This window comes from Saccostrea echinata, unplaced genomic scaffold (assembly GCF_033153115.1).
Source record: "Saccostrea echinata isolate AGI-Se365-2 ecotype Australia unplaced genomic scaffold, CSIRO_AGI_Sech_v1 ptg000015l, whole genome shotgun sequence".
NCBI classification, from domain to species: Eukaryota; Metazoa; Mollusca; class Bivalvia; order Ostreida; family Ostreidae; genus Saccostrea; species Saccostrea echinata.
Window position 1 is genome coordinate 8,363,699 of NW_026889764.1, and position 144,179 is coordinate 8,507,877.

Below are 144,179 nucleotides of genomic sequence, written 5' to 3' on the forward strand. Positions count from 1 at the left end.
AGCTGTCATATAAAGCTTATTTTTCTTAATTATCTACAACACAAAATCTTAAATAAAAATAATTTCTAGTATCACATATTTTAACAACAATCAATGCCTTCCAGCATCACAATTTAAAAAAATAAATGCTGTGCCAACATATATAATGTATTATATAATTATTCAATACATACATGTACATGTATATCAACCAATTTGAGAAGTACGTGCAAAGGCACCTAAGCATTTAAATTCAATTTCCTTCTGATTTCATACCCTTTAAGGTTCATTTAATAGGATGTACCAGGTAAAGTATTCTTAAATACAGTCAAACCTTGTTATCTCAAATTGATGGGACCGAGAAAAAGATTCAAGATACCTGATGGTTCGAGATATCGAAGGTAAAATACTTAGAGAATAAGTGGATGGGACTTCCAAATCACTCCGACATATCCATGGACATGGTATTCGAGATGTCAGTGTTTGAAATACTGAAGTTCAACTGTAGCTGTTTCTCTTGAAATTAACTAGATCATATAAATGAAATTCAGACAATAACTGCTATAGTCAAAATTTGATCATGGAAAAAATATGAAGATGGAAATACATCATACTTAACGAACTGAATTGCATTAATGAATTTTTGCAACAGAAAAAAAAAAACTGTTGTTCAAGTTTCTCATTCTAATTTCATTATTATGTATTAAGACAAGGAAAATTTGATCATATATTTAGGATAAGCCTGAGAATCCCTAAATATCACAAACGTCTGTGGAGAATCGGTGTCATCCACCACTGAATCATAGCACTGAAGTATGGATCCACCACTCTTGTTCTCTGGAGGGACAATGAGACTGGGCGACCCTTTTGTGAAGGTACCCGTCAAAACCCGACAGAGGTACACTATCCTCTGTCTTCCCTTAGTCTGTAGGTCTGTCTCCTCTAGACTGTGGACCAGAGACACATCAAAATATACACCCTGTCCAAGGCTCTTAGCTGTATCAAGAAGAAATAAATGAACTGTTGATATCAAATTTGTTTATCTGTCCTGGATTTCAGGTTAAAAACCAATGATTTCTTTGAGTTTAAATAGTACATGTAACAGGAATATTGCACTATTTTCCCATATTATTCCAGATCAAATTAAAATTTTATATTTCTAACCGGAGACATGAATCATAAGAAACACTATAATTAATACATTATAACTAAACATCATTTGTTTAATTAAAAGGGATATTTATTTCTAACATTTAAAGAACATTTCTTTATAAATTATAAACTGTTAACTTTGTTACTGCAAATGCTTGCCTAAAAATTAAGTAATTTAGTATACAACAAACACTTGTCTTACATTTTCTGTTACATATGTTCCTGTTGAATCCTTCAGAGTTAATGATAAATGTAGCATCTATGTCTACTGTGTGCCATAGTTCTCTCTCGACTGGGGCCGAACTAGCCTGGGGCTGATTCTCCATGGACTCTTTCCTAGCTACATACTGCCGGAACAGAGTTTGGTTCTGTACCCTCTCAACCTGTTTATAACAAAACTCATATTAAAACATCTGTAATGATTGTATCCCTGCCTAGAATTATCTATACACTCATTTTTTCTCTGACTGATATATCAGTAACCAAGAAATAACAGTATTTCATTATTGAAAATGTAATAAATATATATATATGAGTCTGGTTACTGGATGTGACCTATTTTTATTTTAATGTGAATTCAATATGAATCTTGCAGTTAAACTAATTTACTATAGATATCATTGAGATAGTGCTCATCTCAAAGGAATTCACAAAATTTCCCATCTTGCCAATGTTCATTAAATTAGAAATAAGAAACTAAATTCAAGATAATTACAAACATTTTAAAAAAGGAAACTCTGTATATTCCATATGAATGATAATAGCCAAAGGGGATAAACAGACAAAATACAAGAAATTTAAACAATTATTTGAAATTTTTTACTCTGATATTTGAGTTAGAACTTGTTCCAAGGTCACTACACTATTTACCAAGGACAATATTATGCCCTGTTCACACGGAGAGTTTAATTCGAATTAAACGTAAGTTACTGCGAATTAAATTTGAACCGCGTTCACACGGGGAATTTAATGCGAATTAGTTTAATTCGAATTAATTTACTGCGCATTAAATTACTTCACATTAATAGCTCCGTGTGAACGCTAAGCGAAGCTAATTCGAATTAAATTTCGACACATGCGTAATGGCACAATTAAGTCACATGCCACATGTCGGTGGTCAGATATAGGTAATTATGCTATTTTTTAGTGGAAAACAAAGAAAAATTATGTTAATCACTGAAATGTGTATAGACACTATGACAGAACGTCATATGGGTCTGCTCCGCATAAGGTGACGTGGTTTGAAAATGACGTCATAATAGCCTTACTGAATAGCCTTACTGTAGAAATAAAATTTTAATTCGCATTAGTTTACTTCGCATTAGCTGCCGTGTGAATGCAATTTAGTTCGTATTATTTTAGTTCGCATTATTTTACTTCGCATTAATTTACTGCGAATTAAACTCTCCGTGTGAACAGGGCATTAATTTTGTTGCCTGTTTATTCGTTTACCATGATTACCTGTTTATACTTGCCACTACACTGGGTCAGTTAATGATGATCTATTCTGTGACTCAGTCTTGAGTGTACTCGGAATACCTTGATTACCAATGTTTATACTTACCACTACACTGGGCCAGTTAATGTTGATCTTGTCCTGTGACTCAGACTTGAGTTTACTCAGAATACCTTGATTACCTATGTTTATACTTACCACTACACTGGGCCAGTTAATGTTGATCTTGTCCTGGGACTCAGACTTGAGTTTACTCAGAATACCTTGATTACCTATATGTATACTTACCACTACACTGGGCCAGTTAATGTTGATCTTGTCCTGGGACTCAGACTTGAGTTTACTCAGAACATTAATGTATTCCTGTTTGTTTTTACTCAGAGGAATCGTAATCAGATTATCCTCCTCACTCATTGGGGACCAATTGGAAGGTAAAGCTGTAGTCATTTTTCCTATAAAAATGACACAAAATAATAAATATTTATCTCATACAACATGTACAAGGATACATATTTCATTTAAATATTCATTTAACAGATTATTTTGAGTATTTCTTATTACTAAATCATTTAAGGACCCTCTATACACCAATGAAAATTGTTTTTTAGACTCTGAGAATATTAAATCATATAATGATATAAATTTGGAGTTTATTTATTTAATTTTCAACATAGGGTACCTGCCATTTATCCCCAGGAAAAATATTCAAAGACAATGAATTGTTGGTAAACTGAAGTCACTGTTTCTTACTTGAATGGCAAAAATACACGCAAATAAGGCCTTCAATTAATTTAACTAGACAAAATGAAATGCTTACAATGTTGGAATTCATTACAAATTGGATAATAAATTTAGATTTCAATTTATTTCATTTTACATCTAAGGGCAGATCACTCTAACTGCATAAAAATACCATGAAATTGGAACTCTTTAGTGTGCGGTGTATAGAGGGTTCTTAAATTTATCATTTTCAAAACTTTCTAAGCTTTTACATTTTAAAAACAGCTCACAAGGTCTATGGGCCTTTAACTGTCACCTGATTGTCAATAGTATATTTTATACTCTCTAAAACGTAAACCACCTTAAAATTCTCTATCCATGTTAATATTTTCCAAATGATGCTATATATATGTACATGTACCATAGTTACAATTGTTTGTACACTTCCAGAGAGAAACATTAAATATGCTCAAAACTTTATGGAGACAGAGCTGATCTAAAAATACCTTCTGTTTTGGAAATGCGATCAAGTTTACAAGTTCTATAGCAATCATAAAGTGTCATCTTGGAAAAATCAGCAGTCAATTGTTCATCCCCCATCGAAAAATGGATTCTCCTCTCCTGCTGTCTAAAGTATTCTTCCAGCTTCATGTTGAGTTGCGGTGTGCACTCCACTTCCTGTCCGTCATCGTAAACCATCCTCCACTTAACCACGGCCTGGAAGTAATCCCGTTCACGCTCCTCCTTCTGCTGTGTGCTGTGTTTCCGTAGCAACTTTTGAATGGCCTCTTCCATTTCATAAACATCTTCTTTGAGCCCATGTAATTTGATCCGACCCACACGCAGCTTGCCAAAGTCAAGATGAACCCCAAGTTCCTTTGCTTTATTATACAGTTTTGTTTTCTGTCAAAGAGAATAAGATAAATAAGATATAGTAGTTTCTCTCTCTATATATATGACATTTTTAGCAAACTTGTTAATTTGGAACAGATCAGTGTACACATACAAGTACTTCTAATACACTTGTCTGTTCCATTACCTGCTTTTCTTTCAGATCTTTCAGCATGGGGTCATTGTTATCCTTACGTACATAATCATCCTTATCAGCTTTGTCCAGAAAATTCTGGTAGGCCGACTGCAGTTGGTCAATGTTGTGCCCATAAAAGGTCAGCTCCACCGAGCTTTCTGTTGGTTCCCGTTTGTCCAGGGAATTCCCAAAAGTGTATTCCATCTCAAAAGATGTTTTTTCTAAATCATTAAGACCAACAGATTGTTGAAAAGAAATTTATTGGATGAAAACATTAAAAGTGAGTCAGTTGTTGTAAAAGAAAATTGAAAATTTTGTAAAATAAATCAATCATGAATATCAAAACATATTTTCCACTTTGCACTAAACATAATACCTGCAGGCTGTTTGAGCCTTTTCCATGCACGCCCTGAACTTTCACCCTCCACAACATTCTTAAAGGTATTTTTCAGAGCAGCTGTAAATGCCTCAACAACCAGAGTTTTGATGTCACAGAGGTGAACTTCCTGTATAACGGAGTCCTGATGCTCCAGGAAGTAGTCCCTTATGGTTTCCACAATAACCTGTGTGGCCTTCTCCCTGGGATAGTTAAACACCCCAGTACTGATGGCAGGAATAGCTACTGAACTGTAAATAAAACCCATGAAAGTTTTTTTATGAAATATCTTCAGTTGGAATACATGCACTGTATATCACTCTCTGTGTATACTGCAAGTGAAAATCAATGCAAGTTTTAAACCCAGCTTCATTTGATATTTTCAAATATCAGTAGTGTATAAATATATCAAATACTGGACAAATTTGGTCTTTACTATACCCTGCCCTTTGAAAAAAGTCAAGAGGTGCTTGCTGTTTAGAATATATATGATATAAATGAGTGAATAACTCAGCTTTCAGCATATTCTTTTAACAAAAAATTAGATCTGATTTGGTGAATCAGATTTTGTAAAATAAAATACAGTCAAACCTCGTTATCTCAAACTCAAAGGGACCAAGAAAATACTTTCAAGATAACCCAGTATTTGAGATATCCAGGGTAAAATACTTAATAAGGAATAAGCAGTTGGGACTTCAAAATACTTCGCCATATCCATGGTATACGAGATATCCATGTTCGAGATACCAAAGTTCAACTGTAAGTCATTCACATTTTGAAAGAAAGAAACCTTTTTCATTAAAACCATGCACTAAGTTTGTCTACTAAATATGCAGAGCAGAGAAGAAGATTTTTAACAAATTAATACATTCTCACTATATGATCGAAGACCCCACCCTAACAACAGAATCCCAGATCCTGGGGCCATTTATTTCACAATTTTGGCAGAGGGCTAAATGCTTATTATAATAATGGCAACAGTTTGACTGCTTGATGTCTAAAAATAAAGAAGAGGATTTTTGAGAATTGCATTAATTTTGACGGTTTGCCCCCAAAGTTCAGGCCCCTTGAAATTCACAATTTTTGTTCCCCTTTGCCCAAAGATGCTATATACCAAAATTGGATGAAATTGGTCCAGTAGGAAAATGGACGACAGGTAATGACAGACAAAAACAGATTGCAACACCTAGGTCACCTTAGTGACTCAGGTGAGCTAGAAAGGATACTTACTGAAACTGATTGCCAGGTTTGTCACACTCCTCCAGAGAGCTAAGTATAACCTCTCGGAGAAGCTCTGCCTCCTGGTGGGACCCATCCTGCCAGACTGGACCGACAGCGTGGATAACGGCCCCACATTTCAATGACCCTGAGGCTGTACAGCAGAAAATCTCCCCATAACTCAGGGGTCCCTTCTCTTGGATGAAATCATGACAGACTTTGCGCATCTTATCTCCACCTGTAAAAATGAGAAATAATTTTGTAAAACATACATGTATCATCTTTGTGTTAAAGTCATATATGGTAAATTGCCACTGAAAGTTCTTCTCACTAGTATATTGTACCTGAAAAAAGTTTTCTCAATAACAACAATGTTTCTTTAATAAAATATTTTGATCTGCACTGTTATTTTTCACTCTTCCATTAAAACATCAATTCAAATATTGAGGATGCCACTCCCAAGATTCAATGCTCCAGTAATTAATCTAATTTACATAAAGCACAACATATTCAAATATCTATTTCAATCATATGACAAACCTTTTTGCCCTATAACTAGGGCTAGACCTCCCTCTAACTTCAGTCGATTGTCAGCAGCATTCACTATAACATCCACATCCATGTCAGTCAGATCATGTTTGACAACTACTACTTTTCTCCCATAATTCATCTCACAAGATGCCATCTGAAGTCAGAGTAGAAGTTATTTTCAAAGGCAACAAAAATTCTGTATGATAACGTTGTGTTTAATATCTACACATAAAATTGGAAAAAAGTGAAGCTGTACTTCTTAAGAAAATTCAAATACATGTGAAAACAAGATGCCCATGGGCCACAACACACACCTGAGTCATAATGGCCCCTGCTGTTCTTCAGCAGCAGATTTTTTCCCCTATGTACATGTATCTATCCCTATGTTAAATTTTGATTGCCTATTGTGACCCTGGGAGTCATGATTTGAAAAAAAAACTTCAATCTACACTACCTGAGGATGCTTCATATAATATGACTAATCATGCCTTTGCTGTTCTGGAGATTTTTCCTACATATTCCTATGAAAAACTTTGATCATCCATTGTGGTCCCACCCTACCCCCAGGGGGTCATGATTTGAACATACTTGAGTCTACACTACCAGATGATTCTTCTATATCAATATGACTAATCATGTTATTCTTAAGAAGATTTTTAAAGATTTTTTTTTTCTATATATTGCAATGTAAAACTTTGATCACCTATTGTGACCCAGGCTAACTTTAAAATATTGTTTGTTTGCCCTCTCCCGACTCAGGATTTTGGGTCGGTACGTAGGTATGAAATTTTTTTTCATAGAAAAATTCATATGAATGCTGAATTTTTAAAATCTGTTTTCCAGAATGCATAAAAAAAACAATTGTTTCATGGAGGTTAAAAAAAAAATTGAGTCGGGCCACTTAAAGCCAGTCAGCCGGGAGAGGGCAACTAAACAATTTTTTTAACAAGAGGCCCAAGGTCCTTAACGGTCACCTGAGTATAATACAACAATTTAGAAGTTAAATACACTGACAGATGAAGCTTTGTTGCCCTAAAGCAAGAGAAGTAGGAAGATCAGGATCAACAAAATAATTAGTCTAGTATTCAGTATAAACTCATAACTTAAGTTCTAATCTGTCCCCCACTTAATATTATCCCCATGCAGACTATTAACAAACTATTAGCGCTTCTGTACTATTTTTAAACCCATATTAAGACCTCTAGCATAGACCTCTCTTATGGTCTTTGAAGAATTTTTAATAAGATAAGTTATTTTTGTCTCATTTTTATTTATCTATTACTTACAGGTCTGCCTGATTATTAAAACTAAGAAAGTACTTTTTGAATTATACGATAAACATTCTTGCATAATTATCTTATTCTATTAATCTTTCAAATACATTATTTACAGTGATTAATTATCAAAGGTGAATGGAAAAGGGGAATAACTTCTCTCAGTAGAATACAAATTAATAGAGCCCTGTCCAGGACCAGAATGCTTAGACAAATTGTCCAGATGTTCAAAAATCTGGTAGAAATATGCTTACTTATATCATTTAAACTTTTACTCAGTTTGCTTTCGATATGCCCAGAAGCAGAGAAGAATTTCACAGGTACAATGCATTTTCACTACAGATTCAACAAAGCCTTACCCTAACACCAGAACCCAAGACCAAAGGTCAAGAAATTTACAAATTTGGAAGAGTTACCCTCATCATCATAACTATGGACTTCAAAGAATTAACACTTTTCCACTATATTATCAAAAGCCCCCCCCCCCCCTTCCTCGTTATGCCAGAACCCCTGACCCTAGGACCACAAGATTTAAAAATTCTGTTCGAAGCTCCCATCTTCATCATAGCTAAGCAATTTATTTATCGGCTCAACACTAAGGAGCAGACAGGATTAGTTAATGATTAATTAATAGAATTAATGCATTTTCACTATATAATCAATAGAGCCCCCCTCCCCCCCCCCTCCTCAAGAACCCCCAAAACTGAGGCCATGTATTTAAAAATTTTGGAAGAGGCATCCTTGCCTATCATAATCATGCACTTAGTTTGTTTAAATAATCTCCAGTAGCAAAGAAGAAGATTTTCATAGAATCAATGCATTTTCACTATATAATCAATAGAGCCCCGCCCTAACACCGGAACCCCTGACCCTGGGGCCATGAAATTCACAATTTTTAAAAAGGCATCCTTATGCATCATAACCATGCACTTAGTTTGTTTAAATAATCTCCAGTAGCAGAGAAGAAGATTTTCAAAGAATCAATGCATTTTCACTATATAATCAATAGAGCCCCACCCTAACACCAGAACCCCTGACCCTGGGGCCATGAAATTCACAATTTTTTAAAAGGCATCCTTATGCATCATAACCATGCACTTGGTTTGTTTAAATAATACCCAGGAGCAGAGAAGAAGATTTTCAAAGAATCAATGCATTTTCACTATATAATCAATAGAGCCCCACCCTAACACCAGAACCCCTGACCCTGGGGCCATGAAATTCACAATTCTGGAAGGGGCCCACCTCCTCATCATAACTATGTACTTAGTTTATCACCTTAATGCCCAGGAGCAGAGGAGAAGATTTTCAAAGAATTAATGCATTTTCACTATATAGTCCATAGAGCCCCGCCCTAACACCAGAACCCCTGACCCTGGGGCCATGAAATTCACAATGTGGGAAGAGGCTCTCTTGCTCATCATAACTATGTACTTAGTTACTTAATTTAATACCCAGGAGCAGAGAAGATTTACAAAGAATTAATGCATTTTCACTAGATAGTTGATAGAGCCCAGCCCTAACACCAGAACCCCCGACCCTGGGGCCATGAAATTCACAATTTTGAAAGAGGCACTCTTGCTCATCATAACTATATACTTAGTTACCTTATTTAACACCCAGGAGCAGAGAAGAAGATTTTCAAAGAATTAATGCATTTTCACTATATAATCAATGGAGCCCCGCCCTAACACCAGAACCCCTGACCCTGGGGCCATGAATTTCACAATTTTGGAAGAGGCACTCTTGCTCATCATAACTATGTACTTAGTTACCTTATTTAATACCCAGGAGCAGAGAAGAAGATTTTCAAAGAAATAATGCACTTTCACTATATGATCTATATAGCCCCATCCTGGGGCCAGAACCCCTGACCCTGGGGCCATGAATTTCACAATTTTTGAAAAGGCACTCTTGCTCATCATAACTATGTACTTAGTTAGTTTATTTAATACCCAGGAGCAGAGAAGAAGATTTTCAAAAAATAAATGCATTTTCACTATATAATCTATAGAGCCCCGCCCTAACACCAGAACCCCTGACCCTGGGGCCATGAATTTCACAATTTTGGAAGAGGCACTCTTGCTCTTCATAACTATGTACTTAATTACCTTATTTAATACCCAGGAGCAGAGAAGAAGATTTTCAAAGAAATAATGCACTTTCACTATATGATCTATATAGCCCCACCCTGGGGCCAGAACCCCTGACCCTGGGGCCATGAATTTCACAATTTTGGTAGAGGGCTCAATGCTTATTACAATGATGCCAACAGTTTGAGTGCTTGATGTCCAGGAGTAAAGAAGAAGATTTTTAAAGATTGCATTATTTTTGGTGGTTTTAGCCCCACCCCTCAGGCCCCAGGGGGGCAGGGACCATGAAATTCACAATTTTTGTTCCCCTTCACCTATAGATGCTATATGCCAAATTTGGTTGAAATTGGTTAAGCGGTTTCAGAGAAGAAGCTAAAAATGTTCAAATGTTAACGCACGACGCACGCCGACAGACGAGAACGGATAGCAATAGGTCACCTGAGTGACTCAGGTGACCTAAAAATGGCCCCACCCTTCATCTGGGGGTAATGAGTTGAACAAACTTGGATCTCTACTTCATGCTTTCATATAAGTTTCAACTCTTCTGGTCCAGTGGTTCTTGAGAAAATGAATTTTCACTACTTCTTAATTATCTCCCCTTGAAAGAAGGTGTTGCCCTTTATTTGAACAAACTTGAATCCCCTTCACCTAAGGATACTTTGTGGCAAGTTTGGTTGAAATTGCCCCCATGGTTCTTGGGAAGAAATCAAAAATGTGAAAAATTTACAGACGGACGGACAGTTGGATGCCAGACTAAATGTGATCAGAAAAGCTCACTTGAACTTTCAGCTCAGGTGAGCTGAAAAGACAACCCTCCCAATAATGAATACATTTTTAATATGCATAAAAAATTGTTTACATGTGTAATTATATACCTGATACATGTCATTTTCCCGTGAATTTTGTGTCTGGATTGGCATGTTGAAGACCTCCTCTGTGTCAGCTGTGATGACACACTGGAACTCCTGCTCTATATAATCTGCCTTGGACGTGGAACTCTCTGACTTTAGATACTTCACTACACTAGGACGCTTCATAGTTTCAGTTATTCTCACAATTTTCTGAATCATGTTCATGACCTCTCTCTCCACCTCAGACAGTCCAGCTTCAACAGCTGTAACACACACAGCCGATGGGATACAGTAAATCTGCACATGATAATTTTCTTTGAATCTTGACTCTATATTTTCAAGGTCATCTAGGCAGAACATCTTGATATACCTTGACATGGCTGAAGGAATTCTCAAGGCTTCTCCAACCATGATATTCTCATTGAGAAATTTATCTATCAACTCGAGCACAATTTTCTCCACTTCCGACACAACTAAGGTCCTAATTACCAGGTTTTCAGCATCAGGAATGACCTTGACTAAACCACTATAGTCTGACTGAATTTTTTCCACTTCAGATTTAAATTTACTGGACCGAAGAAGAGGTTTGTCAAAACTTGTCACTTTACGTGGTGTCTCAATGATGAAGCTTTTGATGAATTGGGCTGTGTTCACAGCTTTTTCATCGGTCTCAGCATTAACTTCAATGTATCGATCTTTTCTGATCTCATAAAATCCCTTCAAACCTTTCTCTTTCATTTTCTCTGCTAAATAGCCAAAAATTTTGGGGGATTCCAAAAACTCCAGCCTGTGTTTAGAGAAAGGCCCAACTGGAACTCTACTTCTTCCATGTAAAAGCTCTAACATAGCACATTTGGCCCTGTAAACATCAGTTGGAAAACCTACAAATTCAACTTTTAATTTGTCTTCAGTAATATTTACTTGACAGCGTGGAAAATCCTTGAGGCATTTCTCAATGAATCCTACCTCTTTCAAGACTTTTATGCTCAGAGGTTTTGATATACTGAACACTTCTGTTATTTCATTTTTGATTTTCTCCAATTTTTCATTGGCTTTCTTGATAAAACTCCTTAGTTTTTCCATTACAATGGAAACATCTTCTTTCCATCCTATAACCCTAACCTCCAAAGAATCAAAGTTTGGAACAATAATAACAGATCCCTCAGCCTCTTTTTCAAATTCTTCTTTCTTCTGCTCTACCTCTGCCCAAACTTCCTTTAAAGGATTTAAAGTTTCCACCACTATGCTATGGAAAAATTCTTCCATCTTTTTGGTGACTTTTTTCATCCATTTCCTGGACTTTTGTCTACATTCTGGAACATCATAAGCAAGAGTGCAATGTAGGGAAATATTTTTAAATTTTCCCTCAGTTTGAATATCTGCTGTGGCATACAGTGGCTCTAACTGTGATTTTAATTTATTTTTTGCCTGAGGAGAAGATGCAAGATAGGATAATTTATTCATGTCCCTTGGGTCAAATGCGAAGTCATGGGGAGTATCAAATGTCATTTCCAGTTGTGAGTTGCGAGATACTCCCAAACATTCGTAGTACAAGGACACCTCCAGTTCCTGTCCATCAACACTATGGTAACGACTACAAACATCCCCAGCAACTGTAAACAAAGAAGAAAATGTCTGAAAACCAAAAAGTACAATGGTAAAATGAAGGTTCATCATCCCTAATTTCACACATAAGAAAATTTTGCTTTTTAATACACTATTTACTATCCAAAAAATATCATATTTATAATTAAAATGCATACACTTTCAGCATACCTTGCTGGGCAAAGTTTGACAAGAATGTTCTTTTAACTTGACAATTTTATAAACTAAGGAATAATAGTCATATATGTCTGTGAGAGTTATCTCTCTTATCAGAGGGTGGATGAACCTTAAGAAGGTTGTCCTCAACAAAAACAACAAACGATGATTTTGCATTTCACATCTGTATTACCTGTGGCATTAGAGAACCACACAAGAAAGGAGTCCTCCCCTTGCTTTTGAATTTTCCTGATTTTTCCTCCATTTACGCGATACTGGAAGTGCATGCCTAGACAATCTTCTGTCGTCGTGTCAAGGACGTTCCTTACAAGGACACTGCCATTGACCTTGACATTCTCCACAGTTAGATTATTTCCATCAAGAGTTTTAGTTCTGCACATCTCTTGAAGTTTCTTGATATCTGTGAATATTAAGGTAAGACAAAAAAGAAATTACAAACAGTGCATACTGACAACCAAAATTTCTTCCATTCACAGCTATTGTCTTTTGTAATCATTTAAACATTTAAATGATGAGCTCTTTTGAGAATTATTTTCTTTCAATGTCTTATAGTTTTTGTATATTTTTTAAAGTAATAAACTTTTATTCTGCTCCTTTATCAAGGAACTCACAAAGACTAGTAGCACATGATTATAAAGTCAACTTTAATACATATGTACAACAACCTTTTTCAGCTCACATTACTTTTTATAACTTATAATAATTCATATTACCGGTACTTCATATATTTTCAATGCATAGTATCTAATCTCAATATCTAATTTTTTGTATCCAAATGAAAGTACTGATTTCTAAAATTAATAATACAAGGGTTTTGAAACTGAAATGTGTTATATGTACTTTATTGTCAAAATGTATAATTTTGACTTGACAGCCAGAAACAGCTACAAAGAGGAAAAAAAACCCTATCTTCAGTTGGTTATTAAGTAATTAAAGGTAAATTTTAAATGAAAAGTGTTCCACACAATTTAAAATTAAATTTTACACTGATCACCTCTCTGGTAATATGTATAACCAATTTAATTTATATACACATTTCAGCATAAGAGCTAAGCAGCGAGACTTTGTATACACACATATATCTGATGCAAAGGTAACTACAGCCTTAGATTCATCTTCCCCCCTTACTGTGTCACATACTCTGGCATTAGCACGATTCGACAGATAGTTCTCCAGACCATCTTGTGTTGTCTTGGGATCAATACCTATGATTAAACACAACATTTAATATACATGTACATCACCATTTTTATAAAATCTGGGCAATCATTTTTACAGATAAAATAACAACAGTGTCAGAGTAATACATTGCAAATGGCCCGGTACTGCCTTTTAATATTTTTTAGAATTGGTATAGGAAGAATGTAAAATAGTGCAAATATAATCAACATGTACATTTGCAGATTCAATAGAAAAAAAGGTTGAAATTGTTCTCGGATAAGCATTATGTTTGAAGAGGAATATTTCCTGTAAAGAAATACCTTAGCAACAAGAGATGTTTGTGAAATGCTTATGCCCCCCCCCCCCCCCCCCAAAAAAAAAATTGGAATTTTTCTAAGTCCAAGGGGCATAACTCTGTCAAAAATTGCTTGATTCTACCCAAAACAGACCTTGACCTAAATATTCTTATGGTAAATCTGCATGTATATCAAATTTCATTTCAGTACATGTATGTGCGACCTCTGCAAAGAAAATGAATGGAAACTGCAAATAATTGGAATTTTTCAAAGTCCAAGGGGCATAACTCTGTCAAAAATTGATCGATCATACCCAAAACAAAACTTGACCTAGATATTCTTATGATAAATCTGTAAACCAGTATACCAAATTTCATTTCAGTATGTGCAACCTCTGCGAAGAAAATGAACGGAAACTGCAAATAATTGGAATATTTCTAAGTCCAAGGGGCATAACTCTGTCGAAAATTGCTTGATTGTACCCTATACACAACTTGATCTAGATATTCTTATGATAAATCTGTATACCAAATTTCATTTCAGTAAGTGCAACCTCTGCAAAGAAAATGAACGGAAACTGTTGGTGGAACAACAGACAGACCGACAGATCCACTGACAGACAGCAGCAAAGCAATATGCCCTCCCTTCTTCGAAGGGGGGCATACATATCATAAATACTAGAATTATTTCGTGCTTTAAGATGACACTAGTATGAATCATGAAACTTTTGGGGGTTTACACAAACTTTAATTTGGGGGGGGGGGGGTACGCAAACTTTAATTTTTGGGGGTTTGCACAAACTTCAATTTTTGGGGATTTACACAGATTCATTTTGCAGGAGAAGGAGTCTGATATGCCACTGGAAGATTTTAACTAAGGAAAGACAACTTGATGTTCTTCATTTGTAGGTCACTGACTGGGGACATCACTGTGATAGAACATTGACATTTTTGTCTATGGGAAATCATTTTGTGGACTGTACCCATATTGCCTTATCTAAATACATACATGTATATCTTCTCTTCTCTGTTCATATACAAAGGTTTTAATCAGTTTTGGCATATATAAAAATAAACTTGCATCTTTTACCTGGATTTATCTATTACAAATACATGTATTTAAATAAGTACAATGCACATGCATGTACATTACTTTCTTTTTAGATAACAGTACATGGCCAGGTAATTTAATTCTTAATTGAAGACTTGATGGAAATTTAAATGAAAACATGTCGGTACACATTTATCGTTAATACATAAAATATTTTTAAAATTTCTGACCTGTAACAAAGACTTTATTTTTATAAAATTTGGGCTCAACATCCCTCTGGTCACACATCTTGACCTCCAACTTGACCCCATCCAAAATGTGGTCCTTCTTTTTTAGTACATTCTTTGCCACTGTAAAACCAGAACATTTATTTTACAGTTGATTCCGTACTAGATATATGCACTTCTAGATATCAACACTTTATTATCAGTTACATTTTCACATTCACATGTTTTTGTATTTTCTGTAATTTTGTAATTTTATTAAGTATTTACCAGCTCTTAGCAATGGTGCTTTGAACTAAACAGGGTTCATAAATAAAATCAAAATGGTGGTCATTTTATGTTTAACTGACCATTTCTGTCCCTCAGCTTGACGTATGCCACACTTTTATCAGCCTCCACCCTGACTGGCAGACAAACACTCTCTGCCCTCCCACCACTCTTCTCATTCTCAAAGTAATCTTCCAGGGTTTCCTCCCTTGTTTCTGGTTTGAACCCACTGACCTCTAAGGTCACTGTCAGGCTCTGTTCTGCTTCACTGGTTGGTTGAGGTTCAGCGAGTCCACTTAGACTGAGTCTGCTGTCATCCATTGGGACATAAGGCTCCACTTTGATGTAGTGTGTTTTGAAAAGCAGTGGTTCACTCTGCAGCAGTCTTGTCACAGCTGACAGTAAGCAGAACAGTGACACTGTCATTTTTGTGGTAAATTATTTATTATTTACGATCGTCTATTAAATGTCATTTTTGTGGTAAGTCATTTATTGTTTACGATCGTCTATTAAAATATAAAAGTGAATATTGAAGACCTGCAGGACATGATTTTAAAGTTGTACAGTCTTACAATGAGCTTTTCAGATGTATTAATTTTTGAAAAAGAGACTGGCCTGTTTGAAGTACATGTAACAAGTGTATTAAAATGTATTTTGAGAAGTTGCATGGATTAATTTGAAGCTGAACACGATGATATCTATCTTCTGTATGTTTTACTTACTTCCAGGGTCCTGGAAGCTGACAATTGCCTCCCCTGACTGGCTGGTCAAGGTCACATCCTTAACTGGTCCCCCTCCATGTTCTCTCCTCCTCTCAAAATATTCTCTTAGTTCCTCATCAACAGCATCTGGGGGCAGATTGCTGACCTTTATTGAGTGGGTGTAGCCTTCCTGTTCTGAAGGAGAATCAATATAAATTCTATCACATCCTGCAAAAATCTAACACATCTACATATTGTATTCATTCCAAAAGACACCAAGGGTACTTAGACATTAAAAATGTGAGTGCTTGTATGATCTAACATTGCATATTGAACTTATTGATATCTGGTAAAAATGTACATTGAAAGAAGATAACAGAGTTACCCCTCTAATAAGGGTGTGAAAAAAGAAATTATGTATTAATAAAATTGTGAGAAAATCATCTATTTTAAGAATGCAGAATATAATTGTAAACAAATTGTAGTAAAGTGTGTTGAAACCAGGGCTCCAACCCTGGCACCAAACTGTAATACACTGTATGTTGAGAAAAAAAATCTAACACTGTAATTGCAATGTAGGGGGTGAATTACAATTAAACACAAACAAAAATTTACTCCCAGGGAAGATTTCAAACATAGAAAAAAAAATTTAAGAGGCCACAATTTAATGCTCACCTGAGTCACTATGGCACTGCTGTTCTTCAGCAGAAATTTAACAAAATATTCTTACATGCAGTAAAACTTTCATTTCCTATTGTGGCTCCATCCTTCCTCAGGGGGCCAAACAACTTGAATCTACATTTATGACTTCAGAATGCTTGCATACTAATATGACTAATCATGGCTTTGCTGTTCTTGAGAAGATTTTTAAAAATTTTCTCCTCTATATTATCATGTAAAATTTTGATCGCTTTTTGTGGCCCCACCCTACCCTTGGGGGTCATAATTGGAACAAACATGAATTTACACTGCCTATAAAGATGCTTTCATATTAATATGACTATAATCATGACTTTTCTTGATAAGATTTTAAGGATTTTTTCCTATATATTCACATGTAAAACTTTGATTGCCTATTGTGGCCCCACCCTAACTCCCAGGATCATGAATGAAATGAGAAGTTTTTTAAAGATTTTTTCCCTAAATATGCCTATGTAAAACATTGATCACCTACTGTGTCCCCACCCTACCCCCTGGGACCATGATTTGTTTTTTTTTCTTTAATTTATTTGCAGATCATATTTTGTGGTTTTGGCAAAAAACAATTTTGTTCATATGTAAAATCTTTTCCTATTCTATTATTAGTAAAATTAACTCCATAGTTTATTGATGACCTATCTTCATTGTCTAGCTATCTGGCTCAACTTTAAATACAATGAATACTGGTATACATGTACATGTATTTGTCAATTCAATAGGTCACAGGAATGGACTAATATTTGTCAGATTGAATATGACTTGGGTAGCTGAGTACAAGGGTATGCAATCTTATTTGGAGAATATGAGGTATTTCTGCTTTGCATAACATTTCACCCCATTTGCCAGATCATGTGACAGAGTCTGCATTTACAGCAATGAAAAATTGGTATGAATTTTTTAGTTCTTATTTGTTTGTTTATAATTTTTTTTTTTTTGGGGGGGGGGGGGGGGGGGATCAACATACTTTCTTGCAGTTCTTCATCATGTATGTTGTTCCTTCTGGGTTAGCATACTGTGAAATCATTAATTTTTATTTTTATGTGGAGGGGGGAGGGTTAATTTTTCTTATTTTCTAGGTATGAAAAGACTCACAAATTTATGTCCTCAACAAAGTACATAATGTATTAAAATTCAAATATATAACAACTCAACAATTCTTCAACCATGAAATCCCCACAAACCAATATATTATTGTTAAACCATGAAAATTTGACCCCACGAAAATAAGTAATTTTACAGTATCTTGTAGATTGTAATCTAAAAAGTTTCAAATATCTAATTTTCAATCAAACTATCATGGATAGGATACTCACCCATATCACTTCCTTTCTCAATGCTCATTTGAGACGCATACAACACAGTTGTCTCCTCCTTAGTTTGCTCTTCTGTGTCAGATCCCACCACAAATGCCACCTATAAAAACAAAGTTACTTCTTTCTGTGGGATTGACTTCAGCATGAATATTCTGAAAAAACTGACTGCATAATTACACGTTACATAACCCCTACCCGGGCTGTCTGGGTTCCTGGACTCTTCGTTGGGGTTGATGAGAGGAATGAAAGATCTCGTGTTCCAGGAACAATTGGAGAATTTGGAGGTTTCCTTGCCATGGAGCTCTGGAATAGTTTTCTTCTCTCTGTCAGAAAAATGATTTTCTTTTTATTTTCAGAGACACTAAGAAATGTTTGGTCTCAATCAATATTTTGATCATTTCTAAGACTGCCAATTCAACTTTTAGAAATATGTAGAAATGTTTTTCAATATATGCAGAGAATATGGAGACAAACAGCATAAATACTCCACTATATCCACTGCTGGGCAGAATCAATTACTATATACATGTAGAACATGTATGTAATAGTATATGTTTAAATCAGTTTAAGTCAACACTGAATGCATTAAACTTAACCTTTCCTGTCTCCAGTAATGCTTATTGTGGTGAATCTTTATGTAAATTTACCCTTCTCTGCCTCCAGTAATGCTGGTTGTGCTGAATCTTTATGTAAACTTACCCTTCTCTGCCTCCAGTAATGCTTGTTGTGTTGAATCTAACTGTCTCTCCAGGTCTTTCATTCTCCTAAGTATGTTACGAATTTCACTGGCGTGGTAACCACCTGTATGGATCATAAAAATAGCATCGAAGCTCAATAAATCTATGAAATGTATGGACCATAACTTTGATATAATAAATAAGATGAAAATTTTGGGCACAGGTCCATTCCCAAAAACATGCAAGCCCTTCCTGGACCAAACTTTGCATGGATGATGCATCTGGGAACAGGAACTATCAGATATGCTTTGAATGCTGCATCTGACCTACATTTTCCAGATGAGTGACCAGGTTATAGTTTTTGGAGCAGGTCCATTCCCACTTATAAGCCCTTCCTGCACTAAACTTGCATGGATGATGCATCTAGGGATGGACACTACCAGGCCTGCATCTGATGATTGATGAGACCTATATTTTTGGATGAATGATGCCAGGATAAGGTTTTTGGAGCAAGGCCATTCCCAAGTACCTATAAGCCCTATCTGGTCCAAACTTGCAATGATAATGCATCTTGGGATGCATACTACTTTACATGCTTCAGATGCTAGATCTGACCCAAATTTTCCAGATAGCGATCATGTTAAAGTTTTTGTAGCAGGTACAAAAACTTTGTTCCATACCTGGGAATATGAGATAAAAGAAAAATGAGACAACAAAACAGATAGAATAAATTACCATAGCAAGGGATCTCAATCTCAACAGTCTCTTTGATGATAATTTTATCCACATCTACAGCTCTAAGTAAAACCAGCTCATGTTTGTCAGCACAGGGCAGCAGATCAACATAGGAGGCTAGCACCATTAGTGTCACCACCAAGCTGTTAGAGGGCTCAATTCCTGCCACAAATACATGCTCGGCCAAACACCCCATCAACTGTGCCACGGTCCGACGGACATGCTCCAGCTGCAGTCGCTGAAATGTGTCCAGACCCCCTGCCACATGGAACTTGATGAATTGATATCCATTCTCTATCAAAATTTACAAAAAGTGCATTTTCCTTCATGAAAAGGATGATCTTGTCATGCTTAACTGGTGCTACAACTGTCTAGAATGAATGATAATTAGTGTTGTAAAATTTTCATTTTCAGTCTTTGCATTTTTGGGAAGAAAAGTGTCTGCGTTGAATTTTCTTTTAGAAAATTAGTTTGTCAATATCACCTTAAAATTTGTCTTAACTTTTAACTTTAATACCCAAATTTACCCATTTTTTTTATATCTTAAAAAGACCTACACCCCCTCCCCTCCCCCCCAAAAAAACAAACAAAACAAATCAGAGTACTGAAAGTACTGGGAAGCGCTAAGCAATGTTTTAAATTCATGAGAATTATTTTGAATTTAAATTGCCTGTTGTATTGGAAGAAGTATTATGTTGACAGTGTAACCGCGCTGGGGCGAGCACAGTTCTTCGATACATATTCACTTAATTTAAAATAAAATTTATATCCGCCTTTTCAAACCAGACGGGGAAACATTTGAAGGTTCGAGATTCTCCGTTTCTATAAAAAAAAAAAACAATATATAAAAATTAAATAACAGATATTTAGTCCAAACAGTAATGTATTTCTCAAACCTAATAAAAAAAAAGAAAGAAACGATAAAAAAGAACATGTAAAAATATTTTCGTTCTCCATCGCCTTATAGGAGTCTATAAGAGGTAGGTTTGCGTATAAATCGCAATTCATTGGAGGTGGGGGTGGGTGGTCGACGAGTTTTCCAACCAAATTTAGACTATAAATGTAGCTATACATTTGCTGGAAAATGTATATTTTTAAATAATTTTGAACACTTGAAAATGTTGCTGATATTCCTCTCATTAATGTGCAACACTGATAGCTAAAATGTTCTGGTGATAATTTTTAATAATTCATTCCATGTTCACGAGTGTCTCAAATTGAAGATGGCTGTTTGTGATTGTGAATTAATTTTAGAAAGTGCTCCAAAAAGATAAAAATGTTATTTTTTATTGCGTCGATAAAATATTTCCTTATTGATAACATATTTTATTAAAGTTATAAATTAAAGATGTAAAAACTATCGAATACTAGTATTCTCACTTAATTGTTTTTTAGTATATCTTTTTTTTTTTCATATTCATGAGCGATTTTTAAATTTAAGAATCTATACAAAGGATTTTACAAGAAATACATTAATGGAGTGTGTAAGATATTTACACAATCACTACGAGCGTCCGGTATTTATAAATGATAAATAAAACTTAGACTATATATTTCATTTTGTTTTGAATATGCTACAGCTGTGCATTATACATTTTTTACACTTCACATTCATCGCGCAGTGCAGCATTACATGTACATGATTTATAATGTATTTGCATCAAAAAATTAGTCTTTTCTGTTGATCTACAATATATGTATCTGATTTGTAAATTTTACTTTTTTTAAAATAAAATTTTTTATACTTTTCTTCTTAGGAATAAAAATATGCCATTAAAACCCCAAAAGTAATTTTTGGACTCTTGTTGAAATACTTAAATGCTTCAGTATTTTTTTTTTTTACGGATATTTGATACTTTACACCAATCTTTACTTGTTTATGTATGAAATTAACTACCACGCAAAACATGTTGAGAGGGAAAAAATATCCACAGCACTGGTGTGTTAAAAAGGAATACTAGTACTGAAAATAATTGACCCGTAATTTTTCTGCTAATTCCATGATAAATAATTCAACAGCCCAAGAAAGAAAGACATTATATTAATCTCAAGTATGAATAAATCTTTATCATGTTTATGAAGGTATGCAACATTGTTTTATTCTGTTTTTACTTAGTCCTAATTAAGTCGCTTAGCAGACAAATCAGCAACACATGCACACCTTTACCTAAACTATTTCTTCCTAGGTTCCTAACACAAGTATGCTTAACATTTCATCATCACTATTCCTGTCCATTGCTAAGAACGTTTAATTAAGGTTTTAGCATTTTCCACCAGATCTTGCGCACTGCACACACAATTTTAAAGCACAATATTTGTCATCAATATTTCCGAGAAATTAGTTTTCCTATCTAAGTGGATTCGTTGAAAACACAGCCTGCACGTTCCCTACGTGTACGTACAGCCACAAACTGCCTTTCTTTTAAGGTTTGGACGATATATCGAGATATCGATAATATCGATTCGGTGTGAGGACGATACGCATATCGATACATATGAAAAAATATCGAAATATCGCAAATAAAATTCTGACTTATGTTTTTCTTTGTTTACTTAACATTTTGGGTTTAATATATAAAATAAATATGCTAAATATAAATATGAAATACAGTGGCGCCTCGTTTATCCGGACGCCTCTGTCCCCAACGAAATCGTCCGGATAAATGAATCGTCCGGATAATTGAATCACATCTCAAAAAGCACTCTCTAAGCATGTACACTGTATATATGCACATTCTTGTTTCAAATGTAACAGCAAAGAAAAAAAAATTTAAATTATATTTTGGTTTATTGTTTTAAAAGCAGTAATTGATTAAAGAAAAAAATATATTTAAATGTAATTTACCCAATAAAAAAATGGATGGGTAATTTTATGCTGAGACCTCCTATTTTAATTTGCCTTCTCTTTGGCCTGTGACTTCATTGGCTGAGCAAATTTTGATCTACAGTTGTTTTATTTAGCCATATATTATAATTATTGAAGCTCATATGATATGACAGAAGTGTTCAGCATCGTCATTAAAAATGTTCAAATATATTAACCCCGTATATTTCCCGTATATTCATTACACAGGGTTACTATAAAATCAACTGCAAGCTTACTCAAACAAAGTATTAAGGACATTCGTAAACACAAGCCATCTTCGAGATTATCAATATTTTTTTCTACAGATGCTAAGTTTGAATATCGATTATTAAAAATACCTTGATAAACGTAATCAACTTCTGCACGTAACGCCAGTTTTATATATCTTTTCTAAAGTACTGTAATGGACGTTTGTAAACGGTAGTACATTAAATAGAGATATTTCTTCAATTATGTACATGTACATAAAAGATAACACAACTTGTGTATAATAATTTTGTTTTAAATTAGATATACAACTTCTTTGAAAAAATTATTCTTATTTGTGAGGAAATGTTTTGTTCATTTTAATACCAAAAAAGATTTTATAACCAATTCAACATATCGTGATACATATCGTATCGTGGCTCAAATATCATGATACGTATCGATATAGAAAAAGTTGTATCATCTCAGCCCTACTTTCTTTACGAATTATTTACATCATATTTTTTTACCCATATTACAAGTATAGAATTCAACACAAGTAAAGACAGTTCATGAATGCATTCCAGTCTGTTACTAATTGACACTGAAATGCGAAAATCAACTTCATTGATAGCTCTCTGCATGGTGCAAGGGTGATAATAGGAAGACTTGTTTTTAGTTACATTGTCTGAAATAAGGGTCTAGAAGAAGAAATATAAATTAATATGGATATAAATTATATATAACGTACATATGTAGGTACATTGTAAATCAATTTTATGCGAAATTTTCTAATAAATAACTTAATTCCAGTTTGAGTTTTAAATACTTATTAAAATCCCATCTGAGTTTTAAAAGTATGTACTTATTCAATCACCACATTATATGTACATGACATATAATTAACCGTTTTAAAGGTATCTGCGCCATAGATGTAGCAATTGTTAGCTACCTGGTACACAAGTGGTATGTGCCGACACGATTTTAAATGAACTACAATGTATAGAGATAAGAACCGCCCCTATCTACTAACAGTGGATTTTCGTACAATGTACATGCATACTCTTTACCTTACTAATTGACTCCTATTATCAGAACTGCACATAACGCAGTATTACACCAAAAAAGCCGAAAGAGCGTCGGGGATTTCCAGTTGCATATTTTTAGAAAACCCAGTGGAGTTATCTAACTTGCTTAGTGGCGATGGATCGCGAACGGAAGTAGATTTAAGATGACAAAGCGCTTTGCACTGCGCTTAGCGCTTAAAAATTACAATACAATCAAAGAAGGTAATGTTTTGAAATAATATATCTCAGCTTAAAGATAAAGACAAGTAAAACAAATAATTAGCCCTTACATTATTAATGACTTTCAATTCCTAACTTCCAGATTAACTCTACGATTAAAATATCCAAATAATTTCTCCAGTAAATACTCTGTTCTCTCTTCACAATAAATTCAAAAGTTTACCTGGTGTCTCCTTTGGACAGTAGAAATGAAGAATTTTTTCTGAAGACTTGGCAAATTCTACACATTTCCTATGTAGGTCACGGCGACCTATATTCCACAGACAAGCTTGCAAGAAGATTAAGTTCTCCCTGTTCAGATAAAGTCTCTCCTTCAGTACTGTAAAGTAATCCACAGCTGATTCAATGCTGGCCGAGGTTCGCCTCTGGAGTCCTCCATCACCTACAGGTAGTTTGTTGAAGATAAATAACAAAGAAATTAACTGTAAATATAAGAAATTTTCTATTAACAATTGTGATTTGCTATGAGAGAGGTGACAAGACAATCAGAAAATGTTGGGATGTTCAAAATTTCACTGAAATATGCTTACATTGGTATGACATAATATCAAACTAAATTTGTCATGATTGTAAGTAAACACAATGCATCATATAAAGCCAGGTTTAAAATATTTCAGAACTTTTTTAAATAGGATTTTGGTATCACAAGTTTTTTTTTTTTTAGTCATCTGCTTTTGTATTCAGGATGACAGCTACATGTGCATTCTAAATTTCCAAATTTCAAACAAACCATGGAGTAGAGCTTTTAGCTTGCGAAGATCCTCTTCTGTGACCTCATCGGCCAGTTTCTGTAGGAAGTTGTTGAGCTCATAGTCTTGGGGAATCGGCATACAAATGGACTGCCACCCAAGGGAGGGGGAATGTCCCAGGTCAACGATCTGACCTGCCACTGTCAATAATTTCAAATTTGTAAATAAGCAGATACAGTGTTCATACTTGTACATGTATTATATCAATTAACTGCAGTAACAATTGCAGTGAAAAAAAAAACAATTTTATGAATTTAAACATGATAATTTATATAATTAAAATGTGTTTATTGTTATGGAGACTAGATACTCTGTGCATATCATTTGGATGGAAATATATACATCCATTTGTAATATTGTATGTTGTGAGGGTAACAGAAAACATGGAAAATGAGTGGAAGACTAAAATGTGCATGGTTCTTTTTAGAGCGCAAACAATACATAAATAAACTCAATTTTGTAATATCAATAAATTCTTACTTTTACCACTAGGCCTACTGCAAATTATGTTCATTCCATAAAGATTGTTACTGTTACTTAGTGCCCTACATCTCGAAGATCCCCGAAAATAAAACGAAAGTAGAGATTTTGCGACATTGAAAGGACTTCAAGAAAATTTCTTAAATACTTTAAAGTATCAATAAAATGCTAAATAAACTTTAGATTAATGTTTTTATGTCTTAACGTGCATTTTTTTTATGTTTCGACATTTACCACAGTTTACGACAGTAACCTGCCAAAAATGAATATCGTTTCCGGTGTATGAGAAACACACTGGAGTCTGGAGACGGGAGAGATAGGAGAAAGAAATTAATTGCATGTCAAAACGCAACAAAAACTATTCAAAATGAATATCAGATGCGCAAGGGTAGGAATTCATTTAATCAAAACTTATTTCTTATTGAAAATAGTTATATGTAATACTAATTAGGAAAGGAGAATATGAGACAGACAAGTAAAGGTATTCCAACCCAGGCATAAGCCCTTGAATACGCCAACCTAGGCTTCTCCCCGGCAGGTCACCTGTCACGTCCAGGGCATGGCAGCACCAAATGTTACAGGAATATGCGATGGACAAACCAGGATTTGTACCTGGGTCCCCTGAATCACTAGTCAGGTGCTCTACCAACTGAGCCATCTGGCAACTGGTGATTGAACCTGCCTGACTGCCATAGTTACTTGGTACCCCCTGCATCTAATATATAGAAAACCACTAAATATTTTCACCATTGCCAAATTAACATGAGCAAATCTTATATGCTATTTTGCCTACTGCAGTCAAATATGCTGATGCCTTGGCGTCGACTCAACACAATTGGCCTTCTTTCACAAACTAATTTCCAAAAGCATTTGTGCCCTGTTTATGCACTGATCTAAAGTTGGCAGTTACCAGTGGCTGTTAATGAGGCTGCAACAGTGGTAAACCTAGTATCCCTGTCTTTCAAATGCTTGTGATCAAGCATTCACCTAGTACCCATATCCTTCACACTTCTGGTTTCCACAAATTTATGGTTCAATCTTGCAATAGTCATGTAATATCTATTGAATTATGTATTCACATGAAGGCATTTATATATTTGTTAATCTAGTCACAGTATTTTTTATCCAGAAGAAACAATTTTTAGATTGTATTATTTTTATTTACTATCCTCTCCAAAGGAAAAGACTGATATGATACTGAATGCCATTTAACAAGCTCTTCTATGGTCAAACACTACTTTTTCTGAATTTTTTTAGGTGAATACAAACAAGTTTCACTGAAAATGAACACCAAATTAATCTTAAATAATTTTGGACTTGTGGATGCCTTTTACCCCAAATATAATCCTTCATATGTTTGACATTGTGACCACTGGGGCAAATGCATTTGTATTTATTTTTGAATACCATCAAATACTTTGAATTATTTAGACTTTAAAAAAATCCTTATGAAGAAAGTAGTAACTAAGAGTGTGTATTTTGATGAGATTTGGGAAAACCATAGGGCATAAACCAGTTCTGTCCCAAAACTCTTTATATCATAATTAATTGAAGGAAACAAAGAGTTTGGAGTCAAAGCAGGCTTTTCCCCTGAAGGCAAAAGGAAGCATAATTACTTCTTCCTGAAATACTGTGAAGGATTCATTTTTATGAGATTGTGTATTTTAGCCTGAAGACTTGATGAATATGCAGCATTGTAACCTGTTATGTCTGCCTGAAAACTATCAGATGAAATACTACTTTTACCATGGTCTGTCATGGCCTCAGGTATAGTTTACCAGTACATGTAAATTCATATATGTACATGTATTACCATACATTTTGATTGAATATTGATAAATCAGTTTACTAATACAGTCAAACCTCATTATCTCAAACTTGAAGGAACCGAGAAAATACTTCGAGATAACTGAGGATTCGAGATATCCAGGGCAAAATACTTAAGTAATATGCAGTTGAGACTTCAAAATCACTTTGACATATCCATGGTATTCGAGATACATGTATTCTTGTTCGAGATACCGAAGTTCAACTGTACTTAGATTTATTGCATACATGTCAACCAGAGTTGGTAATCAGGGCTTAATTGACCCTTTTTGGTACAGGGTCCTGTACCCTTTCATTGGGAATTTTAAATCGAGAAAGTGGCAAAATTGGAAATATTGGTGCCTTATAACAAGTTTTACTGTTGAATTAGGAGTTCGATTGAAGGCTTATTCCCTATTCACATATTTATGAATCATTAAAATCTCAAAATTCAAATTTTTAATGATGTAAAAACTGCTGAAAAATTCAATCTGCTTATCATTTAGGAATACTTACTTAATTTTGGGGAAAAAAGAGTAAATTTTTAACTGGGACAGGATCCTTCTACCGGGCCTGGATACAGGCATTATTAAGCCATGTAGTAATACATGTACATTTAAGTCATATGTATATATTATCTCTGCTTATGTGCATACATATTAATTTAAAGTCAAATACATGCAAAGTGAGTCAAAACTCAATATCTCAAACACAGTGGGAATGAGAAAAAACTTTGAGATATCCAAAGGTTTGAGGCATTGAGGTTAAAATACAGTAAGAAAATAGTGTTTGGGACTTTCAAATTACTTTGACATATCCATGGTATTCTAGATATCAGAGTTTAAGATATTTGGGTTCAAAGTTAGAGATACCGAGGTTCAGCTGTGTAGTAGTATTATGACAGTCATAATAAATGATTAAACAGGATTGAACAAAATTTATCAAAAATATAAATTGAAGCAATTCTATCGTTATTTTACATTTCAGCTGTCATATGTTGCAGAGGATGAAGATGGAAAAATAGTAGGATATGTTTTAGCAAAAATGTAAGTGAGCATTGTAACCCATTGGCTTCTCATTTTTGTTACTGTTTAAAAGTTTTATTTCTTGGCTAATGTATGTGTTACTAACTTACTATTGTGGATATGTGTTGTTGTTTAATGTTACTGTTATTGTTATGCGTTACCTTTATTGTTAAGTGTAACATTTATTGTTACTTTGATACTAATGTTGTTATTTTAGTGTAAAGTCTAATTGTTATATGTCATTGTTATCTGTCACTGTTATTGTTTTGTACGTGTCACTGTTTTTGTTATGTGTTATTGTGTCACAATAACACATAAAAACAACAGATATTATTAAATAATTGTGATTTGTTACTCTTAAATTATTAATATTTTCATATCTTACTGTAATTTTTACATTTTAATGTTATTTTCATGTTATTGTTATTTTCATGACGTGTTAATGTTTATTTCATGTGTTAATGTTTTTTTTTCCATGTGTTAATGTTATTTTCATGATTTACTGTTATTTTCATTTATTTCACACTGCTATTGTTATGTGTTACTGTTATTTTTATATCTTACTGTTATTTTAATGTGTTACTGGTATATATTCATATTTTAAGGTTATTTGTTGTTGTAGGGAGGAGGATCCAGAAGATTCTGTTCCACATGGTCACATAACATCATTGGTGAGGATGTTGTCATTTGTATATACACACTGTACAAGTGTACATCAAAACTTTGTTGGAAGAGAATCATGAATTTGTAGCTCAGATGAGCTGAAATCTGTACAATTTTTACAATTTCAACTTTTCCTTCAAAACCACTGGGCCAAATTTAAACTTGCCTTAAAGCATTGTTGGGTAAAGGGGATTCAAGTTTGTTCAGATGAAGGATCAACCTCTTTGTGTAGGTAGATTACCAGGAAAATTAAAAATATGGTTGGGTTATTTAAAGGCTTTCATTTCAAGAACATTGGGCCAGAAAAGATGAGACTAATGTGAAAGCTTCCTGACATAGTGTAGATTCAAGTTTGTTCAAATTATGGCCCCAGGATAGGGATAGGGTTGGGCCACAGTAGGGGATCCAAGTTTTACATGGGAATTTATATGAAACAAGATGTGTTTCTGAAACACTCATGCCCCTGCATGGCAACTTATAGCGAAGGTTAAACTTTCTCAAATGCAAATCAAATATGTTGATACCCAAAGTAAGGTCTTGTCCCAAGGAATATATCTGTGAAATATGAAAGTCCTAGCAGTAACCATTGAAAAGATATGGAAAAGGTTAAAGTTTTTTCAAAAGTAAGTCAAACATCAAGGTCAAGGTCAAATGGTCAAAATTAATGGTGCCCAAGGAAAGGCCTTCTCACAAGAAATATACATGTGAAAAATGAAAGCCCTAGCACCAACCGTTCAAAAGATATGGCCAAGGTTAAAGTTTTCAATTTTAGGTCAAACCCCAAGGTCAAGGTCAAAGGGTAAAAGTTGTTGATATCTAAAGTAAGGTCTTGTCACAAGGATTACATATGTGAAGTATGAAAGCCCTAGTACCAAATGTTCAAAAGTATTGGCCAAGGTTAAAGTTTTCCAAAATAGCTCAAACCCCAAGGCCAAGGTCAATGGGCTGTAATTGTTGGTATCTAAAGGAAGGCCTTGTCACAAAGATTACACATGTGAAGAATGAAAGCCCTAGCACCAACTGTTCAAAAGTTATGGCCAAGGTTAAAGTTTTCCAAAAGTAGGTCAAACTCCAAGGTCAAGGTTAAATGGCCAAATATGATGGTACTCAAAAGAAGGTCTTGTCACAAGGATTACACATGTGAAGTATGAAAGCCCTAGCTCCAACCGTTCAGAAGTTATGGCCAAGGTTAAAGTTGCAAAAGTAGGTCAAACTCCTAGGCAGGGTTGGCAAAATACCGGGAAATACTCATATTTCCCAGGACAGTGGGAAATACTGGTAATTGCCGGGAATTACTGGTATTTCCCGGGAAATACTGGGAAATAAGAAATAGCTACATATTTCATAATTTTAATCATATTTGTCAAGGTATAGACATGTAGTGCACATTACTGGCTAAAATGTCTACCTTGTATCATTGTCCTGTTTTAAAAATTTCTGGTTTTCCAAGTTATTCATTTTATATAATCATAAAACATTATATTCATATAGGACCTTCATATACCAGTCTTGAGTTCCATTTGTTTCATGCTTGAATCAGATGTAGTCTATGAAGGTTTTTGAAATGAACCCAAAGATCCCAATTGGTTTTTTATTTAACTAAAGAGGGATCAAAGAAAATTATTAAATATAGGGCGTGATGTAAATATCAAACCTAAGTAGAGGCCTGACAGTCCTACTCAATGTAATTATCTGTCAAAACAGGAACACAAAACTGTTCAGAGCAATTTGTTAAAACAATATGATTGATTGTAATAACTACAGTGTTTATATAAGAATTAAAACAAGTTTGTTTTGTTCTTGGATTTATAATTAATAAACTAATTTTACAAAACTGAAAAGAAAATTGAATTGGAAAACTTCAGATTTGTTTTTTAATATACAGCCAGGGAAATGTGTACTGCTTTAGAATGCTTATGAGTAGCAGACCTAGAGTAGTGATACATTCTGAATATTAAATTGCATTTTGACACATATTCAGTATAAGTCATCTTTTGTTTTTATGTTTATTTTATTTCTGAATTTTGTATAGGATTGAATGAAATCAATGAATGAAAGACACAAAGTACTCTAACTTTGTATTTCCCAGTATTTCCCAGTTTAGGGAAAATTGTAGTATTTCCTGGGACGGGAAATACCGGTATTTACCACTGGTAATTCCCACCACTGGTATTTCCCGGCCAACCCTGCTCCTAGGTCAAAGTTGTTGGTCTCAAAAGAAAGGTCTTGTCACAAGGATTACACATGTGAAGTATGAAAGCACTAGCACTAACTGTTCAAAAGTTATGGCCAACGTTAATGTTGGGTAAAATTTTGTAAAACTGGGTCAAACTCCAAGGTCAAGGTCAAAAGGTCAAATATGATGGTACTCAAAGATAGGTCTTGTCACAAGGAATACACATATGAAGTATGAAAGCCATAGCTCCAACCAATCAAAAGTTATGAGCAATGTTAAAGTTTTTGTTGACAAACAGACAGACAGACAGACAGGGCAAAAAACTATATACATGTACCCCAGAATCTTTTGATACGGGAGCATAAAAATGTTTTCAATTCTTCATCTGAAGAATAGCAGGGCCATGATAAGTGGTATTTATATACAAATATCCTACATTGTAGATAGTGTTCAAATAATGACCTTGGGGTTAGTCTTCTGAGGAACAGAAGAAAAATCCTGCCGCCCCCCCCCTTACTGGGGGGATTGTGACCCCCTCCCCCCCTTACCAGGGGCTTTGTGAAAATTTTGCATAGGAATTAATGAATACAAAACATTTATTTTTTGCTTTTTTCAATAATTACTATATTATAATTACTCATATTAAAAAGTTAACATCATCAGGTAATCTAGATTCAAGTTTTTTTCAGATCATGCCCCCAGATGGTAGGGTGGGACCTCAATGTGGGTAAAAAAAAATATAGGTATAGAATATCATGAATATAAGAAAAAATCTTCTAAAATCTTACTCGGGTCAGTATTGTGGTCATGGGCCTTTTGTTCATTGTTTGAATATGTTATTAACTGATGCAATGTGTTCTGATAATTTTCTTTAAAATATTCTCAATATACAAGCCATGAAAACTCAAAATTTTGTAAGATTTATAAAGCTTTTTCTGCACAAACTATTCAAGGTAAACTACTGAAGATAAGAAAAAGAATAATAGAGTTTCCAATTGTGTTTTATTTAGGCAGTCAAGCGGTCACATCGGCGGCTCGGTCTAGCACAGAAGTTGATGGATCAAGCCTCTCGGGGGATGATTGAGTGCTTCGATGCTCAATATGTGTCGCTTCATGTCAGAAAGAGCAACCGTGCAGCTCTACATCTCTATAAAAACACACTGAAGTTCTCGTAAGTTTTAGTTGTACTACCCATTAATTTACCATGATCCAAGTTCTTTAACACATTAATTGAAAACCCTTATCAGAAAATAAAATGTAAAGAATGGCTCCTCAGCTGAATTTTAAACACAATCAGAATTTAGATACAGTTTTCTTTTATGGGAAGCTGAATCATTTGAGAAATAATGACTCAATCTTTGTAGCTTTATTATCATACATGTATAGATATCTAAGAATTTCCTCCAAGATGAACAGATAGAATCTAGTCTTATTAAATTACAGTTATAATTCCCATATACACGTTTGATACCACATCTTTAGTGGGTGTGCACTGTGCAGTAAGATACCTATAAGTGAATTAATTTGTTTTTTAATTAATGATAACAACATTTTTTTTTCATGATTTCATGGTAGAAGAAAAAGCTATTGTGTTTTAGAGAATTTTAACATCCCATGGGCATATGAATTCATGGTTCTCTTCATACCACGAAATCAATGAAAAATCCTTACAGAAATTGGTGATTTCACTGTAGATACAGCAGTGTATATAGGACACATTCAATGGCCAAATTCTGTTTTCCAATTATTGTCTTCTTGAAATTTTAGTCTAAAAATGAAGATGAAGTTGAGCATATACATGTACTTTATCATGATATTTCAGAGTTAGTGAAATAGAACCAAAGTATTATGCAGATGGTGAAGACGCATATGCAATGAGGAGGAATCTTTCAGAATTTCGAGAAAAAGTGAGTTCCATTCTCTATTCAGATTTATTTATAGACTGGAAACTAGGACAAGTCTTATGACAAAATTTGAAGTTTACAATTATTTGGATTCAAATTTACATATGAGAGAAGCCTGATATGTACATGTACTTGTAACCATACATAAACAATGTACCATGTAAGATTTATCACTCATTAGGCCAAAAAGAATTAATCAATAGTTTCTCAGGCACCGCCGCATCAGGTCAAACACTGCCGCATTGATACATGTACTTGTAACCATACATAAACAATGTACCATGTAAGATTTATCACTCATTAGGCCAAAAAGAATTAATCAATAGCTTCTCAGGCACCGCCGCATCAGGTCAAACACTGCCGCATTGATCAATTTTATTGACATATTGAAAAGGGAAATAGCTCAATTTTCTATTTTTCCAAGTTGAAAAAGATTATTGAGTTATTCCCCTTTTCATAAATGCTAATACACCCAAACTCAATAAATTGGTGCAATTCAAGATATTTTTTCTTCAAAAATCGACTTTTGATTATCCATCTGCTAATAACATTTTCGGATAGATCAACATATCAAGTTTGTATTCCCAAAGATTTTTCAAGTTAAGTTCATTGGTTAAGAAATTACGTCAATTTGAAATAAAGGTGTATTGTTGATCATTATTTGCTGAGAAACAAGCGTTACGTATCATATTATAGTTTTCCTTTAAGATTTTAGGATGAAATAATATAGATTGTAATAAATCCTCAATGTCAAAAGCAAATCAGTCTATTTACTATCGTGATAAGACAAAAAAGATCAACTGTCATAATGTATTTTATGAATTGATGCAGTCAAATTGTCGTACTATATTTTTTTCTTCAAATGAATTAGACATATCTCTAAAATTTTATATTTCAAATATGCCTCAAGAAAAATCAAAACTGCCCAGCGCAAATGGGGGTTCTAAATGAATAGAGGATCCATTTATAGAAACGTTAAATAAAATGTTGTTCATGAATTGTGATCTTGTTCTTATTTACACTTTCAAATGCAACAACGTTCGTATGTAACGAATGTTTCATGAGAAATAATATTTACTGATTTAAGATTAATTCCAACAAAATGGACCAATTCATGAGATGTAATTTCTGTTCTACTTGTGCCATGGTATTGAAAATGTCAAAAGAAATCATAATTTGAACTGCATCATATATATCGTGTCATATTTTCCTTGAACTGTTCTATATGTACAAACGGATAAGAGATATATGTAAAATTGTCTGTATAGACGTTTTAACAGAACCTAAAATAATGTAAATAACAATTTTTCTGATGTGACTTTTAGCTTGAAATCATTTAACCATCAATGGAAACTTCCTTCGTATTTCTGCTTGGGTCAATGCCATAGTTCAACTAAAATAAAATGCTGAAACGTACATTACTTAACATAAAATGCGAGTTTAACAGTATCAAAATTATAAGAGAGAAACAAAAAACCCTGATGTAGATTCAGAATAGAAACTCAAGCCTTTGTTTAATCAATATCATATGATTCAATCTAAAAATGTCTTTCAAAATAATTTCAATTAATGTTTTTCTTCAGAATTAATGTGTGTGTTCAATAATGCGTCTCTAGAATCAGTTAATATTAAAATTTATGCAAATTAAGCTTAAAATGATACAAATCAATCAATAAAGTTTACATTCGAACAATTAGTCATGAAAGAAATTCTGTAAATATTGTTGCAATTTTGATATATGATTTGTTAAAAATTTCGTAACATTCGTTACCTTGGTAACGAATGTTTCAACACCTTTCAAGACTAATAGTGGACATTCAGGTGTAGATTGATACTGGTTGCGTAGTTGTTGTCGGTCGTTATATAAATATTAACAGTTACATACTAATTCATTCCATTTGATTCATTGTTATTGCATTCTAGAAAACAAACTCACCAACACTGTCTAGACTTTAGAAAAAAAATCATAAAAAGGCAGTACCGTACTCCGGATGTCAAAATTTGAATACTTGCGCAAAATATTTGACTATGTTTATGTGCAGAAGATGTTTGAACTCATAAATCATTCTTTTTTAAGAGGTTTGGTAACGAATGTTTCGGTAACGGTTGTTTCATTTAATCATTTTCTCTTAAATAGTAAGCTAACAATAAGACATTGTTAAATCATGGTTGGAGCATGGAATACAGTTGTTGGATAGAGGAAAAAGTATCACATGTTTAACTATGATATCATTCTATTTCATCTATTAAACTAATACAACGAATGTTTCATGCCTATCCATACGCATGTAAAATAGGAAGATAGAATGTAATTTCAAAGTATTGGTAACATATACAAGGCTTTGTACCATTTATTTTTAATTTTCAAGAAGTTTCCTTCAAAATAAAACGTATTCCAATCTTACAGGCATACAATACCGAATACTCATACTATATTTAATGTCACAGTCCGTTTTTATTTTGTTTCTGGCGACATGGGGATATCAAATCAAAGTTTGGTAATTAATATATTTGTGATTATGCTCAATAATTTATTAAAAGCATTTTACAAATAAATGTTTTGAAGACATATGCTATCTAATTTAAGATTCAACTGTTATTTGTACAAAAAATAGCCATTTAAGTGTAATTATTCAATGTTGGCGACAGTAACGTACGTTTCAAAAAATCACAACATGCCAAATAAAATATCTCAATATGATTTGTTCACTTCATTTTTGTTTTTTTGCCTTAAAGGTTACATATTTATGCATTCATTCAAAAAGTATTTTCTTTGACATTTCATTATTTTTTTACGCTTAACCCCCAGCGACATTATTTGCACCATTTTATTGAGCTTGAGTGAATAGATAGACGTTTTTATTAGATAAACAATACATTTCTTGTTAATACGGTATTTTATGAATTAACTTTGTTTGGAATAACATTATTTAAAGTTGAATACATATTATAATTGATGTAAGAGAACAAAAAAAGTAAAACTCAGTTTATATCATCATTTTGTTGAACAATTAACTTAAAAAAAAAGGGGTATAACACCTGCTTCTAAAAAAAAAAAAAAAAAAAAAGAACCTGCCTGCCACATTAAATTTTGAAATTTTTTGGCCTGAGAAACTATTAATCAATTTTTTGTGGCCTTATGCATTCAATAGACTGATAAAGGGAAGCATCATGATTTGTGAGTCTACTCTTAAGTCAAAGGAAACAATTGTAAATTGAAATGTGATTGAGAGCTGGAAGTTTAGTAAATATGGAAATGTGGTCAAGTACAATGAAGTACAAATCTAATTAATGTAAAAAAATTGATTTTATATACAAGGGATGGCTTCACTTTCCTTTTCTCCTTACTTTTTCAGTATGGTCTAAAAGCTCAAGCTGAGGCAGGGCCGTCATCATGACAGCAATGACATGGGAGGTGTCATTATTTTTAATTTTCCATTAGATACCAGAGAAAATGTGAAGCGTGATACAGTGTGAGAAAGGATCCAGCTCTAGATTTTCATATAATGTTGATAGAATATGAAATGCTGAACCTCACCTGGCATTGACTGTTGATTCTATTTAAGAATGTACTCTTAATATTTTTTTTTTCAATTTAATTTTGTTGTTGTCATCTTTATTTTCTTTAAAGCTTATGAAACATAATTGCATGTTAGCTATTTTAATATGCATTTAAAAATTATACTTGTAAATACATGTACATGTGTACATGAATAAATATGCTATAAAAATTATTTGAATTGTAATTTTGATCCAAATTGAATTGTGTTAAAGCAAAAGATGGATGACTTGATTATGACAAAATGTGCAAAGTGCACAAGAAAGTAGATGAATTTTTTTTCCACACTGTAACAAGAGAAGAGCTATATTCTGAAGCAAATAAAAATATGACTGTGGACACCCCCCCCCCCCCCCTTGTTGCTGACTAATCGTCATCTGTACATGATAGAGTTACCTCCAGTTAAACTGTGCCCATATAATTCTGATCGAAAAAAAAACTTGGAATGGCCTATAAATGTATAAGATGAAGATAATGTACAGCGATCAATCTCGCAAATTTAAACAAAACATATCGTGAACAGGGCAAAAACACAGACCCATGGAAACATCAGAGGTGGAATCAGGTGCCTAGAAGGAGTAAGCATCCCCTGTCTACCATTCACTCGATCCTGCTGTGAACCCTATGTATTGATCAGGTTGATGAAGTACTCTGTAGTCAAATCTAGTATAAAAGCTATGACCTAACAAATTGTATGAAACATTTCAAACAAATAGGTTGTATTTATGAACAAGGTCATTATAACAACCGTAGAATTAGCTAAAAGCTGATATTAAACAAGGTTGTTGAAATCCTTGTGACATCAACTTATTTGCCAGTCACTTGCCTTGGTTTAAAAATTGATTGTACTCAGGGCATGCTGTTGTGTATCCAATCAGTTAGGAGGGATAAACACCATATACAGATGATGCTGGAATATTAATAAATAAATAAGGGAGGTTCACAATGGAAAAGCTGAAGTCATCCCATTTGTAATCACAGGAGTTCGCATACCTATCAATTTTACTGAAATTTTTAGTAAATAAAAAAAATATATAATACCTATAATAATATTATAATAATAATAGAGGCTAATATTAGTTGACCGTTATTGTTTATAGTCAGTAAAACATCCATATATGAAATAGATGTGGCTTAGACGTTGTTATGTCTTTTATTTTAAGTTCACTGGGATATATCAAGTCGACATATAAATGAAAGTAACTATTGTTTATTGAAAAAAATATGTCAACATATCTAAATTTTTGAGTTGAATGCCACATGAAGAGTTATTTTCCTCTCCTGTACAAGTTTTTGAATAAATTCTGCTATGGGAATATAAAAGCAGGTCGGTTAATAAAGGAGTACAATTAGTGCCCTTTTGAATTCCAACATTCCCCCGCGCCTGATCTCCAAAGAATACATAGATAATTTGTACGTATACATGAGTTACTGTGGACAGCATCTTTTTAATAATATCAACTTCAAGTACTTGTATGTAGAATTAAAATGATTTTTAACAAAGTAATCTTCAGTGAAAAAAGTTTGACAAGAAAAAAACAAAACAAAAAAACACAAGATGTGTTTGTGAACAGTATGGCAACTTACAGCAAAGGTTAAACTTTCTCAAATGCAAATATGTTGGTACCCAAAGTAAGGTCTTGTCTCGAGGAATATACCTGTGAAATATGAAAGCCCTAGCAGCAACCATTGAATGGATATGGTAAAGGTCAAAGTTTTTTCAAAAGTATGTCAGAAGTCAAGGTCAAATGTCAAAATTAATGGTGCCCAAGGAAAGGCCTTCTCCCAAGAAATACAAAGGTGAAATATGAAAGCTGAAGCACCATTCGTTCAGAAGTTATTACCAAAGTTAAAGTTTTCCAAAGGTAGGTCAAACGCCAAGGTCAAAGGGTCAAAGTTGTTGGTATCATAAGAAAGGTCTTGTCACTAGGATTACATATGTGAAGTATGAAAGCTCTAGCACCAACCATTCAAAAGTTGTCGACAAGGTTATTGTTTTCCAAAAGTAGGTCAAACTCCAAGGTCAAAGGGTCAAAGTTGTTTATATCCAAAGGAAGGTTTTGTCACAAAGATTACATAGGTGAAGTCTGAAAGCCCTAGCACCAACCGTTCAAAAGTTATTTCCAAGGATAAAGTTTTCCAAAAGTAGGTCAAACTCTATGGTCAAGGTCAAAGGATCAAAGTTGTTTGTATCCAAAGGAAGGTCTTGTCTCAAGGATTACATATGTGAAGTTTGAAAGCCCTAGAACCAACCGTTCAAAAGTTATGGCCAAGGTAAAGTTTTTTAAAAGTAGGTCAAACTCCTAGGTCAAGATCAAAGGGTAAAAGTTGTTGGTATCCAAACGAAGGTCTTGTCACAAGGATTACACATGTGGAGTATGAAAGACCTAGCACCAATTATTCAAAAGTTATGGTCAAGGTTAAACATGTTTAAGTTTGATAAAATTTTGCAAAACTGGGTCAAACTCCAAGGTGGAGGTCAAAAAGTCAAATATGGTGGTACCCAAAGAAAGGTATCGTCACAAGGAATGCATATGTGAAATATGAAAGTCACAGCTCCAACCAATCAAAAGTTATGGGCAAGGTTAAAGTTTTTGCGGACAAACAAACAGACAGACAGACGGACGGACAGGGCAAAAACTATATACCCCCGAATCTTTGATACGAGGGCATAAAAAGAGGAAAACACCTAAACTCCAATGTTTGTGGGGGTGTGTGTGTGTGGGGTGGGGTGTCTAGGACAGATTATTTTTTCAATTTTTTTGAGGACAGATTATTTATTTCAAAAACTGCCTCTAGACTGCCCCCTCCCCCTTTAGAATCAAATGGTTGTTCCTTTGCATTGAAAATTGAAAAAAAAAAAAAAAAAAGAATTTACTGGACCCTGCAATATGTCTTTGTTTTTTATGTTTGTTTAGGCAATTTTTCGAAGATGGATTGGATGGGATGAAAAATATGTCATTAGAATACAATTTATGAGAACAAATTGAAAAAGGTTCGGGGAGGGGGGGAGGGGGGGTCCTGTCCTCAATATGCTCAAGCACCTGAGTTAAAGACGAAAGTTTGTGCGATTACTTATTTTCTAGATTTTGATATGAACCTGCATAAACCTGAATTTTCACATTAATCTTTTTGTTATTGTAAAAAAGTAATATTGGTTAAGACGTTTGCCTTCAGTTTCCCTCTCAAAAATCCGTATTTTGTCATCTTGTACATGTCCGGTTTTAATATTAGAGACTGGTTCGCTGTTTCCTTTTTGAGTTTGATGGCGTACAGTGTGTCCATTTCTAGAAAAGTAGCATGTAAAACTTTTAAAAGACATTTTCACGGCATTTAATAAAGAGAATGACTGACACAGAGGCCAAGGTTCATTTTCGAGTCATCCGATTCATTCACGAAGCTGGTAAGAATGTAATGTTTAACCTATATACACCGAGGAAAACTTCAGAACAAAGCTTTAAGATTTAATCATCTGTCTAGATCTACTTATGCATAAAATCATTTAAATATTTTTTTCATTTCCTATGAAAGTTAAGCCTGTAAAAAGTACTTTATTTAGCCAAAAACCCTACTGTTGCCTCGCATTGATAATTTTAGGTTGAACATTTTTTGCATGGTTTTATTGAGAAGTCTAGACTAGAAGTTGTTGTGCATATGACATCAGAGTACCACATGCCTATCAAACATTAACTCAAAAGTTGTCAATCACTAGCCAAAATTGGACATGATTAAATGTCTATAACTCTTAAATTATGCAGAATCAATGCAATTTGTGGATGCTTCCATTAAGTCAGTATATAGTCATTCATATATCATTTTTTAAAATTATGATAATCTCTAAGACTTAATCATCACAATGTTGAGGGAGGGTTCGAGTCTTATTCAATTTCATTTAAATGGCAGTAGCACCATTGAAAAATAAGTGGAAATGGATTGCTATTCACAATAAATCAGATGAAGTTTGCTTTCTCCTATGAACAACTGCCATCATGCTTTTTCAAAGGAAAACACTGAATTGTTTTTACCATACATGTACATAAAAATTGTGCTGTTTGGAAATTTCAATCATTTTTAGCATGAATAGAAACCTGATCCATTTATCTTTTTAACTCCCTGAAAGAGAAGATGTAGATGAAGCTATATTTTCAACAACGATAATAAGAAGTATTTTGGATGGCTTGCATATATATATATATATATATAGTTTTATGCAACTCAACAACAGATAAGACCTCATATACGATTTGCATTTGTTAATAATACATACTCTTAACATGAATCTCAGAGCCTTATTTTGTGACAAAAATAATACTGTTATTAATGTGTGAAATCTTCTCGTTTGTATTTTAGGATTACGGCTTCAAATGACCTCTGTTCCATTAGCTACAGCCTCTGTCATCTACCACAAGTTCTTCAGGGAGAATTCCCTCCAGCAGTATGACCCATATGTAAGTCACTAAGAATAGGTAGACAATTTTTTTTTACCTATCTCCATCAGTATAACCTTTCTGCATGTAAAGTCAACATTATTCAATTAAGAATCTTTTTCTTAATGTAAATGTGAGATAGAAGACTAAAATTTTACAATTGTAAATTAAGGATGTTCATGATAAGAAAAGATTAGCTAACTAGTTTTAATGATTAAGTTATGCAGAACTTTGAGGAATCATACCCCACTGAAATGCCCCCCTTAACCTTGTTTATTGATACATATACATGTGTTACCTAATGACCAAGGACTTGAAAGAAAATTTTTGTCAATTATAGAATATTTGCTGACTACTTGGTAGGTACAGACAGACTAACACAGATAATTTTTCCGGTGTTAATTTAATGTTAATATTACATTGCAGCTGATTGCGACCACAGCGTTATATTTGGCCGGGAAGGCAGAGGAACAACACATCAAAATAAGGGACATTGTCAATGTCTGTTACAGGTAATCTAAAAATTTAACAAAATTAAATATTAAATAAAATTTTAAATAACAAGGCTTTTTGGAGTTGTGATTGACAACATATACTGACATTTTAAAATTTTGACATGCCTGTGAGCAGCCCAGGTACCCATCAAATTTTAAAGAGACCAGTTGATAAGATTAAGATTTATTTCTTGGAAAGTTACAACATTATTTTGTACATTTGTATTCATACTAAAGTTTTGTGAACTTGCATTCCTTTTTAGCAGACATGAAAATATACCTTTGAAAATTGTAGTTCAGACTATATATAGTTAATAACCCCCTCCTTCCAAAAAAAAAAAAATCACCCTCTATCACCTTGTCAAAATCCAGTTAAACATTATATACATGTACTAGGATTACTAGATCTGTAATATGATTCATTCAAGTTAGCAAGATTGCAATTGGAACTTGTAAAGAAAGCAAATTTCATGTACAATGTTTGTTGAAACTAGACTACAAGTGACATATTGTCAAATTCTTTATCTGATAGTCTAGATCATAAGAGGACACTACTGTTTAATTCTTCGTATTATGTTCTAGGGCATTGCATCGCAGTAAGCCCCCGCTGGAGATGGGGGAAGCCTTCTGGTCTCTGAGAGACACAGTGGCCAACTGTGAGATGTTTGTTCTCAGAATGCTGCAGTTTAAGATCTCTTATCAGCACCCACACAAGGTATTTAAAACCATCCATGCAGGATCTAAAACATTTAAGGTTGTATTCAGACTTAGATACCAAAGCCAAACGTGCAGACCAAAAAAATTTGTGAATGTTGAGCAGAAGATAGACAAAAAGAAAGTGGATGGTCATTGGTGAGTGAAGATCTATGGGGAGTGATAACAGAGAGCAAAGAGAGACAGAGCAGAACTAAAGTGGAAAATGAATGTAAAGCAAATTGACAGAAAATGTGGAGTGAATGTAGAAATGGGTAGTGAAACATTTTTCGGGACTGAATGATACCCGTAATATGCTATACTGTAGATTCCTAAATATATGTGAGGAATTAATTACTGCCTAATTGTGCAAGAAGCACCACTCTCAGAATAAATTTACTTGGGCCATTCTTAAAAAAATTGTTTGTTTGGAATTGCCACCAGGAATGTTTCAGACCCAGGAGGGAGGGAGGGAAATTATTTTTTTTTCAAAATTAAAGTTAAATTAAAAATTGATGATAAAAGTCTCAATAAGGAATGAACACATTATTTTCTGCCTTTTTGTAAAGGGTATCTCCCATCAACCAGGAACCCAGTTTTGCTTAGATCCTACACTTATTAAGTGATTGGGTGACACATGTGGTAGCAGGCCAAGAATTGATTGAATAAAAAAAAATCTTCTTATTTTTGGTCAATAAAATTTTTCAAGGAGGGGTCATTTCAATGAGGCGGGAGGCAATTCCAAACAAACAATAATTTTATTTTGGCCTAGCTCCCTTTTATTTTTTTTTTTTTTTGGTGCAAAATCCATGTTAAGTTTCTTGATCAACCATCTGCTCGCAAGTTATTGTTCTCACAATATATTGTCTGAGAACAGTTTCGCAATATTAAGTAGTCACGTAAAATAAGGAATCTACAGTATTCCTTACTTTTAGTGAGTAATTAATAATGTTATGAAACGACTCCTAGTAGATGTCAAATGGTAAGAACACAACTGGACTTTTGGTTTTAGAGTTTTTATATGCATTTCATGATAATAAATTCCTCGTGTAAATTTAGGAATCTAGAGTTGTGGAATTTGAAAAAAAATACAGTTTATACTATATAATGATCTTACTTCATTGGAGAACTGACAGCCCTCCAACAGTTTAGTAGTTGTCCACCTGTTACTTTCTTTTTTAATAGTACAAATTTTTTTTTTTTTTTTCTTGGATAATGATGAATTGTTAATCAAAGTTTTGTCAGCACCACATTAACATACATATTGACTTGTATTTTAGTACCTTCTTCATTATCTCAAGTTCCTGAAGGATTGGTTTGAACCATATAAGTGGGAGACAACTCCTATAGCTCGAACTGCATGGACATTTCTGAAGGACAGTTACCATGGTAATTTGTGTCTACGTCACAAGCCCCAACACATTGCAGTGGGGTTAATCTACATGGCCCTGCAATGTCACGGTGTTGAGGTGCCACTACAGAGCAATGTGGCTGTGCCATGGTGGAAGGTAAAGTCACTTTATATCTTTGTTTTCAGAAATGCATGGAGAGGATTAAGCAACTATATGTTTGTAGCATTAGCTATTTTAGAAATTAAATACATTTTAAGAATATTTAATTTGTACGAGAATGGTGTTGAAGATATAGTTTAGTCTTGATTTATTCAAGAAGCTAAAGATGCAAGTTTGTTTTATTTTTTCAGTTCAAAATAGAGAACTGCAAAAAATTAAAAGGTTTAAACGTAATAAGCAAAAGAAAGGTGAACCTGAACCAGTGACATATATTTTATACATACATAAAATTACAATAATATTAATTATTAATCTTTGTAGACAAATTCACTTATTTGACACAAGGTTAAGTATTTTTAGCTCACCTCAACAAAGTTGGGGGAGCTTATGTAATACCCTCTGCATCGGTGTCGGCATCCCAGGTTAAAGTTTTTGGAGCAGTTTTCTTTTCAAGTACTTCTTTCTTTGCTCTATATTAATCAGAGATGCATGGAGGATGCTTCTAGTGTGTTTCATTGTACCAGTCAAGGTTTCAGATGCTGCAATTTCAGCTAAAGAATGACCAGGTTAATGCTTTTGGAGCAGGTTAACGTTTTTGGAGCAGGTTAAAGTCTCATTTCCAAGTAACTATAGGCCCTATATTGACCAAACTTGCATGGTTGATACATCTAAGGATGCACACTACTGAATTTGCCTCGCATCTGACCTACATTTTCCAGATGAGTGATCAGGTTAAAGTTTTTGGAGAAGATCTCATTTCCAAGTAACTATAAGCCCTATATTGATCAAACGTGCATGGATGATACATCTAAGGATGCACACTACTGGAATTGCTTCGGATGCTGGATCTGACCTACATTTTCCAGATGAGTGACCAGGTTAATGTTTTTGGAGCAGATCTCATTTCCAAGTAATTACATGTATAAGACCTACCTGAACCAAACTTGCATGGATGATGCATCAAGGGACGAACACTCTCAAACTTGTTTCAGATGCTGGATTTGACTTACATTTTCTGGATGAGTGACTAGTTTCAAGTTTTTAGATAACTCCATTCCTAAGTAACTGCAAGCCCTATCAGACCAAAATTGCATGAATGTTGCATCTACGGATGCACTCTACTAGATTATTAGTTTAGTGTGGGACTTTGCCTTACTTATAGACAACATTTGTTGAGGTGAGCTCTGTAATCTCTGATTACCTATGTTTTATATTTCAAATTGATTTTTTTTGCAATGTGTGATTTTGGTATAGGGTAAGAATATGACTAGGGGATATGTACAAATGTACATGTGCTTTACAACTTTCAATTAAAATTCACATAAATTGTCATTGCTTAGGTTTATTCTTTTTATCCCAGTGATACCACTACAGCAATAACATGAAAATATAAAAATGTTGTCATTACAATAACAACACTTGACATCTAGTTTGCCAACATTTGTTTGAGAAACATAAGAAAGTTTATCAGTGTTTTCATATGTTTTATCGCATAATGGCTTTCACAAGTTTCCAAACAGTGAAGCGCCCATCACTTCCCATGAATTTGTGAACTCCTGAGACCAGATTTTTACTCATAATCCATTTCCTCTCAGACCATCTGTGTTTTTTTGAATGACCCTCATATGTAAGAAATAAACAAAAAAGTTGTTTTGCCTCAGATTATGAAGTGATTGTATTTGTTGTTTGCTTTGTCCATGAACCTGTTGAAAGTCTGTATCTGCATTTATTACTTTGATTGACCCTAAGAGGATGAATGACTTGGCTATCTAATTTTCTGAAGCACTTGGATAAACATTTGTGATAAAGACAAGGTAAAGAAGTCAGGCTCTGGGATTAAGGAGGGTCACTGAAATGTACTAGTTATTGACCATGCAAAGGGATAACAAACCTACAATGTTCTCTCATCTTTTGAGGTTTGGTGTTTTTGAGTCCTAACTGAATTAGGAATTTTTAATGCACTTCCCAAATGCATTTGAGTGATTTAGAATCAGCCAAGAGACAATAAGTTAACAAGTGGAGAAGGAGATCGAAAGTAAAATATTTGTATTCCATTTAGTGTTGTCAATGAGTTAAGGAATCACTGTCTAGTTAGTAGAGTGTGCCAGGGCATCAACGATAGCTGGAAACGTGGGATAATTTGCATAACGGGCGAAGCCCGTTATGCATAAATTATCCCACGTTTCCAACTATCGTTGATGTCCCTGGCATACTCCACTACATGTAACTAGACAGTGATTCTTTATATTTCCATTTCATTGTGAAATAAAATTGTAAATTTAGATTTTAAAAATGTAGACTAATAGATTTAAATTACACGAGGCCTCACCTGTCAATTTCAGTAGTCCCCGCCCACTGACGTCAAACACAAAGACAGCCGCACGAGAATTACATGCATATTATGCCTCCTTAGAGTCGGACACAAAGACAGCCGCACGAGAATTACATGTATATTAGGCCTTCTTAGCTTCTGACCTTTCGCTTGGCGAAATTTGCATTCCGGTAGAATGATCAAGAAATCAACGCAACTAACTTTCAAAGAGTTGTCACAGAGAAAACAAATAGGAATGGAAATATTGTTAAATAAATGTGGAATAGAATTAACAAATATCCAAAACAATTAACCATCATACAGTGTATTTTGTTTGAGATAAAAATTGCCCTTTTTGAGTGAGATGCAAGAAAAAAAATTATTCAGAAGAAATTGCAAATAAAGTGCATATGCAGTGCATTAATATTTGTTTATACCAGTATTTAAAAGATAAGACAAATACCCGTATAGAAATCTTGAAGAATTAACATATTTTACAGTATCTGTTCAGTTTTTACCTTGAGCAAAGATAATGAGGCAAAATGATTTAATAAATCACCAGAGAAACTAAGTACTTGATCAGAAAAGTACACTGTAAAAATTGTGCTTAGGAAATAAACACTTCCATTACGTGTTTAGATCTAAACATGTTTGATTTTGTGTTTAACAACTAAACACTTGAGTCTTAATGTATTTAAAATCTATACGCGTTTAGATATTGAACATGTTTTTTGTTTTAAATTCGATCAAGTGCAGAGTTATCTTCCCGGAAATGATATATATTTGAACGTTTATAAGCGCGGTTGTCGAAACAAAGAAAGTCACAACAAAACAGTTTACGATATTTTCAAGGAAACTGGTGAGAATTTGAGTGACAGTGATCGCAGAAATAGTGAAATACACATGAAAGGATTCTTGTTACTTCTATAGAGGGTATGTATGCTTTTGTTTAAATAAAATTTACATGAAGAGCAAGGTAAACAACATTGCTTTTTATATCCAGGATGTCTTTGGATGCCATATCATGTTTTCACTAATGAGAGTAAATATTGAATCTAAAGATGCATAAATATCGATTAAAACATTTTTATTATATGCTCAATAGTTAATGTAAAACTTTAGCATGTTTAGTAATGAGCACATACTGCTACTTAAATGCAACGTATGTTCTTTCTTACAGGTTCAGTTTATTGGATAGCCGAGAGAAGGAACTTCATAATGGATGTGGAAGATGGATTATACATACTGCCATAGAAAATACTTTCAAGATTATCCAGATACTCTGCTGTTTTGTTTACATCACGGAGGATTTAAAATAGTGAACCGTATTCCATCACATTGTAAGAAGCACACCATACGTTTGTACCTGGAGTCTAAAGACTGTATTGTATATTGTAAATACAATATTAACTTTGTATTGTGCTACTGTCTTAAAATGCAGACAATTCAACAACTGGGTGTTTCTAAGTCTTTAGATGCAAAAAGGATGATATGTCAAAACTTCTGTAAGACTGTACAAAAAATGAAAAACATTCACAGGAGAAAAGAGTTCCGCCGAACGATGATTCCGTGAGAACACTTTACTGTGTGTTAGGTTTTTTTTTAGCATTTTAATATGATGTTTATAACTAAATAAAACTTATAATGGACACGCCTGTTATATTTTCAGTTTTCTTGCAGATCCTTGTTTAAAACATTGAAGTGTTTAGGTTCTAAACGCAAATCTAAACTGTTAAGAATTGTGTTTAAAATCTAAACATGTAAGCATTTAGGTTCAAAACACTTTCCATTACGCGTATTGAAATTAAACATGTTTAGAATTTAAACGCATTAAAAAAAGTGTGACAAGCTTGTGTTTAGAAATGTGTCTATCATCTAAACACATTTTTTACAGTGTAAATGTGTAACTATACTGAAAGGAAAAAGAAACGCAGGATAATATAATATGCGAAATATTTTTGACTGCGTGGCCAAAAATTATGAAAACTGGTCAGAGGTATATCTTGGTTACTGTACTAAAATCGGTGTTCAAAATTACTCAACCGTGAAATGTATGACGTCACGTAGGGAAAGTGGTAAAAAGCCAGAAACATGTGCATATTCATGATGACAAGTTTGTTAACACATTTTATAGCACCACTTGATGCACTGGAGGTATACACATGATTTTTCCATATTTACAGACAATATGATTTTCTTGCAATCATGTTATGGCTGATGAAAGTTCCATTCGGTCAAGTAATTGAATTGCTTAATTGAAAAAAAAGCAACAACATGTTGCTGTGCCGTTTGTTATTAGTTTTTTCCACAAAAGAACATTTTATTCGTTGTCAGAGAGGAACTGGAATGGTTTCCAACCAACCGTGACAATGACGTTGGCGTGTAACAAAGCCACTTCAAGATGGGGCTTTTCATCCTGCCACCCGTGTAATCGCTTCGGTATTACCACTGAAACCGAATAAATACAGTAGGTAATCATAGTCGTTTATATTCACCCTAAAACTGAAAGAAACCAACTGCTCTATTTTGGTCCGTGTGCTTGTCAACTTTACGTCGGTGTAACTCTCACTCACCTAATTTTTCAGCATGTTCACTCCAGGGAAAATGTAGCCAGTTTGTCAAAACTTTCTCGCAAACATTCGCATTTACCAAATCAAGTGGCCTCCATAAATTCTATTTCTTTCTCTAGACCGTCACGGTAGCTCAGTCGGTAGAGCACTTGCTCCGTGATTCGAAGATCGTGCCTTAAAATCACAGCCTCGACTGACCTAAGTCGATAAAAAAAATAGGTAGCAACTGTTCCTTTGCCAAGCGCTCGGCACTTTGAAGTGAAAGTTCTGGGTCCTTCGGATGAGACCTTAAAAACCGAGGCCCCGTGTCACGGTAGGCGTTGACACGATGGTCCTGAGTGCCGAGTAAAGGTCTAAATATGAAGCCCTTCACCGGTATATGATGACGTCTCTATAAAGTCTATATGAGTGAAAAATTCTCGAACGGGAAGTAAAACAACATTCATTCAATCAATATCATTCTCTAATCGAAAATCTGCGGGATATCTAAACGGTAGGTTTTGCATATAGGTCCCCCTCTACTCTCATCCAACTAAGGGTCTGTCTTGTCGGAAGGGTTAATTAATATCTCTATGAGAAAGATAAATGCACAGATGAACTCCAAGTAGAGGAGAATCAAAGCTGTGAGAGATGCCCAAGGAAAATAATGAAAATTTTCATTTTCACTTTCGGGGGTACCGTCATATGAATTTCAATAACTCATGAATTATCACTCAAAATCAATTGAGATTTTAGTAAATTGTTGATTAAAGATCGATTTAAATATTGGGTAACAATATTGAAAAATACTTGTGGGAAAAAAGCTTTAATTCACTTTAAAAGTTTACCCTGCGTTTCTTTTTCCTTTCAGTATAGTTAAAAACATTCATCTGATTTAACAACAATAATTCCATTGGATGGATTTAAAGGACATTATCTTGGACATTCATCTAGTCAAGAATTTCTTGAAACAAATCTGCTAATTTCTTGAGAATCGGTTATTCTAAACTTCTGCTTGACTACTTCTTGTCAAACTTTTTCAATGGTCGAAGTGATGTGGTGTTGAAAATGAATTTTTAAAGCATTATATAATTTATATTCATCCTTGTAAGAATGATCATTCTTAGAATGATATATACTGTCAGATCCTCTGATGAGTGATGAGTATAAAAAATAGCAAAGCCATTTAATAAGTTGTACAAATGAAAAGCTCCTAAACTAATCAGTATCAGATATATAGAGATTATAATTTGTTCAGGACATAATTTTTGTTGGCCAACTTTAGGAGATATACATGACTACTGGTTAGGGGTGTACAATATGTCTTCCCATTCCATTCAATTTCATGGAACCTCTTCTCTTTAATATAAAATTTTGCTGTAATTAAAGAAATCTTATTTATGATTAAAATGCACACAATTTCAGCATACCTTGTGGGGTAATTAAAATTTGACAGAAATGGCCATTGAATTCATTTATAAATCTCAGTGAGAGTTAAGGGTACATACCACACACAAAAATTGTATGCATGAATTGATATATATTTTTTGACTGATTATGAATGGAAATGACATAAATAATCAATCCCTAAAATATAAAGAAATCGTAAGATTCTTTGGTGAATAGATATTAAGCCACTTTGTATCGTTTTCTATGTAATTCTGTACAAAATTTTGCACATATTTTTAACATTGTGACAAAATCTTACAATATTCTCCCACTTTACCCAGAAAATATCATTCAGGTGACCTATTTGGATATCAATCGATGAGAAATATTGCTGATTTCTGAAAAAAGTTTGTTTGACATAATTGTGTTATTTATCCTTATCAAACAAGGAACCTTGCTCACTTTTTATTCGAATCTAATTTTAGGTGCTCACTGACGACATCACTGATGATATCATTAAAGACATCATAGAAGTTGTTATATGGACATATGACATAGAAACTATGGCAACGACATGAGGAACTTGTACAAGAGGGGAGAATGCATTGTGCGTGTGAAAGGGAAATCTGAAGATCATTTGTTATTGACCTGTCCAACTGTTCAACATGTTCATAATGTTTACCATGCAACATCATTGAACTGAACTAAAAGGAGTTCATCTTGGAAAGACATTTTAAAAATCTTTTTAGAATAAGTTTTTTCTGTAATATGGAAGTAAATGTGACAGTTTTGTTTATAGGTCTTATTTGTTTTCAAAAAAAAAAATGTTGACATAGAATGAAAATATTTTTAATATTTCTGAAATATATTTCAGTTGCTGCAGAGGAACTGACGCATTTCATATGTTTTTACTCCATTTAATTTAGATGTATATTTTGCATTGTTTCTAAATATAATACAAGTATTAGCTTTCCTAAAAAGCTTGTCTGACTTGAGTAAATTTATTTTTACGTGAAGAATCAAGAAAAGTTAAATCCAGTGTAATCAACATGACTCTGCATGAGTCATGAAATGAATTCTTTTGCTAAGAAACAAGAAAAGCTCAAATCAGTGGCATCAACTTAAAACTTGGACATGAATTTATTCTATATACACTATGTTACTTGAAATTTCTTTTTTTTTCATGGACGTAGGAATCGGGGACGTAAGGGGGGGGGGGGGGGGACCGTGCCCCACAATAATTTTGCCGATTTATACATAAATGTAGCTACTTTATGCTTGTGTCCCCTAAATCATGTAAATATTAACTTCTGCTAACTGTTTTATGCTCTATAAGGAATTTTTACTTGATAGTGTCTACCCTTAACTGAAAATTTCTTAAATTTCTTCCAACGGGCCTGTTCATGGATACAAAGATAACCAGTGCTTTTGAAAGAAAAGGTTACAACACTTAAAATCTGAACATCAATTGGTGAACAATTTTGATAATTAAGAATTTTTTTTTATAAAAAAGAAAAATAAACGTGTTACAAATGAGCTAACATCTTTACAAAAAAAATTGATGCCTGGATTGGTATGTATTTTGGGCCTATTTTTGTTGTAAATGATGAAAAAAAGTAATTAAAAAAATTCTAAAATCTTAAGAAATTGTAAACCTACTTTGATGTTCAAAATTCTACCTTTCTGCAACCATCCTTATTAATCTATACAAATCCTTATCTCTTCAAATTCCATTATTGTGGAACTTTGAATGAAAAATTAAAAACTATGCGGTTAAACTTGTTCATTTTACGCATCTAAACAGGACTCAACTTGTTATTTTCAAATTTTGGGATAAAGGTTTGTTTGTATCATCTGTCCTTAAGCAAAAGAATATTCAACATATTTCCTTCACTTTGATATTTTTTTAACTATGAATAAATTAAACGTCTGCAAGTTATGAATATGCGTAGATTTATAAAAATTCTAAAGGTAGAGAGACTTGGTATGAATTGAAAATAAACATCCATTAGTTAATCTAATAAAGATAATCAACAAGTGTTGACTTGACCAGCTTCATTCCTTCTGTTTTGCTGGAATGAATGATGCATTCGAGAATGGCCAAATGTTATGCAACCTCTAATGTATAATGTGATAATAATGACATCAGTGGCAATGCTCTGGATTGTTTGGGTGTTTAGCATGTTTGCTCTCCAATTGATAGTTAAGATAGTATGAAGTTTCCAAGATCAAGTTATCACAAGAATTCTATTGAACGACTTGACTAACAAGACTTGGCTAAATCTAGCACTGTCTGACGCCATGACGTCAGACAATTATCTTCTTGTGTTCAGAAACAATAAAAAGTTTTAAGAAAGAAAATTGCTGTTGTCCACTTTTATCATACATAAAAATTCAGATTACACATGGTAAATGTTTGTTATTGGTCCCCAGAGCCATGACTGAAGTAGAAAATATTTAGGTTGTAGATGAAAAACTCTAATCCATTCTCAGTTATTTTTTTTGGTAATTTTGATGAGCCAAGCAGTAACTTAAAACAGTCAGATTCCTAAAGTGGTTTGGTTGTTGGGCAAGATCTCCTCCAGGTATGATTGTTGAGCAACCTAGTACAAGACACACATAGAAAATGATGCAGGTGACTTAACTTTATATATTTGTATCCAGAATGCTCAAACACTTGTGTCTTGTTACAATTTATTTACTCTTTGTAAGCACAATAAAGTTTTAGCTCACCCGAGTCCAAGGCTTGAGTGAGATTTTCCGATTGAAGGGTGTGTGACGGTACATATTGTCGTTTTGTACATAATGTCGTCGGCGACAATATGTACCTACCCTCACTGCACGTATTGTCGTCCATCGGTACATATTGTCGTCGGCGACAATATGTACCAAGCCGAGCCTTATTTTCCTCCTGCATAATGGACGACGAAATGTACAGTCAAGCACCAGCACAAATTGTCGTCGGCGACAATATGTACAGTCAAGGTCGGCATATATTGTCGTCCATATATTGTTCTAACGAATATTTACTTGAACGGAAGGAGGCAGACAGCATTACTTGCATTAGTGTAGGGAAAAAACGTTTTGGTCAGAAAATTGTGTCCAGGATTGATGTACATCACTATGACATGTCAAGTTACCGTAATTCTTGAGATATCTGATAAATCAGCTTATTATATACTTGGAGATTGAATACATGTATTAGTTTTTTTGTTCAGTAGTAATGATTCTTTGAAAATTATTTTTTTGCGTTTTTGTGCGGCTACAATAGGTGATCAAAGTTTTTCATAGAATAATTAGAAAAAATTCTTTCAATTTTTTTTTTCAAGAAGTACTGGGTCAGAAGAGATGATACTTAAGTGAAAGCTTCGTTACATAGCGTACGTTCAATTTTGAGGTTCTGGCACGAAAAAGATCCCTCAATGCTCAATGACCCTGAGTGCTAAGTAAAGGTCTAAATTTGCAGCCCTCCACCGGCAAGTGGTGACGTCTACATGCGAATGAAAAATTCTCCAGATGGACATTATTACAACAAACAAACAAGCCAAAACGAAATCAATTTTGTTCAAATCATGACCCCAGGGGGTAGGGTGGGGCCACAATGGGTGATCAAAGTTTTACATAGGAATATATACAGAAAATCTTTAAAAATCTTCTAAAAAGAAAACCAGACAGATGTAGCACCGGCGTCCCCCCCCCCCCCCCCCGTGGTTTGTTTTTTTCTTCTCTACTTTGGTAATCTCTGTTTGTTTAACTTGTGTATACTCTCATTTTATTGCACAGGTAAACTTTCATATTAAATAATTTACTTAACATATATAGTAACACACCTTTACATACAAATGACTTTTTAAATTTTTTTGCTTGTCAAAAAAATTCCGACCCCCCCCCCCCCCCCATCCGTTCTGAAATTTCTGGATCCACCACTGAGATCAGCAGTAGGCCCGTGATTAGTGATGTCTATATGGAAGCATCCTCAGGTAGCGGAGATTCAAACCAGGCCTAGGGTGGGGTCACAATGGGCGATCAAAGTTGAACATAGGAATATATGGGAAAATCCTTCTCATATCTTCTCAAAAACAGCAAAGCAATGATTAGTCAATGAATATGTTTATGGATTGATTGATTTTTATTGTTTAAGGCCGAGTCGGCATTATTTCAGACATATTTCGGCGATCAAATTAAATGTATATGACCATTTTTGAAGTTTTTGGTTTCTCTGGCCATATTTATATGGAATGTTGCCGTGCATTGTCATGCGACATGTTCTGATGGACGGCAATATGCACAGTGAGGGTAGGTACGCAATGTCGCTGGCGACAATATGAACAGGACGACAAAATGTACCGTCACAACCAAGCTGCATGAAATAGCATACGAAACACGTCAGTGTGATTCACACACCAATTATATATTAGGAATGACTCTAATTCTTGGCCAAATTATTCGAGTATAACCTGGTTTGGGTCAGTTTACGCTTTATAATCCGCGAAGCGGATTATAAAACAGCGTAAACTGACCCAAACCAGGTTATACTCGAATAATTTGGCCAAGAATTAGAGTTATTCCTTATAATTTAATTTTAAAATCATTAAATAACTATGGGTGTAAAATTTCGTTACTTTTTATTAGTTCAAATTTGCCGCTCAATAATACACCCATAGTAACGGAAGTAACGGAAGTGATGGGAATCGAGGGGAGGTTAAAACTGATACATAGGCCTAGCAGCCATGTTGTTTGGTTACATGTGGTAAGATCGAATTATTGTTTGAAATTAAAGGTACATTTATTAAATCTGGAATTTTCCATGAATCCCGAGGACTGGAAACGAGAGGATTGTATGGATACAGATGATTCAGCTGGTTGTCAAGGGGGTGTGTCCCCATACCAAACAGGTTATACAGAAATAATTTGTGTTCCTTTTTGGATATTAACCAATCAGAGGCTAGAATACAAACAAAATTAAATTATATTCACAAAACTACCAAAAAACAACAAAAGAAATCTGTAAGCAACAATATCTGTGGGGTTACAATATGTACAGTGAGGGTGAGGCACATAATGTCGCCAGCGACAATTTGTACATCTGTAACTCTCAGCCGGCGACAATATGTACCGATGGACGACAATATGTGCAGTGATGGTAGGTACATATTGTCGCCGACGACAGTATGTACAAAACGACAAAATGTACCGTCACAGGGTGTTCAGTGTCCGTCTGTCTTTTGATGTGTGTTGTTTGTAAACTTTTCACATTTTAGACTTTTTCTCAAGAACTACTGGACCAATTTCAAGCAAACTTGCCTTACATCCTTGGGTGAAGGGGATTCAAATATGGTCAAATGAAAGGCCACACCCCTTTTTCAGGGAATTTCGTGAAAATTTAATGATGTTTTAAAAATCTTCATAAGAACCACTGGGCCAGAAAAGATGAAACTTATGTGAAAGCTTCATTTCATAAGGTAGATTCAAGTTCGTTCAAATAATACCCCCAGGGCTAGAGTGGGCTACAACAGGCATTCAAAATTTTAAATAGGAATATATAGGAAGAAACTTTCCAAGTCTTTTCAAGAACAGCAAAGCCATGATTATTAGTCATACATGTATTTATATCATGGAAGCATCCACAGGTAGTGTAGATTCAAGTTTGTTCAAATCCTGACCTCCAGGAAATCTGGGGAGGGTGGATTAGGTGATCAAAATCTTACATAGGAATACATGAGAATTTTTATAAACCTCAAGAACAGCAGAACCATGATTAATAAAATTTATATGGAAGCATCTCCACGTCATGTATATTCAATAAATGTGAAGATAACGAACAGTAATACATGTATAAGATAGTGGGTCATCTGTTGTCCTTGTGCTTCTCGACCTGTCAGCTGCATTTGATGTCATTGACCATCGTATCCTATTGGATAGACTCAATGCAGCGTATGGAATAACAGGTGGAGCTTTAAGTGGATTCAATCTTACTTAGAAAATCAACGTCAAACTGTGTCAATTAACTCTCTCAAATCCACCGAGCGAGTTTTTTCTTTTTGGCTTCCCCCAAGGGTCTGTTCTGGACCTTAACTCTACTGTTTGTTTTCCAAACCTATTGGGGCCATCTGTCACAACATGGAATGTACTACCACTGTTATGCAGACGACTCGCTAATTTACCTCGTTATTAGACCATTGGAAGGGTGGAATGATTATTTTTCAAGATTAGAAGCGTGTATAGTAGATAGTAGTTCATTGATGGCTACAAACTTGTTGAAACTTAACAAGGACAAAAACGGATTGAGCTTATTACTCTTCTCTTCCAAACATTATACAGCAAACATTCCACTACACCACTTTAAGGCTGGAGAAAACATTTCTGTTACATCGCTCTTCAAGAACCTTGGTGTTTATTTCGATTCCCATCTACCGTCAGAGAGTCATGTGTCATCTATTGTGAAGATTAGTAATTAGTAATAATATTAGTAATATTGCACGAATTCGCCATCTCATTACAACGGAGGCATGAAAGACTCTTGTCAATGCACTAGTTTCATCAAGTCTTGATTATGTCAACTCTCTTCTGTTTGGAATCAACAGGACCACTTTGGACCGCTTACAGGAGGTACAGAACACCGCGGCAAGACTTCTCTCGAGAACATCAACGCGGAAGCATATTTCCCCTGTCCTGGTGGAGCTGCACTGCATAGCTTCCGGTCCAGTATCGACCACAATTTAAGATATCGGTGCTTACCTACTACACCCTGTTTGGATATGATCCTTTATATCATTGAAGTTTATAAGCCAGCTCGATCACTAATCACTAAGATCAGAAACATCAGTAAGGCTTGTACCAGAAGTTCGCACTATGATTTATTGAGAACGGACTTTAAGTTGGGCTGCCTCCAATTTATGGAATGAACTTCCGACAGACATAAAATTTGCTCAAAATGTGGATGTTTTTTAAAAAACTGCTAAAACACTTTTTGAAGATTGCTTTTTCTGAGTTTTAAACCCCTATTTTTATTTTTTAAAACTATCTCAAGTACTTTTTTCGTAATCAAATCATGAGGCTATCTCCTTTGTATCTTTTTTATTCTTTAATGTTATTAATACTTGAGTAATTTTTTGTAATGTAAATATTTGATTTTACTATTTTTATTTAACTTTGCTTCTTCTTGTATGTCTCTGCATTTTTATGCATCTTTCTTTTTCTTTTTTAAAGCTTTAATTACTATCCTGTACATTTATTCTAGTATAATCTTATTGTTAAGTGCCTTAGAGTAATTTTTATTATATAGGATGCCCTACAAATGTTTTATATATGTATTTACAATCTGGCACAAGTCCAATTAAACAATGCAGATTGTGAACAGAGCAGACATAGACCTCTGAAAACCGAGATGGGATCAGGTGCCATGGATGAGTGAGCATCCGCTGTCAAACATGCCATGTGCTCCTTATCATGTTTGAGTAAATGGAAAAAAAATTGTAGACAATTCATTGTGGACAAAATCAATGGTCTAACAATTTGTATGAAAGAATCAGTCAACATTTGACTTAGCAATACGTTGTATTTGCAAATAAGGTCATTGTATTGACCATAGAATTGAGATATGTTAACTTTTCATGAGATTGTTGATATCTTTGTATCATCAACTTATTTGTTGGTAGTATGCCTCTTTTTAGAAATTGATAATAAGTAGAATATGCGCTTGGGCACCGAATCAACTGGGAGACATTAGAAGGCGATAATGGTATATGGCTACATAAACAAGCAAATTCAAAGAATTGTGGTCCCCCGCTTTCGGAGTCTTAATGGATGGGATGCCATTATTTATGGCATATTGTAACTGTCTTGTTTGTGTGTCCTGTCTTGTCTGTGCACTATACAAAAAGACATAGATTATTGAATTAATAACAGTTATGGCAAATATCATAGCTTCTCAAATCTATATCAAACTTCAAGATCAAGGTCATGAGGTCAAATATCATAAAAATTACGAAAGGTCTTGTCACAAGTAATGTTCATACTGTCGGAAAGGTCTTGAAACAGGTAAAGCACATATCAAATGTAAATGCCATGTCTTATCTTCTCTCAATCAAAAGTTATTAGCAATGTTAAATTTTTTGAAAAGTAGGTCAAACTTCAAGGTCAAGGTCATGGGATTAAAAATCATAGTACATTTGGAAGTGCTTGTCACAGGTAATGCACATGCCAAATATGAATGCCCTATCTTCGCTCCTTCAAAAGTTAGAACCGTTCACGGTAGCTCAGTCGGTAGAGCGCTCGCTCCGTGATCGGGAGGTCGTGAGTTCGAATCTCGGCCGCGACAGACCTAAGTCGATAAAAAATAGGTAGCAACTGTTCCTTCGCCATGCGCTCGGCACTTTGGAGTGAAAGTTGCGGGTCTTTCGGATGAGACCTTAAAAACCGAGGCCCCGTGTCACGGCAGGCGTTGGCACGATAAAGATCCCTCACTGCTCAATGGCCCTGAGTGCCGAGTAAAGGTCAAAATTTGAAGCCCTTCACCGGTATATGGTGACGTCTCTATATGAGTGAAAAATTCTCGAATGGGACGTAAAACAATATACAATCAATCAATCAATCAAAAGTTAGAAACACTGATGAAATGTTTGGAAAAAAGTCAAACTTAAAGGTCAAGGCCACGGGGTCAAATATCGTAGCACACATAGGAACATTTCGACACAGGTAATACACTTGTCAAATATGAACACCCTATCATATCTCATTGAAAAGAAACCGTCAAAGATAAAATTTTTGAAAATTACGTCAAACATGAAGGTCAAGGTGAAGGGGTAAAAAATTATAGCATGCTCAGAAACTGCTCACTGGTAATGCACATGAATGCATATCTGTTCTCAATAAAAAGGACTAAGCAAAGATAAAAATTTCGAAAAATAAGTCAAACGTTAAGGTCAGGGGGGTCAAAAACCATAGTATGTTTGGAAATCTTGTCACAGGTAATGCACACGTCAAATATGAAAGCCCTGTATCTTCTAAATCAAAAGTTATATGCAAAGATAAAATTTTGAAAAATAGATCAAACTTCAAGGTCAAGGTCACAGGGTCAAAAATCATAGTATATTTGGAAAGGTCTTGTCACAGGTAATGTACATGTCAAATATGAAAGCTATACATGTATCTCTTCTAAATCAAAAGTTATAAGCAAAGATAAAATTTTGAAAAGTAGGTCAAACTTCAAGCTCACGGGGTCAAAAATCATTATAGTACATTTGGAACGATCTTGTCACAGGTAATACACATATATAATATGAAGGCCCTATCTTTTCTCATTCAAAAGTTATGGCCAATTTAAAGTAATGTTAAAATTTTTGAAAAATAGTTCAGACTTCAAGGTCAAGGCCACGGGGTCAAAAATCATAGTATATTTGGAAAGGACTTGTCACAGGTAATGTACTTGAGAAATATAAAAGCCTATCTCTTCTCATTCAAAAGTTATGACCAAGGTTAAAGTTTTTGTGACTGACAGACGAATGAGATTTAATGTCCCCTCGCTTTTGCAAAAGTGGGGGACAAAAAGGGAAGTTGATGATAGAAAAATTGTAGTTATCATGTTTATCATAAAGTTAGTTGTTAAGTTTGCCATCAATGTCTTTTTCTAGTAAAATATCCAAATTTGAAACAGATGGTCAGACTCTGTGGTGTCTTTTGTTTCTAGTTCAATGGGATATTCAATCAATGCAGGACTGAAAATTAATATTGTTAATTGATAAACTGTTGTGGATATATCTAAATGTCGAACTGAAGGCCACATCAAGAGCCTTTTTCTTTACATGTAGAAGTATTGGAATAAATTCTGCTTTATAAGAATGCAAAAACGGGTCTGCTGATAAAGGGCCACAAATTGTATCCATGGAAAGCCATTCCAACAAGTTTTTGGAAGACCTAGTCTTTAAAGATTACCTTTAGCTAAATATTGTCCACGAGAAACCGAAGCATTTTTCTAATATCAACTTCATAGTACTGAATTTTTTTTTTTTAAAAAATGCAGATGACTAATTACAAGGTATGTAAATTTACGTGTTTTATTTTTATTGAAGAAACAGCTGTCTTTGATATCAAAAAGCCTTGTCTTTAATACATAATTCTTTTTTTTTTTTGGGGGGGGGGGATTGTTGAATAAAGTGTTGAAAAGTCGTACGTTTTAATGCTATTGATTTTGGCAAAAGAAGATGGGCGAACAAGGAGAGCGAAATGCCTATGGTGCAACAAATATGAAAGTGAAAAATTAAATTTCAATTATAACAAAATTTTCCTTGATGTTTTATTTAACATTAAAGTATACTCTATGTAAAATCTCCACAACTTGCAAAACTCTCACAAAGATTGAAATTATTTGTCTACGAAATCACATATACACACCAAAGAAGACAAAAAGGATAATTTTCTCATATTATAACACAATTTTTCCATAAAAGTGGGTCTTCGCTCCATTTTTTTCTGAAAGTTTATTCTCAGAGTATGCGTAAAATATACATTTTTAGTAAACATCCACTATATCTTAAAAATACACAACATTCATATATTTCCGAGAAATACTTGTCCATTTAGTCACGGGGCATACCACAAACATAATTTAAATGCCATAAATTATCAGAAGTTGTGTAGCGTAGTGTTAGCGTGTTAGTCTCAACGAAAAATGATACTCAGGTTTAATATTATTTTTTTCTTGCTAGGGTTCGAACCCCACAATACCATTTTATTAATAATAGAATAATTATGGCCGAGAAAATTTTTTTCTGCAGAAAAGTTTTGTTGTCATAATTTCATAAATTTCAATAATAATAACTTTACTCTGAATACTAAATTCACAAATTGAATATGATTATGATATATCTGAAGCTATAAGCATTCTGCATGCCTTGGTCTCCAATTTTCTAAAGTTCCTTCGAGTTAGTAAGTATACAAATCTGATTGACACTACTTCTCGAAAAAGTTGTTGAGCAGTACTCCTGAAGTTTCTCTGTTAATATTTTAGTGAGGACACAGGTACTTTTGGACAGGACACCCCCCTCCTCCCCCCCCCCCCCCCGGTATTCAACCCCGGGCCTTGTTGGAAATTTTTTCGCAAATTATATTAATTGCACTATAGGAAATTATACATATTATACATATACAAATTATGTATAGTGGGGTATTTTTGTGTGGAACGATTATTTTGGGGTTTTCACGATTTTTTCCTATGGTACACATGATGAATAAGTGCAATAAATATAATTTGTGAAAAAAAATTCCAACAAGCCCCGGGGTTGAATATCGGGGGCGGGGGGGGGGGGGGGGGGTCCTGTCCACAATTACCTGTGAGTGAGGAGTAAAGAAAGAGGTTTGGTAGAACATTTACTGGAACCCGCTATGTATCTTTCTTTTAAAGGATTTTTATAAAGTTTTGGAAACCAGAATAGGCGTGGTAATTTAAATTCAATTTGGTCACTTGGAACATAAAACTAATTAAAACTGACTTATGGTTTTGAAAAAATTCAACCTTAGAAAGGGAACAAAGAGTATACTTTGGATTACCCCTGGTAGAATTAAATTCAAGTTCATGTAAAAGACAGCTGTAATAATGAGCCTTGCAAACAAAGGCTATGGGTCTAGAATTTGGTCCACATATTTATGACATTAAAGAGGGAAATTTACACAAAAATCTGCTGAGCCAAAGTGGCTCTGTTGAGCATTGTGGCCCATAGGCCCCTTGTTTTGAGATATGGGGTGCAATTAAGTAATAGGGGATAAATACTTTTAAATGTAAATAGGCAAAAACACAATCATATTTAGATACATGCAAGTTAACAAATGGTTAAAGAATTAATTGAATTTAACGAACACAACTCTATGTATTTAAAGCAGTACAACCTTGAGACATGACACTCTAATTGTTAAGATATATGATATATATTTTCCCTCGTGTTTTGATATTTCTTCATACCTTAACTTACACTGTTTTGTTGTTGCTACATGGTAGTACAGTATACATTTTAAAATATAGGACTACATTTTACAAGTACATTGAGCTTTATTAAATTTTCTCTTTGTCAAATCAACAGATTATCTGATTTTGTTACGTATGTTAATTAATGTAAAATTGTGATAAGGAGATAAACCTCGTTTATTTATTTGATTACGGTGGACTGGTGTAATTTTAACAAATGACGGTAATTTGGCGTATTCAATAATTATTACAGGTGTATACCTCGTCATAAATTCACCATAGATTATTTCTGTTGAAGTATTTTATTTTACTGCATATTTAAGTACTTCAAGTTTTCATCGTATAATTGTTATGTTGAAATATGATAAAAACTAAATAAAACTAAATAATAAAGATGATAAAGAGTTAATAGACTGCTGTGTGCGTATTGGAATCTTCGAACGGTGAAACTACTAGCTGTTAATGTCTTTTTTTCTTGCAAAAATATCATCCCTTATCTAATAGGTCATAGGATATATATATATATATATATATATATATATATATATATATATATATATATATATATATATATATATATATATATATTAGGGATGTCAACGAATAGTCGACTATTCGACTATCAGTCAAATGGACCGACGATCGAATAATGAAACGACATTCGAATATTATTTTAACTAAATAAATGCAATAAATGAGTGATAGATGAGATGGAATTCTCATCAAAAAATGAGAAACAGTCTTTTCTCATAGACAGTCGATAATCTTCCTCAACAAAAAACGGTAGATTTTCCATGTACGTATAGAAAGTACAGCAATTATAAATGCTTCACTACTGCGAGAATTAATTGTCAGTAACTGCCTGTGTTGTTTTTGTAATAAATTAACCAATATAATGGGCTTTGTTTGTAAAATCATTCATTGGACAAATATCTTTTGTTATTTTAAGTTTGCTCAAATGCAAGGAATAAACCTGTTTTGATACATCGATAATTATTAAAACAATGCGCTTACATTTTAAACTGTTTGAGGACATTTTGATAGCCTCCCCCCTCCATTTTATTTCATAATAAGCTTTAAAAAAATATCAGCTGGCAATTTTTTAATGCTTACTAAATAAAAAATGACCGCATGTACAGGCCGATTTACGAATTCTATTTATGGGGAAATAATAAATTTTGGAGAATTAGGTTTCTAAATTTATTTCATAGAATCATGCTATCCACGCGTTACGTTGCATTAATCTTGATGTTACTTTTTAAACAGATTTAAGTAAAAAGGTTTCTGAGTATGTACCAATGAAGTATGAAATAAAATTTTATTTTCAGAAAATGTTCCAAATATTCGACTATCGTTCGAATAATGCAATCGAATGATCGACTAAGGAAAATAAATATTTTGACATCCCTAATATATATATATATATATATATATATATATATATATATATATATATATATATATATATATATATATATATATATATATATATATATATGTTTGGGTATCAAAATACAGATTTATTTGACATCGTTTCAAGTTAACTCTATTCATACACACAAAAAGACTTAGAAGTTAGAAATGTTCTGCTTATGCTTGATCAGAAAATGAGATATATTTATTTAATTTCGATAATGATAATAATAATGATGATGATGTTGATGATGAGAATAATAAAAATAAAATACATGTAAAATAAAATTTAAAAAAATAATTAAACAACGAAACATGCTAGTGAAATCAGAGAATTGAAAATTTTCCAGAGCAGATGTCAAACAAGTTCATTGTGCATTGTCACCATTATCAGAATGAAGTCTGAACTATCAGTTAATTTAAAATTGTTTGTTTATTGATATAATTTTATATAAAAACTCAAATCATAGACGGGGAAGAGATACATCATAATCAATTCAACAAGTACTCAACAGTGATTTAATTATCTTGAAATAAATACAGGGCAGTGTGGGTAGCGACATGTTAAAAAATACAACCCCCCCCCCCCCCCAAAAAAAAAAAAAAAGAGAAAAGGTAATTTACACTCCACAAACTGACCAATAACCCACGATCTCAATCTGAAGAGCCATAATTACCTCCAAATGAGCTTAAATAAATATATAAAAACGCATACCTATTTACGTTTATGCAGATTATTAAAATAAATAATAATAAAATCAAATTTGCATCTACTTGTACTTTATTTATTTTTGACTAATCGATTACAAATTGTCTAACTGATTACGATCGTTCCGACTGAGTAAACGGTTACAAATTGCCATCCTTATTAAAATATGTATTGAATCAAACACAGTCATACAGTTATTATTATGTTTTTTATCACGAAACAGTAGTTTATCAAATTGTATCGAATGACTACATTGTTACATACTTGACCCTTTATCATATCGCCCTTGTTGTATAATAATTTCTTCTACCCGATGCTCAAGATAACAATTTTACAATCTATACTGTTGTTGGAAGGATGTTTATTTTAAGATCACATCCACTTTTTACCCTACCCTTTCTTTTAGTGAAGGTAAGTTAAAATTCATTCATTCAATTTCACTACTTTCTATTTTTGGTGCCTCATACACTTACACTAGGCACGAAAATTGTCAATTCAAACTCTATAGAGGCTAAATACAAATGCCTCTGTCTGATGTGGAGATCATTTTCATATTCAAGTACATGAATATATTTTTCTTTAAAGATTATATGAGTGACATGGACAGAATCTGTTGGAGAACAAGTTATAATCTCTTGTTTTTCTAATTTTGAATTGTGAGCTCGTTTAAAGTCTTTTGTAACATGACGTATATATATATACATATTTATGTCAAATGCATTCAGATACACATTATTCTGTTTCTTTCAGCTGTTCCCGCTTCATGCCATGTCTGAAGATAGCCCTTATACTGATGTATGCTCCGCATACTGCAATGCCAGCATGTTTAGTAACTGCAGCTGCATTGGGAACAACAAGATTCTGAAGTGTGAGGGAAAGTCTGTCGGAGTCTTTTTAGTCATGAATATTACCGATTCAAGTCTTAACAGCAGTTGTTCTATGACGTTCAATCAAACGTAAGTCAAGTTTTGAACACCACTTTGTTATCCGGATCTCTAGACTTTCGACTGATAAGTATGTGTATAATGCAACCCCTCTTTTGATGATTTATTTGACCACAGGTCTATGAATTGACGCATACTAGTAGATCTATCCATGTACAATAACAATTACCCCCTCCCCCCCCCCCCCCACACACACACAGTAGGATACAGAAACGCATCATCAGGGTTCTCGTAAGTCCAACACACACTGCAGTATTTTAAAAACTCTGTTTTACAATAAAAATTGCTTTTATATGTGTACATGTATTATGTGTCTTTTTTGCGGCATTGGTGTAGCTTACTAGTTTAAAATATGCATCTAAAAATTTTTAATGACAATTTTTTACAATAGCTTTATTGGTAAAGTATGGGGCCTATGGAATTCCATGTACTACATGCAGCCAACTGCTTACTGCCAACTGCCACTGCTCATAGATGATATTTCCTGATTTGTTATCTTTAATATCTTTAATACGCATGCTTGAATAAACCCTATGAAAGCAATAGTATTACAATAATAGCAAAAAAATTGGCGGATTCAGGAATTTTTAAACGCTGAAGGCGAGGAAGGAATAAACAGGAGGAAGGAGTATCTCCTCTAAAATACAAAACATCTAATTCCCACATTTCCTTGCAGACAATACCTTTTACTGACGGGGAGAGATTATAACATCAGAAAAATAAGAAGGGGCAAACTTTTAGTAGGATCCTTGATAACTATGCATTTACACCAGAAATACTAATGAAAAATCATAATACAAGGCATAACCTTTACTCTGTGTAAAAATAATTGATCGTGGGCAAGGAAGCAATTTCTGTGCGGAGTGTGTGATTGATGGGAAGGGGGGGGGGCAACAGGAATCCCTTGTCAAGAAATAAAAAGGCCATAGTCATTATTATTGAGGGAGCACTACTGTATAGTATATGTTGGCAATTTATTCGGAACATCCCAACCACTGTTTTTACAGATCTAACATTAGCCATTAAAACGATTAAATAAAACACATATAAAAATTCAGAAATACAGATACCTTTCATAGGATAAAAAGAAATACTAAAAGATATATAGCTAGATATTTTACCCTTGGCAAAAGTTATGTTATTATAATTTTCAGGAATATTTCTAGTGTAAATACATATGCTAACAAATGTTACCCAAGACCCAACTAAGAATTTGTTCTTTTATCGTATGTGACCTATTGAATTATACGCCTGCAAGGAATTGTGGGATCGAATTAAATGTTTTGTTTTTAAGAGGAAACATTTCTTTTTCCTATTAACTTCAATATAAATGGCAATTTGGCCATTAAAACTTGTTTGAATGCAAAGAAAAATATCAATTGAAATCAGGCTTTAAAACATCACCAGATTTTCAAATACTCATGGAAATGGATAAATGACTCTTTCAGTACATTTTTTAAAATTTGTTTTCTCATTTGAAATTGGTTATAAAATGACTATTTTCCTGTTTTAGTCTGTATACATATGCCCCCCCCCCCAATAAAACAACAAACCTTGGTATGAATTTGTGAAATAACAATTCATAATACCTGTAAAAAAGCGTCTTGCTTCACAAAGCAAAGAAGGGCTACTATTCGTGCAAAGTTGAGGAAAGGGGCAGAGATCTTAAGCAGCTCATCAAGTTCACTAAAGACCTCATGGGAAAAAAATGCAATCCCCTCTACCAACTACTTTGCCAGATGTTGATCTTGTGGAGGCCTTTTCAGACTTCTTCATAAGCAAGGTGACTAAGATGCGAGAAGGACTCCAACAAATCCAAGCAGATCAGTCAGACCACCATAGATTAGATGTAAAATTCATTGGAGAACACTTAACTGCATTTGATTTGACGACTGTAGATGAAGTTGAGTCAATCATCAAAAAGTCGGCAACCAAGTCTTGTGAGTTGGATCCGCTCCGAACATATCTGACAAAACAATGCTTGGAGTCACTTCTTCCTATTATAACATCAATTATAAACGCATCTCTCTCAGAATATGCAGTTCTTTCTAGTTTCAGGGAGGCAGTTATTACGCCCCTGCTCAAGAAACCAGGATTAGATAAGGAAATCCTTTCAAACTACAGACCTGTCAGCAATCTGTCGTTCATCTCTAAAATACTTGAAAAGGTAGTTGCTAAGAGACTAGACAACCAACTAAACTTAAAAAACTTAAATTGCCTTAGTGACACAATGAAGTCAGCATAAAGAAAACATCATTCTACAGAAACTGCTTTTCTCAAAGTGCATCATGACATTACGCAGGCATTAGATAGTGGGTCGTCTGTTGTCCTTGTGCTCCTCGACCTGTCAGCTGCATTTGATGTCATTGACCATCGTATCCTATTGGATAGGCTCAATGCAGCTTATGAAATAACAGATAGAGCCTTACAGTAGATTTAACCTTACTTAGAAAATCGACGTCAATCTGTGTCAATTAACTCGCTCAAATGCACCGAGCGAGTTTTTTCTTTTTGGAGTCCCTCAAGGGTCTATTCTTGGACCTAAACTCTGCAGTTTGTTTTCCAATCCTATTGGGGCCATCTGCATGTCGACAACATGGAATGTACTACCACAGTTATGCAGACGACTCGCTAATTTATCTCGTTATAAAACCAATAGAAGGCTGGAATAACTATTTTTCAAGATTGGAAGCGTGTATAGCAGATATTAGATCGTGGATGGCTACGAACCTGTTGAAACTTAACCAGGGCAAAACGGAGCTAATTATTTTCTCTTCCGAACACAACGCAACAAACATTCCACTTCACCATCTTAAAGCTAGAGATAACATTTCTGTTGCATCGCTCGTCAAGAACCTTGGCGTTTATTTCGATTCCCATCTGACATTTGAGAGTCATGTGTCTTCTATTGTGAAGACGAGTTACTTTCGTATCAGTAATATTGGACGAATTCGCCATCTCATAACAACGGATGCATGTAAGACTCTTAATTTTCAATGCGCTAGTTACATCAAGGGTCGATTATGCCAACTCTCTTCTGTTTGGAATCAACAGGACCACCTTGGACCGCTTACAGAAGGTGCAGAATTGTCTCGAGGACATCAAAGCGGAATCGTATTTCCTCCGTCCTTGCGGAACTGCACTGGCTTTCGGCCCAGTATCGACCACAATTTACGATACTGGTGCTTACCTACGTACTGCACCCTGTTTGGATATGCTCCTTCATATCTACAAGAACTTGTTGAAGTTTATAAGCCAGTTCGATCACTAAGATCGGAAACATCAATAAGACTTGTAGTAGCAAAAGTTCGAACTAAGACCTTTTGAGAGCGGACTATTAGTTAGGCAGCCACCAGTTTGTGGAACACATAAAATTGGCTCAAAATGTGGATGTTTTTAAAAAAATTGCTAAAACACACTTTTTAAAGACTGCTTTCCCTGAGTTTTAAACCCCTATGATTTTTATTTTTTAAAATATCTCAAACATTTTTAAAAAATAATTTTATGCATCTCTCATTTTCGTTTTAAAGCTTTAATTACTATCTTGTGCATTTATTTTACTATAATCTTATTGTTAAGCGCCTTAGAGTATAAGTTTTATTATATGGGGCGCTCTACACATGTTTTATTATTTATTTATTTATTTATGTAAAAATTAATTGTTGTGTCACGGGGGGGGGAGGGGGGTGAGGTATTATAGATGTTTTCAAAATAAATTTCCATTTTCCGTTGATTTCTATAGTGAAAAACACAAATTGTACCAATTAAAGACTTAAAATATATCTCTTTGTTTTTGCAAATAAGTTACGTCTTATGAATATTCACATAAATGTCTATATAAATATGAAAAATCACTCATGATTTGTATGTAGAACTATAGTTCGCCGTTATTTTCTTGCTATCATAGGATCTATACTCGTAGGATTTATTCAAGCATGCATAAAAGATAACAAAATAGCCTAGGGTAATATCATTTATAAGCAGTGGCAGTAAGCAGTGATCAGTTGGTAGTAAGCAGTTGGTTGTCGTATATGGAATTCCATATGGGCCAAAAACAAAACAAACAAAAACAAAACACACACACAGAATGAACATACACATATAGATTTTATTTATCAAATACTGCCCCATGAGGGAAGACAGCACCTTATGCCGGTTGATCCTAGATTGACTCCAGGAGGGAAATACTGTGAAATCAATAATATTCGTGGGAGCTTATTTTCTTTGATTGCTTAAATTGTACAGGTTCGTAGGAACGTAATTTCATGTATATTCCCTTATACCTACAAGAGGAACTATGGCAGTCACTTTGTAACCCTAGTTTATTAATTCGTGGAGGGTTTAATTCGTTGATGACAGGTACCCACGAATTTCACGAAGATTGAGCCACCACGAAATCTAATGATTCCACAGTGACTCTTGTAAATATGAACGTTATTTATTATAAAAACTTTCTATTCTGAAAACTTCAGAAGGTAACATCACTGTACCCCATTAGGATATTTTGCATAAAAATGACTAAGTTTAACAAAGCATTTTCACCATTAATGATCAAAAATATCTGTTATATGTACAACTGATCAGCAAAATCGTTGAATCCACACTTTTCAAAAGTTATGTCCCTTGGTCGCCATCTTTGGGAAGAAAGTTATAGAATCCTCACAGTAGCTTTCGTAGTTTTCTGGTCTGTAACTTTGTCATTTGACTGGAAAAATCTGCATCGTGTCTATCGATTTTCCGAAGATGGTGATTGAAAGAAAAAATTAAACCCCGTGGATTCATTGGAGCACACCCATTTGCTTGGTAGCATAAAGAGGAGAAATATCGTTTCTTTTTGTAGACCCCACAAAGGGACACAACTTTTGCAAAGTGTGGACTTGACTGTAAAGACTTCTATCTTGAAAACTATAGGAGGAGTTATCCGGACAAATAATAAACCCTATATGCAATATGTTTAGAAATAACAATGTTTAAGAGCTGGTATTTTTCTCATAAATTATCAAAAATAAAATCCAAGCAGCACATGTGTGCACATCTCTCATACATGTTCAATTTATCTGCAAAATAGAAAAAAATTCCCATCTTGAAAACTGAAGGAGTTATCTGGAAAATGATGTACCCTATATTGCAATATTTTGCAGATAATGATTAGCTTCAATAGGTAGTATTTTTCTAAAACAAATATCAAAAATCAAAATTCAAGCAATTTGCATATCTCTAATATATGTACAACTGATCTGCGAAATAAGAAGTCCCTATCTTGAAAACTGAAGGAGGAATTATTTGGACAAATGAGGTACCCTCCATTCAGTATTTGGCACAAAAAAATTACTAAGTTTAACAGCTTGCATTTTTCTCAAAAAGTTTCAAAAATCAATATCAAAGCAGTTTGCACATCTCTGATATATGTACAATTGATCTGCAAAATAAAAAAAAATGTTCCTGTCTCGAAAACTATAAGGGAAGTTATCCGAACAAATGATGTACCCTTTTGGCAGCCGCTCACCAACTAGCCCACCATTTTCACCAATTCAATTATTTCTCGTACGAGAAACCCAGTTAAAAATAAACAAATATCATTTTGCACACTTCTCTAGTGCATAATTTAAGATCTTTTTGTCGTCGACTAGCAGAACTGTTTATTCTGTATATAGTGTATTTCATAAGAATAAACTTACCCTAACAAAAAAAAATACTATAGTTAACTATAGTTTACTATAGTTAACTATAGTCAACTATAATATACTTTAGTATCAAAGTGTTCATTATAGTAAATCAAAGTTTTTACTGTAGCAAATCAAAGTATTTTTATTTTGGATTTCAATATTATATTTTTATTTCCCCGATTCTTACATGTATTTTTTTTATATTCAAAGGAAATATTACTTATATATTCACATTTATTTACAAAACTCACATCATTGGTATGTAATTTAAGAGATATTAGGACTCTAAATCTAAAAAAAACTTCTTGTGTATAATTTCATAGTAAATCAAAGTATCAAGGTATTTACTATAGTAATATATAGTAAATTTTTGTTAGGGTACATTTGAAGCGGCAAATTATGTGCATTGTTAAAAAACCCTTTGAAATAAATTTACCTGAAGCAAAGAAAACAAAACAAATAAGCAATAATTTATCCGTATTTGGATTTCTTACAGTTATGGGGATGAAGAATTTTGTCGAACGGAACTTGATAGTTTGGAAAGTTTGCTAGGAAACCTAAACAAAGGGAATATGATGAGGTTTTATTTTCCAGATAGTGATTTTCATGTAAGTAATTAAATGTCACTGTCTTACCTATGAAAGTGTTAACATTTCGAAGGTATGAGGTCATTTAGATTGATAAAAAAAACATGATTTTTTAAAAAAAACGTCTGATTTTTATCATTTTCCTGATTAAATATTTTTAATCCTTAAAAAAATCTTAAACTGTTTTTAGTATATTAAAAAAAAAAAAATCATATTACATGCATTATTGAATGGTTTACATGACGTTGTTATAACAAAATACAGGCCCGTAGTAAGTAAAAAGAGAGGGCATTTTTTCCAATGAGAATTTTTCCATACATACTTCCCACTCCCACCAATTTATTGTGTTATGTTGGAAACTTCTCATATTATTGTGCTGAAAATACTTTAAGCTCCAGCAATGGGATTGTTACCTATCCCCTTCGCCTCACGATTTATGAATTTAAGTTTTGCGAAAAAGCCTATTTGATTTTTTTTCTTGTCAATAATTTTTCTGGCTGCCCCCTTCCCTTTCTTTGAAATTTGAAAAAAAAACCTTGTTGCTACAAGTATGAATATTTGTACAATTACTCATGAATAAGGTGCGAAAATGTTATAAGATAAATTAGTCTCGATGTACTTATCAAACTTAAGGTTTCTGTGAGTTTTTTATGGATTCAAGACGCCTTTTACATTGAGAAACATACCCTGATAAATATTGATTGAATCTTTGATAGATAAATGAAATTGGGTTCCACTAAAATGTGTATATCCTCTTCCTGACAAACTTCAATCTTATTTTGTACTATAGATAAAACCTCGGATAAACTTTAAAGTGACGTGCAAGGCCAATGAATTTTATACACAGGTTCTTAAACTAGACAATGTGTCAAATAGTCTACCATCTGCATCTAAGAATTCATTTAGGTTTCAAAACACCAAGACGAACCTATGGTATGTACATTTTGTCTAAAATTTTCGTCGGATATTTCCTGATTTTATAGCAACACCAAATTTTCAACGAAGGAATATTTTTATCGGAAATATTTTTTGCAGGGTCGACGCTGAAATTCAAGTTTACTATGACTGTCATTCCGATAAAAACCAAATCTGTAACAAATCCGGTCACGTGGTTTGTGCGCCAGGTTACTTTGGTGACCGTTGTCAGCGATACTGTAATTCCTCTATTTTTAAGAACTGCACTTGCAGCACATACGGTAACCTTACATGTCAGAGACATTCCGTTGGAGCGTTTTTTGAAATACAGTTTGTTAAAACGCATATTCCAGAAAATGCATCAAACATCACTTACGACCTTATTGTCAAACAAAGGTAAATTAATTCGTAATACTTTTTATGATGAAACCTTTACGAGAATGTACTTTCTTTGAGAATATGATTATAAAGTTAAAATTGTTCTAACATATATATATATATATATATATATATATATATATATATATATATATATATATATATATATATATATATATATATATATATATATATATATCTTCTTTTAAGCTACAAGAATGTCACATTCCAGCAAATGACGTATGCACCTGTCATTCTTCACCAGACACCTGACTTGAGCAGGCTGGGATTTACCAATAATACGATGAGCTTCTACTACCCAGACTTTAACAGTTTTGTGAGTATATGTACAAATGGATCAAAGAGGACAAATTATATTTTTATCCCTCAAATCTGAACATAGTGCATCTGATACTTATCGTTGACCTATTCCAATGAACATCATTACGTATATTATGCTTCATCACTCAAGTGCAGATGTTCAGAATCATCTCCATATATTTCATTCAGTAAGTCTAGAGAAGTAATTAAAGAGGCTTTGTAAAGCACGAAAACCTTTGTATATTATTTCATTTTCATTGTTTTGGAAGCACCTTGCATAGTAATTCGGTATTCTTTTATTTTTCAAGCAAAACCCTTCTTGTGCCATTTATTTGAAAACTAACAACACACAACTGGGCCAAGTATTTAAGCTTCAAGATGTTGCTCCTACTAGAAATGCAGAATTCAGACCCCAGACTCTTCCGCTGCATAACGAAGGGGATAAAATCTAGTATAAACTGTATTCTTGAATGATGTTCCAATAGCAAAATTTACTACTTACGATTTCTAATGAATTTTTGTGTCGCCCGCAGAGCAGAGCGGCACTTGGGGATCACTTTGTCTGTCTGTCTGTCTGTCACACCCTATATCTCGAGAACTGTAAGAGATATGGATTTGATATTTTGCATATACTAGTATATTGCTTGGTACAATAACTTTTGTAAATTACCATGGTTTCTGACCTCGTGACCCTTGACCTTTGACCTACTTTTTAAAATAGTTCATAATGCCGATATACAGCATATCTTTGACATTTAAGAGCTAAGTCTATGCTCTTTAGCATGTGCACTGTTAGTCATGAAATATTATGAAAAATACTAGCACTACAATCCACTTGACCTTGACCTATGACCTACTTCGCAAAAAAAATACTCTGGGCAGTTCAACTTCATGAATTTTGAATTTTAAGAGGCAGGATTTTGATAATTAGCATTAATAAATGTTTATGAGATCATGCCACTGTAGTTTGAAACTATATGATATTCAGTTACCACACACACATATTTAAATACTATGAAAATATATTGGGATCAGTATTCCACAAAAGATCGTGTAGACTGACAATTGCAGTAAAGACGGACTGAAATCTCTTTTGGAGGATTGTTGGAAACACGTTGAGCTCATGATACAGTACTTTGATACTGTATCATATTCTGTTACCATAAAAACTTATATTGAAATACTATGAAAATTGCAGTAAAACAGACTGAAATCTTTTTTGACGGATTGTTGGAAACAAGTAATAATAAATGATAAATACTACTAGTTATTTCTAATGATTTCAATTTCATTATTTGTTTGAGGGTTAGGGACCCATACTTTCTTTGATTGTCAGGTTCTGTCGAAGTCTTATACTAACCATGGATGCAATTTTTTTTCTTTGCTGGCAAATGCATTTATAAACTATCATTCTAATAGTAAATAAAAAGCTGACCACTCTTAGATTTATTTACATCTTTAATGAAGCTACAAAGCAAGAGACACATGTGTTACTTGGAATACTCTAGTTCAGTTTAAGCCTTATAGAAAAAATGGATTTGATTTGATTTTACAGCTTTAATATAAAGTACCGCTTAGTCTACGACTGCATTCCACCGACTAGGAACTTTGTTTGTGATCATGGAAAAGTTATGTGTCAAGATTATCATTTTGGTGAAAATTGTGAGACGTTTTGTAACTCGAGCAGGCCGAATGGAACTTGTTACCACAACGGTTCATTCATCTGCAATCACAATCATTTTGGCGATAATTGTGAGATATTTTGTAACTCCAGTAGGCCGAATGGAACTTGTTATCACAATGGTTCATTCATCTGCAATCACAATCATTTTGGCGATAATTGTGAGATATTTTGTAACTCGAGCAGGCCGAATGGAACTTGTTACCACAATGGTTCATTCATCTGCAATCACAATCATTTTGGCGATAATTGTGAGATATTTTGTAACTCGAGCAGGCCGAATGGAACTTGTTACCACAACGGTTCATTCATCTGCAATCTCAATCATTTTGGCGATAATTGTGAGATATTTTGTAACTCCAGTAGGCCGAATGGAACTTGTTATCACAATGGTTCGTTCATCTGCAATCACAATCATTTTGGCGATAATTGTGAGATATATTGTAACTCGAGCAGGCCGAATGGAACTTGTTACCACAACGGTTCATTCATCTGCAATCACAATCATTTTGGCGATAATTGTGAGACGTTTTGCAACACAAGCAGACCGAATGGAACTTGTTACCACAATGGTTCATTCATCTGCAATCACAATCATTTTGGCGATAATTGTGAGATATTTTGTAACTCGAGCAGGCCGAATGGAACTTGTTACCACAACGGTTCATTCATCTGCAATCACAATCATTTTGGCGATAATTGTGAGATATTTTGTAACTCGAGCAGGCCGAATGGAACTTGTTACCACAACGGTTCATTCATCTGCAATCTCAATCATTTTGGCGATAATTGTGAGATATTTTGTAACTCCAGTAGGCCGAATGGAACTTGTTATCACAATGGTTCGTTCATCTGCAATCACAATCATTTTGGCGATAATTGTGAGATATATTGTAACTCGAGCAGGCCGAATGGAACTTGTTACCACAACGGTTCATTCATCTGCAATCTCAATCATTTTGGTGATAATTGTGAGACGTTTTGCAACACAAGCAGACCGAATGGAACTTGTTACCACAATGGTTCATTCATCTGCAATCACAATCATTTTGGCGATAATTGTGAGACGTTTTGTAACTCGAGCAGGCCGAATGGAACTTGTTACAACAACGGTTCATTCATCTGCAATCACAATCATTTTGGCGATAATTGTGAGATATTTTGTAACTCAAGCCGACCGAATGGAACTTGCTACCACAACGGTTCATTCATCTGCAATCACAATCATTTTGGCGATAATTGTGAGACGTTTTGCAACACGAGCAGGCCAAATGGAACTTGTTACCACAACGGTTCATTCTTCTGCAATCAAAATCATTTTGGCGATAATTGTGAGATATTTTGTAACTCGAGCAGGCCGCATGGAACTTGTTATCACAATGGTTCATTCATCTGCAATCTCAATCATTTTGGTGATAATTGTGAGACGTTTTGCAACACAAGCAGACCGAATGGAACTTGTTACCACAATGGTTCATTCATCTGCAATCACAATCATTTTGGCGATAATTGTGAGATATTTTGTAACTCAAGCCGACCGAATGGAACTTGCTACCACAACGGTTCATTCATCTGCAATCACAATCATTTTGGCGATAATTGTGAGACGTTTTGCAACAGGAGCAGGCCGAATGGAACCTGTCATCCCAATGGTTCATTCATCTGCAATCACAATTATTTTGGTGATAATTGTGAGACGTTTTGCAACACGAGCAGGCCAAATGGAACCTGTCATCCCAATGGTTCATTCATCTGCAATCCCAATCATTTTGGTGATAATTGTGAGACGTTTTGCAACACGAGCAGGCCAAATGGAACTTGTTACCACAATGGTTCATTCTTCTGCAATCACAATCATTTTGTCGATAATTGTGAGATATTTTGTAACTCGAGCAGGCCAAATGGAACTTGTTACCACAACGGTTCATTCATCTGCAATCACAATCATTTTGGCGATAATTGTGAGATATTTTATAACTCGAGCAGGCCGCATGGAACTTGTTACCACAACGGTTCATTCATCTGCAATCACAATCATTTTGGTGATAATTGTGAAACGTTTTGCAACACGAGCAGGCCGAATGGAACTTGTCATCCCAATGGTTCATTCATCTGCAATCACAATCATTTTGGCGATAATTGTGAGATATTTTGTAACTCGAGCAGACCGAATGGAACTTGTGACAACAATGGTTCATTCATCTGCAATCACAATCATTTTGGCGATAATTGTGAGACGTTTTGCAACACGAGCAGGCCAAATGGAACTTGTTACCACAACGGTTCATTCTTCTGCAATCAAAATCATTTTGGCGATAATTGTGAGACGTTTTGCAACACGAGCAGGCCAAATGGAACCTGTCATCCCAATGGTTCATTCATCTGCAATCACAATCATTTTGGCGATAATTGTGAGATATTTTGTAACTCGAGCAGGCCGCATGGAACTTGTGATCACAATGGTTCGTTCATCTGCAATCACAATCATTTTGGCGATAATTGTGATATATTTTGTAACTCGAGCAGGCCGAATGGAACTTGTTATCACAATGGTTCATTCATCTGCAATCAAAATCATTTTGGTGATAATTGTGAGACGTTTTGTAACTCGAGCAGGCCGAATGGAACTTGTTACAACAACGGTTCATTCATCTGCAATCACAATCATTTTGGCGATAATTGTGAGATATTTTGTAACTCGAGCAGGCCGCATGGAACTTGTTACCACAACGGTTCATTCATCTGCAATCACAATCATTTTGGTGATAATTGTGAAACGTTTTGCAACACGAGCAGGCCGAATGGAACTTGTCATCTCAATGGTTCATTCATCTGCAATCACAATCATTTTGGTGATAATTGTGAGACGTTTTGTAACTCGAGCAGGCCGAATGGAACTTGTTACCACAATGGTTCATTCATCTGCAATCACAATTATTTTGGTGATAATTGTGAGATATTTTGTAACTCGAGCAGACCGAATGGAACTTGTGACCACAATGGTTCATTCATCTGCAATCACAATTATTTTGGCGATAATTGTGAGACGTTTTGTAACTCGAGCAGGCCGAATGGAACTTGTTACCACAACGGTTCATTCATCTGCAATCACAATTATTTTGGTGATAATTGTGAGATATTTTGTAACTCGAGCAGACCGAATGGAACTTGCTACCACAACGGTTCATTCATCTGCAATCACAATCATTTTGGCGATAATTGTGAGACGTTTTGCAACACGAGCAGGCCAAATGGAACCTGTCATCCCAATGGTTCATTCATCTGCAATCACAATCATTTTGGCGATAATTGTGAGATATTTTGTAACTCGAGCAGGCCGCATGGAACTTGTGATCACAATGGTTCGTTCATCTGCAATCACAATCATTTTGGCGATAATTGTGATATATTTTGTAACTCGAGCAGGCCGAATGGAACTTGTTATCACAATGGTTCATTCATCTGCAATCAAAATCATTTTGGTGATAATTGTGAGACGTTTTGTAACTCGAGCAGGCCGAATGGAACTTGTTACAACAACGGTTCATTCATCTGCAATCACAATCATTTTGGCGATAATTGTGAGATATTTTGTAACTCGAGCAGGCCGCATGGAACTTGTTACCACAACGGTTCATTCATCTGCAATCACAATCATTTTGGTGATAATTGTGAAACGTTTTGCAACACGAGCAGGCCGAATGGAACTTGTCATCTCAATGGTTCATTCATCTGCAATCACAATCATTTTGGTGATAATTGTGAGACGTTTTGTAACTCGAGCAGGCCGAATGGAACTTGTTACCACAATGGTTCATTCATCTGCAATCACAATTATTTTGGTGATAATTGTGAGATATTTTGTAACTCGAGCAGACCGAATGGAACTTGTGACCACAATGGTTCATTCATCTGCAATCACAATTATTTTGGCGATAATTGTGAGACGTTTTGTAACTCGAGCAGGCCGAATGGAACTTGTTACCACAATGGTTCATTCATCTGCAATCACAATTATTTTGGTGATAATTGTGAGATATTTTGTAACTCGAGCAGACCGAATGGAACTTGTGACCACAATGGTTCATTCATCTGCAATCACAATCATTTTGGCGATAATTGTGAGACGTTTTGCAACACGAGCAGGCCGAATGGAACTTGTTACCACAATGGTTCATTCATCTGCAATCACAATTATTTTGGTGATAATTGTGAGACGTTTTGCAACACGAGCAGGCCAAATGGAACTTGTTACCACAACGGTTCATTCTTCTGCAATCAAAATCATTTTGGCGATAATTGTGAGATATTTTGTAACTCGAGCAGGCCGCATGGAACTTGTTATCACAATGGTTCATTCATCTGCAATCACAATCATTTTGGCGATAATTGTGAGATATTTTGTAACTCGAGCAGGCCGAATGGAACTTGTTACCACAACGGTTCATTCATCTGCAATCAGAATCATTTTGGCGATAATTGTGAGATATTTTGTAACTCAAGCCGACCGAATGGAACTTGCTACCACAACGGTTCATTCATCTGCAATCACAATCATTTTGGCGATAATTGTGAGACGTTTTGCAACACGAGCAGGCCAAATGGAACCTGTCATCCCAATGGTTCATTCATCTGCAATCACAATCATTTTGGCGATAATTGTGAGATATTTTGTAACTCGAGCAGGCCGAATGGAACTTGTTATCACAATGGTTCATTCATCTGCAATCAAAATCATTTTGGTGATAATTGTGAGACGTTTTGTAACTCGAGCAGGCCGAATGGAACTTGTTACAACAACGGTTCATTCATCTGCAATCACAATCATTTTGGCGATAATTGTGAGATATTTTGTAACTCGAGCAGGCCGCATGGAACTTGTTACCACAACGGTTCATTCATCTGCAATCACAATCATTTTGGTGATAATTGTGAGATATTTTGTAACTCAAGCCGACCGAATGGAACTTGCTACCACAACGGTTCATTCATCTGCAATCACAATCATTTTGGTGATAATTGTGAGATATTTTGTAACTCGAGCAGGCCAAATGGAACTTGTTACCACAATGGTTCATTCATCTGCAATCACAATTATTTTGGCGATAATTGTGAGACGTTTTGTAACTCGAGCAGGCCGAATGGAACTTGTTACCACAATGGTTCATTCATCTGCAATCACAATTATTTTGGTGATAATTGTGAGATATTTTGTAACTCGAGCAGGCCGAATGGAACTTGTTATCACAATAGTTCATTCATTTGCAATCACAATCATTTTGGCGATAATTGTGATATATTTTGTAACTCTAGCAGGTCTAACGGAACGTATTATCACAATGGCACATTCATCTGCAATCAAAATCATTTTGGTGAAAATTGTGAGACGTTTTTTAACACGAGCAGGCCGAATGGAACTTGCAGCCTAAACGGGACATTCTTCTGCGATTGCAATCATTTCGGTGAAAATTGTGAGATATTGTGTAAATCGAGCAGAATAAATGGAACTTGCAGATTCAATGGCACGTACATATGCGACAACAATCATTTTGGTGAAAATTGTGGGACCTTTTGTTACTTGATTAGGCTGAATGGAACTTGTGTCGACACCATTTCGCATCGATACAATTGTAGTTGTTGTGGTGACCACAAATTGTTTTGTTTCAACATTTTGAATCATAGTATTCGTTCTCAAAATGATACAGGAAAAGGCTTAAAAGTTTTCGTTAATGGGGATGTTAATATTTTTTCTAAGCAATGTATTACAAAGGGAAATGTTAGCAAATATTGTACAAAAATACGGTTCTTTCCAAATATTGTTACGATTTTTGATACGATTGAAATAATGATATATACTTGTACTGATGATGTACATCCTATAAGTAATTCAAGCAAACTTGAAATTTACAAGAAAAATGAGCTATTAAATGAATTTCTCACCGAAAAGGTACCAATCTTTTCTTACATATGTGATGGATTCTTAAAAAGAACTTCGTATGCTGAATTAATGATAGTTATTTGCAGTCAAAACGATGATGTGTGGCAGACAAAAGACAAACGTCTTAACAATTCCAAATGTATGCATCAGTGCAAAATAAAATATTCTGATAAATTTTGCAGTGATTTGTACTTCTTGAAATATAATATATCAAGGAATAAAACAGAAGAAAGTAAGCTGAAATTGGCGCTGAAGAACATGCAAGAATTCGTAACAGATACCATTTGCAGGAACAACAGACATGTTGGACAGGAATCACGTGACGATGTTTTTGATTTGAAATGTAACGATAACCTTGCCCAACCACAATGGAATAGTTTAAGTGTAAACCTGTGTTTTAAATATTTATTTGAGAATCAGTGTACTGAAGAGAATGGAAGTGATTTTATTTCAACTCTAGTGTTTCATGGAATCTTAACTGAATCAGGAGTTCCAGATTTTTTTCATTACTTGTCGGAAGCTTTAAGATGCACCGACGATAAACTGGTGTACAACATTGTTTCCAAAAGTACACAGAAAAAGTAAGATACTGTTCTTTAGATATTTTTCTGTCTTCGTGTAAATGGTATTCAAAGCGTTTCTCCTGTATAATCCAGGAGCCAAGTTAAGTAAGATTTGTACACATTTGATTATGAAAAATATCTTATTTCTATAATTTTATTTTTTCAGGCTAACTGATAATTCTACTATAATGACACTTTCATTTGAGTTTGTGTGTAATTGTACACTGATGACTCGTCAGGAAATAAACAAGTACATTTTGCATCACCTATCAGAACTGAACACACATATTCATCCGCCAATCATTTTACACGTACCAAAAGGGCGCCAGCATGTAAAAAGAACCACGAAGCAGGTAATAGTTTAACAAAGGAACTCTGTTTCTTAACATGTCATTTATTCTTAGCTAGGCCCATCACGTTTTAATAACAGTTTTGTTCTGCCCCTTTGTTTCTTTGTTTTGTTTTGTTTGTTTTGTGACACATCATTGTTATAATGTACTAATCTTCTATTTAATTCAAGGATTGGTTATCGACAAACTGGAAATTGACAGCGGCCATACTGGGATCGATTGCTATTGCGTTGTGCATTGTCCTCGTGGCTGAGATCTCCAAAATGTAAGTAATGTACGACAAATTGCTTTCAGTTAATTCATTGCTAATCAAATAACCATTTTTGGGGGTTACTTCAAGTTAATTATAATACAGGCATAAATATGGTACACACACAAATTCATATTTTCAAGTGGTAAAATAATAGAAAAAAAATTTCCAATGCATTTTTTATGAGTGGCTTTCTTTTTTTTTAAAGTCAAGATTTTGAAAAGCATTACACACAAGTGTTTCATATGGAAAAAATTACATTGTTAGTTGCTTATTGTAGAAAATATCGAAAATTATACCAGCTGCCATCTTCATAGTCGAATTCCAAGGAAATCAAGAAGACCAAGTTCCTTGATTGGTGGTGATGTCTAACTCTACCGCGGCCAGACAGGAAATAATCATCACTCAGGATCTAGCTTCTTCTTAATTATGCAATGCATGATAAATTTTGTTAGTTTTAAGAGTTGTTAATTCATTGTGCAGATAGGAAAGAGGAAACCTATATTACCTCGAAAGTGTACAAGGGTCATTCAATAAGTAATACAATATACAGTTTATCATAATAAATATAGAAGAATTTTATTTTATTTTTTTTAATAGTTGAATAGTTCTATTAAAGAACTTTGAATCACAGAAAATCCCATGCTTTTTCCTATTGTTGACGCAAAGGAATTCACATTTAAAGTAAGCATTGTCACTACTCTGAGCTGAAAACTGTTTAAAAATGATCTCTGCCAAGAAGATGAAAATGAGGGCGTATGTGAAAACTTTGCTTCTTTACATAAATAGCTGAATAACCCATATTAAAGATATGATTTTGATATGTGGAAAGACTAGTCTTTCATGCTGTATAGTTTTCAGATGGAAGCTGAAATTTGAAATAAAAAAAAGTACAATTAAAAGATCGCAGTCAAACTGGTCGATCGAAATCTGTAGGCCCGCACCAAAAATATCGATGCTGTGAGCAGCATGATATCTGAAAATTCCAAATTTGCATTGATAGACTTTGCTTAAACACGAAACATTTCATCGTCATAACAGTTTATAGATCGAGTTCTGACTAATGAAATAAATCTAACAATAATTCTATCAGATGGGTGCCTTATTTCTTTACAAATGCCTAAGAAAAAACACACGTTAAATGTGTGTGGAATCAGAGAGAAAGCTGTTGTCCTATTATTGCAAAGAGAGGCAAGGGCTCCAAATATGTTTTATTAATTTTCTTTTTATTAAAGAGGTTCATTAAAACATGTACATACAGCCAAAGGAAGGACTATCAATGGTAACTTTTATGATATAATTTTACTAAGGAAAGTTAAGCAGATTTTCTGCAAAGCAAGCCTAAATACCGGTCTCCGGAGTATTTAAGCTGCACCTGAAAATGCTGCTGCAAGTAAGCATAGAGAAATAAATAAAATTTTGAAGAAAGGAAAGTTTACAGAGCTTGGTCATCCCAAATATTAGCTAGATCTCAGCCGTTGTGAGATCTTTTTCTTCCAAAAACATGTGAAAGCAATCAAAGGAAGATTTTATAATTTCAGGTATATCATGGAAAGTGCTATTCATCAGTGTCTTTAGAGCATCCCTAAAGATGAGTATGCTGAGGTTTTCTTGGCATGGGTACAAAGACTTTAGACATGTGTAAATGTTAACGGGGAATGCTTTGAGGAATTGAAAGTATTAAGAATCTGCTGTACATGTTTTCCCTATTTTTAGATGATCTTTTGCATTATTTATTGAACGACCCTCGTACTATAGATTAAGTTAGGCAATAGCATCATCATGTGCGGTCAGTGCTTAGCTCTTCCCATAACCACATTTTAAAATAATATTCACTATAAATCGGAATAGTTACTGAATTAATACAGTAAAGTTTTAAAAACAATGGTATTGTGTGAACATTGAATTATACATTTCCTTGTTTTAAGCCACTCAAATGGATTTCTGTTTAAACTTTATAGGGAAAAAAAGCATCACAAAGCACAGTGCACAGTGCAAAAAACCCTTAATCATGATGCTTTAGCCATAAAACTTGATTTTATTTGAAACTCAGATGTTTTGGATATGTGTGCAGTTAGTTTGTTAAAATTGCCTATAAATGGTGTGTTCTGTACAGGAAAAGCTATTGACTTTTATACAATAAAGAAATGAAATCATAATTATTTAATGATTTAATTCATTATTGATATTCAAATTTTACATTTATATACCACACAGACCGTCCAAATCAATGTTGGTATTCATTACGGTCAGAGAGATGGTATTTACGTGTTTATATGTTTAGCTCAACTTCTGTAATGATTTGTGATCTTGAAAGTTTTAATATTTTGGTTTAGTAGGAAGCACCATTTATCGCTAAATCGCTGGTGGAATGTTGTTATACCGGAAAGAAACGGAAGGCAATTCGTATACATCGTGTCAGGTCAAATCAAAATTTTATTTGTTCATTTAGTTTCCACTGAAAGACAATAAACAACAGAGAAAATAATGTCATTTGTCAATATAATAAGACATACAACATCACATAAAATATATAGCTTAATAAAAAATAAAAGTTCTTGTAATACATATTACATTTAAAACTCAATGTTCTGATCAGAATTATCCCTTACAAAGTAATAAATGCGGGTACAAATTCAAGTTCAACCAAGAGTTTCTGATCCACATCAATCCTCTAAAAACCCGCTTGTTAGGTGCAGAGCTGGTCAGAAATTTTTTTTTAAATGAACTTAGTCCATATTTTTTATAACTCTAGTGTATATTTTCATAAAGATGCAAAATTAATGACCATTGCACTTTTTATTTTAATTTTCAAAGTTTGGTTAGCTAATATGCTGCTAAGTTACTAATGTTGTTACAAATTCTTTGAACAATGTTCCTTTTTTATATACTAAGAGTTAAACGAGATTAAATACTATTTAAAATATTATTTAATTATACAGCTGTATACGGACATACATTGATTGTCAACAGTATTACATCGTATTAAAACAAACAACATAAGTAAACTTTTTTTTAAACACAACATAAACAAGAGCAGCACTTCTTCTCCTCCTGGACAGCAGGTGCTTCCTGATGCCTTGTGAAACTGAGGAAAACCTGTTCTAACGTCGTCTGATGCACAGAGTAGTCCTCAATATCAAACTGAGATTTTGCTCGCTCCATCTCTCCAAACACTCTGCCCAATGCTACATTGTTGTCCGGAATTTGAAAATGCACGTAGCCCTGGTGATCATCAAATATCGTGCTGTCCGGAAATGTAGCTTTTACAAAGTTTTTAAGGGGCTCAGATGGAGCTGTTGTGCCATCTTTTTGTTGGGCAAGCCTTGCAATGAGAGTGTATCCATGGCCGAATTTGTTCTTTAAATGTTGTGGACTTCCAAAGCAGACAAACTTTCCATTTACCATTATCACAATCTTTGTACATAATGCGTCACATTCTTCCATGCTGTCGTGCAGATATTAATTCAATAGTATGACTTTTTTATCGTAACATTGAACTGATCTATTTGTTATATTAACCTGTCTTAATTTAAGATTTACATATATTTACTTATGTAAACACCAGGAAAATTATGATTAACTATTCAGTTTGATACAACATTAAATTGATATGATATATGAAGATGACGAACAGTTATCAAGCTCAAAAATCCGTTGGAACAATTATACAAATTGAGAGAAGAGCAAACACGGACAACTTAAAAACTTTAATAACTATACCTATGAGAGGTGAGGATTAGGGTCCGCCCACTGGCGCGGACCTGGGAGAGAACATTCCAGAGCTGTCTTCTGGCAGCTGGATCCATCCCCGTTGTGGGTTCGTCAAGGAGAATAAATGGAGGATCTCCAATCAGAGCGATGGCTGTGCTCAACTTCCGTTTGTTACCTCCACTGCAAAAAGTTCCAACGTTCTGTTTAACAATTTTGCAAACATGATCTTTAAAATTTCAGTAGATTCAACTTGTACTAAAAATGGCTGGTCTCTCTCAAAATGCCCAAAACTGTAAAAATTAAACAAATTGAAAGAATCAATTTTTGTTCAAATCTGTGATGTTCAAAATAAGTGCTTATATAAATGTAGTACGTAATATCCATGCCACTTCCTGTCTGCTTGAGATACACTAATTATCAGTACTTATGTACAACATTTACCTGTACGTGCCACACTGCCTATCAGCATACTTTCTAAGCATCATAGTCTCTAATAATTCGTTGACCACGCCTTTAATTTGGGATTCCTTGATTCCCCTCAATCTGGCATACATGGTCAGTGTCTCCCTACCCGTCATTTGATCTATCAGGGCGTCAAACTGGGGACAGTACCCAAGGTTCTGTTGTACCTATGAAAATAATTTATGATCGAGCCACTTCAATAACATGAATATTAAGTATTAAGTACAACATTTGTTGTTCATAAATTGCAATCTTGAATCTTTATTTTGGTCTTTACCTAGTTACATATAGATGTAATTAAATTTTAAAATTATTTCAATTCTATTTGAGCGACATCGTGAAGATTATCCTCTGCAAAGCAAATTGCAACGTTTGGCCTTTGGGTTAATTGACAATTTCAAGATTCTTTGTTGTGTACATTCATGGAGCTAAATCCTCCGAAATGTGCATATAAAAAGATTTGAGTACGAACCATTTCAAGTTCCGTTTTGACGTCATAGCCATTCAAGTAGGCGTTACCACCTGTCACCAATTCATCCCCCGTCAACATTTTAAATGTTGATGTTTTACCCGCCCCGTTTTGTCCTAAGAGTCCGAAGCACTCTTGTTGCGACACGCCCACACATACACCTTTGACAGCAGTGTACGAACCATAAGACTTGCTGAGGTTTCGTAGAAGCAAGGATTCAGTCTTGAGGAGGCTATCGATAGAAGTTTTATTGATGCGGCGCTTTTCTTCTTCGACATCATCGTCGTCTGGGATGGCATCACTTTTACCGACCTCTGACGAGACAGCAATGGGGTCACGATTACAGATCATATATCGGATGCGACTGATAACGCCGAACTCCACTAAGAACACAAGGATCATGTAGAAAAGTCCCTGTGCTGCCATGAAAACGAAATATTTTCCAACACCCGGAATCTCCCAAGCTAGGTAATTCTTTTCAAAGATTAAACAGTTCTCCGTGCAGATATCTGCGAAAAACGACAAATGTAAAGTATCAGTTTAGGCAAGTCTCCTTATAAAATCCTAGGTAAAAAATTACTTTTAGTATGTGTGTTAAGGTTTGGAAAAAATTGTACTTAATATACTTTTTATTGTGATTGAAATGACTCTAATTCACTGATGGAATTAATATTGTTTCCTTCATTGTTCCTAATGATGCTCACCTCTGCAGCAGGATTTAATTTGAGGATTAGGAAGAGAGCACATAATTTCGTAGTTCAACTTTGTGCACGTGTCTATGTATTCGTAATTCACATACATGTTCATCAGTGTCTGACCCAAACAGTAGTTTGGGAGGAATATAGTAAACAACCAATCAAAAGTATCGGATATGTCTTCTGATATGCCGAGGTCAGGGACTCTGAGAGTGAAAACAGCCATTATTGTAGCAAGACCTACAAATGATTTGAAACATGGAAAAATTCAAGTATAACTTGAAGTTGCAGCTCAAATTGAATATAACTGCCTTTCAAGTGGGATTTTAATGTGGCACTAATTTACATTACTGGATACATTTTCGATGCTTAATAAGAATTAAAAAAATACAAACCTGTAAGAATATTTAATAAACTTCCAGCCACCATTCCAGAAGCTGGTGTTTTAAACAGATAGTAGAATATATACACAAATGGCATGCAAGCCCAGCCATACAGGAAGAACATGGCGTAAATCAGTCCAAGACGGTTATCTCCCGTGTAAGCCTGGGTTTGGAAAGCAGCGAAGCAAATCATGATCAGGATAATAGGAATCTGATAGTTCAGTAGATCCCACACAAGGTTGGACATCCAATAGGCAGAAGAACTCACGCCGCTAACCTTCTGAAGGTGTTTTGCTCCGGTTATTTTTTCCTTGATCAGAAATATAATGAAACTCGTGGAAAGAAAAGCTAATCCAAAGAGCATGCAAAAGGCGATGGTGAAACCAGTTCCTCTTGTGGCATATCCAATGCCACGACTTGTGTCATCCAACGGTCTAGGGAAGGGAAAATTAGTGGTCTGAATGGAATGATTTTTACTGGTGAAATGTTTGAGCAAAGAATCCATTGTATAGGTCAAGCTTATCGCACTTGCATGCAGTGGATCTCCATTGAAATACGACGTTATGTTGCCAGCGGACGCACTTTCTATGTCAAACATACTCCCAATAATGTAGTTTCTTTTGAAAATTGCTTGAAGGACTCGCTTGGATTCTTCAATGATAAAATCATCGAAGTCATTCTGGTCATATTTCAAAACTTTGTATCCATCAGACATTATAGAATCTGCATAATCAGCTGCCATGGACTTACTCATGGGAAAAGCAGATTTCGAGGTATACATTGCCAAATTGTCTGGAAACGGTTTCAAATTCAATAATAAAGATGATTCGTCCTCTTGCTTTGGGAGAGTCTTTTCCACGGTGAGAGCTAGGAGGGTAAAAACAACTGGAACAAGAAGCTGGACCAAAGTGACTGTTCTGTTCCTCCAGGTATGGATTACTTTTTTGACAAACATGCTGTAAAACTGCTGCAGAGCTAGAACTGTTCCGCTATTTTTCTTCAGACCAGTATTGAATCCTTTAATAAGAAATCAAACCTTTAATGAGAAATCAAACCTACTGATGAAAAAAACCCATTGCCCCCTATACCCCTTTTATAAATTAAATTTTTTAAAAAAAAATTTCCTCACTGAAATAGAACGTAGGATTTACCTATGTAAGTTTCCTCATTAGCAACTTTTAAATTTTGAACCACTCCATTCTTTGTTTTGTCCGCCGAGCCGTTAGTGACGCCATTGGGGATATCGTTAGTACTGCCGTACCCGCCGTTCTCATAGGCCACTGAAGACTTAGAAGGAGTGTACATTTCTTCTTCAGATCTTTGGCTGCTTTCCCCAACTCTATCAAATATTCAAAGATTGAACAAGATTAAAAGAATGTCGATACCAATTTTTAACAAATCTTCCATTAATCTTCAATGCTTTGCATTCTACTGAACTTTTTCTTTATCAGAAAATTTTAAATTGATATTAATAATGACATGCAAAACTTTACATCACATAGACTTAGTCTCTATATCACAGTTGTTCAGAAGGTATATACCCCCCCCCCCCTTAAACTTTTTGAGCATGGAAAAACAACTTGTTCAGTCGGTGGGGCAAACAATGTCTTCAATTTAGCCTTGATAATAATAAATTCTTTGTCTGTTTTTTTCTTAGCAAAAACAAAAGAACAAGAGATAAATTCAGAGTTCTTTAACAGAAGACACATGCAGGACCCTGTTTTTGCTTCTTAAAATTGTCTACCCACTTTGCATACATATAAAATGGTGTTAAAATTTGATAAATAGGTTTTGATTACTTCTCTACATCTCGATTTATAAGCTATATACATTCATCTGTATTTTTTCCGTGTTATAAGTAGGTGTATCCTGTTGAAAGGATTTACAGATAAACAACAGTAAAAAGTCTCTTATACACTATATACATAACAATAAGTGGGATTGGCAAATATCACTGAGTCTACTGTGCGTACACAAACTGTATATATACACTGTTGATAATATATCAAAATGCACACACATTATTTAAATGTACATACATTCTTTAAATTCAATTTCACATGTTTATGATGATTATACTTCGATGACTACAGTGTTTTTTTTATTTTGATGAAAGGAAATTGTTGTATTGAAGCACTGTATTAAAAAAAAAAAGTAAGCATAAAACTAATGTTTTAGTTTTTTTTAATACCACCTCATAAACTAAAATAGTGTAAATTTTCATGAATTAGCGGAATCTTTTCCTAAAATTCAGAAGAAGTTGCGTCATTCTAAGGCAATTTGTATTCAATATTAAGATAAGAAATAGTAATCGAACTAAAAAGTCCGATTTAAATCAAATTGAGAGTGGGACAAACACGGACCCCCGGAAACATCAGAGGCGGAACGATGCCATAGAGGAGTAAGCATCCCTCGTCGGCAGGTCACACCCGCCATGAGCCCTTTGTCTTGATCGGGTAGACAGAGTAATCCATAAACAATCTAGTATGAACATAATGGCCAACAAAACTGTATCAAAACATCATTCAACTTTCGACATTACCACAGGCTGTAATTGCTAACAAGGTAATAGTATACATCAAAGAATTTGCAAAATGTTGTATTTAAACGAGATTGTTGATACCCTTATGTAACATCATTATAATTTGTCGGTAGTTTCTCACGGTTTAGAAATTCTTCTTACAAATCAGTTGGGAGACATAAACATATATGCAGGTGACAATGGTGTATTTCCACTTAAATGCTACTTAAATGAAGAAAGTTGAGGTCATCATGTTTATTATTCAGTTGCTAGTTTGCCATTACAGTCTTTCTCTTGTAAAAACATCCACATCAAGAGATTTCTTCTTTTAATGTAAGTTTTTTTTTATTTTGCTTTTAAGAATACAAAATCAACTACGTCTGATAACAAAATACGACCCATAGGTATGTTCTACATATTGTTGGAAAACCTGGTCATGGTTCTTTTTCTTGCTAACTTATATATAATAATATATGTACAATATAATAATATAATAATATATAAACATTTCTGATAAAACTACACATTGTGTCATCAACCTTTATTCTTGCTACAAACTAACAAAGGAAAATTAAGACATTGAGATGGTGTTGAGAGAAAAACTTGCTTCCAAAGGAATCCAGTGTTTCAAGGATTGGGATAATTTGCTAATTGCTAAAGGATATGTTAGAGGTTTAGAAAAATAAGTAATGGAATATCTACGGTAACTTACACTTGTCTCGGACATTACTGCAGGTGATGCAAGACATATAACGTTAGAAATGTGAAATGATCCGCATATGAACTATTGCAAAATTCAATTTTGTTCTCAGAATTAACTGTTGAGTAGATGTTATTATTGTGAAATAATTTAAGACAGAAAACAATTTGAAAGATGGTTCATCTTTGGTCGGTAGCGGCAAAGTGGTCAGTGGCGTAAGGTAGCTTAGTATTTATCCAGTTCTGCATGTTTGAATGATACTTTCATAAAATGTTAAGGTAAGACGACATATTTATTAATACTCAATAATAAATAATTTGGTCCAAGAATTTGTCATTGAAGTATTACTACTTTAACAAGATTCCTTACAAAAAATCAAGATACCTTACCAGACACTTGTGCAACTATTAACAATGTTATTTACTATATAATCCTAATGGAAATCATTAGTATTTCCAATATCACATTCTTTTGTATCTTTATCTACATATACATTTTGAAAAGAGTTTAACAATAACAAGATAATGACAATTATGATTAAATTGTTGTATATTACGAATAGAAACAAAACAAATATTCGAGCAACTTGTTGTCTGACCTTAAAAAGAAAATTAACAATACACTGTACTAATATTAAGAATTATATCGGTAAAAGATTTTCAGTTATAGAGTATGCTATGGTTGCCTTGCCAAATCAACACTGGGATCAACGCTCCAACATTCTTTTGATGATAAAATAATAAAACACATAGTAGCTTGGGATTTACTGAGTTCTGTACGAGCGTGTTTGAATGATGCTTTCAGAAAATATCAAATAAAAATTAAGAATTGTATAGGTATGATATATGGAGATAACGAACAGTATTAAAGCTCAAAGTCCATTAAAACAATTCAAATCGGGAGCAGAGCAAACACGGACCTCCAAAAATAGAGGTGGGATCAGGTGCCATGGAGGAGTGAGCATCCCCTGCCGACCGGTCACACCCGTCGTGGATGCTAAATTTACATTGATATATCCACACTGAGATCAATGCTCCTCCATTATTTAGATAACAAAAGATTCTTTTACCATTATTCAAAGGTTGAAAATTCAATGAACTGATATGGAAGGTAACTCTTACTTAAGAAAGACCTCCTCCATTGTTGTGGCAGACGTTCCAAAACTTGTTAATTTCAGCTCTGATTTCCTTTTCTCTATTTCATTGAACAGTTGTTCAAATTTTGGTGATTCGTCAAATGGAAGAAGATATGACAACTCTGCACTGATCTCGCTCTCAAGTTCAGCCGCTGGGATGTGCTGCTTGATTACGTTCGTCACAGCGGTGACGTCACATCCTTTATCCTTCACCATGACAAGATGGTATCCAGCTCCTGTATAAGCATTATGGAGATAGAAAAATATATAATATCTGTTATATATCATTATGAAAATTTTATTCAAAAACGTGCTTCGATGTTAATCAATTGTAAAACATTTTTTCGGCTATTCCCTGTGATGTTTCACTATATTCTGTAAATGATTGTAGAATGACTTTGGTCTGCTTTCCGCTATCACGCACATCTTAGTCTATTCATCATAATTATATGCTTTTTATTGTAAATATCTACATGCATGAGCAAATGTTACTGGCAATTTTTTTTCGGAAAAAAATTAGGCTGTAAATATATATATATTATTTTACCATATAACTTTTTCAGAAACAAAGACGTTCCACAACATTTGACTACTCCTTCCGCCATAATGGCAATACGATCACCAAGGAGATCGGCCTCGTCCATAAAATGAGTGGAAAGAATCATGGTTTTATCTTCTCTGAATTTCTGTAAAATTTCCCAAGTTTGGCGTCGAGCCGCCGGATCCATACCGGAAGTTGGTTCGTCCAGGATAATGACCTTAAAATCATTTTTTTTTTTTTAATAATCTCACACCCATGATATTTTTTGAAAGTTTTTATGATTTATCATTTAAAAATTTTTTATGATTCATCATTAAAAGATAAGATTTATTCTTAGATTTTTCATAGATATTCTTTGCAAAAGAGAGAACACTTTGTTTTTGCTACACGAAATACCGGTATGAATAATGTTTGTACAAATATTCAGACGAGTTTTACCTCTGAACCTCCGATTAATGCTATTCCAACAGACAACTTTCTTTTCTGTCCGCCAGATAGAGTCATGGAGAAGTTCTTCCTCTTGGCTTCTAATCCCAATACCTTTATCATGTCGTCCACTTCTTTGTTTACATTTTTCTTCGGACAACCTTTCAACTAATATTCAAATATTCACAATAAGGGTAAATTTTTTAGACAGATTCTCTGATTTACGGATTCTATCACTTTAAAGTCAATTTCAAAAATATATATACGTTATACATAGAATCACTGAACATACAGAAACATTGACGGAATAAATGTCAAAATTTCTACTTGTCAAAATTCTTGTTACTTAACAATGTTAAATACAAGTAGACCGTCAACGTTTCCGCTCGACAAAATTTCTGAAATCGACAAATATTGAATTCTTCAATATAATCACGTTTACAGTATTAATCTATCATTAACTTTTCTTCATGGAAAACTATTTCTAAGATCAAATTTATTCGTATGTTAACTAGGTAAGAAAAGGTTTTATTTTAGTACGTATGTACCTGTGCGAAGAATTTCAGATGCTCCTCAACAGTCAGTGTATCAAACAGAATGTTATGCTGAGGACAGAGTCCTAGACTCCTCCTCACGTTCTGAATGTCCTCACAAATATCATAACCGTTCACTGTCGCTGTACCCGATGTAGGAGGGAGGAAACCTGACACAAGATATAGTTGTTAAAATACTTGATATATTGGGGGGTGGGGGGGGGGGTGGAGTGGATTGAAGGTATTGTACAAGTGTTTCAAGAACTCTGAACAATTGAAGAATTAGTCAAAATACACATGAATTCTGATCATTTATTATTTTGTCTTTACCTGTCAGCATGGACATGGTTGTTGTTTTGCCAGCGCCATTATGACCCAAGAGTGCTGTGATCTGACCTTTGAAAATATTCAGTGTTGTGTCGGCTACCGCCACTTTCTTCTTCTTCCCGCCACCAAACTCCTACCAGCGTAAGTGAAATTTTTTATATCAGTTTTGTCCAAAAAAAAAAAAACAACAACTTAGGAAAGAATGAAACATACACTATAAACACAGTAAAACCTGTAAACAAGCCCTATAGTTCGTGTACCTTTCTAAGATGGTTGATACTAATTCCGACAGATAAACCATTAGGGTCTCTTTCGAAGTATTTTGGATCCAACTTTCCTGTATCACTCGATGTTGAGGAACTTTGTGTTGTGCCACACCAGTAATTTTTCTGGAAAATGCAACTCACGGGTAGCATTCTTGCAATTTAAGGATACATATAAATCTTTTTTTTAATTTAACAAATAAATGGCTACTGTTTGGGGTTTAGGAGTATGTAAATTATAGTTACGTACATTGAATCACATACTGTAAACTTGAAAAATTACGCTTAGGGGTAATTTAGCTATGTAATTTTTACAAAAAGTCTTTCGCGAAATTATTTCCCCGCGTGAAAATATCTTTATACATACTGATAAAATGAATTATTATATACCCAAGTGTGTATCACTCAATTCTACTGTAGATTTCGTACAATTACGTGAAGGTGTGATCCGACTTTATGGATCACCACACTGTGGTTTTCTGAATCCATATCACCCCTCTTTGAAATTGATGACGTAGTACACAGAAACATGACGTTATTTTTCATGTGCATCAAAAAGTTCCTTGACAAAATGCTTTGTTTAATGGAAAAATCTTATATAATTAATCTCAAAAGTTTTTTTAAACTATATTTTGCTAGTTGTAAAGGGGGTATATAATAAATTTATCATTATAACAGTAACTTGATCCGAAGAGCCGTATCACGTCTCGTTGACAGGCGCAGATCATCAGATTAAACTCGACGCTTCGCGTCTCGTTTGATCTGATGATCCGCGCCTGTCAACTCGACGTGATACGACTCTTCGGATCAAGTTACTGTTATAATAATGTATATTTATATATTGGTACCGCGGAAGTAATACCCATGCGTATGGTTATCTGCTGATAATTGGCGTTATTAATATCACGCGTAAATATCAAGGTTTACAGTTAACACTGAAGCAGTTTTTGCATGAATTACCGTGGGTTCTAATATATGGTATATTAAATATTTTTATATAAACGATTCACAATTCTTCGAGTTGATATCAAGTTTGCATTTCAAGAAACCGTACTATTCATAAATAAAATTAAAAAGAAATATTTCCTACCGAAAGAGGGAAATACCATGGCAAGGGAACACCATATTCTCCCGGGAATACGCCATCTACATACCACGTGATGACGAGATAAATTCCACTCGACCCCAACAACATCAACATGGCGTCAAGCAATGAAAAGTTGTCGTCAACAGTTGCTGGTTCAGCGAAATTATTCCACTGTGCACCATATCCTAACAAAAAAAGACGTTTGATAATAAATCTCAAAAGTGTAAAATTAAATTTAAGTTTTGTTGTTTATCCTCATCTGACTTTCAACAAAATATACCTGTTCCTTCATATATTCCAATGGTATTTATTCCAAAGGCCATTCCCATATTGTTAAGAATACAAATCCCGAGTTTTTCCGATTTTGACATTGTTTCGTATCGACTTTGGAGGAAGAAGTATGGAACATACGTACAGAAATAACCTATTCCACTGGCGAAGGCGGCCGAATTCGCTAGAATAAAAACAGGAATTCAACAAAAATTATAAATTATGTCTTATTCTAGTATAGAAAACACAGGAAAAATTAAAAGGTTCATCGTTATCATCAAATATCTAGGATAAACTCACCAGTTATTTATATTGTCATTGTATTGATCTTTTCTTGTGCTAAGTATCTCATTAGCAAAACTAGTATATAAAATCATTTATATTGACCATTTTATGATCTTAGAAATGGTAGGTACTTCTTTTATGTCAAAAAAAAGTCATCGATGGTTTGGAATTTCAGTAGGAGGTCACATGTCAATGCCTGCATCACACCGAGCGGTCAAACAGTGACGCACACTGTAAATTTCACATAGATCAAAATGTTAGCACTGACAACGGACTTGCATGTGCATATGCCCTCAGCGTTTTCTATACGACAAATATTCTTACGTCATTAATGTTTTATCAGAAACACCCAAAAGTCCAAACTAGCGATGAAAATGTCTAATAAGTAAAATATACGATACCTTTGTTGAAAAATGTGCTGACCATAAAACAGAAACAGATGATAGACACGGAATAACAAAGGAGGAATACAAAGAACAGGGAGGGATCGGTCTTGGCGAGCACCTTGCCTTTGTCTGAAACCTCTATAGAGAACAAGATGCTGTAGAAGGCTGAGGCAATGATGAGGTAAATTGAACTTTTAAACAGCCAGGACGCCCAGTAAATGGAGGAGTTCAGACCCATCAACTTCATAGACTCCTGTACAATGAAAAGGTTTGAACGGTTATGAAGGTCAGCGTTAGTTCTTTCATATTGTCGATTTTATCATCAGGGAAGCACTTTGAAATAAGAACTGACAAATGCTATCGATTTTTGAAATACAAAAGTAAGGACTAACTCTGATCGTGCAAGAAATGAATTATAATAAACTCTTAAGCCTACTTTCAATTTCTTTTCCTTTTCATACACAATAGCTTTGGTTGTTTGTAGTGAAGAGAGGATGAATCCAAGAATAAGGAAGAAAGGAAGGTACATCTGTATAACAGTAGTCAGGTTGTCTTTAGTGTAGGGTGGATAAGGCATCTTCTTCATGAAGAAGTCATAATTATTTAGATTAGACGTTGCATTAAAATGCTCGACAATGGCCATATCTACAGCATACTGGAAAGCTAAGAAACCGGTCCCTTGGTAATCTGTAAAATTTAAATATAATCATTCGTGGAATACTTTTGTTTCCAAGAAATATTTTTAATAAATACACATGTATTAATATGTTTATAAGTTCTTATGAATGTCAGTCCGTCGAACTTCTTTGTGATTCTTTGTGTGTTCTTCGTGATTGAGAACTTAAAACTGACATAAAAGGTAGTAGCACATATCTTTAATACAAAGATCTTATGTTGCTAAGTGTTCTTTTGTTTCTGAATAATGTTTTTTATTCATAATTCAGAAAAAAGAATAACCTGGATTGCCTCCCGTTGATATGTTATTTCTTGGACCAGTGAGCTGAAAGAAGGGATACACATTCTTGGTGAGCCATCTGTCAGATACGTCCTTCCGGGCCACGCGCAAAGTGTAATCCACATTGCTTGGTAAACCGGAAGCTGCCTTCATGAAAGAAATTCCAGCGCGAACTTTTATATGATTTTTTTCGTGGTATTCCAGTAATGACTCTTCGCTGTCAAATCCGTATACTGAAGAAAAAGTAGTCAATTTGAAGACGTAGAAGTTATTGGTGGCGAAGATACAACAGAGGTATCAGGCGAAAGTATCAAATTTAAAGGATGAAAAAATTGTAAGAAAAAAATCCAAGGTGGTTGCTTCTTTTAGTTAAAGTATCGCGTATAAATGTATTTCTTTTGGAGAAGAGAATATTCTACTTACCATGCCAATGGTGTTGCGTTCTGTTATCTATGGAAAAGAAGAAATTTCACACACTGACTCACTTCATAATTATATTTCAATCAATGTAAATAAGACTACTTCTAAATATATTTTCATTTGCTGCATTAATTTTTTTTTTTGCCTTAAATATATGCATATAACAGTTTTTATTCTCAAAAAAGAGAACATTTGATTAATTTAGATATTAGAGAATATTTATCAATTACCTAAACTAGTAGTATTTGGTAAATAATTGCGGAAATTTGTCATTAAGCTTCTAACTGCTGTAGTATTGGGTGAGTACAGAATTTCGTTTTTCATTCCCTTTAGAAACACATCTTGAGGTTGGAATGGCGGCCATATTGTTGGATCTGATATAGTTTCATTCTTCGCAATAAGTCTTATACAGACCAGAATCACTGCAAACACTATTGGTAGGACGATTTCAAACACAGTTACACACACTTTCCTTTTCTGTAGAAGCCAATTCTTCCATAATAATAAAACAAACTGCTTTCCAAGGTTAGTCATAATGTTCACTCAAGAATTGTCTTTGTCCTCTTCAGAAATACAGATCTTTATGTCTCCTTAAACTGTGGAAAAAGTAAGATGTCTATAACTAATGACACAAATCTGAGAGGTGAGAATGAGAAAGTCCCTGATAATAGATGTCTCTGGCATTTCATAATATAAAGAAAATTAGTTTTTTACCTAGAAAATATTGATTAATGCATACTATAGTACTTTCTTAGTGAACGGCACACGATTTTTAGTCAAAGGTGTGTACAAGAAACAAGGGTTGAAGTAGTATTGTATTTCTTAACGTGCTGTATTGAGTAGCTAAACAATTATTTACATTATATTGAAATTAGGGCCACAAACAGGAAGTGCGAATAACGAACGAAAAGGAAAAATTATAAATCTTTTATTTTCCACCATAAAAACCATGGATACAATAAGCATTGGGTGATTGATTTCTATAGCCGTGAGAAATGAATCTACGATGATATTAAAAAAAAAAAGAATTACCTTTATATTTAAGCTTGTTGCGCCCTGATTGTGGCGTATTTACAATGTGGAAAGAGAAGCATACCTACCTGAATGCCTATAGCAACCGTTTTCTTCACTGGGGTCTTCACGCCACTTTATGACGTCACTATTCTTGGTACGGATTTTGATGACGTAATCTTATATAAGGAATCCTGTGACGTTCTCAAACACAAGGTGATAGCTAAAACAACCCCCCCAAAATACAGAAAGTTTTGTGTACCCAAATCCGAATAATTCCTTATATATTGTTTACCTTAACCAAAACAAATAAGCACTTAAAACGTCAGTACCAATTGAAATTATTACAATCGGTACCGGCATAGTATCAAAATATAAACAGAAAGTACTCTTGTACTGTACTGTATGTAATGTGTACATTCATTCAGAGAATATAATCTAAAACGCTCAATTATGTTAATTGGTATGATTATTCTTACCTCTATTAAGATTTGCGTAGTGAATACTCTATACCAGGGATACAGTTAAGACAAAATTCAAACTCCCCTTCCTCACGTGTGCAACAACGCGATTTGAGTCATTTTTATAGCATGTAATATATCTTCAACCTTTCACACACACTATCGATAGTCAACCTTAACCTTTCGTAGTCATTATCTCTAAACACGTGTACCCAAAAGTCAACAAATACCGAGATCAACAGCAGAGAGACGTCGATTATTGAATAGTAGGTCCCTTATATATTGTTGGTTTCGTAACTGCAGTTTCACGTGCATGCATTTACTGTGCATCAAAGGATGGACAAGTCTTGTGACAATTTTATAAATCCCTGGAATTTATCGATTGCGCAGACCACACCTTTATGTGCTTGTAGGAACCTATGGAATAATTCCGTTTTCCCCTATTCACAAAGTTAACGTTATTTAACGGAATGAAAAGCTTTTTTGTCATAAAAATATTTCTGTAAACCAATATCAATTGAATCACAATGGGGTCACTTGATAAACGAGTAGGGGAATTTTCGCGAATCAGAATATTTTACGCCGATACACTGCATGTACACTGTTTTTGCGCACCTCGATCAGGGTGTTTTTTTTTGTTTTGTTTTTTTTTTTAAACATTTAGATCTGCACTAGTCAGTAATTCACTTCCAAGATGAATCAAGTCCTAACTTCTTCGGATGTGTGTATTTTCTAAAAAAAAAATTAAAAAAAAAAAAAAAAAAAAAAAAAAAAAGTACAGTGACTTAAAAATACTGGAATGATAACAAAATCGTCGCTTTTGTTCTGAGCAGCAATCCATTGCAAAGCTTTTGCTCAGCCTGATCCTATGATTAGTGATTTGAACAAATTTTAATAAATTAATGTACATTGCATAAATTTATAAATCATTGTGAACTTGCCAGTCTTCCGAGAGATTTTTAAATATATTTCTCTGTAAAACTTTGACACCCTATGCACCCTTTCATAACCCTTGAAGTCATATTTTGAACAAATTGAATATTAAGATAATAAGTATGTTGACATAAGGTTATTTTGTCTTTCCATGTGCTCGTTTGTTCTTTAATATCTATCTGAATAAGATGGATTCAATTGAAACCGAAAATATAATAGATTGATCTGTTAAGAAGTTTTCAATAAAATATCAGTTTAAAAACTGCTTAATATGCCAGCGGATTTCGGTTTTAATTTTAGTAATCTAATGTAAGGGTATACATATTCCCTATGAGAAAGCGTGCAAATTTATATGTCAGAAAGTAGTAATTTCCACTTGTCAACCATATTTAAGGTCTGATACTATAACGAGCAAACCACATGTCCACCGTACCCGATGTTTATTCCTGCTAGAAAAAAATTTATTTATTATCTTGCATTTTCCTTCCTTTCTTTAACTCAAATGATATGGAAAGAGACTAGAAGGTGGAAATTAGGCCTCTAATAGCTACCTTTTTTCCCTTTTTCTTTTTCTTCTTCTTCTTTTTTTTTAATTCTGAGCACATAAAATAAGAACCCCCCCCCTCCAAAAGAGAGAGAGATTGAAAAGGCCTCCAATTGTTCTCTGAAGAATTAATTCAGTTCCTCAGAAGCTTCTGACATTAATAATTGCCTTTACCAATGGGAATATCAAAGATTAGCGTTAATTTGGGCTTTGGTTGAGTTCTGCCTGAACAGCTAAATCTAGACCGGAGAAAATATGCAGATTTTATTGGGATGCTAAACATGAAAAATTGAAATTAATTTCACCCAAGGATGTTGTGCACTGGCGGATTTAAGGGGGGCGTGGGGGGCGCACGCCCCCCCCCCCCCTAAAATTTTCAAAGTATGACATGACTAATATTAATAATGCCATACTTTGGTTTTATAATTAATGGTCAATTAAAAAATGGTAATTTTATTTGATGACCTAGTATCGGTTTTCTTAAAAATCAAGTCTGAAAACCTTGCATTCCCTAGGCTATGAATGTTATCTCATAATTATTCAAACCGGAAAACGTCTCCCGATTTCGTTTGAAGGGTAGACTGCACTTATCAATTTCATGATGCAAGGAAAAATACTGCAATATTTAAAGGCTGGTCGAAGGTAAATAAATGAATTTTAAAATCAGACGGTCTACGTTACTAACCCGTCCACTGATTGATGTATTTATTTATCAAATGGTGTAACTATGCAGTAATTTACTTACATAGACACTAGACTTTTTTCATTACACAAATCTCATAATCTTTCCATGCATATAAATGGAATTTAACGTCAGGATAGGTTAGGATGGTGTAACTTCGACCACCTGGTTAATTTCGACCGTTCATAAATACCTTAAAATAATTTGTTTATAACCCATTATAGTGCACACACATCTATTTTATGCAGAAAGAAAATGCATTTTTCATATACAAATCAATGTCGATAATAATAGGCGAAAATTATTTCTTCACTGGAAAATTACATCCAAGAAGAAACTTTATCGCCCGAAAAATTACGGACGAGTATTTTTAAACCATTGCGGGGAATTATCAGTTTATCACCTCTGAAAATATCTTGTATATATAGACAGACACAGTGGAATTCCTGGCGTGAAATTTATCAACTATGTTTAATTTTGCAACTTAAATTCATACCTTTTTAATGTATAGTATTTAGTTTTTACAAATAAAATGCAAATCAGCTGAACAGAAATCGGCCGAAGTTACCCATGCATGAATACGGCGTCAGCGGGTAACTCAGTTCGACCAATGAAAATGACGCAATGCTATTTGTTACCAGAAAAGAATCATGACCACTGTCCGTATAAAAAAATTATTAGGATAAGTATTATGTATAAGAATACTCCGTAGAAACTAGTTCTATAACAGTAAAAAAATCATCTGCTCTGTTTACATGCGTTTAGATGCCTGCGCATATATATATACATTTGTAGCATACATTGACAAATCGGTAAATCAGTCTCTAGGCACCTGGTGCACTTAATGTCTTCAAATTAGGTACATTTTGAAAATTACTTTTTTTGTCAGCATTTTTTCACAATCTTTTATGTTTAACAACAGAATAATTTAAAATAATATATATATATATTTTTTTTAATTAGAGATGACGCGAATAATTTCGTTTATATTTGCACATCGATCGAAAATACCCCATGTGCGGTCGAAGTTACCCAACACACTTATCTTGTTTTTTTTTGGTTTGTGTGTGTATTTTTCTTTTAAAAAGTGAAATATCATAGTGTACATAACTAATCAATACCACTATTTTTGTGCCTGGTTTTACTCTTAAAATTCACGAAAACCCAGGAGCTTCGCCCCCTGAGCTCCCACCAGGGCTTCGCCCTGGACCCCCTGGGGGCCCTAAGGCGGCCCCAGACCCCCTGCCTGAACAAAGTTATCCATGCCCCCCCCCCCCCCTAATCACAAATCCTGTATCCACCCATGTTGTGCCTGTGCTAAGTGGTAAGTTTGGTTGAAATTGTTGACTAAACCTCTGTCGACCAAATAGACGGTAATTTTTAAAAGACTTAAATTAAGTGGACTCTAAGGTTTTAGAAGTCATAAAGGAGAAAAAGCGATGTACGACGGATCAAATTCGATGAGAAAACACACCTGAGACATTGTGAGCTAAACAACACAGCAATCTGATGATTACCACCAGCTGGTTTTTCGCGTAAGAAATGTATTTCCACAGTTCGGGAAAAACAAAGCTATCCGCGTCAAATTAATATTTTATCGAGACTCTTGCTGTTCCGATGGCAACAAGTGAAAAACATGGTCATGGAGAAGAAAAGGCAAAAGAAGTTTTTGTCTGTCAGAATTGCAAATTCTCAGCTCATTACGACTACTTTGGAAGAAAACCGCCTTTTTCCAAGTCTTTTGTGTAAGTACATGTATGTGTTGTCAGGGAAGCGTTTAGCATATTATGTAATGTACATGTAACTCTAGGACTATATTATATGTACATCGGCAGATCTTTTGAGACACATTCGACTTCTCTGAAATATATATATATATTTTTTGAAAAACTTCAAGACTTTGTAGATCGCAAATAACATGAAAAATAATTGCCTCACATTATAATAACAATGATCTATAAATTGTTTCATCACAGCTAGTACATTCAGAAAACGGAAAGGAAAATCAGTCTTTATTTACACAGGTATGTTAAGGCAGTTCTTATGTAATTATTGTGAAAAATTACAATTCTCATACTAATAAAGCAAAAGTAGAACGGTTTTATTGTGAAAAGGTTGGGGAGGCTCAAGTCATTGACTAATAGTTTTGCAAAAAATACAAACAATTTTCAGAGGTTGCCTTTGGAGTGACATGTGTTCTCTCACAAACACAATATGGTGGAATCAATTTGTAAATAAAATATTATAAAACGCATATATTTCTACTTTCACTTCTCTACACATTAAATTATGAACTTAGCCAATAGGAAACATTGTTAGTATAGCTATACTAAAAGCAAAACCAGATTGCATTTTGACCCTCAAAAATTCTGTTTGACCCCCAAAAATTCATTTCAAAGGGTCATAATGACCCTTGGTTTTCAAAGTTATATTAATAAGTTTTCAAAGATATATCAGTATAAAGACAGCAATATGAAATTTTATGATGGAAAAAAAATGTATTCTTTTACATGTACCTGTAACCTTTCAGTATTTAATAATTAACATTCAGTGTATTATATACAGTCTTTTTTATATGACTTACCAAATCTCCAGATGCTATTTTGAACATCTTAACTAATAATTGTTTGCATTATTATTTAATATCAAATTTCATTTACTGTTATATTTATCCTACCAATAATTATAGAGTATTTTGAAATATTTAATGAAGAAAAATAATTTTCAAATTTGATATTTTTAAAGTTTAAAAAAAAAATTTTTTTTTGTCCTTTTTTAGTTACACCATAATTTAAAGATGTGGATCTAATAATTGTTCAGTATTCTCAATTTAGCAAGTGCCTTGGACACTTATTAGAGTGAATACAATATTGAGATAAAATTCTTCTGTGTCTCATTCAAAATAGTTATGTTATACAATTATTAACAAACCACCTTCCTACAATGGGTGAAGGTGTTATACTTTTGCATTTTGCTGCCAGTAATGATAAAAACTGAGGACTAGACAGCTAGTTCTCATCAATCAATCCAAAAAAAAAAACCCTACACACATCTAAGACTAAAGTACAGTATAACTTGTTTAGTATGAACATGGATATAGTGAATTTACAGATAGAGCAAAGTTTTTTGCAATCTCCAGCAAAATCCTTAACAATTCCTTGTAAAATTTTACGGATATAATGAACTCGGATATATAGCTAACTTTTTGTGTCCCCTAGAAGTTAAAAATAAAGAAATTCACACCTTTTATAGCAAATTTTTAAAGATCTAAATTTTAAAAATATTGAACTGACATTAATTTTTTAAGTATTTATATTTGAAATTCAATTCATCTGAAAACTTTTGAACTTTAAGGTAAATTTTCTAATTTATACTCCCCTAAACAGATTTGGTAGTCATACTTCAATGAAAAAAAACTATATTGCGAATTCGCTATGTGTACTTTAAGGAATTCATTGTACAGATATAACAAGTTACAGATATAGCGAAGTATATTCGCAGGTCCCAAGAACTTTGCTATAACCAAGTTTTACTGTAGTCACATTTGTTTTAAAGCATCCAGTTATGTCTAGCCTTTTCATGATTTTGTGAGCGTATTCTCCTAAAATCTTTTTTTTTCTTGATAAGAATGCAGATGGATTGCTGTATATGCTGTATATTGTATGGCAACAAACCAAGGAAAATAACATTAAGAAAATTTGAACATATAGTAGTAATGAAGATTTGCATAATTTCCTGAACAGTTATAAAATTTTGTATGTAGATAGCTAAGTGCATAAATGTTTTAAAATATGCATTATTTTTTTTAATATTGGCATCATAAAATGGATTATTGTGACATGAAATTGATCTGCAAGTCTTTGCCTATTCAGGGCATTTGAATGAACCTTGTTGTACTAGTGTGATTATTAATAACAGCAAATCATAAATAAAATCAATAGATTATATTGAAATGTGAATATTAAAAAGAATTTACCTACATGATTTATTAATGTAGATAAATCTACATAATTTATATTTAGACTGATAGAAGAAGCATTTGTGGTACAGTGTATACATCTTATATTTAGATTGATGGAGGGAGCATTTGTAGTATACATTTTATATGTAGATTGATGGAGAAAGCATTTGTGGTATACATATTATATGTAGGTTGATGGAGAAAGCATTTGTGGTATACATTTTATATGTAGATTGATGGAGGAAGCATTTTTGGTATACATTTTATATGTAGATTGATGGAGAAAGCATTTGTGGTATACATTTTATATGTAGATTGATGGAGAAAGCATTTGTGGTATATGTTTATATGTAGATTGATGGAGGAGGCATTTGTGGTATATGTTAATATATGTAGATTTATGGTATATATAGATTGATGGAGAAAGCATTTGTGGTATACATTTTATATGTAGATTGATGGAGAAAGCATTTGTGGTATACATTTTATATGTAGATTGATGGAGGAGGCATTTGTGGTATATGTTTATGGAAGGGAATTACCGCCAAAAGTCTATTTATCTTGCTTTTATTCTTATTCTGCCTACTTCTTTATTCTTTGTTATTATTGTAACTATATGTCACTTTATTGTTTTCATATTCGTCTTTGTTACATTTCACTTTGAACTTTTTTCATTCTTCATTTTGTCCTTACATCTATGTTGCTTTATTCTTGTAAATACGTTCTTCAAATTGATACAGTTTCTTTAATAAATAATTATGATTATCTCTATTACAAATGTAAATTCAGTCATGCAAACCATGAAGCACATTCAACGAAGACGAATACAAGTAGTGTGAATTTAATGCTGCATTATAACGCTAGGTGGCAGGGTGTTCGCGGCGAGTGTTGGTAAAATTAGGTACGCAAACCCGGGCCGGAGTTATTCGAGATTTTTCAATTTTCTGCCTTAATACTTTATCAATCGAACCCAAATTTTCAAATGGTGTATGTTATAGGTTCAGGCATGTACCCGGTGTCGTTCCCCCTGACGGCTGGCTAGATGGTAAGACTTCCCCCGGAGGACTAGCTATATAGTGAGACTTCTCCAGGGGAAGTCTCACTATATAGTCAGTCTTCACCCTTCATAGCGAAACTTTCCCCTTTAATTTAGAATATTTTTTTTTATTGTAAAACAATGTTTATATAATAACGTTTTCAGTGTTTGGATGAAAGTTCTCCGTCCTATATGAATGAATAAATAAATAAATATATGAATAAATGATTAAAACATTTTAATAGTGATTTTTATAATTAAAACATTAATTTAACCATGCAGGTAAACATAGGTAAACTGCACGTTTCTACGGGCAATGACCTCTTTACTGTTAAATTAATTGTGTCTAAATTTTCTTTTGATAAGAATCGTCTCGGAACAATACAATAATCTGCTGTGCACGATAAATTTTTAATGCGCACTTTAATATTGATTCATTTGAAACTATATATATATATATATATATATATATATATATATATATATATATATATATATATATATATATATATATATAAGATCATTACCTAAATATGCAATATATACATTGTCGATGTAAATAAAATCCAAACCAAACACGGAAGGGGAAGTCTAACTGTGGTCGTTTAGGGCGGAAGGCTCACTACATAGTCATTGCCCCCCCCCCCCTCCCGGAGGGGAAGTCTCACTATATAGCCAGGCTTCCGGGGGAAGACTCACTATGGAGGAAGTCTCACTATATGACACCGGTAGCGGGGGGGGGGGGGGGGGGGGGCTGGCCACCAAACATTTTTCTAGTCATAACTTTTTACTACAGAAATTGTTCATTGAAAGTCTGGTTGCCCCCCCCCCCCAACTTTTTGTCGCAGTATAGTCAAATAAGGGTCATGTACGTAGTGATGTATGAGTAAAATTTGGTACTGAAAGAAGTTGGACCCCCTTCCCCCCAAATAGGATTTTCGAGTTTGAAGAATTTTCCTCTTTTTTTTCCTTGTTTGTTTGTTTTTTGTATGTTTGTTGTTTGTCTCTTTTTTTGTGTTTGTTTTGTTTTGTTTTTGTTTTTGTTTTGTTTTTTTTTTGTTTGCTTGTCAAGTTTTAGGTAAGACTTTTTTTTCTCTGGGTGCCCCTTTCAAAAACAATGCTACGTTTCTAAGTTTTATCTGTTTTCGCTGTAAAAATTGCCAATATTTATATTCATGTATTTATATTTTGAAAATCTCAATATTTCAGATTATTAGGTCACCTGAGTCACTCAGGTGACCTATTGCTATCCGTTCTCGTCCGTCGGCGTGCGTCGTGCGTTAACATTTGAACATTTTCAGCTTCTTCTCTGAAACCTCTCAACCAATTTCAACCAAATTTGGCATATAACATCTATGGGTGAAGGGGGACAAAATTTGTGAATTTCATGGTCCCTGCCCCCCTGGGGCCTGAGGGGTGGGGCAAAAACCACTAAAATTAATGCAATCTTTAAAAATCTTCTTCTTTACTCCTGGACATCAAGCAGTCAAACTGTTAGCATGATTGTAATAAGCATTGAGCCCTCTACCAAAATTGTGAAATTCATGGCCCCAGGGTAAGGGGTTCTGGGGCTAGGGTGGGGCTATATAGATCATATAGTAAAAGTGCATTATTTCTTCAAAAATCTTCTTCTCTGCTCCTGGGTATAAAATAAACTAACTAAGTACACAGTTATGATAAGCAAGAATGCCCCTTCCAAAATTGTGAATTTCATGGCCCCTTGGTCAGGGGTTTTGGTGAAAGGGGGGGGGGGGCTCTATTGATTATATAGTGAAAATGCATTATTTCTTTGAAAATCTTCTTCTCTGCTTATGGGTATGAAATAAACTAACTAAGTACATAGTTATGATGAGCAAGAGTGCCTCTTCAGAAATTTTGAATTTCATTGCCCCTGGGTCAGGGGTTTTGGTGAAGGGGGGGGGGGGTTATTGATTATATAGTGAAAATGCATTATTTCTTTGAATATCTTCTTCTCTGCTTATGGGTATTAAAGAAATTAACTAAAAACATAGTTATGATGAGCAAGAGTGCCTCTTCAGAAATTGTGAATTTCATGGCCCCTGAATCAGGGGTTCTGCTGTTAGGGTGGGGCTCTATTGATTATATAGTGAAAATGCATCAATTCTTTGAAAATCTTCTCTGCTCCTGGGTATTATTTAAACAAAGGAATTGCATGGTTATGATAAGCAAAAATGCCTCTTCCAAAATTGTGAAATTCATGGCCCCAGGGTCAGGGGTTCTTGTGAAAGGGGGGGGGGGGTGGCTCTACTGATTATATAGTGAAAATTCATAATTTCTTTCAAAATATTTTTTCTACTCCTGGTTATAAAGCAAAGAAACAAGTGTATAGTTATGGTGGTAGGGTAGGGCTGTGTTAAATAGTAAAAGTGCATTATTTCTTTGAAAATCTTCTCTGCTCCTGGGCATATTGGAGGCAAACAGAGTAAAAGTTTTAATAAGCAAGGGTATTTTTACCAGAATTTTAAACATCTGGACCATTTGGTCAAGTGTTCTGGTCCTGGCCAGGGCTCTATTAATTTGTATTCTACTGAGTGAAGTTATTCCCCTTTGCCATTCACCTTTGATAATTAATCAGTGTAGATAATGTATTTGAAAGGTTAATAGAATAAGAGAATTATGCAAGAACATTGATTGTATAATACAAAAAGTACTTTCCTAGTTTTAATGATCAGGTAGACCTGGAAGTAATAGATGAATAAAAGTGAAACAAAAATAACTTATCTTTTTTAATGTTCTTCAAAGGCCAAGTGAGGCCAGTTTGAGATATTTTGTTAAAAGTCTGTATGGTAATAGCGATAAATGGGGGACAGATAGATAAATCTTACTATTTTCCTTGCTTTTGGAAAAAAAAGCTTTATTTTTAGGTCACCTGAGTTTACTCAGGTGACCTATTGCTATCCATTTTTGTCCGTCGGTGTGCGTTAACATTTGAACATTTTCAGCTTCTTCTCTGAAACCGCTCAATCAATTTCAACCAATTTTGGCATATAGCATTAATGGGTGAAGGGGGACAACATTTGTGAATTTCATGGTTCCTGCCCCCCTGGGGCCTGAGGGGTGGGGCAAAAACCACTAAAATTAATGCAATCTTTAAAAATCTTCTTCTTTACTCCTGGACAACAAGCAGTCAAACTGTTAGCATGATTATAATAAGCATTGAGCCCTCTACCAAAATTGTGAAATTCATGGCCCCTGGGCTCAGAGTTCAGGCTCTAGGGTGGGGTCAAGGTCAGGTGTGTGAATGTTGAAAATGCATAATATCTTAGATTTTTTTCTTAACTCCCAAATTTCAAGGAGGTTAAATGTTTTACTATTATATTGAGCAACGAGTTCTCTACCAAAATTGTGAAATCTATGGCCCCTAGGTTCAGGGTTCAGGTCCCAGGGTGGGGCTACAAATGTAACTTTGTCATATATTGAAAATGTATAAATTAAAAAAAAATGTCTTATGTTTCTAAATTGTGATCTGAAAGCAGTTAAATGTTGGCATGAATATAATAGCCCTCAACACTGTGGAATGTATTACCCCTCAGTTTTGGGTCCAGGCCCCAGGGTGGGGCTAAGTTAAATTGCACAATTAGGCCTATATATATTCAATTTTGAAGAAGCATTTTCGTCATAATGTACACTTTAATTATATGTAACAAATGTTTATGTGATGTTTGATGTTTTTAAACAATATCTTAAATTCATTCGCGCAAGGAAGAAAACAGTTGTGATTTTTATAGCGACGGTTAATCAACCCGGTGTTTAGGCCTACCATTAGAACATCCACGCATGCGCAGAAACGATCGTCTGGAAGAAGATAGACTCGAGCGTCCTAAGTAGAATATATACGTTTTTTTTCAGGTCTAAGGTTTTGCATTACGAACGGTGGGTTTGAGTGTTACGATTTTGTTACGTGCTTTTGCAAATACATCGCATTCTTTTTGGTAATCATTAGATCCCTTTCAGCTTTGTTGAAATAATGGCTTATGATGGACGAGCTACGAAGAAAAAGCATTTTATATGCAGTAATAAATTATCTGCACTGGGTGTTTAATATTGTTTTTGTTTTGCTTTCTTATTGTATATAGGGAATTTATGCTCAGAACTTTAAATGTCATGAAATAATCAGATCGAATTATCTCGGAAGCAGCGGGGTAGATCATTGAATTACGTCCGATTTGGTATGGTGGAAAATTTCTACATTTTAAAATTTGGGATTAAGATACTGTTTCAACTTTTTACATATTTTTGTATTCAATACAGATTGTTAAGGCTAATTCTTTGATTTATTTTGGCAATGGGAAGTTTTGCCCCCTATTGACAATTCGTACTGAGACTATATTCACCACATAAAACGTTTTGTGCCATATATAATGTATATGGTACATGTTAATATTTGTGTGTATACTTATAATTTACTTATTTAGTATATTAGATTTGATTAAACTACTCAAAAAAAGGTGTTAGTTTTTTCATCTTGTTCTTTTAGTTTGGGATACTTGTATTTATCAAATCATTTATTCATGCACTTAGGGACTAGCAAATACATGTATGTATATATGTTTATTCAGGAATCTTAATTTTATTTGAATACACCTAAATGATTCAGAGACTCTCAAAGCAATTAGGCAAATTACTGGTATGCCAATAATTATTCATGAGTGCAGGGCTAGAAACTCTCCAAACAGACAACTCAGAATTAATTGCTAGTATCAAAAAATTAACTCATAATTTCCAAAGAGTACTTGCAATTTTATAATATTTTTATCATTAAAACATAACATTACTTAATAATACTACTGTTTAATACATAATGACAATATGTACATATTTAACTTTACTGTTTATTAACAGAATGAATTTAAAAGGAAAATTCCAGAGGTCATGAATTAAGATATTTTTATGTTAGACCCCTGATGTCATTGAAGGATTTCATGAAATTCATTGAAAATCAGTAGATAAACATGTAATTAGTATGGAGTCGTATGCCTGCACGTGTTCTTGCTCTTTATAGGCTATTCATTCAGTTAATTTCTCAATTATCAATGAAAGAAGATTTATAATGTAGGTTTATGTTATGTGTCCATAAAGTGAGATTTCTAAATTGAAAACAAGTCGGGATATCATTGATGCGTATTGAAAATGGCTGCTATTAGGTTTAAACTGAAATGCATTTAGCATTTCATTGAACTTTTTCAAATGTATATATATATATATGCAGCATAAACATGAAATGATTCAAAAAGGGAAGATTGTCAGCATGTGTATGCACATGCATTGAACTCTTATTGGCATATCATTTTACAGTAATATTTACTTGAGTAAATGAGCTGTTTGGTAAACACTGTAATGACCACCATTACAATTAGTATTAGTTACTTTTGGAAGCAAAAGACTAAGATTTAGTTGCTGAATTTTTCTTTTTCAGGTGCAGGAAATTTAGATTGTTTTTTGCATGTTCATAATTATCAAACAAAACTTCTAACACATCATTAGAATAATAATACATGTATCAGTGTAGTCTTGCAGATATACAGTAAAACGCACTTATAACAAAGTGCCATGGATGGACGCTTTTGCTTCACTTTAAGCGTAATTCGTTATAGCCATTAATTATGCCCCTGCCTTATAATAGCAGGAGGCATATAGTGTTACCCTATTCTGTCATTCCGTCATCATTGACTCTCTGTTCATTATCTCTGCAACAGTTGCACACATTCAACTCAAATCTGACATACGGATACGTCATAGTAAAACCCAAGTCAAGTTCGAATTTGGTCATGCTCTGATGGTTTTTGACAGAGTTATCCCTCTTGAATTTAGAAAAAAATAAATTTTCAGTTTCCACTCTCGTACTTTTGTAGGGATGTATGCATAAGGTTGAAGTTGCATTTGAAGTTATTTAACCAGCAAATTCAGGTCAAGTTTGAATTTAGTCATGGTTCGTTGATTTTTGACAGAGTTATCCCTTTTGAACTTTAAAAAAAAGAAGAAATTTTCAGTTTCCGCTCTCAAACTTTTTTAGGGATGTATGTATAGGAACAATTTCACAAAACATTTAAATTGCCATCTTTGATTATAGGGCCATCCTAATAAGGTTAACATTGTATAGTTTTTAGACGGGGTCACGTGACCCCGTCTGTTAGTTTTCTGTCAGTCAAGGCCTCAAAACGGAAACCGTGTGTAGAACACATTAATCAAATCTATACTATATGAAAGAGTGCAGAAATTGTTTTGATCAAAATATAAACACTCTGGATCAAACTGAAGAGATTGATATGATGTTTTTCATACTCAAATTAATGAAGTATTTTGAAAATTTCAAACGTAAATAATTTAATTGTAAATAACACTAGTAAACAAACTACTCACCTGCGTAGTATTACGACTGCGTACGCATAATCGATTGTTTGGTTCCGGAAATGTATTAATTCGGACCCGGTGAAATTCGAACAATTCAAAAAGGTTTCTTTACTTCGATATTTCTACTACAAAGTAAATGAAAATCGTTAAGATATATTTTCACATTTTTTTATGTGCTATTAAAAAAAATAAGTTGGTATCAAAACCCTATAAAAAATTTTCCCAATGCATTAATAAAATTTGTGAAATCTAGCATGAAGTTTATTTTGACCCCATCTTTCAGTAATGTCTCAGTACTTTGATTATCTGAGTTATGCACCTTGAATTTATAGAAAAAAAATCTTTTGTGCAAACAAATTTAAAACTAAATGTGGCGTATGAAATTTTGGCTGTCTGCAGGGGTATTCAATGGCGTTATGACACAAATTTTTTAAATTGTTTAATTTTTTAAAAATATTTTACTATATATTTTAAAGTCATGGGAAATTAAAATCACTTCACTGTAAGCGCCAATTCATTATAAGTATGTTCGTGTAAGCGTGTTTTGCTGTATTCCAAGTGCTAAAGTTTTTTGGTGTTTCTGCAAATGCAGTTTAAGGACAACTCGCCTGAGTCAAAATTCAATATATTTATAACGTTTTAGATTCTTGCTGTGGCCTTCAACTCAACATTTAGATGTATGGACAATGTATTGTCAATTAACAATGGTTATTTCTATTCTTATGTCTACGCGATATATCCCGGTGAGCTTGAGATAAAAGATACCACAGAGTCTAACACATCTGTTTCATATTTGGTAATTTTATTAGAAAAAGATTGTAATGGTAATCTAACACCAAAGCTTTATGATAAAAGTGATGACTTTTATTAACTTTTCAATCGTCAACTTCCCTTACTTATGCAGCAATATACCCTTATCACCTGCATACGGGGTTTATATCTCTCAGTTGATTCAATACGCCAGAGCATTCTCTATGTATGAACAATTTCTAAAATGAGGGAAGTTATTCACAAACAAGTTGATGGAACAAGAATATCAGCAGTCTCATTTAAAGTCATCATTTTGTAAGTTCTTTGGCGATACCATGACCTTGTCAGAGAATACAATTTTTCATTAAGTCAAATGCTGACTGACCTTTATCATACTAATTGTTAGGCCATTATTTACACACTGAATTGTTGACGGATTTTCCATTATTTCCTGATCATGACGAGGAGCACACGGCGGGTGTGACTGTTCGGCACGGGAAGCTCACTCCTCCATGGCACCTGATCCCACCTCTGATGTCTTAGAGGTCCGTGTTTGCTCTGCTCCTATTTTGTAATGTTTAATGGACATTTGAGCTCGAATACTGTTTGTTATGTCCACATATTTCATTCTTTGGTGTTAAAAATTTTGTGAATTTTCATGCAGCATTGTAGTTTAATTGAATAGTGGGTAGGAAGAACTGATAAAGAATATCAAAAGCTTAGCTAGCTTAAGTTGTTTTTTCATTTGTTCAAAAGACATGAATGCAGTTGTTCATAGATAATTAATATTTGTGCAGTTAACTTTAGTACAGCTTATGTGTTTTCCAGTAAGTTCGAGGTCACTAGAGAAACAAATAAAATTCTTGTGTGGTCTGTAACATTGTAAGGGACAATCATTGGAAGCTCATACTTTCTACAAAAAATCTTTATGACATGAGGGTATATCATGAAGTTTACCCAAGGTCATTCTAGCAAGTTCAAGGTCAGGTAGATAAAAATTAAAATTAATTATTGTCTGGGCTATAACTTTGTAATGGAGAATCATTGGAAGTTCATACTTGGTATAGAGATTGTTTGTGAACAGAGGGTGTGTCTTGACTTTGATCTAAGGTCATTCTGATAAGTTCAAGGTCAATGCCAGAAAAAGTATAAAATTCTTTTCCAGGGTACAGCTTAGTTATGGAGTATCAGTGTAAGCTCATACTTCCTACCAAAATTCTTTATGACCTGAGGGTATGTCTTGATCCTGATCCAAGGTCATTGCAGCAAGTTCAAGGACACTGGTATTAAAAGTGTAAATGTATAATTTTCTAATGAAGAAACATGGCATGTCCATGTTTCATTAAAAAATTACTAATGACCAGAGAATGCGTCATTTAACCAAGGTCTTTTGGCAAGTTCAGTGTCACATTTACAAAATTTGAATGGCACATTAAAAGAAATGCAGAAGGGGGGGGGGGTATTTTATGAGATTGTTCCGAGTATTTTTTGTTACCAGTATTTCTATGAAGAAAGTTGAACCACTATAGCAATAAGGACTTTGACTTGGAAAAGAAAATCATTAACAACATTAGAATAGGTGCCATTACTTTGACTTATTACCCAATCATTCTTAAAAAGAAGAATTTTATAGATTCTTTCCTCTGTATTCCAGTGTAAAACTTTTTATTCCCTACTTGACACCCTATCACTAGAGATTATACAAACTTGAATATAAAAACAAGGGCAAGGCTTCATATTGGTTTGATTAATAGTGGTCATACTGTTCTTGAGAAAAGATTAACTAGTTTTTCGTATTAAAACTTCAGCTCTAAACTTATGTCTCACACTAGGCCAAGGGTTATATTAAGGACTCTCTATACCCGAGTGCAAAATGTTTTTTGGGACATTGAGAAAATTGTAATGTATAAAGGGGTAAATAATATGCTTATCTATTTAATTTTCAGTATTATGGTGTGTGGCATTTACTCCCAGAAAAAAATGTTCAAAGACAAGAAATTTACAATAACAGAATTCACTACTGTTTTACTCCAGTGGAGAAAATATATGCAAATTAAATATTAAGTTAATTTATCTTGGCATTATAAAATGTTTTGAATGCTTGCATTAATTACAAATTGAGTAATACACTGTAGATTTCAATTTATTTGAATTTATATCAAATGGCAGATCACTCTAACTTGAGAAAAACACCACAGAATCTGAACTCTTTAGTGTGCAGTTTAGAGAGGGTTCTTCTGTTATTTTAGGGAAAGGTATTATTGAAAGAAGTAAGTACTAAATATTACTTAAAGAATACTGATTGAATTACATGTACTAGTAGTTGTATGTGTTTTGCAGAAACCTGGTGATGCCACGCAAGAAGAACTGGCGGGTTGGATTGGCCAAGAAGGGGAACCGGAGTCGTGCCAGCAGTGACAATAGACTCGTGGATACTAGCCACGTAAAAAATAGTACATAGGACCCAACGATTGACGAAACATTTGACAGACCTTTGAGACTCGTGGATACTAGCCACGTAAAAAATAGTACTAAGGACCGGGGGGATACTGCCTCCTTAAAAAGAGTACTAGATTTGCCTTCGGGCGCCAGTAACATTGCAAATTTGCCTTCGGGCACCAGAAACATTACAAATTTGCCTTCGGGCGCCAGTAACATTGCCAGTTTGCCTTCGGGCACTAGATTATTTGGAACAATTAATCAAGCAAATAATTTATTTCCAACTTTTTCTCGAGGAGTTCAGTGCACATGTAATGCTTTGATGTCTATCATTTTGCAAAATGCATCCACTACATCAGAACTTGATGAGGTGCTCTTTGCTGGGGATGATTTATTTAGACTCAGAATTGCAGAATTACAATCAAGTGTTCAATTTGTTTCAAAAATGCTACAATTCCAAGAACTTCCCAAGTCTGTTTATGTGCATGACAACCAGTATGAAATAAGCTATTTTGAACAGATCTATGGAACAGTGACTCATATAGATTGGGATCAGTCATGTCAAAATAATAATTTGAAGAAAGGTATTGAGCTGCTCTTTACAAGATACAATCAAGGATTAATTATAGTTGGAGGAATTTGTTCTGGAATATATGTGGATGACAAGAGGTGTCCTGTATTTTTTGATTCACATTCCCATGGAAAAGATGGTCTTTCATGTGCAGATGGCAAGGCTGTAAAAATCACTTTTGGGGATATTGATCAACTTGTGGACTACATGTTTGCATTTTATCAAAGTTGTAATATATCAATGATAAGCCAGTTTGAGATTCAACCAGTGTCTGTAAAACGAAAAACAAATGTGTCCATTTGTGAGAGACTTTCCTTAATTGACAAGTACTTTGAGTTCCAAAAGAACATGTCTAGATTATGTACTATTTCTGAATCATCACAAGGAAATCGAAATGAATATATGAGAAACTACATGCAAAAAAGGAGGGAAAACTCACAGATAAAACAGAAAGACAAAGAAAGTACCTTAAGAAGTATGACCAAAGCAAGAAAAAGTAAAGAATTTAAAGGGAAAGAACTCACTTCCAGAAAAAGTGTCAGAGAAAATCCTGAAACAAAGCTCAAGGAAAGAGAACGTACATTAAAAAGCATGAACAAGGCAAGAAAAAATAAAGAGTTTAAAGAGAAAGAACTTGCTTCCAAAAAAAGTGTCAGAGAAAATCCTGAAACAAAGCTCAAGGAAAGAGAACGTACATTAAAAAGTATGAACAAGGCAAGACAAAGTAAAGAATATAAAGAGAAAGAACTTACTTCCAAAAAAAGTGTCAGAGAAAATCCTGAAACAAAGCTCAAGGAAAGAGAACGTACATTAAAAAGTATGAACAAGGCAAGACAAAGTAAAGAATTTAAAGAGAAAGAACTTACTTCCAAAAAAAGTGTCAGAGAAAATCCTGAAACAAAGCTCAAGGAAAGAGAACGTACATTAAAAAGTATGAACAAGGCAAGGCTAAATACAGGATTTTGTTTAAAAGAAAGAGAAGCAAAGAAAAAGAAAAGAGACAATGTACAGCAGCTGGAGAAAGAACGGCTTTGTAAACAACAAAGTAGAAGAAATTATAGAGAAAAAGAAAGAGAGAGTGAAAGAGTTTCTAAAGCTAAAAGGAGGCTTGATGCAGAATTTACAGACCATGAAAACAAATTATTAAAGAAAACGTGTCATGGTAATTCGTTGGAAGATTGTATAGAGAAATTTCATGAAGAAGTGAAAATTGGTCCAATTTATGTGTGTACATGTTGTCATCAAACTTGGTTTTGGAAAAGTGTTGTGAAGCTAGATACAACTAATCTTAGTGCTAGTAGTAAAAGTTTTTGTACTGGATTAAGATCTGTGGATGGTATAGAATGGTTATGTATAACCTGCTGTTCAGCTCTGAAGGATGAGAAAATTCCAAAACTTTCTGTTAGAAATGGAATGAAATGGCCTGACCAACCAGATGCTTTGAAATTACACCCACTGGAAGAGAGGTTGATATCTCAACGCATACCATTCATGCAAATAAGAGAATTACCTAGAGGAGGTCAAATGTCTGTCAAAGGAAATGTTGTAAATGTCCCAGTTGATATTCAGCCAACTGTAAATGCCCTTCCACGACAAATAGATGAGCATGTGACTATAGCTGTAAAATTAAAGAAAAGATTATCTCACAAATCGGCATGCTTCACAGAAAATGTTCGTCCAAATATGGTGATGAGTGCTTTACAGTGGCTTATGAAAAATAGTGAGTTGTATAAAGATTCTGGTTTAGTGATAGACCATTCTTGGAGAGATGAAATTGAAAAAAGTAAAGAAGAAACAGTACAAGAACTGATAGGTAGTTCAAATGAAAGCGATGATCGTGAATCTGAAGGAAATGATGATGATTTTTGTGAAGTTTCTTCAAATGATTGTATTCAAGGCAATTCTGATACACTTGTTGATGAAGCAGATATTGATACAAATAAACTCTATGTGTTTGCCCCAGGAGAAAACCAAAAACCAATAAGTTTATTTACAGATAAAGATGCAGAATATCTCTGTTTTCCAACAATATTTTGTGGTCACCGCAGAATTGAAAGTGAGGAAAGAGAAGTTCCAGTACACTACAGTGATATCGCAAAATGGGAGTTGCGCAGTGTTGATAGACGAGCAGCACAATCTGTACCTAACATCTTTTTTAAATTGAAGAAAATTCAAATTAAACAGGTTAGTGATAAAGTTAACTTGGCACTTAGAAGATGTAAATCAAAGGGCAAGAAAATCACTGCAGAACAAGTTTTAAATCCAGCAAATGCAGAAAAAATTGTAAGATTAAATGAAGGGTATTATATATTCAGAACACTTCGAAATTCTCCTGCATATCTTTCATCTAAAAAGAAGGATGTATTTGCCATGATAAGACAGTTAGGTCTCCCAACCTGGTTTATTTCTCTGTCATCAGCCGATACCAGATGGCAAGATCTGCTTAAAACATTGGCAACACTAGATGGAAAAACCCTGTCACAAGAAGAACTAGAGGCCTTGAATTGGAATGAAAAATCAAAACTAGTTAAACAAGATCCAGTAACATGTGCAAGATTCTTTGAAAACAGAGTTCAACTCTTCATCAATACTGTTCTTAAAAGTCCTCACAATCCTTTAGGTGTTGTCACTGATGTGTTTCGAAGAGTAGAATTCCAAAACAGAGGTTCACCACATATTCATATGCTGGTATGGACAAGTGATGCTCCAAAGCACAAGGAAAATAGTAATGAGGAAATTGAAGCTTATGTAGATAAGTATGTCACATGTAGTTTGCAGGAAAATAATCCTCAAATGGAGCAGCTTGTAGAGCTTCAAGTACATAAACACTCAAAGACTTGCAAAAAAGGCGGTAGATCTGTATGCAGATTTGGATTTCCATTGCCACCTTTGCCCAAAACCATGCTTCTTGAACCATTGGATGTTGATGTTGAGCATTATAGAAAGATATATTCTGATATTCAGAAGAAAATGAATGATTACAAAGATGGTTGCAGTTTAGACTATGAGTCCTTCTTAGAGACTATTGTAGAAATGTGTGAGGATGAGTATATAAAATGTATTCGAGCTTCCTTGAAAGGTCCCAAAATATTTCTGAAGAGAAGTCCATCTGAGATGAGAGTGAATTACTATAATTCATCAGTGTTAAAGGCCTGGAATGCTAACTTAGATATTCAGTTTGTACTTGATCCTTATGCATGTGCCACATACATTGTTGCTTATATCAGCAAATCTCAGAGAGGAATCAGTGCAATGCTTGATAAGGCATCTCAAGAAGCTGCAGAGGGAAATATGGATCTTAAGCGTCAAGTTCGACATATTGGAAACAAGTTCTTAAACTTTGTTGAGGTCAGTGCACAAGAGGCAAGTTACTTGATCCTTCAGATGCCACTTACACAAGCTACTAGAGAGATTGTTTTTATAAATACTTCACCACCTGAAGACAGAGTTTTCTTACTCAAACATCAAGATGAATTGAATGAGTTACCCAAGGATTCAACTGATATTAAGGCAGACAGTATGATACAAAGATATGCAAGAAGACCAAAACAGCTAGAAAATTGGTGTTTAGCTGATGTTGTTTCCGAATTGGAAGTAACTTTCCCCAAAGAAATCAGAAAAGATTTACAAGAGGAAGTGAATGATGATAACCCAGAAGATATTTCTGAAGAAACTTTTTTTACTGATCAGGATGTTTTAGTTCATTTGAAAAATGGGATTAAGATCAGAAGACGAAAAAACAAACGAGTTATTAGATATGTAGGGTACAGCCAAAAAACAAATTCTGAACAGTATTACAGAGAAAGAATTCTTCTCTTTCTGCCTTGGAGAAATGAGAATGCTGACCTACTTGGTAGTCATCAAACTTATGAACAGCACTACAGGCAAAAAGCATGTATAATACAAGTTAAGCAAAAGCAGTATGAGCATTTTGTGGATGAATTAGAACAAGCTCGACTTCAAGCTGAAGAAGATCTTGATAATATGGAGACAGTAGCACCAAATACAGAACATGCTGAGGCAGAGGATGCAGAGATAAGTTCTGAACCATCTGAGGAATTTGTTCATTATGATCCTGATACAGTTCAACACAGAGATTTTGATATTGGTCCAGAACTTGGCTTGTCTTCAAAAGTATCTGAAACAGAAATGAGTGCTGTCCGCATTCCTGATGAGCAGTATTATAAACTTTTGCAATCCCTGAATACTAAGCAGAGAGAATTTTACAATCATGTAACAAACTGGATTCAAATCAGAGATGAACCATTATATGCTTTTCTAACTGGTGGAGCAGGTGCAGGAAAATCAGTGGTTATTGATGCAATTTTTCAAACATTACACAGAATACTGTACTCAAAAGAAGGTGAAAACCCAGATGATATTAGAATATTACTTTGTGCTCACACTGGAAAAGCTGCATATAACATCAAAGGGACTACTATTGCATCAGCATTTCACAGGAAAATGTATCAAACCCAGCAACACATGAGTGCAGATGAATTGAACTCATTTAGGACAAAGTACCGTAATTTGTCAGTTGTGATAATTGATGAAATTTCAATGGTAGGAAATAATATGCTGACATTTATAAATGACAGACTTCAGCAACTTACTGGTAGAAAACAAGATTTTGGTGGTATTAGCATCATAGCTGTTGGTGATTTGTATCAGTTACCACCTGTTGGAGACAAATGGATTTTCAAAGACCTTTCTAATCCTGGTCAGAGTTTAGCAAAAAATTTATGGCATGAACATTTTCATATGCATGAACTAACTGAAATTATGAGACAAAAGGATGACCTCAGATTTGCAGAAATGTTGAATAGACTCCGTGAAAACAAGATGACAGATGAAGATAAAGAACTCATTTATCAACACATCATCAGGCAAGACATGCAAGTCTATCCTAAGGAGGCACCTCATCTGTTTATTGAGAACAAGTTTGTTGATTGTTTTAATAACAATCTAATAGAAAACCTTTCAACAAATAAAGTAAATGTAAGAGCAGACACAGACGTTTTATCACAGACAAAACTCTCTGCATCAGTGAAATTAAAACTAGTTCAAAACTTGCCTGAAAACCCAGCATCTACTGGACAATTAAGAACTAACTTGGTTATTGCTGTAGATATGCTCTATGACATATCCGTAAATCTTGATGTTACAGATGGATTGACAAATGGTGCTTCATGTGTTGTGAAATACATTGAATATCAACAATCGCTATTAAGACCAGCTATAGTATGGGTTCTGTTTGCTGACTCGAACATTGGTATTTCAAGAAGACATCAATACAGCCATTTGTTTAGCACAAATGTTAATACTACATGGACTCCCATATTTGAAGCAAAAAGAACATTTGTGTATAACAGGAAGACCTATGAGAGAATTCAGTTTCCACTCCAACCAGCTGCTGGAAAGACAATCCATAAAGCACAAGGAGCAACTCTTTCAAGTGCAGTCATCAGCTTAGCACAGACAAAGCAGTGCAAAATTCCTCATATACATTATGTTGCACTCTCTAGAGTAAGGTCACTTGATGGACTATTCATTCTGGATTTCAATGAAAAAAGTCTTTCTAAAGATGAAAATGTTGATAAAGAGATGGAAAGATTGAGAGAAAATAGATTGCAGCTCTCATACACACCACTTTACTCTGTATGTAAAGATATTAAATTTTTGTTCAACAATGCAAGATCTCTACACAAACACTACCTTGATATGAAATCAGAACCAAGTGTTTTAGCTGCAGATGTTATTGGTATAGCTGAATCTTGGCTTTGTGAATTAGATTCTGATGAATACTTTACTTTGGAGGGTTTTACAATGTTCAGAAATGATGCAAATTCTTCCCAGACCAGATCACATCATGGCATTGTCATATATCTGAGGAATCAATTACAGTGTGTGACATACAACTCTTTTACTACCAAATCCGTTGAATTTTCCATAATTTCCATTATGGCGTCCAATACTCCAATACAGTGTGTAGTTTTATATAAGCAACCTTCTTGTACTCTTCAACTTTTTTACGATATGTTGAAGAACAGATTGCTTCCATTTGTTGACAAAGATAAAAAAAATTGTGATTATGGGAGATTGTAATTTGGATTTGAATACTGGTCAGTATCAGCATTTCCTAAACTTTATGAGAGAAAACTTTGGTTGTGAGCAAGTTATAAACAAGATAACCACAAAAAACAAGACACGGTTAGACCTAATATTTACCAACTTTACTGATATACAAACAGATGTTCTCCAGGCTTATTGGTCTGACCATAATATAATTTATTCTGCTGCAAATATTACTTAAGCTAGCTAATGATAGAAGTGTATAATAATTGTCTTGTCCAGTATTATATAAAAACCCTCTAGAGCACAACACAGGCAGTATGTAAATATTTAGTTTCCAGTGGAAGCTAAATATTTACAAACTGCCAAGAGTGGTTAGGCAAAAACAAGGGTTGCCACTCATCATCTACCTTATTTGTCCCAATAACTCCGCTGTATGTTTAAGTACATGTACATGTATATGATTTTAAAATTCACATAAATTTCCTTATTGGGAAGTTATTGGGACAAAATTGTGTTTTAAAATTATAATGCCCATGAGATGAAATTATTTAGTTCATGTATGTTAAGTTTGCAACCTTTCAACAAACGGCAAAAAACGTACGTGCTGCCTGTCTTTTATATAGTATATTGTTTAATCACGATTCAAGCTCCATTACAACATTGTTTTCTTATAACAGAATATGTAAATTTTTGTGTAATTACACAATATGTAAATTTCTTTGCAAATTTTTGTAATTATTGAATTAAACATTTAAGCCATGTATAAATGGAATGTTATAATGTTCTTTTTTAAAATTGGAATATTATGTTAGTATTTAAAAAGAATCAAGTACTGGTGTATATCTGCAAGATTTGATTGGATCAAATATTAAAAGATATTTTTTATAACATACTTTTTTTTGTGATGTGCCTACATGACTTGATCTGTTAAGTGTGGATGAAATATACACTCAAGTAGCATTTTAATACTTCTATTCCAATGATGAGTTAAATTTACTTTTTTTTTTTTTTCCATTTCATGTTTTTGTGTTTGTAAAGTACTATCTGTTTTGGTAATCCATGTACATGTATTATACAATTATAAAATTAATATTTCATCTCATGGGCATTTAAATTAACATTGATTTCTTAATTTATGCTGATACATATATATTGAAATTAAGAATTAGAATGAAAGAATTTTTGTGTTAATTTATTATATACACATAATTAATGTAGTTATCATACAACCAAGTGTCACAATGGTGTATCAGATCTGCCAAGACATTGTATACAGAACAGTTATCCCTGTTATGTCAAAGACTAACTCCAAGCTGTGTTAATGTGATACTGTTTTATCAACATTTGGTTTATAAAAAATACTGGCTCCTGTATTACATGTGAAACTGTTTCAAATCAACATTCCATTTCTGAAAAGACTAGTTATCTCCCGTGTTACATGTGAAACTGTTGAATCAAAATTCTATTTCTGAAAAGACTCTCTCCCGGCCGTGTTACATGTGAAACTGTTAAATCAACATTCCATTCCGGAAAAGACTGGTTCCCATGTTACATGCGAAACTGTTAAATCAAAATTCCAAATCTGAAAAGACTGGCTCCCATTGAATATGTGAAACTGTTAAATCAACACTCCATTTCTGAAAAGACTTATGATCTACAGTGTTACGTGTGAAACTGTTAAATTTTATTAATATTTCATTTCTGAAAAGACTTTCTGCCATGTTACATGTGAAAATGTTATCTGCATGCATTCTGTTGTACATATATTAATCATATAGATTTAGAATTCATTTCTTATTTATTTATTTTTCATTATGTTTTTGGTGATACTGATATGTTGTTGAGTTACGTACACTAAGACAATTTAGAATTTTCTAACTATGACATTTGTATATATAAGTACTACCATCAAGCATCTATGCTCAAATCTTGTGGATGAAACTATCTACTTTAGGCGTACAGTGTACTGTTGATCAAGAGTTTAAGTCCTAGACCAGCTCTTGTAACTAATTAAATTATGTGTATATAGAAAATTTTATCACCAAATCATTACCAAATTTATCATTTTGAAGTTCTATTAAACCTTTTTAAATGTACATTTATATCCCTTTTCCAATGTATATTTGATTATAAAGAGGCAGGTAGATCTATGTTAATTAATTGTACTTATTTTTGTTTAATTTTCATCTGCGGAAGGCATATATTGGAATAGATACAATATTATATTTGATTTTGTAAAATAGGACATTTAAAGGACGTAGGATGTGGATACTTAAAAAAAAAATATATATATATATATATATACAAATTTATGAAAAGTTTGTATAGACTTGTTTAAAACACATATTTATTATGAAGTTTTCCTATCAATCCATCCTTTCTCTTTTTGCATTATCCCCAAATCTATACTTTTAATAGCTGAATATATGTATATTGAAATTCAGTGCAAAAAAAATATGAACAAAATATCCCCCTAAGAAATTTTAGTTTACCCTAACTTACCATTTAATGAATAATTGGAATCTAGAACCAACACAATTCAAGAAACTATGATAAAACCCCATATCTCTGGATTTCAGGCATCCTATGACCTTAAGATTTATTTCTTAAATCTAAAATTTGTATTATTTAATAAAAGTGTTGATAAATGATTTCAGGCCCTTGTAAACAACTTTAATCTTTCTTTTCGCTTTTGTTATGTGAAGAAGTTCGTTCACAACAATGACTGAATATAGGAAAATTTTCCATTTCTTTGAAATATTTCAATTAGCTATAAATCAGTATTCATTATGCAAATATTTGAATTAAATTGTACTCACATATACTATGAATTTAAAAGTATATTCAATTAATATAAATTCACTGCTTTATGAAATCTTTTCTTACTTTTTTTTTTTTAATTTTAATTTTTTTCCCTTTCATTGTTTTAAACTACAATTAAAGCAAATGATTTAAACCATGTACTAAATATATTTTTGTTCTTGCCATGTTGCATTTATCTGTTCAATACATTTTTGATCATATTGTGAAAAGTTTAGGATAACTTTATGGTTCAATTTTAACAACATCTGCAAATATTAAAATGTATGTATACAATTTATGCTAGGTGGACAATTCAGGTACAGACTCAAAACTTTCTATAATATTGCTAACTCTAATTAAAAAAAATGTTTCATTGCTACCATGATTTCACAATATCTATTTTATGTTGTAATTGTATGAAATCACCAAATATGAAGCATTCACTTTTTAAAGGTAAGTAGCATAGAAAGAGGGGGTCAATGGCCAGCCCGTAAAGGGAGGTAAACCTTGCTTCTTTCAGATGATATAGAAATAAAGTGAAGATTGCTTCCTACGTAGTATGATTGGTGGTAAAATTTCAGACAGTAGACCAATAAAGCACTTTCATATTGTTTGAAAATTGAACAAAGTTAAATATCAATGAATTGTTCACCAGGCTTTATAAATAAATGCAATACTATAGTCAATAACTACGACTTAATTATTTAAATTTTTTTATTAAAATCATTATTATGAACATATTAAAGTCAATAATTGATCCATTGTAATATTTACATGTACATGTATATACATGTAGTAACATGCTTTTGAGTGTGTATATACATTAGTGTGTGCATAATGGAAGTTAAGCAATGCAAGCAGTAAATTTTATCTGGATCAATGTACTCTTTTATAAGGGAATGGTCCTCTTTGCAGTATGCGACTTTGGTTTTCTCCCCTTGATTTGCTTTTTTATGTTGAGTATTGTGTCATATTTTTATTTAAGTTATTGGACAATTTTAGATATTAAGATGTTTAATCATGACTCTTTCCAAACCTGATGTTATGAAAAAGAATTCCATTGATTACATGTAAATCATTATCCTGAGAGAATATAAAACACAATAAATCTGATACGGCTTTTTGTGTATGTCTCAATTTTTATTACAGTATGTTTAAAGGACTGTAAGAAAGAAGAGGATTAATTTGCAGCATATCACTGCTCACACATCAGAGTTTATTTTCAAAAGGATGCATACCTTGTGTAAAATCACATGTATGAGCTAAACAAAACCATGAACTGCACAATTTATCACTCTAAAAAATTATGAAATTTCTATTGGGGCACTTAAAGGTTTACAACTGTAACAAAAGTTGTTTAGTACTCTTAACTTACACAAAGTCACTTTTACTTAGGGTCCCGCATCTTCTTCCTGCAAATGCATTATACATTGCATAGCAAAGAGCACATCGAATGTGAGAGTATAATGATTATGTGACTAAATGTCACATGATTTATATCTTCAATAATATTCTGTGAAAAAATCTGAAATACATTCACTGATGACATGATAATGGTACAGAATTCTTACATGAAAGTTAAGCAAGTCACCCATGTATTTCATGATTTCTGAGATACAAGAGTATATTTCTTTCTTAAAATATTTTGGCTTTACTTAGTTGAAAGTTGTTCCATGATACTCAGGTGACCTTCAAGGCCCATGGGCCTCTTGTTTTTTGCGATTTTTGATTTCCAATTTGCTTAGATGGGTCGGCAATATCAAGCCGACATTTTACGTATTTTTTCCAAACGAGACATTGACAAAATAATTTTTTGAGTTATTCTGATGTCAAACACTGTGTGCTTACTAGAGATATTTATTTCTTTATTGAAAAGTGCTATTTCTATACCAAAAATTAAAACATATTTTCATAAAAACCGGGGGAAGTTTCTAGTACATGTATGCGCCGGTCTAGCCTGATTTCGGCCACGCCTACCCATGACGTTCCGCACTACTTTGCAGAGCATTATGGGTTGGCCGAAACAAGATTAGCCCCGGCCCCCAGAATCACGCGACTGCGCATGAACAGTTATTATCCTGAAATAAAGAAATGTCAGTTCAGTGGAAGAATATATACAATAGGGGCCTGAAAAACAACTCAATTTATAAGGGCATACTAGTAATTATCAAAATATTTAATGTTTTTTTTTTATATCAATAAAACTGAAATTCAATCATCTGACAAAAAAGTTGAATAGAGTTATAGTTTTCAGATGACTGAAAATACACAATTAGTTTGGAGTTTTCATAATTGATCCGGTTTTAATGACCCATATTTTCTTAAAACGTGTTATTTAAAGCAACAAAAGCACATTTGAAAGAAGAAATGCTTATAAATAGTTAAAATATAATGTTTAACATCAGAATAATTTATAAATGTGTTAGCTTTTTGTCAAAAAACACGAAAAATGTCAGTTTGATACTGCCTTCCCATTTTACCAACTTGGAAATCAAATATCTTCGAGAAAATCTATTAAAAAAAAAAAAAAAAAAAAAAAAAAAAAAAAAAAAAAAAAGCATTTCGGGGCAATTTTACCGCGTATACAAATAAACCTATAACTAACATAACTTGAAAATTTGGGTTCGATTGATAAAGTATTAAGGCAGAAAATTGAAAAATCTCGAATAACTCCGGCCCGGGTCTGCGTACCTAATTTTACCAACACTCGCCGTGAACACCCTGCCACCTAGTGTTATAATGCAGCATTAAATTCACACTACTTGTATTTGTCTTCGATGAATGCGCTTCATGGTTTGCGTGACTGAATTTACATTTGTAATAGAGATAATCATAATTATTTATTAAAGAAACTGTATCAATTTAAAAGAAAGAAGAACGAATTTACAAGACTAAAGCAACATAGAAATAAGGACAAATTGAAGAATGAAAAAAGTTCAAAGTGAAATGTAATAAAGACGAATATGAAAACAATAAAGTGACATATAGTTACAATAATAACAAAGAATAAAGAAGTAGGCAGAATAAGAATAAAAGGAAGATAAATAGACTTTTGGCGGTAATTCCCTTCCATATATGTTATATATGCAGATTGATGGAGAAAGCATTTGTGGTATACATATTTTATGTAGATTGATGGAGAAAGCATTTGTGGTATACATATTATATGTAGATTGATGGAGGAAGCATTTGTGGTATAAATTTTATATGTAGATTGATGGAGGAAGCATTTGTGGTATACATATTATATGTAGACTGAGGAGAAAGCATTTGTGGTATACATTTTATATGTAGATTGATGGAGCAAGCATTTGTGGTATATGTTATATATGCAGATTGATGGAGAAAGCATTTGTGGTATACATATTATATGTAGATTGATGGAGAAAGCATTTGTGGTATACATATTACATGTAGATTGATGGAGCAAGCATTTATGTTATACATTTTATATGTAGATTGATGAAGCAAGCATTTGTGGTATACATATTACATGTAGATTGATGGAGCAAGCATTTGTGTTATTCATTTTATATTTAGATTGATGGAGGAAGCATTTGTGGTATATGTTTTATATGTAAATTGATGGAGGAAGCATTTGTGGTATATGTTTTATATGTAGATTGATGGAGGAAGCATTTGTGGTATACATATTACATGTAGATTGATGGAGCAAGCATTTGTGGTATACGTTTTATATGTAGATTGATGGAGGAAGCATTTCTGTTATACATTTTATATGTAGATTGATGGAGGAAGCATTTGTGGTATACATATTACATGTAGATTGATGGAGCAAGCATTTATGTTATACATTTTATATGTAGATTGATGGAGCAAGCATTTGTGGTATACATATTACATGTAGATTGATGGAGCAAGCATTTGTGTTATGCATTTTATATGTAGATTGATGGAGGAAGCATTTATGTTATAATTTTATATGTAGATTGATGGAGGAAGCATATGTTGTTAAGGATCCATTCAGTGCAGATGGAGGAATGATAACACTTGGGTCTAGCTGTAGCTGTTGTGGAGCCAGGGTTTGTCTTTCACAGGTACATTTAATTTATTCTTAATATTTTACATGGCCAGTTAAAGATTCAGAAATATAAGATATATGTTTTAGATCTGTTTTCCATCAAAATAGAAATGTTTGAAAGAATTGGAATGGTGAAAGATAAGCAATGTAATTGACTTGACTTGCAAAATGAAGAAATTCACACTAACACCGGTAATTGTTTACTAACAGTTTTGATAAGATAAGTTCTAGGTCATTTGATAGACTGTTGAAGATACTTTTCTATCTATGATACCTTTTAAAGGAAGAAATTGTATCCACATACATGTTTAACAACTCATAAGATTAAAATTAGTTATGTCTACATACCAGAGAATGATGTAATCATCTAATATATGCTGACCAGGGATGGGCACGATTACTGAAAAATGTAATCAATTAATAATCGATTACTTAGAGGAATTTTGTGTAATCGATTATTAATCGATTACACTCATTTTTGTCCTGTAATCGATTGTAATCGATTACTTTGGAAGATGTAATCGATTAATAATCGATTACTTCCAAGTTTTTATCCCTTCAAATATCAAAGCAATTTTTAAATGGTAAATGTTGATGTTATCCACTGAAGTTTGAATGTGTTCCTGCAGTTCCAGAGCAGATTCTTTTATTAAAGGTTTTATGCTGGCTAACATTCTCACTAAATGTATGTATTAATTCTCACTGTATGTATGTATTAATCGTGTTAATTTGTTTTATGTTATTATTGTTCATGACTGTATGCCGACATGGTAATTGTCAATAAATCGAATTGAATTGAAATGCCCGAATGAGGGATTCTCTACCATGGAAAGTGGAGACATGATTCCTACAATAAAATATGCCAAGGAATTAATTATTCCTTCCAACCTTGGATCTGAACCTCCATATTTACTGACTTGTTGCAAAAATTATCTAATATTCTATTGTGAATTACTTCATTAGAAGTATTTGGGCTGCCTGTATGTTGACAGTACACATTAAACATTCCTGTACGTGTCTTTTAAAAAAAAACAACAAGTAAATTAGAACTCTTAGTAATAAACATATAAATTAAATGGGTCTTTAAGTAATCAAACTAATAGCACAGTTTCATTCTGTAAAGTGTTTTGAGAGCTATTAATTGTTTTAATAATATTGTTTGTCTTCCATGGAATGAAAGTTAAACACTAAGAAGTTCACAGTTTACACCTCATTATCTGCAAATCAGGGATGTCTCAGTCAATTAATTAGTCAAGATAAGCAAACACAGTGACACTTACTCCCTTTCTTACAAACACATATATAACCTCTCACTGATATAAAAACAACCTTACAATTTTGAATGAAAACATGAGAATGATTTTTCAAATTTTAAAGTTACTAAAACACAAGTTTGAATTTGTTTAAACATTTTCAGATATGAATAAGTATTTCCATCTTCTTCTTTTTTTTTCGAGTACAATGTAGTTTATTTACCAAATTATTTACATATAATATAGCACTTAAATCTGTTTTTGTTATTTACAATTCTCTATTACAAGACAAGTTTTTCAACATCTGAAACATGAAAAAGGACATGCAGCAAGAGGACAGTGGGTCAAATGTAAAATGCACACAAAAATCTGTATATTTCATTAATAAATGATTGAAATACACTCCTGAATTATTTAATACTAGACCAGAAGGTCTATAATGCAAATTTTATTGAGAACATTATTAAACTTATGATAATAAAAGTTAGGAAATCCAAACATTACACTAGGTGGTTTATATTTGATATTTATGTGTGACTGACTGGAAATAATTCTCCAAAATAACATCCATTTATGTATAAAATAATCGAAAGTAATCGAAAAAGTAATTATAATTACATTGAAAATTTTAGCTGTAATCGATTAAATTACGATTACAAGTAATTGAAAATCTCTTCGATTACAGATTACTGTCGATTACTTGAAAAAAAGTAATCATTACAATTGATTACGATTACTCGATTACGATTACCTCATCCCTGATGCTGACTTTTTAATTTTACTTACATGTATCTATGTTGACATGCAACTTAGTAGTGTTGGGATGCAAGCTAAATTATATCAACATGTAGGTATTATATTAATTATTATTAATTATATTTCTTTAAATTGAAAAAAAAACATGTTTGAGATGGAATGAGAAGGTGAGGATTTAAAAGTGAGCTTATATTATATTGACATAAGTACCTGTATTAGAGAACTCTCTCTCAATTGCAATGAAACATTTCAGAGTCTGAAGACTTAAACTGTAAATTTTGTTATGTCTCTTCTTCTCCCAGCTGTCATTCAGTTTTTTTAGTTTTGTTCTGGAAGCATAAATTTAAAGCATTTTCAAATAATTATTATACTGTAAGCATTTTTGCAAGCAACCTGTCACCTATAAGGACATTTCTTATCATGATTATAAGCTGCCATTGTTCATGTTGTTTTTTCTGATGATTTCAGAATTTAACTTGCTTTGGCATATTTTATTTTTATAACTTATTGTGGTTGTGTTTAATATTAGGATTACATAATGATTTTCAGCTTATGTGAATGTTTTGCAAAATAAACATCACAAAAATAGTTTTAGTTAAAATGTTTTATTATGTGTTACAGGTACTGATACAATTTACTCATATATGCCTTGTAATATTGTTTATTTGTCAGTATGGTATCCCAGTAAAACAAAGTGCATCTTTATATAGATGTTGACATGATGGAAATGTTCTACATATGAATTGAGAGTTTGGAATCATTGTGGGGGATCAATAATCATGGCAATGAACATTTTAGTGGTTCGAAGGGATAACATATACTTACTGAAGATTCAATGAAGCAATATATTATACAATTATTGCTGTTTTTTGAGGTCAATACGATGATTTAGACACCTGAGGAGTACAATATTCACCGAGCCCGAAGGGCTCGGTGAATATTGTACTCCTCAGGTGTCTAAATCATCGTATTGACCTCAAAAAACAGCAATAACTGTTTTATTATATGATTATCTATTTTTGGTCCAATGTAGAATAAATAATTCCTTATATTGACCTGGAAGGTCACGTGCAGGTCAATATAATGTAGTATTTTTCTAACATTGTTGGATCTCAGCCAATCAGAAAGGTGGGAATTATTCAATCATATAATAATGACAGTTATTCTTCATTGGGAGGTAAATTCATGATTAAGAATGACCTATAAAATTCACTAACATTGGTCCTCCCCACAAACAATGATTCCACAGTAAACTCATAATGCTGTATAAAGTGCTGATATTTAATAGAGACATCTTTTGTCAACATGGTTTTATTTAATAGAATTTTTTAAAATTACTAATATGCAAAATTTTTAAGTGTACATTACTGCAAATGTGAATAAATGTATTCTTTTGTTACAACTTTCTGATGAACTTCTGTTTGGATTGTAGTTATTTCATGGGAAAAATTGTAGCAGAGCAAAGAACTTCAAATTCATAACCAAAAAAAAAAGGAAAGAAAAAATAAAACCCAATGATTTGCATTTCTGGTAAAAAGGTTATAACATATTTTGATGTAATAGTTGTTATTTTTGTAACTCAGTTGCAGCCTAAAGCACTCATACACTTATGTTAGCCATAAACTAGCAATGATTTGTTGAGAAATGAATGTAAGTTTATATAAAGTGGTAACAGAAAGTGTTGATATTTTGATATCACTATGAAGTGCTTGTTGCATGAAATACATGTTATCCAAATTGCAATACATGATACCCAAATTGACATTTGTCTGCAAGTTGCATTAAAGATTACATTACAGATTGATATTTTGCAATAATGCATGTTCATTCATTTCACAGAGTAGTTAATATTGCATTTGAACAACTAAAATCTCGCAAGTTGTCAAAAATTTCCATGAGTAAAATGCAATGTACGTGTTCTTTGTTTTGTTTTTCAGGGTTGCAGTTTATTTTACACAAAGTGCTTTTGTCTAACTTGTGTAAAAAGAAACATGAAAGAATTTCCTTCAGAGATAATAGAGGTGGGGCTTTATTGTTTTAGTGTGGTTATTATTCATTAAAATTTTCTTTGCTATAGAAATGTAAAAGAATTGCGAGTAAGCAGATAATATAAACTCTTTTTAAAATCAGAGTTATCTATCTTTTCACATTCTATGTTAAAGGATATTAATATTATGCAAACTTAACTTTTGTATACAGAAGGCAAAAAAACTTATAAGATTTTTTATGAAAGGTTTTACAGACTTTTTTCTCCTGACTATGAGAACATGTGTGCGGATCCAGGATTTTTTTTCGGGGGGGGGGGGGGGGGGTTTCCACCCAAGTCAAAAAATTTCCAACCCAGAATTTTTTCAAAACAAAACAAAACAAAAAAAAAAACAAAACAAAACAAAACAAAACAAAAAACAAAAAAAAAAAAAAAAAAAAAAAAAAAAAAAAAAAAATCCGCGTATGTTAGCTATTGTAAGTATTTGCATAAAAAAAGTTAAAGGTAGTACAGTTTTACAGACATTTTACTCCTTACTAAGAGTATCCCACTTTGCTTCAAATCCATTAGTGAAGATACATTGACTTTCAATTGAACTTACATTTGAATAAAGATGTTAAAGTCACCTTTTCTAAAAACAGGTTTTAAAGACATTATGCTCCTGACAGAGAATACTGTAAACGTATATAAATTAGTGCACTCAAAATTTAGCGCAAGTGATCAACTGAATTAATAGCATAACCATGAATTAGTGCACTCGGAGCTAAGCTTCTATATGTATTTGTTTAAATCATACGTTAGCGTGTAGTTGACTTAGAGGACAAGAAGAAGCGCAAAAGGTGCTAAAATATGATTACCACTAAAATATGATTACCACTAAGATAAGATTACCGCTAAAATATGATTACCACTAGAATTTGATTACCACTAAAATAAGATTACCGCTAAAATATGATCACCGCTAAAATAAGATTACCACTAAAATATGATTACCAATAAAATAAGTATGTTTACAGTATGTCCCCCCCTTTTTTTTTTTTAAATATTACTGAGGTGATTAACCTAAGACAGTATGTTAAAATCTGTAGTACTGTTAATGTAAATAGGTCTTAAGTTTGTCAAACATACTGGAAATCAGGGATAAGTCTATAACAACTATCGTTTAGATTAACTGTGTATTTTTCAAAAAAAAAAATTAATCTATAGAGTGTAAAAATGTTGTCATTAGGTTTTTACGAATTCCCTTTCTAATAAGAGTGATAAATGAGATTTTATAGGTATAAATCTCAGTATAAAACAGTCATGGTGGCATTCAGGAACTTCTCTGACAATTAGATACAAATTTGGAAATATACAAGGTCAGAAAATAATGTTTTATTACATTAATTCATATCACATGCTGTGTGGTTTAGAGTGAAGTAGAATTCCTTTTATTGATAATTGTTTTATATAATATTATTATTAATATTTTTAAGATGAACTTATAAATTGTAATTGCAAATCTAAATTTTGTATTACTATTAAATAATCAAAGATGTGAAGTCATTTAAAGGGATGATTAGTATTATATTTTGATTCATGATATTGGTATATGAATTGTGTATATCGCTCATAAAATATCATTTTATTTATTTGAAATCAATGAATTACAAGTCACTTCCTTACAATTTCTATAATTTAGATTAATAGTTTTAATCATTTAATAAAAAGTAAATTGATGGAAAATAGCACCATGTTCAAAATGTTGAATTTGTTGGGCTACACCCATTCAGTAAATCAAAATTAAGAACATGTCAGATGCATTTAAAATAGCTATTTGCGAATACTAGCCAGGTTAATTCTCCATTAATTTAATATATTTGCATACATGGTCTTTGAAACAGTCTTTGTTTTTTGAGGACGTTAAAATTTCAGTAATTTTTGGAAGAGTAAACACAATTGTCAAGTCCAGGTGCTATCTTTAGAGTAGGGCCCCACAGGTACAAATTACAAAATATTTAGGTATTTACTGTTTCCCAACCAAACAAAAACATCCAGTTTACTCCTAAAGATTTAGTAATTTGGAGGGAGTCCATAAATTACTTGTAGACGGTTTGCTTAAAAAAAGGTTATCTCTCTTTGCACAGTAACAGAAATTCTTTTATAAAGTAATAAATTATACAACTGATAAATTTTAAGAAATTCTGTCTGACGTATGAATCATTGACTGATGTCTGTAAGTTGTCAGAGTCCTGTCACACGGTCTTTTATGATGGATGGCTCTCAAGCATGATGCAGGCCCAGCTTATCCCAGCCCGTTCTTGGCACTAAGTAAGAATACACAAGTTTTTTAGTAGATAAAAATAACTAACCTTGGTCGCAAATAAAAAAAGGTTCGCATTGACTTGCTTTGTGAATGCAGCAAGGAGAAGACATTTTAGCATATTCCTCGGAGTTTTGACGTGACACATTACGCGTTAAAACGTTTGCAAATAAATGTTAAAATAAATAATTCGCTAATTTCGATAAAAGCATTTTCATATAATTTGAATCAAAATGTTAAGTTTAAGTATTTTTATTATGAAATATTGCAATATTACGTATATTTACATTAAAGCCAACAATGTGAAACTGGAAAATCTCAAGGACAATTTTTCTTAAGTAAAGTTGAATCAATCCTATAGTACATTTGGAAAACGAACCATGAACACTTCTGATAGAAGTCATATTAAAGATTATCACAAGGCAAATATATACACAATATAAGTTAAAAAGGGCATATCGAAACAAAACAGATCTACAGAACGCATTTTTAGTTTATTTTCTACTGTATATAAATGAAGAAGCGCATATTTTATTTTGTCATTCATATGTTCATCAGTAATAATCTACATTATATCTGCATTTAGAGTAAATTTAACACAGAAAAATTGAAACTCAATGTGGAAAATTAGAGGTTTTAAGCAGTTTTATACTTTAATTTTTTTTTTTACTTTGAAATAGAACAGAACATAAGCATGCTCTCTAAATCATGGAAAAAATAAATTGCATTAATGTTAAAACACGGGGACGTTTAAAACACGAAAATACTATGTATAATTCAAGCAAAAATCCAATCATCATGACTTGCATCCCATTTAAAAGAACAGAAATCTTTTAAAATAATGTCTTGATATAGGAGGGATCACAGATATTTTATTATCTTGGGAATCCTGCAAGGGGAGTATTCACAAAAGTCCCAATACTTCTATTGTTTGCGCATTTAATTAACATTTTCCCAATTTGGAATCAATTAAATCACGCACCCACTTTAACAAACCACGAAAATCAAAATTTATTCGAGGAGCTTTATTACAAATCTAGTTTTTATAGCTGATCAATGAACATCTGTATGTAATGTTTGTGGAGAAAAATGCAAACTACATCAAGAGTTCTTCACAGTTGTGTTTTGGAGATTGATGGATTATATTTTAATGTTTTTTTTTGTCAAATTGAGATTTTTAACAAGGTGCTCCATTAAGAACCTTGATGTGGGCGTTATTGGTTGTAAGAATCAAGTTTGACGAGCTCATGGATGATTTTTTTCTTTCATTTACATACAAGAAGGAAACACGTTCTACAGGTGTAGTGGGCTTTATGGTTTTAAATGGTTGGATACCTAGAAGACTTTACAGGAAACCTGGAAGACCTTACCTGTTCATGCCCCTCCCCTCTTTAAAAATAGAAAATACCTCCCTGAAATGATTTTTCTAAATGTTCACGCTGTTGACGAATATTTTTTGTGCATGATATTTTTGTTACCAAGTTATAAAACTTAAAAATATCTTTAAAATTTTTTTTTTTTAAAAATCGTATGAAAGAAAAATGGCAAGAGATTAGATACCTCGAAGAATACGTATGCATGCGTTCTGTAACAAAGAATATGCAGTTTATCTCTACGTTTGGCGTATTTTTATCATTAATTATATTTCTTATATTTAATCTTGAATATACTTATTGGGATTTACTAGATCCAAGGCTTTCGGTGATCTAGCATTAAATAATAACTGTTCTTCGCTGTCTATCTGGATATTATCTATTTCGCTGACGGGCAGGGTGTATATAGTGATAGTTCTTCTATTTTACTATGCTACATGTATTTGCTTATGTTATTGACTTATTGTGCACAATTAAGGGTAATATGGAGCAGTTATACAAGGAGTGACAGTAAAAAGTCATTCCATAAAGTGATCTCCCTCCACCAAATTTAACATTTAGAGGCAATTCTGCAAAGAGATACTGTTTAGACCACGTGTAATACCTTACAATAATATGTCATGGAGCTGTTTTTATTTGATAAATATGTTTTAGAATGAAAAGAAATTAAATTTGCAGATTGTCTCTCAAATTGTATAACGTCGATTTGAATGCTTCAACTATATCGGACACAGAAAACATATACCATGTATTGCATTTTCCAATTATGGAAAACCACTATAACATTTTGAACTTATTAAGGAAATAATATAAATCAGGTGCACGTTTGTATTCAATGTTATTTTATGTTACTTTCCTGGGTGTGTGTTTGTGTTTATATTTGTGCGTGTTTCTCACTTTCTATCCTTTTTTCTCGATGTTACTCTGTGATCAGTTCTGTCTTAATTGTATGGATTGTATGGATGAATTCAGGCTGCATCGTAACACGCAATTTTTGTGTATCATTTCTTTTTTTTGACGGCTTTTTCTTCTTTACGAAAATATACTTTGTCTGTTAATGAAATGAGACTTCTACAGTTCCTACATATTTCGTCTGATTTGATTGTACCCAGTGTAAATGGTTTGTTAATAAAACCAAAATCTGTAAGACTTTGATGAACATTGATGGTGCTGTTTATTTTCGCAAAAGAGCTAAATATTCTACATGTATATTGTTATGAAATTAGAAAATAAGTTCAGCATACTATTCATTTACAAGATTTAAAAACTATTAAAAAAAGCAAATAGCTATATTTCTTCAGATAAATGTCATTTGAGACGGATAAAGTACCAACAGTCAATGAAGAATTTACTCTCAGACTGATTTTCGTGTGCTTAAATTTTATAGTGATTCTTCATTGCGCAAATTTGTTTTGATTAAAATTGTTACGAATGAAACCGTAACACATTTTGTAAAAAAGCTGGATTGCATATTCTTAACATGTACAATTTATCTCTTAATAGACAGTCACTTGCTGAAATGTTTCCAAATTCTGTGACATACATGAGTCGATGTACTTTTCTTCCTTATTGTTTCACCTAGCTATAAAAGTCTACTTTCAATTTTCAGCTAATAAAATTTTAACTTTTTTTCCGAGGTATATTTACATTATTGTTTTGTTAATGTATAATTAAAGGTTGTGAAAATAATATAAATTTTGTATAAAAAGTTGTATAATGAAGAAAGTGGTGTCAATAAGGCAGACTTTTATAGCATTTCTTCTTTGTTAACGACTGGCGATTATAACCATGAAATAATACATCTCTGTGTATTTTGAATGGGTAATATCTAGAAGTCTCGTGACCGTTTATCACAATCTCGAACTCTTTTCTGTAAATATAAATTTCAACAAACTTCATGTGTAAAAAACAAATAAGCATTTCAAAAATAAATCTGGTTTTCAATGTCAAATGAGCATTTTTTTTGCATCTATGAACTGTTTAAAAATAAAAATGAAGATTGTTCACCGATTGGATCACATAAAATGTTAATGTAGAGAGTAACAGAATAATTATTTAAACATTTTATAACTTGTCAAATTAAAAAAAAAATTGACTGATTTGCGGTGTTGAAAGTTGCTTGCTTTCTCACAATCAGAATTCGCATAGCATACACCTCTCAAAAAAGCTATCAGGGCTTTTTGTCATGCGACGAAGTTGCTTTTTCATTTTTCTTTCCAAATTAGAGGTTGAGCTTACTTTGATGTGAGATTAAAAGCCCAAAGTTTAATTTGGATTCAAAAAAATACATACACGGCATGATTATCCCCCGTTTTCATCTACAGTCGCTTATTACTGTATTGTTAATAACCCTTACTCGTCTAAGGGGTTTGGCGATTTCATGGCGCGGCTTTTATGAAAGGATATTGACTTTGGTTTCTTGACGATTTGTATCGCTGATGGAATTCTGATTTTGTCAATCAAAATTAAAATGTAAGACTGAAATCATTTTCGATTTCTTCTATTCACTTGACCTTGATTGACAGTTGGCTGGCGTCTATCTTTTAAGATATTTTTATTTTGTGAGATAATGGCTTTTGAAATAAGAAATCATTAGTAATTAGGGGGTTTCAACGATTTCTGTTCGTCATCTTCTCAAGTTTCTTGTGGAAATAGAATCACCACAAAGATATAGGTGTCATTATCAAAATTTCTCAAATTCCTTTGATTTTCATTTGTAACAAATTGCTGCGGGAGTTTTCCAATTGTAAATAATTCTCAATATGTACAAAGCTCATCAGTGGCTTATGTAATTATTAACTAACATTACTCAACGTTTAACTTTTTAGAAAATCTTTTCATTTATCAAATTGGACAGAAATCTGAGATTTTAACTATGTATTTGCGGAGATTAAGATTTGCGGCGTAATGTTTACTTTTGATTTTTTTTCTCTATTGGGTTTATCATCTAGACCTTTTTTTTTGAAACACGGTGCGAGACATCATGATTCGGTTTGATAAGTAGACTATGGACCTTTACTAAGGAATTAGTTCACAAAAGCCACTCTTTACAATATTTATTTCAGGATTTTCGTATTCTTCCTTTTTAAGGAATACTTTTCATTATTTCTTTTTATGAAATAGGAATTGACAAAGAAAAGAAAGGAGTGATGCAGATAACGGAGAATAATGCCACTTCAATATCAACTGTCTTGTAGCTGGAACATGTACAGTAAAACGGAAGGGAACCAAGGGAATGTGCAACAACATTGATAGATTGCCACTAACCAATTTTAATAGAAAGTACAGCGAGATTGCATTCTTTAACGTAACTTTTGGAATGTTATCTCCGATGTTTTTTGCCACGTAAGACCTTGATTGGGCATTATGGCAGATGATCCAATTATTGAGTTTTACTGGCTTAAACATCTGATGTTTATTCTGATATCTTAGTGATCAAGCTGATATCATAGAACGATTAGGAAATTCGTTTATCAGTCCTGTTGATGGAAGAATATTAATTAGTTACTACGGGGCTATTCTAGGAGGAAGAATAACAAAGCATTATCTTTTGTTTCTTTGCTTTATGTTTTTGTAAAGTTAACAATAAGTGTGTTACATGCAAATTATAATTTGCAAGGAAGAGATTAGCTAGCATTAAAAGGTATTAATAATTTTAAAACACATTTCTCTATGTAGAAATGTAATGAAATATGACAATGAATTTATATTTGAAAGTAATAAATTAATGTGCTGTAATCATTCAATTGTACTGTTAACTTATTTGGGAAAATGTGTTCGTAAATCAAATGTCCCTGAATCTATTCTAATCTGTAATCAAGACAGGTTTTCAAGTCAACTTTGAAATTAGAATTAATAAAATCATTATTGAAACGAGATTATCATTAAGTTTTGTCAGTTTATATATAAAAATGCTGAAGTCAGTATATATTGAAAAGTTGCTTTATTGACGAGAAATTTAAAATAAATAAGACGATTATATGCAGAAAGAGAGATGACGTATTCCAAGGGAAGATAACTGATATTAAGCTATTTATAAACTTAAAAGATCCAAACAACTTGACATGAACTAAGGAAAAATGAAAGAGATTGAATGGCTACTTGTAGTATTAGTCGATTAATTATTATTTATGCCGAGTAAAAATAGTAAAAGAAAGTCATTATACGGACACTTGAGAAGGAAGCACGGAAAGGTTGGCTTTGATCAGAGGTCGAGTCGTTGGGACATCTTTCAATATCCCTACTTTAGGAGGATTTGTTAGCGACACTACAGATTTCGTCGACATATCAATTGCTAAATCCCATGGAAAAGAGGTATCTTTGCTAATTAACAACGAAAACTATCTCCAGTAAGCGTTATAAACTAATCGAGACACACACAGCAAGTAAAGGCAATTTAGATTACGAAAACTTTAACAAAATATTGAAATGGAATAAGTTTATTCCAATGTTGGTCCCAGAGGACATATGAGTTAAGACAATTTATAAAGAAAGAAAGTAAAAAAAAAAAATACAAACTACATGTAGAAGATGCAGCATATGGGGAAACAAGTGCATATGATTTGTAAATAGTACATGGACAATATCAATAATATACCAACATATATATAATAAACTAGATGCGTTTTTGCTATTTTATAAAAGCACATCTTTTTCTGAAAGTTTTAACTAGATATTCAATCATTTTGATAATTATTGATTTGTCTTATTTTTTATCATCAACCAAATAAAGCTATCCTTATTTGTTAAATAGATAGAGTTCTTTTTGAGCTTGGAGATATTTATGAAAAAACGTATTTCTCCCACATATCAGGACAATCAGTAAGAAAATGTAATAATATTCTTTGTCAAAACATAATTGCGTAATTCACACATTCGTTTGTTTCTTGGAGAATTTTCTGACCAGTATTATTTTACAAATCCCTTTCTTCCTCTTTCAACTCTAAGGTCATGTACACTTATTCGGAATCTATAATTATGGAGTTTTTCATAATTCTAGAGATTTTGTAAACATGCATGTACATTTCTATGGTAAAATTTTCCTTATACCAAAAATATGTAGTTAGTTTTCCTGATTTCTGACCCTCTCCACGTCTTTTTGACCAATAAAGTAGCACTCTTTCCTTCCAAGTCTATGTCAGTATAGCGCAATACTTTGGACTATTTTACATTACATGGAATATCTACCTAATTCTGAAATTTTTCCGGGACCCAAGAGATGTTTACAAAAAATGATATTAAACATAGACATTGCAGCACAGTACACAATATCAAACTCGGCTGATTTTTTTATGTGACACAATATTTATGAATAATGATTTTTTTTGTTTAACGTCCCTTCGAGAATTTTTCACTCAAATTGAGATACCACTCCTTGCCGGTGGAGGGCTGCAAATTTAGACCTGTACTCCGCATTTATGGCCTTTGAGCAGTGAGGGATCTTTTTCGTGCCAGCACCCACTGCGACACGGGACCTCGGTTTATACGGTCTCATCCGAACTTCAATGTAAAGGTAATTGATTTTTTAAATTATGTTTCAATCAGTCTATTCTGAAATATGTTTAGAACTTTAAGGTATGTCACTCGTGATATGAGTTATATCAAGGATTTTTTGAGAAATATATTTTAGGTAATAAGTCATATAGCATGACTCAAAATCGCAAAGAAATTTGGATGTAGTATGCATCTTACTGAGCAACGGTAAAATTAACTTTACCTTTTTGCGCTTAAATTGTAACTTTTAGGATAATATCCTTAACCTTCATCATATTTTACCAAACGTAATCATGGCAATAAATATAATCTAATTTTATGTAAAATAGTTTGAATGATATTTACTGTTGAAAAAAATCCTGCAAAGTATTGTGTGACCTTTCTGCACTAAAAAAAATATCGTATTTGGGGTATTAAAAATCTAGATAGGCAATAAAATATTTTCTTGTATCAAGCTTTTTATGACTTAAGTGCTGTTCGGAGGAATGTATCGTGTAGTTTAAAATAATGAAAGATAAAGTTGGGGTCAGTGATGTTAATTTTGAGATATTGGTTAAAATATGCAATTTTCAGGTGAAAAACAATGTAAATTCTATCTTGACTTCTTATATATATATCTTCGTTTTTTGATGAAGTCTGTTGAGTGAATGTGTAAAATGTGTTTTAAAAATATTTATTGAAACCTTTATTTAATTCTAATATGTAAAAAAAAATCTGAGTAAATATATAGGGCTGAAGTTCTAAAATATTAAATCAAAGAAATGTGTAAATTTGAAGAATTTTATTCTAAACATCCTTCCACCACAAAAAATAGTCCCCCATAAATCTTGTTTCTTTACAATTTTTTTGAGCAGTTTTAAAATTGAATGTTGTATAATTTGCATTGTTTTATTCAAATACATGGATGTGTCATAAAAATTGTAATAAATAATTTTGATTGATTGACTGTATGCTGTTTTTTTTTTCACTCATATAGAGATGTCACCATATACCGGTAAAGGGCTTCAAATTTTAAAGTTAGAGGTTCTGATCAAACTTCTCAAAAGCTAACGAGTAACACTAAGAAAAATATGGACTGAATAATAAAATTTCTTTCATTTTACATTGTACAGGATATTCTATTCTTATAGTAATATTTTGTAAGAAACCATAATATACATGTATCGTTAATACGCAAATCACTGTGAGGATCAAATGAGTGAATAGTTATGCAATTTAATAAGATAAGGCAGTCATAGGAAATCTCCTATATATCTTAAGTCAGTGAATTCACGGAATTTCTAATCTTGCAAAGAAGGGTTTAATGCAACGTTTTCAATATCAGAATCTCGAAAAGAAGAAACCGGCTTATTAGGTACGTTCAAAATCTTACATGTGGTAGTGATATAACGGAAGAGAAATTTGTTCTATTGGCGGGCAAATTCCGCGGATGACAGTATATTTAACGTTTAAAAACGAAAACGCAAAAAGTTAATAAACGTTAGGTCCTGTCCTTTAAAGTTTATTCTTAGCACGTCTTATAGATTTCAGGATTAGTTACCAGAGATAAATTACCCGGAAATGGTTCAGTGTTACCAAGTGATACCAAAGAGTTAAGACATAAGTATCAAGAAGTTAGGGAGGAAAAATCGCCCGTGGTACAGTATTGATAAGATTAGAAAAATTGTCTATCCAATCAGATATATATTCGTTTATCAGATACATACTATGCCCGTCATTTGGTGTCGCAGATCTTGATTTTGATCCATAACTCACAAGGAAAACTCCCATAAAACAACTCCCTGTGCTGTTACTTTTCAATTGTGTTTTCCTGTTTGTAAATCAGTTGAAAATGGTTTGATTGAAAATCGATATTTACGACTCTTAAGATCATCCAATGAAACAATCGGAAACGGAAAACGAATTAAGATCAAATTTATTTTTCCTTGCATAGCGAAGGCTTAAAAAGGACTTTGATCCACATCTTACTATATACCCTACATAAAATAGAAAAAAAAAATATGACGAACTACGGGTTAAATTATTGAAAGAAATTTTGATGTACATGTACTTCTTTAAAAAGGAGGAAAATCCAACAACTTTCGTTACATGTAGGCCTGTGTTTATCCAGTAAATATTTTTCTTTATAAAATGAAACTTTTCCCCCGGAATTTCCAGAATGTTACGTAAAGAAAGCTTAATAAAATAACACATAATAATCAATTCAAAATAAATATGAGAATTTTAATAAACTAGCTATTTTTTTCTACTTGTCATAGCATAGCCCCACCTGTCCATACTATATATTAATAAATCCAATTACAGACAAAGAGACAATAATGTACCTTCCCTTCAGGAGAATTCCAACTCCAGGGAGTGTTTAGTGTGAAAAATGTATTTTTCTTGTAAGATGACCTTGCTGAAAGTGTATACT

General features: G+C 33.5%; 6 protein-coding genes across 6 annotated transcripts; 4 read left to right on the forward strand and 2 right to left on the reverse strand.

Moving 5' to 3' along the window:
- Positions 1-641: 641 nt before the first annotated feature.
- LOC133188063 (protein mono-ADP-ribosyltransferase PARP14-like) lies at positions 642-24,824 on the reverse strand. The gene is made up of 20 exons (XM_061323451.1): positions 24,672-24,824; positions 24,105-24,323; positions 19,583-19,876; positions 18,870-18,971; positions 18,366-18,493; positions 18,171-18,270; positions 16,180-16,353; positions 15,541-15,852; positions 15,197-15,316; positions 13,536-13,664; positions 12,632-12,859; positions 10,702-12,290; positions 6,469-6,613; positions 5,941-6,166; positions 4,711-4,961; positions 4,347-4,555; positions 3,814-4,210; positions 2,876-3,039; positions 1,334-1,514; positions 642-975 (listed from the first exon to the last, which is right to left on the reverse strand). The coding sequence occupies exons 1-20, from the start codon at positions 24,769-24,771 to the stop codon at positions 683-685; spliced, it is 5,361 nt and encodes a 1,786-aa protein (XP_061179435.1). The 5' UTR covers positions 24,772-24,824; the 3' UTR covers positions 642-682.
- A 641-nt stretch (positions 24,825-25,465) lies between these two features.
- Positions 25,466-36,478, forward strand: LOC133187816 (N-alpha-acetyltransferase 11-like). Its single transcript, XM_061323217.1, has 7 exons — positions 25,466-25,558; positions 26,839-26,937; positions 27,964-28,022; positions 28,624-28,672; positions 31,851-32,011; positions 32,663-32,747; positions 36,101-36,478. Exons 1-7 carry the CDS (start codon positions 25,538-25,540, stop codon positions 36,140-36,142), a joined length of 516 nt encoding a protein of 171 aa, XP_061179201.1. The 5' UTR covers positions 25,466-25,537; the 3' UTR covers positions 36,143-36,478.
- Positions 36,479-39,571: 3,093 nt separating this feature from the next.
- LOC133187818 (cyclin-Q-like) lies at positions 39,572-50,471 on the forward strand. Its single transcript, XM_061323218.1, has 6 exons — positions 39,572-39,706; positions 40,654-40,751; positions 41,157-41,242; positions 41,807-41,939; positions 43,198-43,425; positions 50,163-50,471. The coding sequence occupies exons 1-6, from the start codon at positions 39,649-39,651 to the stop codon at positions 50,253-50,255; spliced, it is 696 nt and encodes a 231-aa protein (XP_061179202.1). The 5' UTR covers positions 39,572-39,648; the 3' UTR covers positions 50,256-50,471.
- A 13,644-nt stretch (positions 50,472-64,115) lies between these two features.
- LOC133188064 (neurogenic locus notch homolog protein 1-like) lies at positions 64,116-81,370 on the forward strand. The gene is made up of 10 exons (XM_061323452.1): positions 64,116-64,169; positions 64,509-64,714; positions 70,865-70,976; positions 71,746-71,888; positions 71,991-72,266; positions 72,459-72,585; positions 72,878-73,020; positions 75,784-79,578; positions 80,918-81,104; positions 81,272-81,370. Exons 1-10 carry the CDS (start codon positions 64,116-64,118, stop codon positions 81,368-81,370), a joined length of 5,142 nt encoding a protein of 1,713 aa, XP_061179436.1.
- A 2,399-nt stretch (positions 81,371-83,769) lies between these two features.
- LOC133187480 (phospholipid-transporting ATPase ABCA3-like) lies at positions 83,770-97,478 on the reverse strand. Its single transcript, XM_061322873.1, has 20 exons — positions 97,154-97,478; positions 96,927-96,953; positions 96,506-96,736; positions 95,985-96,235; positions 95,564-95,801; positions 94,888-95,061; positions 94,611-94,792; positions 93,518-93,646; positions 93,261-93,390; positions 92,946-93,100; positions 92,410-92,565; positions 91,978-92,188; positions 91,417-91,666; positions 88,226-88,413; positions 87,087-88,091; positions 86,701-86,931; positions 86,000-86,505; positions 85,507-85,694; positions 85,075-85,245; positions 83,770-84,799 (listed from the first exon to the last, which is right to left on the reverse strand). The coding sequence occupies exons 1-20, from the start codon at positions 97,455-97,457 to the stop codon at positions 84,367-84,369; spliced, it is 5,160 nt and encodes a 1,719-aa protein (XP_061178857.1). The 5' UTR covers positions 97,458-97,478; the 3' UTR covers positions 83,770-84,366.
- Positions 97,479-102,171: 4,693 nt separating this feature from the next.
- Positions 102,172-140,085, forward strand: LOC133187481 (cysteine-rich DPF motif domain-containing protein 1-like). Its single transcript, XM_061322874.1, has 4 exons — positions 102,172-102,299; positions 128,510-128,618; positions 132,549-132,632; positions 139,397-140,085. Exons 1-4 carry the CDS (start codon positions 102,172-102,174, stop codon positions 139,421-139,423), a joined length of 348 nt encoding a protein of 115 aa, XP_061178858.1. The 3' UTR covers positions 139,424-140,085.
- The last annotated feature ends 4,094 nt before the right edge of the window (positions 140,086-144,179 follow it).

Coding starts and splice junctions, on each gene's coding strand:
- LOC133187480 (XM_061322873.1), bottom strand. CDS start 97,457: ATGACTAACCTTGGAAAGCAGTTTGTTTTATTATTATGGAAGAATTGG. Junction 93,647..94,610: donor CATGGTATTTCCCTCTTTCG/GTAGGAAATATT, acceptor TGCATTTTCCAG/AAAAATTACTGGTGTGGCAC. Junction 85,246..85,506: donor AGGCAGTGTGGCACGTACAG/GTAAATGTTGTA, acceptor AACTTTTTGCAG/TGGAGGTAACAAACGGAAGT.
- LOC133188064 (XM_061323452.1), top strand. CDS start 64,116: ATGTTTATTTTAAGATCACATCCACTTTTTACCCTACCCTTTCTTTTA. Junction 64,715..70,864: donor TCTATGACGTTCAATCAAAC/GTAAGTCAAGTT, acceptor GATTTCTTACAG/TTATGGGGATGAAGAATTTT. Junction 81,105..81,271: donor TAAAAAGAACCACGAAGCAG/GTAATAGTTTAA, acceptor ATTTAATTCAAG/GATTGGTTATCGACAAACTG.
- LOC133187816 (XM_061323217.1), top strand. CDS start 25,538: ATGAATATCAGATGCGCAAGG. Junction 26,938..27,963: donor ATGGTCTGTCATGGCCTCAG/GTATAGTTTACC, acceptor TTTACATTTCAG/CTGTCATATGTTGCAGAGGA. Junction 28,023..28,623: donor GGATATGTTTTAGCAAAAAT/GTAAGTGAGCAT, acceptor TTGTTGTTGTAG/GGAGGAGGATCCAGAAGATT.
- LOC133188063 (XM_061323451.1), bottom strand. CDS start 24,771: ATGCCGATTCCCCAAGACTATGAGCTCAACAACTTCCTACAGAAACTG. Junction 4,211..4,346: donor AAGATCTGAAAGAAAAGCAG/GTAATGGAACAG, acceptor TCTCTTTGACAG/AAAACAAAACTGTATAATAA. Junction 3,040..3,813: donor TCGCATTTCCAAAACAGAAG/GTATTTTTAGAT, acceptor TCATTTTTATAG/GAAAAATGACTACAGCTTTA.
- LOC133187481 (XM_061322874.1), top strand. CDS start 102,172: ATGGCAACAAGTGAAAAACATGGTCATGGAGAAGAAAAGGCAAAAGAA. Junction 102,300..128,509: donor CCTTTTTCCAAGTCTTTTGT/GTAAGTACATGT, acceptor TTTTATATGTAG/ATTGATGGAGGAAGCATATG. Junction 128,619..132,548: donor CCAGGGTTTGTCTTTCACAG/GTACATTTAATT, acceptor TTTGTTTTTCAG/GGTTGCAGTTTATTTTACAC.
- LOC133187818 (XM_061323218.1), top strand. CDS start 39,649: ATGACTGACACAGAGGCCAAGGTTCATTTTCGAGTCATCCGATTCATT. Junction 40,752..41,156: donor TCCAGCAGTATGACCCATAT/GTAAGTCACTAA, acceptor ATTACATTGCAG/CTGATTGCGACCACAGCGTT. Junction 41,243..41,806: donor ATTGTCAATGTCTGTTACAG/GTAATCTAAAAA, acceptor ATTATGTTCTAG/GGCATTGCATCGCAGTAAGC.